A 143,484-nucleotide genomic window follows, 5' to 3' on the forward strand; every position below is an offset into this window, starting at 1 on the left:
CACTGTCGGAGGGTCAGTACTGAGGGAGTGCTGCACTGTCGGAGGGTCAGTACTGAGGGAGCGCCTGCACTGTCGGAGGGTCAGTACTGAGGGAGCGCCGCACTGTCGGAGGGTCAGTACTGAGGGAGCGCCGCACTGTCGGAGGGTCAGTACTGAGGGAGCGCCGCACTGTCGGAGGGTCAGTACTGAGGGAGCGCCGCACTGTCGGAGGGTCAGTACTGAGGGAGCGCCGCACTGTCGGAGGGTCAGTACTGAGGGAGCGCTGCACTGTCGGAGGGTCAGTACTGAGGGAGCGCCGCACTGTCGGAGGGTCAGTACTGAGGGAGCGCCGCACTGTCGGAGGGTCAGTACTGAGGGAGCGCCGCACTGTCGGAGGGTCAGTACTGAGGGAGCGCCGCACTGTCGGAGGGTCAGTACTGAGGGAGCGCCGCACTGTCGGAGGGTCAGTACTGAGGGAGCGCCGCACTGTCGGAGGGTCAGTACTGAGGGAGCGCTGCACTGTCGGAGGGTCAGTACTGAGGGAGCGCCGCACTGTCGGAGGGTCAGTACTGAGGGAATGCCGCACTGTCGGAGGGTCAGTACTGAGGGAGCGCCGCACTGTCGGAGGGTCAGTACTGAGGGAGCGCCGCACTGTCGGAGGGTCAGTACTGAGGGAGCGCCGCACTGTCGGAGGGTCAGTACTGAGGGACTGCTGCACTGTCGGAGGGTCAGTACTGAGGGAATGCTGCACTGTCGGAGGGTCAGTACTGAGGGAGCGCCGCACTGTCGGAGGGTCAGTACTGAGGGAATGCTGCACTGTCGGAGGGTCAGTACTGAGGGAGCGCCGCACTGTCGGAGGGTCAGTACTGAGGGAATGCTGCACTGTCGGAGGGTCAGTACTGAGGGAGCGCTGCACTGTCGGAGGGTCAGTACTGAGGGAATGCTGCACTGTCGGAGGGTCAGTACTGAGGGAATGCTGCACTGTCGGAGGGTCAGTACTGAGGGAATGCTGCACTGTCGGAGGGTCAGTACTGAGGGAGCGCCGCACTGTCGGAGGGTCAGTACTGAGGGAGCGCCGCACTGTCGGAGGGTCAGTACTGAGGGAGCGCCGCACTGTCGGAGGGTCAGTACTGAGGGAGCGCCGCACTGTCGGAGGGTCAGTACTGAGGGAATGCTGCACTGTCGGAGGGTCAGTACTGAGGGAGCGCCGCACTGTCGGAGGGTCAGTACTGAGGGAGCGCCGCACTGTCGGAGGGTCAGTACTGAGGGAGCGCTGCACTGTCGGAGGGTCAGTACTGAGGGAGCGCCGCACTGTCGGAGGGTCAGTACTGAGGGAGCGCCGCACTGTCGGAGGGTCAGTACTGAGGGAGCGCCGCACTGTCGGAGGGTCAGTACTGAGGGAGCGCCGCACTGTCGGAGGGTCAGTACTGAGGGAGCGCCGCACTGTCGGAGGGTCAGTACTGAGGGAGCGCCGCACTGTCGGAGGGTCAGTACTGAGGGAATGCTGCACTGTCGGAGGGTCAGTACTGAGGGAGCGCCGCACTGTCGGAGGGTCAGTACTGAGGGAATGCTGCACTGTCGGAGGGTCAGTACTGAGGGAATGCTGCACTGTCGGAGGGTCAGTACTGAGGGAGCGCCGCACTGTCGGAGGGTCAGTACTGAGGGAGCGCCGCACTGTCGGAGGGTCAGTACTGAGGGAGCGCCGCACTGTCGGAGGGTCAGTACTGAGGGAGCGCCGCACTGTCGGAGGGTCAGTACTGAGGGAGCGCTGCACTGTCGGAGGGTCAGTACTGAGGGAGCGCCGCACTGTCGGAGGGTCAGTACTGAGGGAGCGCCGCACTGTCGGAGGGTCAGTACTGAGGGAGCGCCGCACTGTCGGAGGGTCAGTACTGAGGGAGCGCCGCACTGTCGGAGGGTCAGTACTGAGGGAGCGCCGCACTGTCGGAGGGTCAGTACTGAGGGAGCGCCGCACTGTCGGAGGGTCAGTACTGAGGGAGCGCCGCACTGTCGGAGGGTCAGTACTGAGGGAGCGCCGCACTGTCGGAGGGTCAGTACTGAGGGAGCGCCGCACTGTCGGAGGGTCAGTACTGAGGGAGCGCCGCACTGTCGGAGGGTCAGTACTGAGGGACTGCTGCACTGTCGGAGGGTCAGTACTGAGGGAATGCCGCACTGTCGGAGGGTCAGTACTGAGGGAGCGCCGCACTGTCGGAGGGTCAGTACTGAGGGAATGCTGCACTGTCGGAGGGTCAGTACTGAGGGAGCGCCGCACTGTCGGAGGGTCAGTACTGAGGGAGCGCCGCACTGTCGGAGGGTCAGTACTGAGGGAATGCTGCACTGTCGGAGGGTCAGTACTGAGGGAGCGCTGCACTGTCGGAGGGTCAGTACTGAGGGAATGCTGCACTGTCGGAGGGTCAGTACTGAGGGAATGCTGCACTGTCGGAGGGTCAGTACTGAGGGAATGCTGCACTGTCGGAGGGTCAGTACTGAGGGAGCGCTGCACTGTCGGAGGGTCAGTACTGAGGGAATGCTGCACTGTCGGAGGGTCAGTACTGAGGGAATGCTGCACTGTCGGAGGGTCAGTACTGAGGGAATGCTGCACTGTCGGAGGGTCAGTACTGAGGGAGCGCCGCACTGTCGGAGGGTCAGTACTGAGGGAGTGATGCACTGTCGGAGGGTCAGTACTGAGGGAGCGCTGCACTGTCGGAGGGTCAGTACTGAGGGAGCGCCGCACTGTCGGAGGGTCAGTACTGAGGGAGCGCCGCACTGTCGGAGGGTCAGTACTGAGGGAGCGCCGCACTGTCGGAGGGTCAGTACTGAGGGAGCGCCGCACTGTCGGAGGGTCAGTACTGAGGGAGCGCCGCACTGTCGGAGGGTCAGTACTGAGGGAGCGCTGCACTGTCGGAGGGTCAGTACTGAGGGAGCGCCGCACTGTCGGAGGGTCAGTACTGAGGGAGCGCCGCACTGTCGGAGGGTCAGTACTGAGGGAGCGCCGCACTGTCGGAGGGTCAGTACTGAGGGAGCGCCGCACTGTCGGAGGGTCAGTACTGAGGGAGCGCCGCACTGTCGGAGGGTCAGTACTGAGGGAGCGCCGCACTGTCGGAGGGTCAGTACTGAGGGAGCGCTGCACTGTCGGAGGGTCAGTACTGAGGGAGCGCCGCACTGTCGGAGGGTCAGTACTGAGGGATGCAGCACTGTCGGAGGGTCAGTACTGAGGGAGCGCCGCACTGTCGGAGGGTCAGTACTGAGGGAGCGCCGCACTGTCGGAGGGTCAGTACTGAGGGAGCGCCGCACTGTCGGAGGGTCAGTACTGAGGGAGCGCTGCACTGTCGGAGGGTCAGTACTGAGGGAATGCTGCACTGTCGGAGGGTCAGTACTGAGGGAGCGCCGCACTGTCGGAGGGTCAGTACTGAGGGAATGCTGCACTGTCGGAGGGTCAGTACTGAGGGAGCGCCGCACTGTCGGAGGGTCAGTACTGAGGGAATGCTGCACTGTCGGAGGGTCAGTACTGAGGGAGCGCTGCACTGTCGGAGGGTCAGTACTGAGGGAATGCTGCACTGTCGGAGGGTCAGTACTGAGGGAATGCTGCACTGTCGGAGGGTCAGTACTGAGGGAGCGCCGCACTGTCGGAGGGTCAGTACTGAGGGAGCGCCGCACTGTCGGAGGGTCAGTACTGAGGGAGCGCCGCACTGTCGGAGGGTCAGTACTGAGGGAGCGCCGCACTGTCGGAGGGTCAGTACTGAGGGAGCGCCGCACTGTCGGAGGGTCAGTACTGAGGGAATGCTGCACTGTCGGAGGGTCAGTACTGAGGGAGCGCCGCACTGTCGGAGGGTCAGTACTGAGGGAGCGCCGCACTGTCGGAGGGTCAGTACTGAGGGAGCGCTGCACTGTCGGAGGGTCAGTACTGAGGGAGCGCCGCACTGTCGGAGGGTCAGTACTGAGGGAGCGCTGCACTGTCGGAGGGTCAGTACTGAGGGAGCGCCGCACTGTCGGAGGGTCAGTACTGAGGGAGCGCCGCACTGTCGGAGGGTCAGTACTGAGGGAATGCTGCACTGTCGGAGGGTCAGTACTGAGGGAGCGCCGCACTGTCGGAGGGTCAGTACTGAGGGAGCGCCGCACTGTCGGAGGGTCAGTACTGAGGGAGCGCTGCACTGTCGGAGGGTCAGTACTGAGGGAGCGCCGCACTGTCGGAGGGTCAGTACTGAGGGAATGCTGCACTGTCGGAGGGTCAGTACTGAGGGAATGCTGCACTGTCGGAGGGTCAGTACTGAGGGAGCGCCGCACTGTCGGAGGGTCAGTACTGAGGGAGCGCCGCACTGTCGGAGGGTCAGTACTGAGGGAGCGCCGCACTGTCGGAGGGTCAGTACTGAGGGAGCGCCGCACTGTCGGAGGGTCAGTACTGAGGGAGCGCCGCACTGTCGGAGGGTCAGTACTGAGGGAGCGCCGCACTGTCGGAGGGTCAGTACTGAGGGACTGCTGCACTGTCGGAGGGTCAGTACTGAGGGAATGCTGCACTGTCGGAGGGTCAGTACTGAGGGAGCGCCGCACTGTCGGAGGGTCAGTACTGAGGGAATGCTGCACTGTCGGAGGGTCAGTACTGAGGGAGCGCCGCACTGTCGGAGGGTCAGTACTGAGGGAGCGCCGCACTGTCGGAGGGTCAGTACTGAGGGAATGCTGCACTGTCGGAGGGTCAGTACTGAGGGAGCGCTGCACTGTCGGAGGGTCAGTACTGAGGGAATGCTGCACTGTCGGAGGGTCAGTACTGAGGGAATGCTGCACTGTCGGAGGGTCAGTACTGAGGGAATGCTGCACTGTCGGAGGGTCAGTACTGAGGGAGCGCCGCACTGTCGGAGGGTCAGTACTGAGGGAGTGATGCACTGTCGGAGGGTCAGTACTGAGGGAGCGCTGCACTGTCGGAGGGTCAGTACTGAGGGAGCGCCGCACTGTTGGAGGGTCAGTACTGAGGGAGCGCCGCACTGTCGGAGGGTCAGTACTGAGGGAGCGCCGCACTGTCGGAGGGTCAGTACTGAGGGAGCGCCGCACTGTCGGAGGGTCAGTACTGAGGGAGCGCCGCACTGTCGGAGGGTCAGTACTGAGGGAGCGCTGCACTGTCGGAGGGTCAGTACTGAGGGAGCGCCGCACTGTCGGAGGGTCAGTACTGAGGGAGCGCCGCACTGTCGGAGGGTCAGTACTGAGGGAGCGCCGCACTGTCGGAGGGTCAGTACTGAGGGAGCGCCGCACTGTCGGAGGGTCAGTACTGAGGGAGCGCCGCACTGTCGGAGGGTCAGTACTGAGGGAGCGCCGCACTGTCGGAGGGTCAGTACTGAGGGAGCGCCGCACTGTCGGAGGGTCAGTACTGAGGGAGCGCCGCACTGTCGGAGGGTCAGTACTGAGGGAGCGCCGCACTGTCGGAGGGTCAGTACTGAGGGAGCGCCGCACTGTCGGAGGGTCAGTACTGAGGGAGCGCCGCACTGTCGGAGGGTCAGTACTGAGGGAGCGCCGCACTGTCGGAGGGTCAGTACTGAGGGAGCGCCGCACTGTCGGAGGGTCAGTACTGAGGGAGCGCCGCACTGTCGGAGGGTCAGTACTGAGGGAGCGCCGCACTGTCGGAGGGTCAGTACTGAGGGAGCGCCGCACTGTCGGAGGGTCAGTACTGAGGGAGCGCCGCACTGTCGGAGGGTCAGTACTGAGGGAGCGCCGCACTGTCGGAGGGTCAGTACTGAGGGAGCGCCGCACTGTCGGAGGGTCAGTACTGAGCGAATGCTGCACTGTCGGAGGGTCAGTACTGAGGGAGCGCCGCACTGTCGGAGGGTCAGTACTGAGGGAGCGCCGCACTGTCGGAGGGTCAGTACTGAGGGAGCGCTGCACTGTCGGAGGGTCAGTACTGAGGGAGCGCCGCACTGTCGGAGGGTCAGTACTGAGGGAGCGCTGCACTGTCGGAGGGTCAGTACTGAGGGAGCGCCGCACTGTCGGAGGGTCAGTACTGAGGGAGCGCCGCACTGTCGGAGGGTCAGTACTGAGGGAATGCTGCACTGTCGGAGGGTCAGTACTGAGGGAGCGCCGCACTGTCGGAGGGTCAGTACTGAGGGAGCGCCGCACTGTCGGAGGGTCAGTACTGAGGGAATGCTGCACTGTCGGAGGGTCAGTACTGAGGGAGCGCCGCACTGTCGGAGGGTCAGTACTGAGGGAATGCTGCACTGTCGGAGGGTCAGTACTGAGGGAATGCTGCACTGTCGGAGGGTCAGTACTGAGGGAGCGCCGCACTGTCGGAGGGTCAGTACTGAGGGAGCGCCGCACTGTCGGAGGGTCAGTACTGAGGGAGCGCCGCACTGTCGGAGGGTCAGTACTGAGGGAGCGCCGCACTGTCGGAGGGTCAGTACTGAGGGAGCGCCGCACTGTCGGAGGGTCAGTACTGAGGGAGCGCCGCACTGTCGGAGGGTCAGTACTGAGGGACTGCTGCACTGTCGGAGGGTCAGTACTGAGGAATGCTGCACTGTCGGAGGGTCAGTACTGAGGGAGCGCCGCACTGTCGGAGGGTCAGTACTGAGGGAAGGCTGCACTGTCGGAGGGTCAGTACTGAGGGAGCGCCGCACTGTCGGAGGGTCAGTACTGAGGGAGCGCCGCACTGTCGGAGGGTCAGTACTGAGGGAATGCTGCACTGTCGGAGGTCAGTACTGAGGGAGCGCTGCACTGTCGGAGGGTCAGTACTGAGGGAATGCTGCACTGTCGGAGGGTCAGTACTGAGGGAATGCTGCACTGTCGGAGGGTCAGTACTGAGGGAATGCAGCACTGTCGGAGGGTCAGTACTGAGGGAGCGCCGCACTGTCGGAGGGTCAGTACTGAGGGAGTGATGCACTGTCGGAGGGGTCAGTACTGAGGGAGCGCTGCACTGTCGGAGGGTCAGTACTGAGGGAGCGCCGCACTGTCGGAGGGTCAGTACTGAGGGAGCGCCGCACTGTCGGAGGGTCAGTACTGAGGGAGCGCCGCACTGTCGGAGGGTCAGTACTGAGGGAGCGCCGCACTGTCGGAGGGTCAGTACTGAGGGAGCGCCGCACTGTCGGAGGGTCAGTACTGAGGGAGCGCTGCACTGTCGGAGGGTCAGTACTGAGGGAGCGCCGCACTGTCGGAGGGTCAGTACTGAGGGAGCGCCGCACTGTCGGAGGGTCAGTACTGAGGGAGCGCCGCACTGTCGGAGGGTCAGTACTGAGGGAGCGCCGCACTGTCGGAGGGTCAGTACTGAGGGAGCGCCGCACTGTCGGAGGGTCAGTACTGAGGGAGCGCCGCACTGTCGGAGGGTCAGTACTGAGGGAGCGCTGCACTGTCGGAGGGTCAGTACTGAGGGAGCGCCGCACTGTCGGAGGGTCAGTACTGAGGGAATGCAGCACTGTCGGAGGGTCAGTACTGAGGGAGCGCCGCACTGTCGGAGGGTCAGTACTGAGGGAGCGCCGCACTGTCGGAGGGTCAGTACTGAGGGAGCGCCGCACTGTCGGAGGGTCAGTACTGAGGGACTGCTGCACTGTCGGAGGGTCAGTACTGAGGGAATGCTGCACTGTCGGAGGGTCAGTACTGAGGGAGCGCCGCACTGTCGGAGGGTCAGTACTGAGGGAATGCTGCACTGTCGGAGGGTCAGTACTGAGGGAGCGCCGCACTGTCGGAGGGTCAGTACTGAGGGAATGCTGCACTGTCGGAGGGTCAGTACTGAGGGAGCGCTGCACTGTCGGAGGGTCAGTACTGAGGGAATGCTGCACTGTCGGAGGGTCAGTACTGAGGGAATGCTGCACTGTCGGAGGGTCAGTACTGAGGGAATGCTGCACTGTCGGAGGGTCAGTACTGAGGGAGCGCCGCACTGTCGGAGGGTCAGTACTGAGGGAGCGCCGCACTGTCGGAGGGTCAGTACTGAGGGAGCGCCGCACTGTCGGAGGGTCAGTACTGAGGGAGCGCCGCACTGTCGGAGGGTCAGTACTGAGCGAATGCTGCACTGTCGGAGGGTCAGTACTGAGGGAGCGCCGCACTGTCGGAGGGTCAGTACTGAGGGAGCGCCGCACTGTCGGAGGGTCAGTACTGAGGGAGCGCTGCACTGTCGGAGGGTCAGTACTGAGGGAGCGCCGCACTGTCGGAGGGTCAGTACTGAGGGAGCGCCGCACTGTCGGAGGGTCAGTACTGAGGGAGCGCCGCACTGTCGGAGGGTCAGTACTGAGGGAGCGCCGCACTGTCGGAGGGTCAGTACTGAGGGAGCGCCGCACTGTCGGAGGGTCAGTACTGAGGGAGCGCCGCACTGTCGGAGGGTCAGTACTGAGGGAATGCTGCACTGTCGGAGGGTCAGTACTGAGGGAGCGCCGCACTGTCGGAGGGTCAGTACTGAGGGAATGCTGCACTGTCGGAGGGTCAGTACTGAGGGAATGCTGCACTGTCGGAGGGTTAGTACTGAGGGAGCGCCGCACTGTCGGTGGGTCAGTACTGAGGGAGCGCCGCACTGTCGGAGGGTCAGTACTGAGGGAGCGCCGCACTGTCGGAGGGTCAGTACTGAGGGAGCGCCGCACTGTCGGAGGGTCAGTACTGAGGGAGCGCTGCACTGTCGGAGGGTCAGTACTGAGGGAGCGCCGCACTGTCGGAGGGTCAGTACTGAGGGAGCGCCGCACTGTCGGAGGGTCAGTACTGAGGGAGCGCCGCACTGTCGGAGGGTCAGTACTGAGGGAGCGCCGCACTGTCGGAGGGTCAGTACTGAGGGAGCGCCGCACTGTCGGAGGGTCAGTACTGAGGGAGCGCCGCACTGTCGGAGGGTCAGGACTGAGGGAATGCTGCACTGTCGGAGGGTCAGTACTGAGGGAGCGCCGCACTGTCGGAGGGTCAGTACTGAGGGAGCGCCGCACTGTCGGAGGGTCAGTACTGAGGGAATGCTGCACTGTCGGAGGGTCAGTACTGAGGGAGCGCTGCACTGTCGGAGGGTCAGTACTGAGGGAATGCTGCACTGTCGGAGGGTCAGTACTGAGGGAATGCTGCACTGTCGGAGGGTCAGTACTGAGGGAATGCTGCACTGTCGGAGGGTCAGTACTGAGGGAGCGCCGCACTGTCGGAGGGTCAGGACTGAGGGAGCGCCGCACTGTCGGAGGGTCAGTACTGAGGGAGCGCCGCACTGTCGGAGGGTCAGTACTGAGGGAGCGCCGCACTGTCGGAGGGTCAGTACTGAGCGAATGCCGCACTGTCGGAGGGTCAGTACTGAGTGAGCGCCGCACTGTCGGAGGGTCAGTACTGAGGGAGCGCCGCACTGTCGGAGGGTCAGTACTGAGGGAGCGCTGCACTGTCGGAGGGTCAGTACTGAGGGAGCGCCGCACTGTCGGAGGGTCAGTACTGAGGGAGCGCTGCACTGTCGGAGGGTCAGTACTGAGGGAGCGCCGCACTGTCGGAGGGTCAGTACTGAGGGAGCGCCGCACTGTCGGAGGGTCAGTACTGAGGGAATGCTGCACTGTCGGAGGGTCAGTACTGAGGGAGCGCCGCACTGTCGGAGGGTCAGTACTGAGGGAGCGCCGCACTGTCGGAGGGTCAGTACTGAGGGAATGCTGCACTGTCGGAGGGTCAGTACTGAGGGACTGCTGCACTGTCGGAGGGTCAGTACTGAGGGAATGCTGCACTGTCGGAGGGTCAGTACTGAGGGAGCGCCGCACTGTCGGAGGGTCAGTACTGAGGGAATGCTGCACTGTCGGAGGGTCAGTACTGAGGGAGCGCCGCACTGTCGGAGGGTCAGTACTGAGGGAGCGCCGCACTGTCGGAGGGTCAGTACTGAGGGAATGCTGCACTGTCGGAGGGTCAGTACTGAGGGAGCGCTGCACTGTCGGAGGGTCAGTACTGAGGGAATGCTGCACTGTCGGAGGGTCAGTACTGAGGGAGCGCCGCACTGTCGGAGGGTCAGTACTGAGGGAGTGATGCACTGTCGGAGGGTCAGTACTGAGGGAGCGCTGCACTGTCGGAGGGTCAGTACTGAGGGAGCGCTGCACTGTCGGAGGGTCAGTACTGAGGGAATGCTGCACTGTCGGAGGGTCAGTACTGAGGGAATGCTGCACTGTCGGAGGGTCAGTACTGAGGGAATGCTGCACTGTCGGAGGGTCAGTACTGAGGGAGCGCCGCACTGTCGGAGGGTCAGTACTGAGGGAGCGCCGCACTGTCGGAGGGTCAGTACTGAGGGAGCGCCGCACTGTCGGAGGGTCAGTACTGAGGGAGCGCCGCACTGTCGGAGGGTCAGTACTGAGCGAATGCTGCACTGTCGGAGGGTCAGTACTGAGGGAGCGCCGCACTGTCGGAGGGTCAGTACTGAGGGAGCGCCGCACTGTCGGAGGGTCAGTACTGAGGGAGCGCTGCACTGTCGGAGGGTCAGTACTGAGGGAGCGCCGCACTGTCGGAGGGTCAGTACTGAGGGAGCGCCGCACTGTCGGAGGGTCAGTACTGAGGGAGCGCCGCACTGTCGGAGGGTCAGTACTGAGGGAGCGCCGCACTGTCGGAGGGTCAGTACTGAGGGAGCGCCGCACTGTCGGAGGGTCAGTACTGAGGGAGCGCCGCACTGTCGGAGGGTCAGTACTGAGGGAGCGCCGCACTGTCGGAGGGTCAGTACTGAGGGAATGCTGCACTGTCGGAGGGTCAGTACTGAGGGAGCGCCGCACTGTCGGAGGGTCAGTACTGAGGGAATGCTGCACTGTCGGAGGGTCAGTACTGAGGGAATGCTGCACTGTCGGAGGGTCAGTACTGAGGGAGCGCCGCACTGTCGGTGGGTCAGTACTGAGGGAGCGCCGCACTGTCGGAGGGTCAGTACTGAGGGAGCGCCGCACTGTCGGAGGGTCAGTACTGAGGGAGCGCCGCACTGTCGGAGGGTCAGTACTGAGGGAGCGCTGCACTGTCGGAGGGTCAGTACTGAGGGAGCGCCGCACTGTCGGAGGGTCAGTACTGAGGGAGCGCCGCACTGTCGGAGGGTCAGTACTGAGGGAGCGCCGCACTGTCGGAGGGTCAGTACTGAGGGAGCGCCGCACTGTCGGAGGGTCAGTACTGAGGGAGCGCCGCACTGTCGGAGGGTCAGTACTGAGGGAGCGCCGCACTGTCGGAGGGTCAGTACTGAGGGAGCGCTGCACTGTCGGAGGGTCAGTACTGAGGGAGCGCCGCACTGTCGGAGGGTCAGGACTGAGGGAATGCTGCACTGTCGGAGGGTCAGTACTGAGGGAGCGCCGCACTGTCGGAGGGTCAGTACTGAGGGAGCGCCGCACTGTCGGAGGGTCAGTACTGAGGGAATGCTGCACTGTCGGAGGGTCAGTACTGAGGGAGCGCTGCACTGTCGGAGGGTCAGTACTGAGGGAATGCTGCACTGTCGGAGGGTCAGTACTGAGGGAATGCTGCACTGTCGGAGGGTCAGTACTGAGGGAATGCTGCACTGTCGGAGGGTCAGTACTGAGGGAGCGCCGCACTGTCGGAGGGTCAGGACTGAGGGAGCGCCGCACTGTCGGAGGGTCAGTACTGAGGGAGCGCCGCACTGTCGGAGGGTCAGTACTGAGGGAGCGCCGCACTGTCGGAGGGTCAGTACTGAGCGAATGCCGCACTGTCGGAGGGTCAGTACTGAGGGAGCGCCGCACTGTCGGAGGGTCAGTACTGAGGGAGCGCCGCACTGTCGGAGGGTCAGTACTGAGGGAGCGCTGCACTGTCGGAGGGTCAGTACTGAGGGAGCGCCGCACTGTCGGAGGGTCAGTACTGAGGGAGCGCTGCACTGTCGGAGGGTCAGTACTGAGGGAGCGCCGCACTGTCGGAGGGTCAGTACTGAGGGAGCGCCGCACTGTCGGAGGGTCAGTACTGAGGGAATGCTGCACTGTCGGAGGGTCAGTACTGAGGGAGCGCCGCACTGTCGGAGGGTCAGTACTGAGGGAGCGCCGCACTGTCGGAGGGTCAGTACTGAGGGAATGCTGCACTGTCGGAGGGTCAGTACTGAGGGAATGCTGCACTGTCGGCGGGTCAGTACTGAGGGAATGCTGCACTGTCGGAGGGTCAGTACTGAGGGAATGCTGCACTGTCGGAGGGTTAGTACTGAGGGAGCGCCGCACTGTCGGAGGGTCGGTACTGAGGGAGCGCCGCACTGTCGGAGGGTCAGTACTGAGGGAGCGCCGCACTGTCGGAGGGTCAGTACTGAGGGAGCGCTGCACTGTCGGAGGGTCAGTACTGAGGGAGCGCTGCACTGTCAGAGGGTCAGTACTGAGGGAGCGCTGCACTGTCGGAGGGTCAGTACTGAGGGAGCGCCGCACTGTCGGAGGGTCAGTACTGAGGGAGCGCCGCACTGTCGGAGGGTCAGTACTGAGGGAGCGCCGCACTGTCGGAGGGTCAGTACTGAGGGAGCGCTGCACTGTCGGAGGGTCAGTACTGAGGGAGCGCCGCACTGTCGGAGGGTCAGTACTGTGGGAGCGCTGCACTGTCGGAGGGTCAGTACTGAGGGAGCGCCGCACTGTCGGAGGGTCAGTACTGAGGGAATGCTGCACTGTCGGAGGGTCAGTACTGAGGGAGCGCCGCACTGTCGGAGGGTCAGTACTGAGGGAGCGCCGCACTGTCGGAGGGTCAGTACTGAGGGAGCGCCGCACTGTCGGAGGGTCAGTACTGAGGGAGCGCCGCACTGTCGGAGGGTCAGTACTGAGGGAGCGCCGCACTGTCGGAGGGTCAGTACTGAGGGAGCGCCGCACTGTCGGAGGGTCAGTACTGAGGGAGCGCCGCACTGTCGGAGGGTCAGTACTGAGGGAGCGCCGCACTGTCGGAGGGTCAGTACTGAGGGAATGCTGCACTGTCGGAGGGTCAGTACTGAGGGAGCGCCGCACTGTCGGAGGGTCAGTACTGAGGGAATGCTGCACTGTCGGAGGGTCAGTACTGAGGGAGCGCCGCACTGTCGGAGGGTCAGTACTGAGGGAGCGCCGCACTGTCGGAGGGTCAGTACTGAGGGAGCGCTGCACTGTCGGAGGGTCATTACTGAGGGAGCGCCGCACTGTCGGAGGGTCAGTACTGAGGGAGCGCTGCACTGTCGGAGGGTCAGTACTGAGGGAGCGCCGCACTGTCGGAGGGTCAGTACTGAGGGAGCGCCGCACTGTCGGAGGGTCAGTACTGAGGGAATGCTGCACTGTCGGAGGGTCAGTACTGAGGGAGCGCCGCACTGTCGGAGGGTCAGTACTGAGGGAGCGCCGCACTGTCGGAGGGTCAGTACTGAGGGAATGCTGCACTGTCGGAGGGTCAGTACTGAGGGAGCGCTGCACTGTCGGAGGGTCAGTACTGAGGGAATGCTGCACTGTCGGAGGGTCAGTACTGAGGGAGCGCCGCACTGTCGGAGGGTCAGTACTGAGGGAATGCTGCACTGTCGGAGGGTCAGTACTGAGGGAGCGCCGCACTGTCGGAGGGTCAGTACTGAGGGAATGCTGCACTGTCGGAGGGTCAGTACTGAGGGAGCGCCGCACTGTCGGAGGGTCAGTACTGAGGGAGCGCCGCACTGTCGGAGGGTCAGTACTGAGGGAATGCTGCACTGTCGGAGGGTCAGTACTGAGGGAGCGCTGCACTGTCGGAGGGTCAGTACTGAGGGAGCGCCGCACTGTCGGAGGGTCAGTACTGAGGGAGCGCCGCACTGTCGGAGGGTCAGTACTGAGGGAATGCTGCACTGTCGGAGGGTCAGTACTGAGGGAGCGCCGCACTGTCGGAGGGTCAGTACTGAGGGAGCGCCGCACTGTCGGAGGGTCAGTACTGAGGGAATGCTGCACTGTCGGAGGGTCAGTACTGAGGGAATGCTGCACTGTCGGAGGGTCAGTACTGAGGGAATGCTGCACTGTCGGAGGGTCAGTACTGAGGGAGCGCTGCACTGTCGGAGGGTTAGTACTGAGGGAGCGCCGCACTGTCGGAGGGTCAGTACTGAGGGAGCGCCGCACTGTCGGAGGGTCAGTACTGAGGGAGCGCCGCACTGTCGGAGGGTCAGTACTGAGGGAGCGCTGCACTGTCGGAGGGTCAGTACTGAGGGAGCGCTGCACTGTCGGAGGGTCAGTACTGAGGGAGCGCCGCACTGTCGGAGGGTCAGTACTGAGGGAGCGCCGCACTGTCGGAGGGTCAGTACTGAGGGAATGCTGCACTGTCGGAGGGTCAGTACTGAGGGAGCGCCGCACTGTCGGAGGGTCAGTACTGAGGGAGCGCCGCACTGTCGGAGGGTCAGTACTGAGGGAATGCTGCACTGTCGGAGGGTCAGTACTGAGGGAGCGCCGCACTGTCGGAGGGTCAGTACTGAGGGAATGCTGCACTGTCGGAGGGTCAGTACTGAGGGAACGCTGCACTGTCGGAGGGTCAGTACTGAGGGAGCGCCGCACTGTCGGAGGGTCAGTACTGAGGGAGCGCCGCACTGTCGGAGGGTCAGTACTGAGGGAGCGCCGCACTGTCGGAGGGTCAGTACTGAGGGAGCGCTGCACTGTCGGAGGGTCAGTACTGAGGGAGCGCTGCACTGTCAGAGGGTCAGTACTGAGGGAGCGCCGCACTGTCGGAGGGTCAGTACTGAGGGAGCGCCGCACTGTCGGAGGGTCAGTACTGAGGGAGCGCCGCACTGTCGGAGGGTCAGTACTGAGGGAGCGCCGCACTGTCGGAGGGTCAGTACTGAGGGAGCGCCGCACTGTCGGAGGGTCAGTACTGAGGGAGCGCTGCACTGTCGGAGGGTCAGTACTGAGGGAGCGCCGCACTGTCGGAGGGTCAGTACTGAGGGAATGCTGCACTGTCGGAGGGTCAGTACTGAGGGAGCGCCGCACTGTCGGAGGGTCAGTACTGAGGGAGCGCCGCACTGTCGGAGGGTCAGTACTGAGGGAATGCTGCACTGTCGGAGGGTCAGTACTGAGGGAGCGCTGCACTGTCGGAGGGTCAGTACTGAGGGAGCGCTGCACTGTCGGAGGGTCAGTACTGAGGGAATGCTGCACTGTCGGAGGGTCAGTACTGAGGGAATGCCGCACTGTCGGAGGGTCAGTACTGAGGGAGCGCCGCACTGTCGGAGGGTCAGGACTGAGGGAGCGCCGCACTGTCGGAGGGTCAGTACTGAGGGAGCGCCGCACTGTCGGAGGGTCAGTACTGAGGGAGCGCCGCACTGTCGGAGGGTCAGTACTGAGCGAATGCTGCACTGTCGGAGGGTCAGTACTGAGGGAGCGCCGCACTGTCGGAGGGTCAGTACTGAGGGAGCGCCGCACTGTCGGAGGGTCAGTACTGAGGGAGCGCTGCACTGTCGGAGGGTCAGTACTGAGGGAGCGCCGCACTGTCGGAGGGTCAGTACTGAGGGAGCGCAGCACTGTCGGAGGGTCAGTACTGAGGGAGCGCCGCACTGTCGGAGGGTCAGTACTGAGGGAGCGCCGCACTGTCGGAGGGTCAGTACTGAGGGAATGCTGCACTGTCGGAGGGTCAGTACTGAGGGAGCGCCGCACTGTCGGAGGGTCAGTACTGAGGGAGCGCCGCACTGTCGGAGGGTCAGTACTGAGGGAATGCTGCACTGTCGGAGGGTCAGTACTGAGGGATGCTGCACTGTCGGAGGGTCAGTACTGAGGGAATGCTGCACTGTCGGAGGGTCAGTACTGAGGGAATGCTGCACTGTCGGAGGGTCAGTACTGAGGGAGCGCCGCACTGTCGGAGGGTCAGTACTGAGGGAGCGCCGCACTGTCGGAGGGTCAGTACTGAGGGAGCGCCGCACTGTCGGAGGGTCAGTACTGAGGGAGCGCTGCACTGTCGGAGGGTCAGTACTGAGGGAGCGCTGCACTGTCGGAGGGTCAGTACTGAGGGAGCGCTGCACTGTCGGAGGGTCAGTACTGAGGGAATGCTGCACTGTCGGAGGGTCAGTACTGAGGGAGCGCCGCACTGTCGGAGGGTCAGTACTGAGGGAGCGCCGCACTGTCGGAGGGTCAGTACTGAGGGAATGCTGCACTGTCGGAGGGTCAGTACTGAGGGAGCGCTGCACTGTCGGAGGGTCAGTACTGAGGGAGCGCTGCACTGTCGGAGGGTCAGTACTGAGGGAATGCTGCACTGTCGGAGGGTCAGTACTGAGGGAGCGCCGCACTGTCGGAGGGTCAGTACTGAGGGAATGCTGCACTGTCGGAGGGTCAGTACTGAGGGAGCGCCGCACTGTCGGAGGGTCAGTACTGAGGGAATGCTGCACTGTCGGAGGGTCAGTACTGAGGGAGCGCCGCACTGTCGGAGGGTCAGTACTGAGGGAGCGCCGCACTGTCGGAGGGTCAGTACTGAGGGAATGCTGCACTGTCGGAGGGTCAGTACTGAGGGAGCGCTGCACTGTCGGAGGGTCAGTACTGAGGGAGCGCCGCACTGTCGGAGGGTCAGTACTGAGGGAGCGCCGCACTGTCGGAGGGTCAGTACTGAGGGAATGCTGCACTGTCGGAGGGTCAGTACTGAGGGAGCGCCGCACTGTCGGAGGGTCAGTACTGAGGGAGCGCCGCACTGTCGGAGGGTCAGTACTGAGGGAATGCTGCACTGTCGGAGGGTCAGTACTGAGGGAATGCTGCACTGTCGGAGGGTCAGTACTGAGGGAGCGCTGCACTGTCGGAGGGTAGTACTGAGGGAGCGCCGCACTGTCGGAGGGTCAGTACTGAGGGAGCGCCGCACTGTCGGAGGGTCAGTACTGAGGGAGCGCCGCACTGTCGGAGGGTCAGTACTGAGGGAGCGCTGCACTGTCGGAGGGTCAGTACTGAGGGAGCGCTGCACTGTCGGAGGGTCAGTACTGAGGGAGCGCTGCACTGTCGGAGGGTCAGTACTGAGGGAGCGCTGCACTGTCGGAGGGTCAGTACTGAGGGAGCGCCGCACTGTCGGAGGGTCAGTACTGAGGGAGCGCCGCACTGTCGGAGGGTCAGTACTGAGGGAGCGCTGCACTGTCGGAGGGTCAGTACTGAGGGAGCGCCGCACTGTCGGAGGGTCAGTACTGTGGGAGCGCTGCACTGTCGGAGGGTCAGTACTGAGGGAGCGCCGCACTGTCGGAGGGTCAGTACTGAGGGAATGCTGCACTGTCGGAGGGTCAGTACTGAGGGAGCGCCGCACTGTCGGAGGGTCAGTACTGAGGGAGCGCTGCACTGTCGGAGGGTCAGTACTGAGGGAGCGCCGCACTGTCGGAGGGTCAGTACTGAGGGAGCGCCGCACTGTCGGAGGGTCAGTACTGAGGGAATGCAGCACTGTCGGAGGGTCAGTACTGAGGGAGCGCCGCACTGTCGGAGGGTCAGTACTGAGGGAGCGCCGCACTGTCGGAGGGTCAGTACTGAGGGAGCGCTGCACTGTCGGAGGGTCAGTACTGAGGGAGCGCCGCACTGTCGGAGGGTCAGTACTGAGGGAGCGCCGCACTGTCGGAGGGTCAGTACTGATGGAGCGCCGCACTGTCGGAGGGTCAGTACTGAGGGACTGCTGCACTGTCGGAGGGTCAGTACTGAGGGAATGCTGCACTGTCGGAGGGTCAGTACTGAGGGAGCGCCGCACTGTCGGAGGGTCAGTACTGAGGGAATGCTGCACTGTCGGAGGGTCAGTACTGAGGGAGCGCCGCACTGTCGGAGGGTCAGTACTGAGGGAGCGCCGCACTGTCGGAGGGTCAGTACTGAGGGAATGCTGCACTGTCGGAGGGTCAGTACTGAGGGAGCGCTGCACTGTCGGAGGGTCAGTACTGAGGGAATGCTGCACTGTCGGAGGGTCAGTACTGAGGGAATGCTGCACTGTCGGAGGGTCAGTACTGAGGGAATGCTGCACTGTCGGAGGGTCAGTACTGAGGGAGCGCCGCACTGTCGGAGGGTCAGTACTGAGGGAGCGCCGCACTGTCGGAGGGTCAGTACTGAGGGAGCGCCGCACTGTCGGAGGGTCAGTACTGAGGGAGCGCCGCACTGTCGGAGGGTCAGTACTGAGGGAATGCTGCACTGTCGGAGGGTCAGTACTGAGGGAGCGCCGCACTGTCGGAGGGTCAGTACTGAGGGAGCGCCGCACTGTCGGAGGGTCAGTACTGTGGGAGCGCTGCACTGTCGGAGGGTCAGTACTGAGGGAGCGCCGCACTGTCGGAGGGTCAGTACTGAGGGAATGCTGCACTGTCGGAGGGTCAGTACTGAGGGAGCGCCGCACTGTCGGAGGGTCAGTACTGAGGGAGCGCTGCACTGTCGGAGGGTCAGTACTGAGGGAGCGCCGCACTGTCGGAGGGTCAGTACTGAGGGAGCGCCGCACTGTCGGAGGGTCAGTACTGAGGGAATGCAGCACTGTCGGAGGGTCAGTACTGAGGGAGCGCCGCACTGTCGGAGGGTCAGTACTGAGGGAGCGCCGCACTGTCGGAGGGTCAGTACTGAGGGAGCGCTGCACTGTCGGAGGGTCAGTACTGAGGGAGCGCCGCACTGTCGGAGGGTCAGTACTGAGGGAGCGCCGCACTGTCGGAGGGTCAGTACTGATGGAGCGCCGCACTGTCGGAGGGTCAGTACTGAGGGACTGCTGCACTGTCGGAGGGTCAGTACTGAGGGAATGCTGCACTGTCGGAGGGTCAGTACTGAGGGAGCGCCGCACTGTCGGAGGGTCAGTACTGAGGGACTGCTGCACTGTCGGAGGGTCAGTACTGAGGGAGCGCCGCACTGTCGGAGGGTCAGTACTGAGGGAGCGCCGCACTGTCGGAGGGTCAGTACTGAGGGAATGCTGCACTGTCGGAGGGTCAGTACTGAGGGAGCGCTGCACTGTCGGAGGGTCAGTACTGAGGGAATGCTGCACTGTCGGAGGGTCAGTACTGAGGGAATGCTGCACTGTCGGAGGTCAGTACTGAGGGAATGCTGCACTGTCGGAGGGTCAGTACTGAGGGAGCGCCGCACTGTCGGAGGGTCAGTACTGAGGGAGCGCCGCACTGTCGGAGGGTCAGTACTGAGGGAGCGCCGCACTGTCGGAGGGTCAGTACTGAGGGAGCGCCGCACTGTCGGAGGGTCAGTACTGAGGGAATGCTGCACTGTCGGAGGGTCAGTACTGAGGGAGCGCCGCACTGTCGGAGGGTCAGTACTGAGGGAGCGCCGCACTGTCGGAGGGTCAGTACTGAGGGAGCGCTGCACTGTCGGAGGGTCAGTACTGAGGGAGCGCCGCACTGTCGGAGGGTCAGTACTGAGGGAGCGCTGCACTGTCGGAGGGTCAGTACTGAGGGAGCGCCGCACTGTCGGAGGGTCAGTACTGAGGGAGCGCCGCACTGTCGGAGGGTCAGTACTGAGGGAATGCTGCACTGTCGGAGGGTCAGTACTGAGGGAGCGCCGCACTGTCGGAGGGTCAGTACTGAGGGAGCGCCGCACTGTCGGAGGGTCAGTACTGAGGGAATGCTGCACTGTCGGAGGGTCAGTACTGAGGGACTGCTGCACTGTCAGAGGGTCAGTACTGAGGGAGCGCTGCACTGTCGGAGGGTCAGTACTGAGGGAGCGCTGCACTGTCGGAGGGTCAGTACTGAGGGAGCGCCGCACTGTCGGAGGGTCAGTACTGAGGGAGCGCCGCACTGTCGGAGGGTCAGTACTGAGGGAGCGCCGCACTGTCGGAGGGTCAGTACTGAGGGAGCGCTGCACTGTCGGAGGGTCAGTACTGAGGGAGCGCCGCACTGTCGGAGGGTCAGTACTGTGGGAGCGCTGCACTGTCGGAGGGTCAGTACTGAGGGAGCGCCGCACTGTCGGAGGGTCAGTACTGAGGGAATGCTGCACTGTCGGAGGGTCAGTACTGAGGGAGCGCCGCACTGTCGGAGGGTCAGTACTGAGGGAGCGCTGCACTGTCGGAGGGTCAGTACTGAGGGAGCGCCGCACTGTCGGAGGGTCAGTACTGAGGGAGCGCTGCACTGTCGGAGGGTCAGTACTGAGGGAGCGCCGCACTGTCGGAGGGTCAGTACTGAGGGAGCGCCGCACTGTCGGAGGGTCAGTACTGAGGGAATGCTGCACTGTCGGAGGGTCAGTACTGAGGGAGCGCCGCACTGTCGGAGGGTCAGTACTGAGGGAGCGCTGCACTGTCGGAGGGTCAGTACTGAGGGAGCGCCGCACTGTCGGAGGGTCAGTACTGAGGGAGCGCTGCACTGTCGGAGGGTCAGTACTGAGGGAGCGCCGCACTGTCGGAGGGTCAGTACTGAGGGAGCGCCGCACTGTCGGAGGGTCAGTACTGAGGGAGCGCCGCACTGTCGGAGGTCAGTACTGAGGGAGCGCCGCACTGTCGGAGGGTCAGTACTGAGGGAGCTGCCGCACTGTCGGAGGGTCAGTACTGAGGGAGATGCTGCACTGTCGGAGGGTCAGTACTGAGGGAGCGCCGCACTGTCGGAGGGTCAGTACTGAGGGAATGCTGCACTGTCGGAGGGTCAGTACTGAGGGAGCGCCGCACTGTCGGAGGGTCAGTACTGAGGGAGCGCCGCACTGTCGGAGGGTCAGTACTGAGGGAGCGCCTGCACTGTCGGAGGGTCAGTACTGAGGGAGCGCCGCACTGTCGGAGGGTCAGTACTGAGGGAGCGCTGCACTGTCGGAGGGTCAGTACTGAGGGAGCGCCGCACTGTCGGAGGGTCAGTACTGAGGGAGCGCCGCACTGTCGGAGGGTCAGTACTGAGGGAATCGCTGCACTGTCGGAGGGTCAGTACTGAGGGAGCGCCGCACTGTCGGAGGGTCAGTACTGAGGGAGCGCCGCACTGTCGGAGGGTCAGTACTGAGGGAAGCGCTGCACTGTCGGAGGGTCAGTACTGAGGGAAGCGCCGCACTGTCGGAGGGTCAGTACTGAGGGAATCGCTGCACTGTCGGAGGGTCAGTACTGAGGGAGCGCCGCACTGTCGGAGGGTCAGTACTGAGGGAATGCTGCACTGTCGGAGGGTCAGTACTGAGGGAGCGCCGCACTGTCGGAGGGTCAGTACTGAGGGAGACGCTGCACTGTCGGAGGGTCAGTACTGAGGGAGCGCCGCACTGTCGGAGGGTCAGTACTGAGGGAGCGCCGCACTGTCGGAGGGTCAGTACTGAGGGAGCTGCCTGCACTGTCGGAGGGTCAGTACTGAGGGAGCGCCGCACTGTCGGAGGGTCAGTACTGAGGGAATGCTGCACTGTCGGAGGGTCAGTACTGAGGGAGCGCCGCACTGTCGGAGGGTCAGTACTGAGGGAGCGCTGCACTGTCGGAGGGTCAGTACTGAGGGAGCGCTGCACTGTCGGAGGGTCAGTACTGAGGGAGCGCTGCACTGTCGGAGGGTCAGTACTGAGGGAGCGCTGCACTGTCGGAGGGTCAGTACTGAGGGAGCGCCGCACTGTCGGAGGGTCAGTACTGAGGGAGCGCCGCACTGTCGGAGGGTCAGTACTGAGGGAGCGCCGCACTGTCGGAGGGTCAGTACTGAGGGACTGCTGCACTGTCGGAGGGTCAGTACTGAGGGAGCGCCGCACTGTCGGAGGGTCAGTACTGAGGGAGCGCCGCACTGTCGGAGGGTCAGTACTGAGGGAATGCTGCACTGTCGGAGGGTCAGTACTGAGGGAGCGCCGCACTGTCGGAGGGTTAGTACTGAGGGAGCGCCGCACTGTCGGAGGGTCAGTACTGAGGGAGCGCCGCACTGTCGGAGGGTCAGTACTGAGGGAGCGCCGCACTGTCGGAGGGTCAGTACTGAGGGAGCGCTGCACTGTCGGAGGGTCAGTACTGAGGGAGCGCTGCACTGTCAGAGGGTCAGTACTGAGGGAGCGCTGCACTGTCGGAGGGTCAGTACTGAGGGAGCGCTGCACTGTCGGAGGGTCAGTACTGAGGGAGCGCCGCACTGTCGGAGGGTCAGTACTGAGGGAGCGCCGCACTGTCGGAGGGTCAGTACTGAGGGAGCGCCGCACTGTCGGAGGGTCAGTACTGAGGGAGCGCCGCACTGTCTGAGGGTCAGTACTGTGGGAGCGCTGCACTGTCGGAGGGTCAGTACTGAGGGAGCGCCGCACTGTCGGAGGGTCAGTACTGAGGGAATGCTGCACTGTCGGAGGGTCAGTACTGAGGGAGCGCCGCACTTTCGGAGGGTCAGTACTGAGGGAGCGCCGCACTGTCGGAGGGTCAGTACTGAGGGAGCGCCGCACTGTCGGAGGGTCAGTACTGAGGGAGCGCTGCACTGTCGGAGGGTCAGTACTGAGGGAGCGCTGCACTGTCGGAGGGTCAGTACTGAGGGAGCGCTGCACTGTCGGAGGGTCAGTACTGAGGGAGCGCTGCACTGTCGGAGGGTCAGTACTGAGGGAATGCTGCACTGTCGGAGGGTCAGTACTGAGGGTGCGCCGCACTGTCGGAGGGTCAGTAGTGAGGGAGCGCCGCACTGTCGGAGGGTCAGTACTGAGGGAGCGCCGCACTGTCGGAGGGTCGGTACTGAGGGAGCGCCGCACTGTCGGAGGGTCGGTACTGAGGGAGCGCTGCACTGTCGGAGGGTCAGTGCTGAGGGAGCGCCGCACTGTCGGAGGGTCAGTATTGAGGGAGCGTCGCACTGTCGGAGGGTCAGTACTGAGGGAGCGCCGCACTGTCGGAGGGTCAGTGCTGAGGGAGCGCTGCACTGTCGGAGGGTCAGTGCTGAGGGAGCGCCGCACTGTCGGAGGGTCAGTGCTGAGGGAGCGCCGCACTGTCGGAGGGTCAGTGCTGAGGGAGCGCCGCACTGTCGGAGTGAGGGAGCGCCGCACTGTCGGAGGGTCAGTGCTGAGGGAGCCCCGCACTGTCGGAGGGTCAGTACTGAGGGAGCGCCGCACTGTCGGAGGGTCAGTGCTGAGGGAGCGCCGCACTGTCGGAGGGTCAGTACTGAGGGAGGGCTGCACTGTCGGAGGGTCAGTACTGAGGGAGCGCCGCGCTGTCGGAGGTGTCGTCTTTCAGATGAGACACTAAACCGAGGTCCCGTCTGCCCACTCAGGTAGGCGTAAAAGAGCTCATCTATTTGAAGAAGAGCAGGGGAGTTCTCCCCGATGTCCTGGGGCCAATATTTATTCCTCAACCAACATCACTAAAACAGATTATCTGGTCATTATCACATTCCTGTTTGTGGGATCTTGCTGTGCGCAAATTGGCTGCTGCATTTCCTGCATTGCAACAGTGACCACACTTCAGAAATACTTCATTGGCTGTAAAGCACTTTGGGAGGTGCTGAAGTGGTGAAAGGTGCTATGGATTTGCAAGTCTTTCTTGCTCGGTGTGAGGTGATGATTGCTGTGGCCTTTGTGTGGACACAGGATGCTCGGTGAATTGCTGGGTGTGATCTCTCTGAGCTCGAGGCTCAACACAGGAATGAAACTGAAACTTCACAATCTGATAGCTCGCTGACATTAACTTTCTGTCACTACACCTCAGAGAGCGGAGCGTCCTGTTACTCGGGGTTACTGGGTATGTAGTATTTTTCTACAATCATTTGTTAATCTTTCCACTTAAGGGAATCAAGGGATATGGGGATCGGGCAGGAAAGTGAATTTGAGGTAGAAGATCAGCCATGATCTGATTGAATGGCGGAGCAGGATCAAGGGGCCGAATGGCCTACTGCTGCTCCTATTTCCTATGTTCACTTAACTTACTCCTCTACTAATTGTGCTCACTCTCACTGGGGTACAGTTCCACAGACACTGCCTCTCACTGGGGTACAGTTCCACAGGCACTGCCTCTCACTGGGGTACAGTTCCACAGGCACTGACTCTCACTGGGGGACAGTTCCACAGACACTGACTCTCACTGGGGGACAGTTCCACAGACACTGACTCTCACTGGGGGACAGTTCCACAGACACTGACTCTCACTGGGGGACAGTTCCACAGACACTGACTCTCACTGGGGGACAGTTCCACAGACACTGACTCTCACTGGGGGACAGTTCCACAGACACTGACTCTCACTGGGGGACAGTTCCACAGGCACTGACTCTCACTGGGGGACAGTTCCACAGGCACTGACTCTCACTGGGGGACAGTTCCACAGGCACTGACTCTCACTGGGGGACAGTTCCACAGGCACTGACTCTCACTGGGGGACAGTTCCACAGGCACTGACTCTCACTGGGGGACAGTTCCACAGGCACTGACTCTCACTGGGGGACAGTTCCACAGGCACTGACTCTCACTGGGGGACAGTTCCACAGGCACTGACTCTCACTGGGGGACAGTTCCACAGGCACTGACTCTCACTGGGGGACAGTTCCACAGGCACTGACTCTCACTGGGGGACAGTTCCACAGGCACTGACTCTCACTGGGGTACAGTTCCACAGGCACTGACTCTCACTGGGGGACAGTTCCACAGGCACTGACTCTCACTGGGGGACAGTTCCACAGGCACTGACTCTCACTGGGGGACAGTTCCACAGGCACTGACTCTCACTGGGGGACAGTTCCACAGGCACTGCCTCTCACTGGGGTACAGTTCCACAGGCACTGCCTCTCACTGGGGTACAGTTCCACAGGCACTGACTCTCACTGGGGTACAGTTCCACAGGCACTGACTCTCACTGGGGTACAGTTCCACAGGCACTGACTCTCACTGGGGTACAGTTCCACAGGCACTGACTCTCACTGGGGTACAGTTCCACAGGCACTGACTCTCACTGGGGTACAGTTCCACAGACACTGACTCTCACTGGGGTACAGTTCCACAGACACTGACTCTCACTGGGGGACAGTTCCACAGGCACTGCCTCTCACTGGGGGACAGTTCCACAGGCACTGCCTCTCACTGGGGGACAGTTCCACAGACACTGACTCTCACTGGGGTACAGTTCCACAGGCACTGACTCTCACTGGGGTACAGTTCCACAGGCACTGACTCTCACTGGGGGACAGTTCCACAGACACTGACTCTCACTGGGGGACAGTTCCACAGGCACTGACTCTCACTGGGGGACAGTTAAAGGAAGAACTTGCATTTATACAGTGCCTTTCATCAGCTCGAGATATCCTGAAATGCTTTACAGCCAAAGATGGGCAATAAATGCCGGCCTCGCCAGCGACGCCCACAACCCTTGAACGAATTGAAAGAAAAAATATTTTTTGAAGTGTAGTCACTCTAGTAATGTAGGAAATGCAGCAGCCAATTTGCACACAGCAAAATCCCATAAACAGCAAAGTGATGTATGACCAGAAAGTTTGTTTTAGTGATGTTGGTTGAGGGATAAATATTGGCCAAGGCACTGGGGCAGGTAGAGCACGGGTTAGATGCAGAGTAAAGCTCCCTCTACACTGTCCCATCAAACATTCCCAGGGCAGGTACAGCACGGGTTAGATACAGAGTAAAGCTCCCTCTACACTGTCCCATCAAACATTCCCAGGGCAGGTAGAGCACGGGTTAGATACAGAGTAAAGCTCCCTCTACACTGTCCCATCAAACACTCCCAGGGCAGGTACAGCACGGGTTAGATACAGAGTAAAGCTCCCTTCCCCAGTGGTGATGAATTTCCTGTGCTCCCATACCCTACCCGGCCCAATCCTGTTGCGATTTAGCCCGTCTGTTATCTCTGGGCCTGGACTTAGAATCACCGAGCTAGACAGACTGGATGCAGGGAGGATGTTTCCCCTGGCTGGGGGGTCTAGAACGAGGGGTCACAGTCTCAGGATACGGGGTAGGACAGTTAGGACTGAGATGAGGAGAAATTTCTTCACTCAGAGGGTGGTGAACCTGTGGAATTCTCTACCACAGAAGGCTGTAGAGGCCAAGTCACTGAATATATTTAAGAAGGAGATAGATAGATTTCTAGACACAAAAGGCATCAAGGGGTATGGGGAGAGAGCGGGAATATGGTATTGAGATGGAGGATCAGCCATGATCATATTGAATGGTGGGGCAGGCTCGAAGGGCCGAATGGCCTACTCCTGCTCCTATTTTCTATGTTCCTGTGTCTATGAGCTCTGTTAGTACGAGCAGCTTGAGAATCCTGCACGTGATTGGGGAGGTGAATTGAAACTGTAGAAAGTGTAATGACGCTGGCTCATTGTGGTGACCCTATTTCACCTTTTCGTATCCTGTTAGATTCCCAGCCTTGCTGTGTGTGTGTCGGGGGATTGGTTGCAGTGTCTCTGGGTCATGAGGATGACACCTGGCACCAGATGAGGAATGGCAGCTTAAGATGGCCGAGTTGACTACAGAGTACCAGAGGCTCCAGTCCTCCTACGCTGACTCCCCGCCTGGGGAGGCGGACCTGCTGCTTCATGTGGCTGAAGGCAGCAAATGTGAGTTAAACATTCGCCCCCCTCCCTCATTACCCCGTTCCCTTAACCTACCTCCACTCGCACTTTAAACGAGTTATATATGTGAACCCCGGGGGGTCCTCCCTGTTCATCCACACCCTCCGTGACTTCCCATTCCTTGATTTCCCTCCCAAAATCTATCACTCTCACTTCCCCACATTAAACTGCATCTGCCCTGTCTGTTTCTATCCACTCTGTCCCATCCCATCATCATTTTAAACATCTCTTATAAAATCGCACCTTCATCTGCAGTACTTAGCATCTGTCTTTACCAAGGAAAAAGATGCTGCCAGAGTCTCAGTAAAGCAAGATATAGTTTAGATACTGGATAGGTAAAAATTGATAAAGAAGTAGTACTGGAAAGTCTGGCTGTACTTAAAGTAGATAAGTCACCCGGTCCGGATGGGATGCATCCTAGGTTGCCGAAGGAAGTAAGGGTAGAAATTGCGGAGGTACTGGCCATAATCTTCCAAACATCTGTAGATACGGGGGTGGTGCCAGAGGACTGGAGAATTGCAAATGTTACACCCTTGTTCAAAAAAGGGTGTAAGGATAAACCCAGCAACTACAGGCCAGTCAGTTTAACCTCAGTGGTGGGGAAACTTTTAGAAACGATAATCCAGGACAGAATTAACAGTCACTTGGACAAGTGTGGATTGGTTAGGGAAAGCCAGCACGGATTTGTTAAAGGCAAATCGTGTTATGAATCGAATTAAGAGCAGGAGTGGGCAATTCGGCCCCCCTGCTCTGCCATTTGATAAGATTATGGCTTTTTAAAAATTCATTCATGGGATGTGGGCGTTGCTGGCGAGGCCAGCATTTATTGCCCATCCCTAATTGCCCTTGAGAAGGTGGTGGTGAGCCGCCTTCTTGAACCGCTGCAGTCCGTGAGGTGAAGGTTCTCCCACAGTGCTGTTAGGTAGGGAGTTCCAGGATTTTGACCCAACGACGATGAAGGAACGGCGATATATTTCCAAGTCGGGATGGTGTGTGACTTGGAAGGCACAAGTCAGGAGTGTGATGGAATACTCTCCACTTGCCTGGATGAGTGCAGCTCCAACAGCAATCATGAAGCTCGACACCATCCAGGACAAAGCAGCCCACTTGATTGGCACCCCATCCATCACCCTAAACATTCACTCCCTTCACCACCGGCGCACAGTGGCTGCAGTGTGTACCATCCACAGGATGCACTGCAGCAACTCGCCAAGGCTTCTTCGACAGCACCTCCCAAACCCGCGACCTCTATCACCTAGAAGGACAAGGGCAGCAGGCACATGGGAACAACACCACCTGCACGTTCCCCTCCAAGTCACACACCATCCCGACTTGGAAATATATCGCCGTTCCTTCATCGTCGCTGGGTCAAAATCCTGGAACTCCCTTCCTAACAGCACTGTGGGAGAACCTTCACCACACGGACTGCAGCGGTTCAAGAAGGCGGATCACCACCACCTTCTCAAGGACATTTAGGGATGGGCAATAAATGCCGGCCTCGCCAGCGAAGCCCACATCCCATGAACGAATAAAAAAAATTGTAAAAAATCTATTAGGTGTACAAAATTATGAGGGGCCCAGATAGAGTAGACAGGAAGTACCTGTTTCCCCTAGCAGCGAGTTCAAGAACTGGAGGACACAGATTTAAGCTGATTCGCGGAAGGATTAGAGGGGACATGAGGAAAAACTTTTTTACCCAGAGGGTGGTGGGTGTATGGAATTTGCTGCCCGAATTGGTGGTAGAGGCAGGGACCCTCAACTCATTTAAAAAGTACCTGGACCTGCACCTAAAGTGCTGTAAGCTGCAGGGCTACGGACCGGTGCTGGAAGGTGGGATTAGAATGGGCTCCTGGTTGTTCTTCGAGCCAGTGCAGACACGATGGGCCGAATGGCCCCCTTCTGTGCTGTACCTTTTCTACGGTTCTATGGTAAATAGTTGAGGCCCCAGCACTGATCCCTGTGGCACTCCACTCGTTACATCTTGGCAACCTGAAAATGACCCATTTATGCCTACTCTCTGTTTCCTGTTAGCTAACCAATCCTTTATCCATGCGAATATGTTACCCCCTACACCATGAGCTCTTATTTTGTGTACTTTGATGTGGCACCTTGTCAAAAGCCTTCTGGAAATCCAAGTACACCACATCCACAGGATCCCCTTTATCCACGTTGCTTGTTACTTCCTCAAAGAACGGTGCTGGGTCCGCTGTTATTTGTTATTTATATTAATGATTTGGATGAGAATTTAGGAGGCATGGTTAGTAAGTTTGCAGATGACACCAAGATTGGTGGCATTGTGGACAGTGAAGAAGGTTATCTAGGATTGCAACGGGATCTTGATAAATTGGGCCAGTGGGCCGATGAATGGCAGATGGAGTTTAATTTAGATAAATGTGAGGTGATGCATTTTGGTAGATCGAATCGGGCCAGGACCTACTCCGTTAATGGTAGGGCGTTGGGGAGAGTTATAGAACAAAGAGATCTAGGAGTACAGGTTCATAGCTCCTTGAAAGTGGAGTCACAGGTGGATAGGGTGGTGAAGAAGGCATTCAGCATGCTTGGTTTCATTGGTCAGAACATTGAATACAGGAGTTGGGATGTCTTGTTGAAGTTGTACAAGACATTCGTAAGGCCACACTTGGAATACTGTGTACAGTTCTGGTCACCCTATTATAGAAAGGATATTATTAAACTAGAAAGAGTGCAGAAAAGATTTACTAGGATGCTACCGGGACTTGATGGTTTGACTTATAGGGACTGCAGCGGTTCAAGAAGGCGGCTCACCACCACCTTCTCGAGGGCAATTAGGGATGGGCAATAAATGCCGGCCTTGCCAGCGACGCCCACATCCCGTGAACGAGTAAAAAAAAAACTAGAAAGAGTGCAGAAAAGATTTATTAGGATGCTACCGGGACTTGATGGTTTGACTTATAGGGAGAGGTTGGATAGACTGAGACTTTTTTCCCTGGAGAGTAGGAGGTTTAGGGGTGATCTTAAAGAAGTCTATAAAATAATGAGGGGCATAGATAAGGTAGATAGTCAAAATCTTTTCCCAAAGGTAGGGGAGTCTATAACGAGGGGGCATAGATTTAAGGTGAGAGGGGAGAGATACAAAAGGGTCCAGAGGGGCAATTTTTTCACTCAAAGGGTGGTGAGTGTCTGGAACGAGCTGCCAGAGGCAGTAGTAGAGGCGGGTACAATTTTGTCTTTTAAAAAGCATTTGGACAGTTACATGGGTAAGATGGGTATAGAGGGATATGGGCCAAGTGCAGGCAATTGGGACTAGCTTAGTGGTATAAACTGGGCGACATGGACATGTTGGGCCGAAGGGCCTGTTTCCATGTTGTAAACTTCTATGATTCTATGATTCTAATAAATTAGTCAAACACGATTTCCCTTTCACAAAGCCGTGTTGACTCTGCCTGATTGCACTGAGATTTTCTAAGTGCCCTGCTATAACCTCCTTAATAATAGATTCTAGCATTTTCCCTATGACGGATGTTAAGCTAACTGGCCTGTAGTTTCCTGCTTTCTGTCTCCCTCCTTTCTTGAATAGAGGAGTTACATTCACTATTTTCCAATCTGATGGGACCCTTCCAGAATCTAGGGAATTTTGGAAAATTAATACCAATGGATCTACTATCTCTGCAGCCACTTCTTTTAAGACCCGAGGATGAAGTCTGTCAGGACCTGGGGACTTGTCAGCTTTTAGTTCTAATATTTTTTTCAGAACCCTTTCCCTGGTGATTGTAAATGTTTTAAGTTCCTCCCTCCCTTTCACCTCTTGATTCACAATTATTTCTGGCATGTTATTTGTATCCTCTACAGTGAAGACGGAAGCAAAATATCTGTTCAGTTCATCCGCCATTTCCTTATTCTCCATTATTAATTCCCCAGACTCACTCTCTAGAGGACCAACACTCACTTTACTTACTCTTTTCCTTTTTAAATACCTGTAGAAACTCTTACTATCTGTTTTTATATTTCTAGCTAGCTTTCTCTCGTACTCTAATTTCTCTCTCCTTATTATTCTTTTAGTCATTCTTTGCTGTTTTTTATATTCTGTCCAATCTTCTGACCTGCCACTAATCTTTGAGGAATTGAATACTTTTTCTTTCAATTTGATTCTATCTTTAACTTCCTTCGTTAGCCACGGATGGTACGTCCTTCCCAGAGAGTCTTTCTTTCTCACTGGAATGTATCTTTGCTGAGTGTTATGAAATATCTCATTAAATGTCTGCCACTGCATCTCTACTGACCTATCCCTTAACCTAATTTCCCAGTTCACTTTAGCCAGCTCTGTCTTCATGCCCTCATAATTACCCTTATTTAAGTTTAAAACACTAGTCTTAGACACTCTTCTCTCCCTCAAACTGAATGTGAAATTCAATCATATTGTGATCACTGCTACCGAGAGGCTCCTTTACAATGAGGGCATTAATTAATCCTGTCTCATTACACATTACCAGATCTGGCATACCCTGCTCTCTGGTTGGCTCTCGAACGTGCTGCTCTAAGAAACTGTCCCGAAAGCACTCTGTGAACTCATCTTCCAGGCTAACTTTGCCAATCAGATTCTTCCAATCTATATGTAGATTAAAATCACCCATGATTATCGCTGTTCCTTTCTCACAAGCCCCCATTATTTCTTCCTGTATACCCTGTCCTACAGTGTGGTTACTGTTCGGGGGCCTATAAACTACTCCCACAAGTGACTTCTTGCCTTTACTATTTCTTATCTCTACCCAAACTGATTCGACATCTTGGTCTTTAGAACTAAGGTCATTTCTCACTATTGTACTCATGTCATCCTTAATTAACAGACCAACCCCTCCACCTTTTCCCAGCTTCCTGTCCGTCCGAAATGTCAAGTACCCTTGAATATTCAAGGATGTATGTTAAACTAACCTGGTAGAGTTTTTTGATGAGGTAACAGAGGGTCGATGAGGGCAATGCAGTTGGTATGGTGTATATGGACTTTCAAAAGGTGTTTGATAAAGTGCTGCATGGTTGGCTTATCACCAAGATTGCGGCCCATGGAATAAAGGGGGCAGTGGCAGCATGGATACAGAATTGGTTAAGTAACAGGAAACGTAGAGTAGTGGTGAATGGTTTTATGGACTGGAGGGAGGTGTACAGTGGTGTTCCCCAGGGGTCAGTGCTGGGACCACTGCTTTTCTTGATATATATTAATGACTTGGAATTGGGTGTACAGGGCACAATTTCAAAATTTGCAGATGACACAAAACTTGGAAGTGTAGTGAACAGTGAGGAGGATAGTGATAGACTTCAAGAGGACAGAGACAGGCTGGTGGAATGGGCGGACACGTGGCAGATGAAATTTAACGCAGAAAAATGCGAGGTGATGCATTTCGGTAGGAAAAATGAGGAGAGACAATATAAACGAGAGGGCACAACTCTAAAAGGGCTACAGGAACAGAGAGATCTGGCGGTATATGTGCACAAATCGTTGAAGGTGGCAGGGCAGGTTGAGAAAGCGGTTAAAAAAGCATACGGGATCCTGGGCTTTATAAATAGAGGCATAGAGTACAAAAGTATGGAAGTTATGTTGAACCTTTATAAAACACTGGTTCGGACACAACTGGAATATTGTGTCCAGTTCTGGGCACCGCACTTTAGGAAAGATGTGAAGGCCTTAGAGAGGGTGCAGAAAAGATTTACTAGAATGATTCCAGGGATGAGGGACTTTAGTTACGTGGATAGACTGGAGAAGCTGGGGTTGTTCTCCTTGGAACAGAGACGGTTGCGAGGAGATTTGATCGAGGTATTCAAAATCATGAAGGGTCTAGACAGAGTAGATAGAGAGAAACTGTTCCCATTGGCAGAAGGGTCAAGAACCAGAGGACACGGATTTAAGGTGACTGGCAAAAGAACCAAAGATGACATGAGGAAAAACTTTTTTTTTTACACAGCGAGTGGTTAGGATCTGGAATGCACTGCCCGAGGGGGTGGTGGAGGCAGATTCAATCATGGCCTTCAAAAGGGAACTGGATAAATACTTGAAAGGGAAAAATTTGCAGGGCTACGGGGATAGGGCGGGGGAGAGGGACTAGCTGGATTGCTGTTGTATAGAGGTGGCATGGACTTGATGGGCCGAATGGCCTCCTGTGCTGTAACGTTCTATGATTCGTCCCCTCTGTTCTTATGAAAACAGCCCCAATTTGTCGAGTCTTTGTATCTATATTTCCTCACACCAGACAGCTTCCGAGTGAATCTCCCCTGTACCCCCTCGACATTGTGGAGCCCAAAACTGCCCACAGTCCTCCAACTGTGCTCTTAATGTTTTATGTAGATTCACCATGACAACCACACTTTTAGGGGGTGATTTTCGGAGTCAAATGCGGGTGCGTTGGGGGCGGGGGTGCTCCGAAAATTGCGCAAATCCCGTTTGGGTTTGGAAGCCGGCTCCAACCCTCGGACTTCCGAGTTTCCTTCTGTGTGCGCTCGGGCGACCCGAAAACGGAAGTCCCGCTGGCAATTAAAGCCGGCGGGATGACAGTTAAAGAGCCAAATGTACCTCACTGAGGTACTTAAGGCACTGTACCTGTGACAGAGGAAGTGATTGGAAAGATTTTTAACGCTGCATTAGGTTTGCCCATCGCTTCTGATTCACACCTGGTGAAACCAGGGGCCGGATCAGGGAACAAGAAACTAAATAAATTAAATAAAAAACCATGCAATGAAGTTAAAACACGAAGTGCACCTACCTTTGAAACCTGCTCCGACGTTCAATGTCTCCCGCTCCGATGCCCCCCTCTTCACCCTCCCAATGTCCTCCTGACCTTCCCCTCTCCCCCACCCCCCCAGGTCTTGCCCCCTCTCCTCCTCCCCCGGTCTTCCGCCCCCCCCCCCCCCCCCCCCCCGGTCTTTCGCCCTCTCCCTCCCCCCCCCCCCCCCGGTCTTCCGCCCTCTCTTCCCCCCCCCCCCCCCCTCCCCCGGTCTTCCGCCCTCTCTCCCCCCCTCCCCCCCTCCCCCGGTCTTCCGCCCTCTCTTCCCCCCCCTCCCCCGGTCTTCCGCCCTCTCTTCCCCCCCTCCCCCGGTCTTCCGCCCTCTCTCCCCTCCCCCGGTCTTCCGCCCTCTCTCCCCTCCCCCTCTCTCTTCCCCCCCCCCCCCCCCCCCACCCCGGTCTTCCGCCCTCTCTTCCCCCCCCCCCCCTCCCCCGGTCTTCCGCCCTCTCCCCCCCCCCCCCTCCCCCGGTCTTCCGCCCTCTCTCCCCCCCCCCCCCTCCCCCGGTCTTCCGCCCTCTCTCCCCCCCCCCCCTCCCCCGGTCTTCCGCCCTCTCTTCCCCCCCCCCCCCCCCTCCCCCGGTCTTCCGCCCTCTCTCCCCTCCCCCGGTCTTCCGCCCTCTCTCCCCTCCCCCGGTCTTCCGCCCTCTCTCCCCTCCCCCGGTCTTCCGCCCTCTCTCCCCTCCCCCGGTCTTCCGCCCTCTCTCCCCTCCCCCGGTCTTCCGCCCTCTCTCCCCTCCCCCGGTCTTCCGCCCTCTCTCCCCTCCCCCGGTCTTCCGCCCTCTCTCCCCTCCCCCGGTCTTCCGCCCTCTCTCCCCTCCCCCGGTCTTCCGCCCTCTCTCCCCTCCCCCGGTCTTCCGCCCTCTCTCCCCTCCCCCGGTCTTCCGCCCTCTCTCCCCTCCCCCGGTCTTCCGCCCTCTCTCCCCTCCCCCGGTCTTCCGCCCTCTCTCCCCTCCCCCGGTCTTCCGCCCTCTCTCCCCTCCCCCGGTCTTCCGCCCTCTCTCCCCTCCCCCGGTCTTCCGCCCTCTCTCCCCTCCCCCGGTCTTCCGCCCTCTCTCCCCTCCCCCGGTCTTCCGCCCTCTCTCCCCTCCCCCGGTCTTCCGCCCTCTCTCCCCTCCCCCGGTCTTCCGCCCTCTCTCCCCTCCCCCGGTCTTCCGCCCTCTCTCCCCTCCCCCGGTCTTCCGCCCTCTCTCCCCTCCCCCGGTCTTCCGCCCTCTCTCCCCTCCCCCGGTCTTCCGCCCTCTCTCCCCTCCCCCGGTCTTCCGCCCTCTCTCCCCTCCCCCGGTCTTCCGCCCTCTCTCCCCTCCCCCGGTCTTCCGCCCTCTCTCCCTCCCCCGGTCTTCCGCCCTCTCTCCCCTCCCCCGGTCTTCCGCCCTCTCTCCCCTCCCCCGGTCTTCCGCCCTCTCTCCCCTCCCCCGGTCTTCCGCCCTCTCTCCCCTCCCCCGGTCTTCCGCCCTCTCTCCCCTCCCCCGGTCTTCCGCCCTCTCTCCCCCTCCCCCGGTCTTCCGCCCTCTCTCCCCTCCCCCGGTCTTCCGCCCTCTCTCCCCTCCCCCGGTCTTCCGCCCTCTCTCCCCTCCCCCGGTCTTCCGCCCTCTCTCCCCTCCCCCGGTCTTCCGCCCTCTCTCCCCTCCCCCGGTCTTCCGCCCTCTCTCCCCTCCCCCGGTCTTCCGCCCTCTCTCCCCTCCCCCGGTCTTCCGCCCTCTCTCCCCTCCCCCGGTCTTCCGCCCTCTCTCCCCTCCCCCGGTCTTCCGCCCTCTCTCCCCTCCCCCGGTCTTCCGCCCTCTCTCCCCTCCCCCGGTCTTCCGCCCTCTCTCCCCTCCCCCGGTCTTCCGCCCTCTCTCCCCTCCCCCGGTCTTCCGCCCTCTCTCCCCTCCCCCGGTCTTCCGCCCTCTCTCCCCTCCCCCGGTCTTCCGCCCTCTCTCCCCTCCCCCGGTCTTCCGCCCTCTCTCCCCTCCCCCGGTCTTCCGCCCTCTCTCCCCTCCCCCGGTCTTCCGCCCTCTCTCCCCTCCCCCGGTCTTCCGCCCTCTCTCCCCTCCCCCGGTCTTCCGCCCTCTCTCCCCTCCCCCGGTCTTCCGCCCTCTCTCCCCTCCCCCGGTCTTCCGCCCTCTCTCCCCTCCCCCGGTCTTCCGCCCTCTCTCCCCTCCCCCGGTCTTCCGCCCTCTCTCCCCTCCCCCGGTCTTCGCCCTCTCTCCCCTCCCCCGGTCTTCCGCCCTCTCTCCCCTCCCCCGGTCTTCCGCCCTCTCTCCCCTCCCCCGGTCTTCCGCCCTCTCTCCCCTCCCCCGGTCTTCCGCCCTCTCTCCCCTCCCCCGGTCTTCCGCCCTCTCTCCCCTCCCCCGGTCTTCCGCCCTCTCTCCCCTCCCCCGGTCTTCCGCCCTCTCTCCCCTCCCCCGGTCTTCCGCCCTCTCTCCCCTCCCCCGGTCTTCCGCCCTCTCTCCCCTCCCCCGGTCTTCCGCCCTCTCTCCCCTCCCCCGGTCTTCCGCCCTCTCTCCCCTCCCCCGGTCTTCCGCCCTCTCTCCCCTCCCCCGGTCTTCCGCCCTCTCTCCCCTCCCCCGGTCTTCCGCCCTCTCTCCCCTCCCCCGGTCTTCCGCCCTCTCTCCCCTCCCCCGGTCTTCCGCCCTCTCTCCCCTCCCCCGGTCTTCCGCCCTCTCTCCCCTCCCCCGGTCTTCCGCCCTCTCTCCCCCTCCCCCGGTCTTCCGCCCTCTCTCCCCTCCCCCGTCTTCCGCCCTCTCTCCCCCTCCCCCGGTCTTCCGCCCTCTCTCCCCTCCCCCGGTCTTCCGCCCTCTCTCCCCTCCCCCGGTCTTCCGCCCTCTCTCCCCTCCCCCGGTCTTCCGCCCTCTCTCCCCTCCCCCGGTCTTCCGCCCTCTCTCCCCTCCCCCGGTCTTCCGCCCTCTCTCCCCTCCCCCGGTCTTCCGCCCTCTCTCCCCTCCCCCGGTCTTCCGCCCTCTCTCCCCTCCCCCGGTCTTCCGCCCTCTCTCCCCTCCCCCGGTCTTCCGCCCTCTCTCCCCTCCCCCGGTCTTCCGCCCTCTCTCCCCTCCCCCGGTCTTCCGCCCTCTCTCCCCTCCCCCGGTCTTCCGCCCTCTCTCCCCTCCCCCGGTCTTCCGCCCTCTCTCCCCCCCCCCCCCCCCCTCCCCCGGTCTTCCGCCCTCTCTCCCCTCCCCCGGTCTTCCGCCCTCTCTCCCCTCCCCCCCCCCCCCCCCTCCCCCGGTCTTCCGCCCTCTCTCCCCCCCCCCCCCCTCCCCGGTCTTCCGCCCTCTCTCCCCCCCCCCCCCCCCCCTCCCCCGGTCTTCCGCCCTCTCTCCCCCCCCCCCCCCCCCCCTCCCCCGGTCTTCCGCCCTCTCTCCCCCCCCCCCCCCCCCTCCCCGGTCTTCCGCCCTCTCTCCACCCCCCCCCCCACCCCGGGTCTTCCGCCCTCTCTCCCCTCCCCCTCCCCCGGTCTTCCGCCCTCTCTCCCCTCCCCCTCCCCCGGTCTTCCGCCCTCTCTCCCCTCCCCCTCCCCCGGTCTTCCGCCCTCTCTCCCCTCCCCCTCCCCCGGTCTTCCGCCCTCTCTTCCCCCCCTCCCCCGGTCTTCCGCCCTCTCTCCCCCCCCCCCCCCCCTCCCCCGGTCTTCCGCCCTCTCTCCCCCCCCCCCCCCCCCTCCCCCGGTCTTCCGCCCTCTCTCCCCCCCCCCCCCCCCCTCCCCCGGTCTTCCGCCCTCTCTCCACCCCCCCCCCACCCCGGGTCTTCCGCCCTCTCTTTCCCCCCCCTCCCCCGTCTTCCGCCCTCTCTTCCCCCCCCCCCTCCCCCGTCTTCCGCCCTCTCTTCCCCCCACCCCCCCGGTCTTCCGCCCTCTGTTCCCCCCCCCCTCCCCCGGTCTTCCGCCCTCTGTTCCCCCCCCCCTCCCCCGGTCTTCCGCCCTCTGTTCCCCCCCCCCCTCCCCCGGTCTTCCGCCCTCTGTTCCCCCCCCCCCTCCCCCGGTCTTCCGCCCTCTGTTCCCCCCCCCCCCTCCCCCGGTCTTCCGCCCTCTGTTCCCCCCCCCTCCCCGGTCTTCCGCCCTCTCTTTCCCCCCCCCCCCGGTCTTCCGCCCTCTCTTTTCCCCCCCCCCCCCCGGTCTTCCGCCCCTCTTCCCCCCCCCTGTCTTCCGCCCTATCTCCCCCCCCCCCCCCCCCCCCCCCCCCCCCGGTCTTCCGCCCTATCTCCCCCCCCCCCCCCGGTCTTCCGCCCTATCTCCCCCCCCCCCCGGTCTTCCGCCCTCTCTTCCTCCCTCCCCCGGTCTTCCGCCCTCTCTTCCCCCCCCCCCCTCCCCCGGTCTTCCGCCCTCTCTTTTCCCCCCCCCCCTCCCCCGGTCTTCCGCCCTCTCTTTCCCCCCCCCCCCCTCCCCCGGTCTTCGGCCCTCTCTTTTCCCCTCCCCCGGTCTTCCGCCTACTCTTCCCCCCCCCCCCCCCCCCGGTCTTCCGCCCTCTCTTTTCCCTCCCCCCCCCCCCCCCGGTCTTCCGCCCTCTCTTCCCCCCCCCACACCCTCGGTCTTCCGCCCTCTCTTCCCCCCCACCCCCCCTCCCCAGGTCTTCCGCCCTCTCTTCCCCCCACCCCCCCCCCCCGGGTCTGGTCTTCCGCCCTCTCTTCTCCCCCCCCACTCCCCAGGTCTTCCGCCCTATGCCTCCTATTTTGTATCATATGCAAATTTGGACCCCACTCTCTCTCTCCCTATATCCAAATCATTGATATACAATGAACAGAAGCGGTCCCAGAACAGAACTAATTCTGTTTTTCATTCATTGCAGCTCCATGGCATCACATAGAAAATCTGGACCTCTTCTTCTCCAGAATATCCTTTTGGATTGATCCTAATGTGGTTTGTTTCATCGGCCCTGAGGTGAAAGGGAAGTCGGGTTTATACCCATTATCTGTCTAACGCCAAAAGGTGCCTTCAGTAGCAGTGGGCGTCTGGGGAGGAGGCTCATAGCAACCAAAGTGTGTTTGCTGTTGGTGTGATTGAAAGGGAATTTCTATACTACCGGGGGTCTCTCAGTCCCTCTCTCCCAGGGGGATATCTGACAACTGACGGGGGTCTCTCAGTCCCTCTCTCCCAGCAAAATATCTGATAACTGATGGGGGTCTTTCAGCCCCTCTCTCCCAGGGAGATATCTGTACACTGACTGGTGTCTTTCAGTCCCTCTCTCCCAGGGAGATATCTGTACACTGACTGGTGTCTCTCAGTCCCTCTCTCCCAGGGAGATATCTGTACACTGACTGGTGTCTCTCAGTCCCCTCTCTCTCAGGGAGATATCTGTACACTGACTGGTGTCTCTCAGTCCCTCTCTCTCTCGGGGAGATATCTGTACACTGACTGGTGTCTCTCAGTCCCCTCTCTCTCAGGGAGATATCTGTACACTGACTGGTGTCTCTCAGTCCCCTCTCTCTCAGGGAGATATCTGTACACTGACTGGTGTCTCTCAGTCCCCTCTCTCTCAAGGAGATTATAGAAACCTAGAAAGTTATGGCACAGAAGGAGGCCATTCAGCCCATCGTGTCTGTGCCGGCCGAAAAAGAGCATCCAGCCTAATCCCACATTCCAGTAGTTGGTCCGTAGCCCTGTAGGTTACGGCACTTCAAGTGCACATCCAAGTACTTTTCAAATGAGTTGAGGGTTTCTGTCTCTACCACCCTTTCAGGCAGTGAGTTCCAGACCCCCACTCCTTTTTACACAGCGAGTGGTTATGATCTGGAATGCACTGTCTGAGAGGGTGGTGGAGTTAGATTCAATCATGGCCTTCAAAAGGGAACTGGATAAGTACTCGAAAGTAAAAATATTTGCAGGACTACAGGGATAGGGCGGGGGAGTGGGACGAGCTGGATTGCCCTTCCATTGAGCCGGCATGGACTCGATGGGCCGAATGGCCTCCTTCCATGCTGTAACCTTTCAATGATTCCACTCAGCTCCCCTCTAATCCTTCTACCAATTACTTTAAATCTATGCCCCCTGGTCACTGACCCCTCTGCTAAGGGAAATAGGTCCTCCCTATCCACTCTATCTGGGCCCCTCATAATTTTGTACACCTCAATTAAATCTCCCCTCAGCCTCCTCTGTTCCATAGAAACCAACACCAGCCTATTCAATCTTTCCTCATAGCTAAAATTCTCCAGTCCTGGCAACATCCTCGTAAATCTCCTCTGCACCCTCTCTAGTGCACTCACATCTTTCCTGTAATGTGGTGACCAGAACTGTACACAGTGCTCAAGCTGTGGCCTAACTAGTGTTTTATACAGTTCCCGCATAACCTCCCTGCTCTTATATTCTATGCCTCAGCTAATAAAGGAAAGTATCCCGTATGCCTTTTTAACCACCTTATCTACCTGCCCTGCTACCTTCAGGGATCTGTGGACATGCACTCCAAGGTCCCTCACTTCCTCTACACCTCTCAGTATCCTCCCATTTATTGTCATAGAGTTATACAGCACGGATCGAGGCCCTTCGGCCCATCGTGTCCGCGCCGTAATTGTGTATTCCCTTGACTTGTTTGCCCTCCCCAAATGCATTACCTCACACTTCTCGGGATTGAATTCCATTTGCCACTTTTCTGCCCATCTGACCAGTCCATTGATATCTTCCTGCAGTCTACAGCTTTCCTCCTCACTATCAACCACACGGCCAATTTTTGTATCATCTGCAAACTTCTTAATCATGCCCCTTATATTTAGGTCCAAATCATTAATATATATCACAAAAAGCAAGGGACCGAGTACTGAGCCCTGCAGGACCCCACTGGAAACAGCCTTCCAGTCACAAAAACACCCATCGACCATTACCCTTTGCTTCCTGCCACTGAGTCAATTTTGGATCCAATTTGCCACTTTCCCTTGGATCCCATGGGTTTTTACTTTTTTGACCAGTCTGCCATGTGGGATCTTGTCAAAAGCCTTGCTAAAATCCATGTAGACTACATCAATTGCACTACCCTCATCGACCCTCCTTGTTACCTGCTCAAAAAATTCAATCAAGTTAGTCAGACACGACCTTCCCTTAACAAATCCACACTGACTGTCCTTGATTAATCCGTACCTTTCTAAATAACAATTTATGCTGTCCCTTAGAATTGTTTCCAATAATTTGCCCACCACCGAGGTTAGACTGACTGGCCTGTAATTACTCAGTCTATCCTTTTCTCCCTTTTTAAACAACGGTACAATGTTAGCAGTCCTCCAATCCTCCGGCAACATGCCTGTATCCAGGGAGGATTGGAAAATGATGGTCAGAGCCTCTGCTATTTTCTCTCTTGCTTCTCTTAACAGCCTGGGATACATTTCATCTGGACCTGGCGATTTATCTATTTTCAAAAGATGCTAATCCCCTTAATACTTCCTCCCTCACTATGTTTATCCCATCCAATATTTCACACTCCTCCTCCTTAACTACAATCTCTGCATCGTCCCCCTCTTTTGTGAATTCAGATGCAAAGTATTCATTAAGAACCATACCCACATCTTCCGCCTCCACACACAGGTTACCTTTTTGGTCTCTAATAGGCCCTACTCTTTCCTTAGTTATCCTCTTGCTTTCAATGCATTTATAAAATATCTTTGGGTTTTCCTTGATTTTACTTGCCAGTATTTTTTCATGCCCTCTCTTTGCTTTCCTAATTTCCTTTTTAATTTCACCCCTATACTCCTCTAGGCTTTCTGCAGTATTGAGCTCTGTGTCTGACATAAGCTTCCCTTTTTTGTCTTATCTTACCCTGTATGCTCCTTGACATCCAGGGGGCTCTAGATTTGGAAGTCCCTCCCTTTTTCTTTGTGGGAACATGTTTACTCTGAACCCCTTGAATCTCTCCCTTGAATGCCTCCCACTGTTCCGACACTGATTTACCTTCAAATAGCTGTTTCCAGTCCACTTTTGCTAAATCACTTCTCTACGTCCTGGCTAAAAAAGTTCTCCTGAATGCATTTTAAGAATTCTGCGCCCTCTATATCTTTTGCACTTTTTGTATCCCGGTTAATATTCGGGTAGTTGAAATCCCCTACTATTACTGCCTTATTGTTTTTGCACTTCTCAGAAATTTGCCTCCGTATTTGCTCCTCTATCTCCCTCTGACTGTTTGGGGGTCTCTCGTACACTCCCAGCATTGTGATTGCCCCTTTTTTGTTCTTTAGCTCAACCCATACAGCCTCATTAGTTGATCCTTCTATCGTATCATCCCTCGTTACAGCTGTAATTGTTTCTTTAACCAATATTGCCACCCGCCCCCCCCCCCCCTCTTTTTTTATCCCCCTCTCTACCACGTCTGAAAACTCTGTAACCAGGGACGTTGAGCTGCTATTCCTGCCCCTCTTTAAGCCATGTTTCAGTAATCGCTAAGATATCGTACTGCCACGTGTCTATCTGTGCCCTCGGCTCATCCGCCTTATTCACTAGACTCCCTGTATTGAGGTAAATACCATTAAGCATTGCCAAACTCCTTAGTTGTCTATTTTCTAACCTTCGTTTCCTCTGCCTTCCAATCTCGCTTACTAATTTTCTGCCTTCCATTTCCAGCTCTGCATCTTTCTCTTCTGAATCTATGATCAGGTTCCCATCCCCCTGCCAAGTTACTTCAAATCCCTCCCCAACAGCACCAGCAAACCTCCCCACGAGGATATTGGTCCCGGCCCTGTTGAGGTGCAACCCGTCCGGCTTGTACAGGTCCCACCTCCCCCAGAACTGGTCCCAATGCCCCAGGAATCTAAAGCCCTCCCTCCTGGACCATCTCTCCAGCCACACATTCATCTGCTCTATCCTCCTATTTCTATACTCACTAGCGCGTGACACCGGGAGTAATCCGGAGATTACTACCTTTAAGGTCCTTCTAATTAATCTCTTTCCTAACTCCTTAAAATCTGCCTGTAGGACCTCACCCCTCTTCCTACCAATGTCATTGGTCCCGATATGGACCATGACCTCTGGCTGTTCACCCTCCCTCTCCAGAATGTTCTGCAGCCGCTCAATGACATCCTTGACCCTGGCACCAGGGAGGCAACATACCATCCTGGAATCACGTCTGCGTCCGCAGAAACGCCTGTCTGCTCCCCTAACTAGAATCCCCAATCGCTGTCGCTCTCCTGACCTTTCTCCTCCCCGCCACCCCCCCCTGCCCCCCGCCCCCCCCCCCACCTTCCCCCGTACAGCTGAGCCACCCATGGTGCTAGGTCTTAGCTCTGGCTGCACTCCACAGAGGAAACCTCTCCCTCACCAGTGGTTAGAGAGTGAGATGCACTCAGGGGACTCCTGCACTGCCTGGCCCACCTTGTCTGTCTGGCAGTCACCCAGTTCCTCTCTTCCTGCACTATCTTAAGCTACAGGGTGACCACCTCTATGATTTCCATATAGCTCTCAACCTGTACACTGCTGGAGTCCCTCAGTCCTCTCTCTCAGGGAGGTATCTGTACACTGACTGGAGTCCCTCAGTCCTCTCTCTCAGGGAGGTATCTGTTTATTGACTGGGGTCTCTCAGTCCACTCTCTCTCAGGTAGATATCTGTACACTGACTGGTGTCTCTCCGTCCTCTCTCTCAGGGAGATATCTGTATACTGACTGGTGTCTCTCGGTCCCTCTCTCGGGGAGATATCTGTTTATTGCCTGGTGTCTCTCAGTCCACTCTCTCTCAGGGTGATATCTGTACACTGACTGGTGTCTCTCAGTCCCTCTCTCTCTGGGAGATATCTGTACACTGACTGGTGTCTCTCAGTCCCCTCTCTCTCGGAGATATCTGTTTATTGACTGGTGTCTCTCAGTCCACTCTCTCTCAGGGAGATATCTGTTTATTGACTGGTGTCTCTCAGTCCTCTCTCTCTCAGGGAGATATCTGTTTATTGACTGGTGTCTCTCAGTCCACTCTCTCTCAGGGAGATATCTGTTTATTGACTGGTGTCTCTCAGTCCCCTCTCTCTCAGGGAGATATCTGTACTCTGACTGGTGTCTCTCAGTCCCCTCTCTCTCTGGGAGATATCTGTACACTGACTGGGGTCTCTCAGTCCCCTCTCTCTCTGGGAGATACTCTATGTATAACAGTGGACTGTAGTTGGTCTTGTCAGAGTGTTTCAGTGGCCAATGTTAACTGTGATTGGTGTTGTTTAGATTCTGCGTATTTCGGGCTGTCTGAGCTTAACAATTGATTTGTGACTTGACAGAGGTTACCTGCTCCTGGTATCGTTCTCTCACAGACAGTTTCTTTAGAAGTTCCCCAACTCTCCTTAACTGTCCCGCACATCTATCACTTACATCAGAAGAATGGCTTCCTGTGTATGCTACTGACTGAAATGTTTGAATTAGTGTAAGTTGTATTTTTTGTCTTAATGAAACTCTCCTGAGAATGGAATCAGTGCCCAGCACAGGTACAGCAACAGCCCGGGGTGGCGTTTGTACATCTGGGGAATCTCTCCCCAGCTCTGGTGGGTACAACTCCAGCCCAGACACATCGCACAGTCCACTGTCTTGACTAAGGATCCTGCATGAAATAATTTGGGCAGTCTCAAAACTGCCTAGAAAATGGATAATCTGAGTCACAGTGAACGGTGTGGAGACGTATAATACTGGACCTGTGAGGGGGGTGCGGAGGGGTGGACACTTCCTAACGTGGGGCTGATGCGTATTGTTGGACCAGTGTAGAGGGAGCTTTACTCTGTATCTAACCCGTGCTGTACCTGACGCTGGGAGTGTTTGATGGGACAGTGTAGAGGGAGCTTTACTCTGTATCTAACCCTGTACCTGCCCTGGGAGTGTTTGATGGGACAGTGTAGAGGGAGCTTTACTCTGTATCTAACCCTGTACCTGCCCTGGGAGTGTTTGATGGGACAGTGTAGAGGGAGCTTTACTCTGTATCTAACCCGTGCTGTACCTGACGCTGGGAGTGTTTGATGGGACAGTGTAGAGGGAGCTTTACTCTGTATCTAATCCTGTACCTGCCCTGGGAGTGTTTGATGGGACAGTGTAGAGGGAGCTTTACTCTGTATCATACCTGGTCTGGTCCTGCCCTGGGATGATGATAACCCTGACTCTCTCTTTGTCTCTCTCGGTTTCTGCAGACAGTTTGTCTTCGTCGTCACTTTCACCACCTTCCTCATCAACTGTGTCGATTATGATATCCTCTTTGCTAACAAGCTGGTGAATCACACGCAGCGAGGGAATCAGCAGATCAAAGTCACGCTGCCGGACGCCTTCCTGCCCCCACACGTCTGCACCGCCAAGTAAGGACTACGGAATCGCTGTTCCAACGTAAGGGAAATGGGGCTGAGTCGCTGTTCCAACGTAAGGGAAACGGGGCTGAGTCGCTGTTCCAACGTAAGGGAAACGGGGCTGAGTCGCTGTTCCAACGTGAGGGAAACGGGGCTGAGTCGCTGTTCCAACGTAAGGGAAACGGGGCTGAGTCGCTGTTCCAACGTGAGGGAAACGGGGCTGAGTCGCTGTTCCAACGTAAGGGAAACGGGGCTGAGTCGCTGTTCCAACGTGAGGGAAACGGGGCTGAGTCGCTGTTCCAACGTAAGGGAAACGGGGCTGAGTCGCTGTTCCAACGTGAGGGAAACGGGGCTGAGTCGCTGTTCCAACGTGAGGGAAACGGGGCTGAGTCGCTGTTCCAACGTGAGGGAAACGGGGCTGAGTCGCTGTTCCAACGTGAGGGAAACGGGGCTGAGTCGCTGTTCCAACGTGAGGGAAACGGGGCTGAGTCGCTGTTCCAACGTGAGGGAAACGGGGCTGAGTCGCTGTTCCAACGTGAGGGAAACGGGGCTGAGTCGCTGTTCCAACGTGAGGGAAACGGGGCTGAGTCGCTGTTCCAACGTGAGGGAAACGGGGCTGAGTCGCTGTTCCAACGTGAGGGAAACGGGGCTGAGTCGCTGTTCCAACGTAAGGGAAACGGGGCTGAGTCGCTGTTCCAACGTAAGGGAAACGGGGCTGAGTCGCTGTTCCAACGTAAGGGAAACGGGGCTGAGTCGCTGTTCCAACATAAGGGAAACGGGGCTGAGTCGCTGCATCAACGTAAGGGAAACGGGGCTGAGTCGCTGTTCCAACGTAAGGGAAACGGGGCTGAGTCGCTGTTCCAACGTAAGGGAAACGGGGCTGAGTCGCTGTTCCAACGTAAGGGAAACGGGGCTGAGTCGCTGTTCCAACGTAAGGGAAACGGGGCTGAGTCGCTGTTCCAACGTAAGGGAAACGGGGCTGAGTCGCTGCATCAACGTAAGGGAAACGGGGCTGAGTCGCTGTTCCAACGTAAGGGAAGCGGGGCTGAGTCGCTGGTCCAACGTAAGGGAAGCGGGGCTGAGTCGCTGGTCCAACGTAAGGGAAGCGGGGCTTAGTCGCTGTTCCAACGTAAGGGAAACGGGGCTGAGTCGCTGCATCAACGTAAGGGAAACGGGGCTGAGTCGCTGTTCCAACGTAAGGGAAACGGGGCTGAGTCGCTGCATCAACGTAAGGGAAGCGGGGCTGAGTCGCTGTTCCAACGTAAGGGAAGCGGGGCTGAGTCGCTGGTCCAACGTAAGGGAAGCGGGGCTGAGTCGCTGTTCCAACGTAAGGGAAGCGGGGCTTAGTCGCTGTTCCAACGTAAGGGAAACGGGGCTGAGTCGCTGCATCAACGTAAGGGAAACGGGGCTGAGTCGCTGTTCCAACGTAAGGGAAACGGGGCTGAGTCGCTGTTCCGACGTAAGGGAAACGGGGCTGAGTCGCTGTTCCGACGTAAGGGAAACGGGGCTGAGTCGCTGCACCAACGTAAGGGAAACGGGGCTGAGTCGCTGTTCCAACGTAAGGGAAACGGGGCTGAGTCGCTGTTCCGACGTAAGGGAAGCGGGGCTGAGTCGCTGTTCCAACGTAAGGGAAACGGGTAGACTGAGGCACGGGGCCCTGCATGATGAGGACAGACCGAGGCCTCTCGTGGTGGTTCCGATGCTTGTTCTCTGGATGCGGGCGACACTGGCAAGGCTGCATTTAATACCCATCCCTTGGTGTCCTGAGGGCATTTAACAGGCGATCACTCATGTGGGGACTCGAGTCACATGTCGGTCCAGACCAGGTTAGGGCGGGAAGGGGTCCTTCTCTGAAGGACGTTAGTGAATCGGTTGGGTTTTTACGACAATCCAACAGCCTCTTTTAACTTGCATTTATTTATATAGAATTATATGGAATTACATCGAATGACATCAAATTTTACAGCACAGAAACAGGCCATTCGGCCCAACTGGTCTATGCTGGTGTTCATGCTCCACACGAGCCTCCTCACTCCCTACTTCATCTCACCTTATCCCCCTCTCCTTCTATTCCTTTCTCCCTCATGTGTTTATCCAGCTTCCCCTTAAATCCATCTACACTATTCACCTCAACCACTCCTTGTGGGAGTGAGTTCCACATTCTCACCACTCTCTGCGTAAAGAGGTTTCTCCTGAATTCCCTATTGGATTTATTAGTGACGATCTTATATTCTATAATATCCTATAAAATTCTAACAGGACTAGACAGACTAGATGCAGGGAGGATGTTCCCGATGGCTGGAGAGTCCAGAACCAGGGGTCACAGTCTCAGGATACGGGGAATGCCATTTAGAACCGAGATGAGGAGAAATTTCTTCACTCAGAGGGTGGTGAACCTGTGGAATTCTCTACCACAGAAGGCAGTGGAGGCCAAGTCATTAGATGTATTCAAGAAGGAGAGAGATATATTTCTTAATGCTAAAGGAATCAAGGGATATGGGGAAAAAGCGGGAACAGGGTACTGAGTTAGACGATCAGCCATGATCATTTTGAATGGCGGAGCAGGCCCGAAGGGCCGAATGGCCTACTCTTGCTCCTATTTTCTATGTTTCTATGTTTATTTATGGCCCCTAGTTCTGGTCTCCACCGCAAATGGAAACATTTTCTCCACATCGACCCTATTAAACCCTTTTATTATCTTAAAGACCTCAATCAGGTCACCCCTCAATCTTCTCTTTTCAGCCGGTTTAGTCTTTCCTGATAAGTATATGCTCTCAGTTCTAGTGTCATCCTTGTGAATCTTTTTTTCACCTTCTCCAGTGCCTCGATATCCTTTTTATAATATGGAGACCAGAACTGTGCACAATACTCCATACACCAAGGTTCTATACAAGTTTAACATAACTTCTTTGCTTTTCAATTCCGTCCCTCTAGAAATGAACCCCAGTGCTTGATTTGTCTTTTTTTGGCATTATTAACCTGTGTCACTACCTTTGGTGATTTGTGTATCTGTATCCTGAGATCCATAGAACCGTCGAAAAGGTACAGCACAGAGGGGGCCATTCGGCCCATCGTGTCCGCGCCGGCTCGAAGAACAACCAGGTGCCCATTCTAATCCCACCTTCCAGCACCCGGTCCGTAGCCCTGCAACTTACAGCACTTTAGGTGCAGGTCCAGGTACTTTTTAAAAGAGTTGAGGGTCCCTGCCTCTACCACCAATTCGGGCAGCGAATTCCATACACCCACCACCCTCTGGGTAAAAAAGTTTTTCCTCATGTCCCCTCTAATCCTTCTGCCAATCACCTTAAATCTATGTTCTCTAGTTCTTGAACTCTCCGCTCGGGGAAACAGGTACTTCCTGTCCACTCGATCTGGGCCCCTCATAATTTTGTACACCTCAATCAAGTCTCCCCTCAGCCTCCTGTGCTCCAAGAAAAACAACCCCAGCCTATCCAATCTCTCCTCATAGCTGCAATTTTCAAGCCCTGGCAACATTCTTGTAAATCTTCTCTGCACTCTCTCCAGAGCAATTACGTCCTTCCTGTAACTGGTGACCAGAACTGCGCACAATACTCCAGCTGTGGCCTTACCAGTGTTTTATAAGTTCCATCATTACATCCCTGCTTTTGTATTCTATACCTCGGCTAATAATGGAGAGCATTCCATATGCCTTCTTCACAACCTTATCTACCTGCACTGCCACCTTCAGGGACCTGTGCACATGCACTCCAAGGTCTCTCACTTCCTCTACCCCTCTCAATATATTCCCGTTTACTGCGTATTCCCTTTTATTGTTGCCCTCCCTAAGTGCATTACCTCACACTTCTATAAGAACATAAGAAATAGGAGCAGGAGTAGGCCAATCGGACCCTCGAGCCTGCTCCGCCATTCAATAAGATCATGGCTGATCTGATCCTAACCTCAAATCTAAATTCATGTCCAATTTCCTGCCCGCTCCCCGTAACCCCTAATTCCCTTTACTTCTAGAAAACTGTATATTTCTATTTTAAATTTATTTAATGATGTAGCTTCCACAGCTTCCTGGGGCAGCAAATTCCACAGACCTACCACCCTCTGAGTGAAGAAGTTTCTCCTCATCTCAGTTTTGAAAGAGCAGCCCCTTATTCTAAGATTATGCCCCCCAGTTCTAGTTTCACCCATCCTTGGGAACATCCTTACCGCATCCACCCGATCAAGCCCCTTCACAATCTTATATGTTTCAATAAGATCGCCTCTCATTCTTCTGAACTCCAATAAGTAGAGTCCCAATCTACTCAACCTCTCCTCATATGTCCGCCCCCTCATCCCCGAGATTAACCGAGTGAACCTTCTTTGTACTGCCTCGAGAGCAAGTATGTCTTTTCTTAAGTATGGAGACCAAAACTGTATGCAGTATTCCAGGTGCGGTCTCACCAATACCTTATATAACTGCAGCAATACCTCCATGTTTTTATATTCTATCCCCCTAGCAATAAAAGCCAACATTCCGTTGGCCTTCTTGATCACCTGCTGCACCTGCATACTAACTTTTTGATTTTCTTGCACTAGGACCCCCAGATCCCTTTGTACTGCAGTACTTTCCAGTTTCTTGCCATTAAGATAATAACTTGCTCTCTGATTTTTCCTGCCAAAGTGCATAACCTCACATTTTCCAATATTGTATTGCATCTGCCAAATCTCCGCCCACTCACCCAGCCTGTCTATGTCCCCTTGTAGGTTTTTTATGTCCTCCTCACTCTCTACTTTCCCTCCCATCTTTGTATCATCTGCAAACTTTGATATGTTATACTCGGTCCCCTCCTCCAAATCGTTAATATAGATTGTAAAGAGTTGAGGACCCAGCACCGACCCCTGCGGAACACCACTGGCTACTGGTTGCCAGTCCGAGAATGAACCATTTATCCCAACTCTCTGCTTCCTGTTAGATAACCAATCCTCCACCCATGCCAGAATATTACCCCCAATCCAGTGATTCTTTATCTTGAGCAATAATCTTTTATGTGGCACTTTGTCGAATGCCTTCTGGAAGTCTAAATACACTACGTCCACTGGTTCCCCTTTATCCACCCTGTACGTTATGTCCTCAAAGAACTCAAGCAAATTTGTCAGACATGACTTCCCCTTCATAAAGCCATGCTGACTTTGTCCTATTAAATTATGTTTATCCAAATGTACCGCTACTGTCTCCTTAATAATAGATTCCAAAATTTTACCCACCACAGATGTTAGGCTAACTGGTCTATAATTTCCAGCCTTCTGCCTACTACCCTTTTTAAATAAGGGTGTTCCATTAGCAGTTTTCCAATCTGCCAGGACCGTTGCCGAGTCCAGAGAATTTTGGAAAATTATTACCAAAGCATCCACAATCCCTACTGCCACTTCCCTCAAGACCCTAGGATAGAAGCCATCAGGTCCAGGGGATTTATCTGCCTTGAGTCCCATTAATTTACTGAGTACCAATTCCTTAGTGATTTTAATCGTATTTAGCTCCTCCCCCCCAAGAGCCCCCTTTTTGTCCAGTGTTGGGATATTCTTAGTGTCCTCTACCGTAAAGACTGAAACAAAATATTTGTTCAGCATCTTTGCCATCTCCATATTTCCCACCATTAATTTCCCGGTCTCATCCTCTAAGGGACCTACGTTTGCCTCAGCCACCCTTTTTCTTTTTATATAACTATAGAAACTCTTGCTATCTGTTTTTATATTTTTTGCTAATTTATTTTCATAATCTATCTTCCCTTTCTTAATCAATCCTTTTGTTACTTTTTGCTGTCTTTTGAAGACTTCCCAATCTTCTATCCTCCCACTAAGTTTGGCTACCTTATATGTCCTTGTTTTTAGTCGGATACTATCCTTTATTTCTTTACTTAGCCACGGATGGCTGTCATTTCTTTTACACCCTTTTATCCTCAGTGGAATATATATTTTTTGAAAGTTGTAAAATAACTCCTTAAATGAATACCACTGCTTATGTACCGTCTTACCCTTTAATCTATTTTCCCAATCACCCTTTAATCAATTCCGCTCTCATACCATCATAGTCTCCTTTATTCAAGCTCAGTACGCTTGTTTGAGAGCCAACCTTCTCACCCTCTAATTGGATATGGAGTGTAACCATGTTATGGTCACTCATTCCAAGGGGATCCTTAACTAGGACATTATTAATTAATCCTGGCTCATTACACAGGACCAGGTCCAAGGTTGCTTGCCCCCTTGTAGGATCAGTTACACACTGCTCAAGAAATCCATCCCTAATACACTCAATAAACTCTTCCTCAAGGCTGCCCTGCCCAATTTAATTTGTCCAGTTAATATGATAGTTAAAATCCCCCGTAATTATAGCTGTTCCCTTGTTACATGCCCCGACTATTTCCTGATTAATACTTCTTCCAGCAGAGTTGCAACTATTAGGAGGCCTATATACTATGCCCACTAGTGTTTTTTTCCCCTTATTATTCCTTATCTCTACCCAAACTGTTTCATTATCCTGATCCTTTGTTCCAATATCATTTCTCTGTATTACAGTGATTCCTTCCTTTATTAACATAGCCACCCCACCTCCCCTTCCTTCCTGCCTGTCCTTCCTGATTGTTAAATACCCTGGCATATTTAATTCCCAGTCGTTGTCACCCTGCAGCTATGTTTCTGTAATGGCCACAAGATCATACCCATACGTAGTTATTTGTGCCGTTAACTCGTCCATTTTGTTTATAAATGCTACGTGCATTCAGATAAAGAACTTTCAAATATGTTTTGTGACACTTAGTTCCTGCTTTTTCCTTTTTTAACACTTTACCTTTTACTCCATACCTTCTGTCCCTTCCTGACACGCTTTCCTCTGTCTCCCTGCTTAGGTTCCCAACCCCCTGCCACAGCTTTGATGCTGGGTTAATCGCCTTACGCCTTCTAGTTTTTATTTTATCTGTCGTGCCTAAAGTACACTTTCTTTCCGCTGCTCTACGCTTTTCCCTTTCACTTGTTCTTGAACAACTGTTTGTACTATTTGTATTGTAGATTTCCCCTGGGTCTTCCCCTCTCTTGCTGCTCTCAACTTTATTCCCTTCTGACTCCCCGCTCAGGTTCCCATCCCCCTGCCACTCTAGTTTAAACCTTCACCAACAGCACGAGCAAACACCCCCGCGAGGACATCGGTCCCGGTCCTGCTCGGGTGTAACCCGTCTCGCTTGTACAGGTCCCACCTTCCCCAGAACCGGTCCCAATGTCCCAGGAATCTAAATCCCTCCCTCCTACACCATCCCTGCAGCCACGCATTCATCCTGTCTATTCTCCTGTTCCTATACTCACTAGCACGTGGCACTGGTAGTAATCCTGAGATCACTACCTTTGAAGTCCTGCTTTTTAATTTATCTCCTAATTCCTTAAATTCACCTTGCAGGACCTCATCCCTTTTTTTACCTATGTCGTTGGTACCAATATGGACCACAACGACTGGCTGTTCACCCTCCCCCTCCAGAATGCCCTGCAGCCGCTCCGTGACATCCTTGACCCTAGCACCAGGGAGGCAACATACCATCCTGGAGTCATGTTTGCGGCCACAGAAATGCCTATCTGTTCCCCTTACCATTGAATCCCCTATCACTATAGCCATGCCACTCTTATTCCTCCCCTCCTGTGCAGCAGAGCCACCCGTGGTGCCCCGAACCTGGCTCTTGCTGCTTTCCCCTGATAAGCCATCTCCCCCAACAGTATCTAAAGCAGAATATCTGTTTGAGAGGGAGATGGCCCCAGGGGACTCCTGCTCTACTTGCCTAGACCTTTTACTCTGCCTGGCGGTCACCCATTTCCTTTCTGCCTGCGTAATCTTTACCTGCGGTGTGACCACCTCACTGAACATGCTATCCACGATAGTCTCAGCATCGTAGATGCTCCACAGTGAATCCACCCGCAGCTCCAGCTCCGAAATATGGTTAGCCAGTAGCTGCAGCTGGACACACTTCCTGCACACATGGTCGCCAGGGACACTGGTAGTGTCCATGACTTCCCACATAGTGCAGGAGGAGCATATCACGGGTGTGAGCTGTGCTGCCATGACTTGCCTTAGACTCTCAGACTCTCCTCCCGCTCTCGGTCTCTCCTTTTATACTGTGCTCACCTCTCGGACTTTCCTGCCTCACCTGTGACGTCGCACAGTCGTTGTCTCTTGTTGCAGGTCTGCTGCTGCTTTTATTCCCCAATCTCAGTCTTCTACTCTCAGGTCCACTGCCACTCTGGGGAAAAAGTTAGGAAAAGCGAGGCAAAGCAGCACGTCCTTCCCCCACTTCACCCAACTCCCACACTCACCAATCTCTCTGTTCACACCGTGCTGTCGCACTGACAGGCCCCTGTATTTCTACAGTTTGTGACTCAGATGAGTCAGGCCTGCCCCACCTTCAGGTACCAGTTTAATCTAGCTAACCAATTAACTTGCTACAGCAGCTCTCTCTGCTGAAGCCTGACAGAAACTTAAAAATTTAAACTTTAAAATTGAACTTAAACAATTGAAAGCAATATACACCGGGTTGAACTCCATTTGCCACTTTTCCGCCCACTCCACTAACCCATTGCTATCTTCTTGGAGTCTACAGCTTTCCTCTTCACTATCAACTACACGGCCAATTTTTGTGTCGTCTGCAAATTTGCCAATCATGCCCCCTACATTCAAGTCCAAATCATTAATATATACCACAAACAGCAAGGGACCCAACACTGAGCCCTGTGGCACACCACTGGAAACGGATTTCCATTCACAAAGACATCCATCGACTTTTACCCCTTGTTTCCTGTTACTGAGCCAATTTTGGATCCAGTTCGCCACATTTCCCTGTATCCCATGGGCTTTTACCTTTCTGACCAGTCTGCCATGTGGGACCTTGTCAAATGCCTTACTAAAATCCATGTAGACAACATCCACTGCACTCCCCTCATCAATCCTCCTTGTCATTTCCTCACAGAATTCAATCAGATTTGTAAGGCATGACCTTCCCTGAACAAATCCATGCTGACTATCACTGATTAAACCATGCCTTTCCAAGTGACAGTTTATCCTATATTAGAATCATTATTGATTCTAATAGTTTGCCCACCACCGAGGTAAGACTGACCGGCCTATAATTGTTCGGCCTTTCCCTCGTACCCTTTTTAAACAATGGTACTATGTTTGCAGTCTTCCAGTCCTCCGGTACCTCTCCTGTATCTAGTGAGGATTGGAAAATGATCCTCAGAGCATCCGCTATTTCCTCCCTGGCTTCCTTCAATAGCCCAGGAAACAATCCATCCGGCCCTGGTGACTTATCAACTTTCAAGGATTCCAGTCCCTCTAGTACTCCCTCTCTCGTCATGTTTACCTTATCCAATATTTCCCACCTCTCCTCTTTAACTACTACGTCCGGATCATCCCTTTCCTTTGTGAATACGGAGACAAAATATTCATTTAAAACCCTACCCACATCCTCTGCTTCTACACACAAGTTACCCTAATCATCCCTGATAGGTCCCACCTTTTCCCTAGCTATCCTCTTGTTCTTAATGTACTGATAAAACATCTTTGGGTTTTCTTTAATCTTACTTGCTAATATTTTTTCATGCCCTCTCTTTGCTTTCCTTATTTCCTTTATTATGTCATCCCCGTACTTTCTATACTCCTCTAGGCTTTCTGCAGTATTTAGTTTTCTGTGACAGTCATAAGCTTTCTTTTTCTGCTTTATCTTGCCCTCTATACTTCGAGACAACCAGGGGGCTCTAAATTTGGCAGTGCCACCTCTTTTTCTTTGAGGGGATGTGTCTGCATTGTACCCGTAGAATTTCACTTCTTAGTGCCTCCCACTGGCTTGCCACTGATTTCTCCTCAATCCCTTTTGCTCCTCTACCCCATTCAGACTCTTATTATCCAAGCAGTATGTGGCCTCCTTATTCTTTCTACCAAAATGCACCTCCTCACACTTATCTATATTGAAATTCATTTGCCAATTACATGCCCATTCTGCAAGCTTATTCATTTCTTGTATTTTGACGCATTCTTCCTTTGTATTAACTACACCCCCCAATTTGGTGTTCACCGCAATTGTGTTTCCGAATCCCGAGTCCAAATCATTTATGTAAATGGTGAACAGTGGTCCCAGCACCGATCCCTGTGGAACACTACGTCCCAACTTTTGCCAGTCTGAGTAGCTACCCTTAATCCCTATCTCTGTTTTCTGTTTTGTAACCAGTTTGCTATCCATTCTGCTACCTGTCCCCTGACTCCACATGCTCTGAACTTAATCATGAGTCTATAATGCAGTACCTTATCAAAAGCCTTTTGAAAATTCAAATATATTACATCTACTGCATTACCCTTGTCTACTTTTTCTGTTAACCTTCTGAGATCGATAGATTTTCGGACTCGAGGGGAATCAAGGGATATGGGGATCGAGTGGGAAAGTTAAGTTGAGGTCGACGATCAGCCATGATCTTATTGAATGTCGGAGCAGGATCGAGGGGCCGTATGGCCTACTCCGGCCCCTATTTCTTATGTTCTCATTTTCACTTTCCCGCCCGATCCCCATATCCCTTGATTCCCCAGAGTCCAAAAATCTGTCAATCTCAGTCTTGAATATACTCAATGACTCAGCATCCACAGCCCTCTGGGGTAGAGAATTCCAAAGATTCACAACCCTCTGAGTGAAGAAATTGCTCCTCATCTCAGTCTTAAATGGCCGACCCCTTATCCTGAGACTATGCCCCCTAGTTCTAGACTCTCCAGCCAGGGGAAACAGCCTCTCAGCATCTACCCTGTCAAGCCCCCTCAGAATCTTTTATGTTTCAATGAGATCACCTCTCATTCTTCTAAACTCCAGAGAGTATAGGCCCATTCTACTCAATCTCTCCTCATAGGACAACCCTCTCATCCCAGGAATCAATCTAGTGAACCTTTGTTGCACCGCCTCTAAGGCAAGAATATCCTTCCTTAGATAAGGCGACCAAAACTGTACACAGTGCTCCAGGTGAGGTCTCACCAGAGCCCTGTACAATTGCAGCAAGACTTCCTTACTCTTGTACTCCAACCCCCTTGCAATAAAGAACAACATACCATTTGCCTTCCTAATTGGCTTGCTGTACCTGCATGCTAACTTTCTGTGTTTCTTGTACCAGGACACTCAAATCCCTCTGAACACCAACATTTAATAGTTTCTCACCATTTAAAAAATAATCTGTTTTTCTATTCTTCCTACCAAAATGAATAATCTCACATTTCCCCACATTATACTCCATCTGCCACCTTCTTGCCCACTCACTTAACCTGTCTATATCCCTTTGCAGACTCTTTGTGTCCTCCTCACAGCTTACTTTCCCACCTAGCTTTGTATCATCAGCAAACTTGGATACATTACACTCGGTCCCTTCATCTAAGTCATTAATATAGATTGTAAATAGCTGAGGCCCAAGCACTGATCCTTGAGGCACCCCACTAGTTACAGCCTGACAACCTGAGAATGACCCGTTTATTCCTACTCTCTGTTTTCTGTCCGTTAACCAATCCTCTATCCATGCTAATATATTACCACCAACCCCATGAGCCCTTATCTTGCGTTACAACCTCTTGTGTGGCACCTTATCGAATGCCTTTTGAAAATCCAAAGACTACATCCACTGGTTGCCATTTATCTACCCTGCTAGTTACATCCTCAAAAAACACTAATTCCATTTTATAAAACCACGTTGACTCAGAAAATCATAATATGATTAGGCAAAGTGCCCCGTTACTATGTCCTTAATAATGGATTCCAGCATTTTCCCAACTACTGATGTCAGACTAACTGGTCTGTAGTTCCCTGTTTTCTCTCCCTCCTTTCTTGAATAGCGGGGTTACATTTGCTACCTTCCAATCCACGGGGACCGTTCTAGAATCTAGGGAATTTTGGAAGATCACAACCAATGCATCCACTATCTCTGCAGGCACCTCTTTTAGAACCCTTGGATGTAGGCCATCAGATCCAGGGGATTTATCGACTTTTAGTCCCATTGATTTCTTCAGTACTTTTTCTTTACTAATATTAAGTACTTTAAATTCTTCCCTCTCATTAGCCCTTTGGTTCCACACTATCTCTGGTACGTTTTTTTGTGTCTTCTACAGTGAAAACAGATACAAAATATTTGTTTAGAGTCTCTGCCGTTTCCTTATTCCCCATTATAATTTCTCCTGTCTCAGCCTCTAAGGGCCCACATTTACTTTCGCTAATCTCTTCCTTTTTACACACTTGTAGAAGCTTTTACAATCTGTTTTTATATTTCTTGCTAGTTTACTCTCATATTCTATTTTCTCCCTCTTTATCAATATTTTGGCCATCCTTTGCTGGTTCCTAAAACTCTCCCAATCCTCAGGCTTCCTACTCTTCTTGGTAACATTATAGGCCTCTTTTAATCTAATACTATCCTTAACTTCTTTAGTTAGCCACAGGTGGATCACTTTTCCTGTGAAATTTTTATTCCTCAATGGAATGTTCATTCGTTGAGAATTATGAAATATTCCTTGAAATGTTCACCATTGCCTGTCTACCGTCATATCTTTTAACCTAATTTCTCAATCTACTTTAGCCATTTTGCCCCTCATACCTAAGTAATTGACTTTGTTTAAGTTTAAGACTCTAGTTTCGGACTTAACTACATCACTCTCAAACTCAATTCTATCATATTATGATCACTCTTCCCCAGAGGATCCTTAACTATAAGATTACTAATTAACCCTGTCTCATTACGCAATACTAGATCTAAAATAGTCTGTTCCCTGGTTGGTTCCATGACGTATTGTTCTAGGAAACTGACTCGAATACATTCCATGAACTCATCCTCCAAACTACCTTTGCTGATTTGGTTTGCCCAGTCTGTATGAAGATTAAAGTCCCCCACGATTATTCCATTACCTTTGTTACAAGCTCCTCCAATTTCCTTATTAATTATAATCTGTCCAATGGTATAGCTACTGTTCGGGGACCTATAAACTACTCCCACCAGTGTTTTCTGCCCCTTGTTATTTCTTATCTCCACACACACTGATTCTACATCCTGATCTTCTGAGCCAAGATCCTTTCTCACTACTGTCCTTATCTCATCCTTTATTATCAGGGCTATTCCCCCCACTCCCCCCTCCTCCTTTTCCATTCTTTCTGTCTTTTCGAAAAGTCAAGTATCCTGGAATATTTAGTTCCCAACCTTGGTCACCCTGCAACCACGTCTTAGTGATGGCCACTAGATCAAACCCATTTATCTCTATTTATGCCATTAATTCGTCTTATCTTGTTACGAATGCTTCATGCATTCAGATAAAGCTCCTTTAATTTTAACTTTTTACTATTTTTCCCTGATGTGACCTTAGTCACTAATGCCCTATTACCTTTGTTAAACTCTCTGTCCCTTCCTGACACACTCTGCTTATTTTTACCCAAATCATTACAATGCTCTACAGCCTTGACTTTTCTCTTTAGATTTATAAATTTATCTTTACCTGAACTCTCCACTCCCCTTTTTAGATTAAAGCCCTATCTACCGCCCTAGTTATTCGATTCGCCAGGACTCTGGTCCCAGCCCGGTTTAAGTGGAGCCCATCCCAGCAGAACAGCTCCCTCTTTCCCCAGTACTGGTGCCAGTGCCCCTATGCTTACTTCTCTTATCTGCTCTGGTTCATTTCCCATTACTGGATCCAGCAGTGATTCCTCTCTTGTTGGGCTTCTCATATACTGGGTAAGAAAGGAGTCCTATACACACTGTAACAACTCCATTCCCTTTTTCCCTTTCCTTACCTCTTCTTGGCAGGGTGTGGTCTGTACTTACTGTAAGCGTTTACATAGGGTGTGGTCTGTACTTACTGTAAGCGTTTACATAGGGTGTGGTCTGTACTTACCGTAAGTGTTTACATAGAGTGTGGCCTGTACTTAGAATTGTAGAAAGTTACGTCACAGAAGGAGGCCATTCGGCCCATCGTGTCCGTGCCGGCCGAAAAAGAGCTATCCAGCTTGATCCCACTTTCCAGCACTTGGTCCGTAGCCCTGCAGGTTACAGCACTTCAGGTGCACATCCAAGTACTTTTTAAATGAGTTGAGGGTTTCTGCCTTTACCACCCTTTCAGGCAGTGAGTTCCAAACTCCCACCACCCTCTGGGTGAAAAAATTCTCCTCAGCTCCCCTCTAATCCTTCTACCAATTACTTTAAATCTATGCCCCCTGGTCACTGACCCCTCTGCTAAGGGAAATAGGTCCTCCCTATTCACTCTATCTCGGCCCCTCATAATTTTATACACCTCAACTAAATCTCCCCTCAGCCTCCTCTGTTCCAAAGAAAACAACCCCAGCCGATCCAATCTTTTCTCTTAGCTAAAATTCTCCTGTCCTGGCAGCATCCTCATAAATCTCCTCTGTACCCTCTCTAGTGCAATCACATCTTTCCTGTAACGTGGTGACCAGAACTGTACGCAGTACTCTAAACTAGGTTTTATCTAGAATGGCAGGGGGATGGGAACCTGAGCAGGGAGACAGAGGAGGGGGAAACAAGGATAGAAACAAAAGACAGAAAGAGAAGAAGCAATAGTGGAAGGCAGAGAAAACAAGGGCGAAAAACAAATAGGGCCATAGTGCAAAATAAAACTAAGATGACTAGCAATCTTAAAAAGACAAGTCTAAAGGCATTGTGTCTTAATGCGCGGAGAATTCGCAATAAGGTAGATGAATTAACAGCGCAGATAGATATTAACGGTTATGATATATTTGCGATTACGGAGACATGGCTGCAGGGTGACCAAGGATGGGAACTGAACATCCAGGGGTATTCAATATTTAGGAAGGACAGGCAAAAATGAAAGGAGGTGGGGTAGCGTTGTTCGTAAAGGAGGAAATCATTGCAATAGTGAGGAAGGATATTGGCTCAGAAAATCACGATGTGGAATCTGTATGGGTGGAGCTAAGAAACACCAAGGGGCAGAAAACGTTGGTGGGGGTTGTCTATAGGCCCCCAAACAGTAGTGGAGATGTAGGGAAGGGCATTAAACAGGAAATTAGAGACGCATGCAAGAAGGGTACAACTATAATCATGGGTGACTTTAATCTACATATAGATTGGTCAAACCAAATTAGCAATACTACTGTGGGGGAGGAATTCCTGGAGTGTGTACATGATGGTTTTCTAGACCAATACGTTGAGGAACCAACGAGAGAACAGGCGATCCTAGACTGGGTATTGTGCAATGAGAAAGGATTAATTAACAATCTTGTTGTGTGGGGTCCCTTAGGGAAGAGCGACCATAACATGATAGAATTCCTCATTAAGATGGAGAGTGAAGTAGTTGAATCCAAAACTAGGGTCCTGAATCTAAATAAAGGAAATTACGAAAGTATGAGGTGCAAGTTGGTTATGATAGATTGGGAACTTTACTAAAAGGGATGACGGTGGATAGGCAATGGCTAATATTTAAAGAACGTGTGCAGAATTTACAACAATTATTCATTCCTGTCTGGCGCAAAAATAAAACAGGAAAGGTGGCTCAACCGTGGCTTACAAAAGAAATTAGGGATAGTATTAGATCCAAAGAGGAGATATATAAAATTGCCAGAAAAAGCGGCAAGCCTGAGGATTGGGAGCAGTTCAGAATTCAGCAAAGGAGGACAAAGAGATTGATTAAGAGGAGAAAAATAGAGTATGAGAGTAAACAAGCAGGGGACATAAAAACTGACTGTTAAAGCTTCTATAAATATGTCAAGAGAAAAAGATTAGTGAAGACAAATGTAGGTCCCTTACAGTCAGAAATGGGGGAAATTATAATGGGGAACAAAGAAATGGCAGAACAATTAAACACATACTTTGGTTCTGTCTTCACAAAGGAGGACACAAATAACTTGCCAGAAATGTTAGGGAACGAAGGATCAAGTGAGAGGGAGGAACTGAAGGAAACCAGTATTAGTAAAAAAATAGTGCGAGGGAAATTAATGGGGCTAAAGGCTGACAAATCCCCAGGGCCTGATAATCTACATCTCAGAGTACTAAAGTAAGTGGTCCTGGAAATAGTGGATGCATTGGTGATCATCTTCCAAAATTCTATCGACTCTGGAACAGTTCCTACAGATTGGAGGGTGGCAAATGTAACCCCACTATTTAAAAAAGGAGGGAGAGAAAAAACAGGGAATTACAGACCAGTTAGCCTAACATCAGTAGTGGGGAAAATGCTAGAGTCTCTTATAAAAGATGTGATAACAGAACACTTGGAGGGCATTAACAGGATTGGACAAAGTCAGCATGGGTTTCTGAAAGGGAAATCATGCTTAACAAATCTACTGGAGTTTTTTGAGGATGTAACTAGTAGAATAGATAGGGGAGAACCAGTGGATGTGGTTTATTTGGATTTTCAGAAGGCATTTGATAAGGTCCCACACAAGAGGTTAGTGTGCAAAATTAAAGCATATGGGATTGGGGGAATATACTGGCATGAATTGAGAATTCATGAGGAAACAGAGAGTAGGAATAAACGGGTCTTTTTCCGGGTGGCAGGCAGTTACTAGTGGGGTACCGCAGGGATCAGTGCTTGGGCCCCAGCTATTCACAAAATATATCAATGATTTGGATGAGGGAGCTAAGTGTAACATTTCTTATGATGTGGAGATGCCGGTGATGGACTGGGGTTGACAAATGTAAACAATCTTACAACACCAAGTTATAGTCCAACAATTTTATTTGAAAATCACAAGCTTTCGGAGGCTTCCTCCTTCGTCAGGTGAATGTCAAGAAATCCTTGAACGTTTCGCATTTATATTCAGAGAACAATACCTGGTGATTACAGATAATCATTCCAACTGCCCGTTGTCAAGGCAATCAAAGTGTTCAGACAGAGAGGTGTTACCTACAGGACCACCGAATATACAAACGGCCAGAACACAAAACAGAGAGAGAGAGAGAGAGAGAGAGAGAGAGGGAGAAACATCTGAAATTGAGAGAAAGACTGAAAATGACCTGTTGAATTAAAAACAGATAACTTTTATTCGCTGGTGGGGTTACGTGTAGCGCGACATGAACCCAAGATCCCGGTTGAGGCTGTCCTCATGGGTGCAGAACTTGGCTATCAATTTCTGCTCGACGATTTTGCGTTGTCGTGTGTCTCGAAGGCCGCCTTGGAGTATGCTTACCGAAGATCGGTGGCTGAATGTCCTTGACTGCTGAAGTGTTCCCCGACTGGGAGGGAACCCTCCTGTCTGGCGATTGTTGCGCGGTGTCCGTTCATCCATTGTCGCAGTGTCTGCATGGTTTCGCCGATGTACCATACTCCGGGGCATCCTTTCCTGCAACGTATGAGGTAGACAACGTTGGCCGAGTCACAGGAGTATGAACCATGTACCTGGTGGGTGGTGTCCTCTCGTGTGATGGTGGTATCTGTGTCGATGATCTGGCATGTCTTGCAGAGGTTGCCGTGGCAGGGTTGTGTGGTGTCGTGGATGCTGTTCTCCTGAAAGCTGGGTAATTTGCTGCGAACGATGGTCTGTTTGAGGTTGGGTGGCTGTTTAAAGGCGAGTAGTGGAGGTGTGGGGATGGCCTTAGCGAGGTGTTCGTCGTCATCGATGACATGTTGAAGGCTGCGGAGAACATGGCGTAGTTTCTCCGCTCCGGGGAAGTACTGGACGACGAAGGGTACTCTGTTGGTTGCGTCCCGTGTTAGTCTTCTGAGGAGGTCTATGCGATTTTTCGCTGTGGCCCGTCGGAACTGTCGATCGACGAGTCGAGCGTCATATCCCGTTCTTACGAGGGCGTCTTTCAGCGTCTGTAGGTGTCCATCGCGTTCCTCCTCGTCAGAGCAGACCCTGTGTATTCGCAGGGCCTGTCCATAGGGGATGGCCTCTTTGACGTGGTTGGGGTGGAAGCTGGATAAGTGGAGCATTGTGAGATTGTCCGTGGGCTTGCGGTAGAGTGAGGTGCTGAGGTGCCCGTCTTTGATGGAGATTCGTGTGTCCAAGGTGAAGAGATGGGGGATACTAGTGAAGAGTGCCGAGACGTCTGAGACCCTGTGTGAGAACCTCTCTGGATACGTCGAGGGCATCCTGAAACCCATCGTACAGGGAACCCCCAGCTTCTGTCGCAACACTACAGACTTCCTACAAAAACTCAGCTCCCACGGACCAGTTGAATCAGGAACACTTCTCACCACGATGGATGTCTCGGCACTATACACCAGTATCCCCCACGATGACGGCATCGCTGCGACAGCATTAATACTCAACACCAACAACAGCCAATCTCCAGACACCATCCTACAACTCATCCGCTTCATCCAGGATCACAATATCTTCACCTTCGATAACCAGTTCTTTACCCAAACACACGGAACAGCCATGGGGACCAAATTCGCACCCCAATGCGCCAACATTTTCATGCACAAGTTCGAGCAGGACTTCTTCACTGCACAGGACCTCCAACCAACGCTATACACCAGATACATCGACGACATTTTCTTTCTATGGACCCACAGCGAAGAATCACTAAAGAGACTACACGATAACATCAACAAGTTCCATCCCACCATCAAGCTCACCATGGACTACTCCTCAGAATCGGTTTCTTTCTTGGACACACGAATCTCCATCAAAGACGGGCACCTCAGCACCTCACTCTACCGCAAGCCCACGGACAACCTCACGATGCTCCACTTTTCCAGCTTCCACCCTAACCACGTCAAAGAGGCCATCCCCCATGGACAGGCCCTGCGAATACACGGGATCTGCTCTGACGAGGAGGAACGCGATGGACACCTACAGACGCTGAAAGACGCCCTCATAAGAACGGGATATGACGCTCGACTCGTCGATCGACAGTTCCGACGGGCCACAGCGAAAAATCGCATAGACCTCCTCAGAAGACTAACACGGGACGCAACCAACAGAGTACCCTTCGTCGTCCAGTACTTCCCCGGAGCGGAGAAACTACGCCATGTTCTCCGCAGCCTTCAACATGTCATCGATGACGACGAACACCTCGCTAAGGCCATCCCCACACCTCCACTACTCGCCTTCAAACAGCCACCCAACCTCAAACAGACCATCGTTCACAGCAAATTACCTAGCTTTCAGGAGAACAGCATCCACGACACCACACAACCCTGCCACGGCAACCTCTGCAAGACATGCCAGATCATCGACACAGATACCACCATCACACGAGAGGACACCACCCACCAGGTACATGGTTCATACTCCTGTGACTCGGCCAACGTTGTCTACCTCATACGTTGCAGGAAAGGATGCCCCGGAGTATGGTACATCGGCGAGACCATGCAGACACTGCGACAACGGATGAACGGACACGAGGAGGAACGCGATGGACACCTACAGACGCTGAAAGACGCCCTCGTAAGAACGGGATATGACGCTCGACTCGTCGATCGCCAGACAGGAGGGTTCCCTCCCAGTCGGGGAACACTTCAGCAGTCAAGGACATTCAGCCACCGATCTTCGGGTAAGCGTACTCCAAGGCGGCCTTCGAGACACACGACAACGCAAAATCGTCGAGCAGAAATTGATAGCCAAGTTCCGCACCCATGAGGACGGCCTCAACCGGGATCTTGGGTTCATGTCGTGCTACACGTAACCCCACCAGCGAATAAAAGTTATCTGTTTTTAATTCAACAGGTCATTTTCAGTCTTTCTCTTCCTTTCAGATGTTTCTCCCTCTCTCTCTCTGTTTTGTGTTCTGGCCTTTTGTATATTCGGTGGTCCTGCAGGTAACACCTCTCTGTCTGAACACTTTGATTGCCTTGACAACGGGCAGTTGGAATGATTATCTGTAATCACCAGGTATTGTTCTCTGAATATAAATGCGAAACGTTCAAGGATTTCCTGACATTCACCTGACGAAGGAGGAAGCCTCCGAAAGCTTGTGATTTTCAAATAAAATTGTTGGACTATAACTTGGTGTTGTAAGATTGTTTACATTTAACATTTCTTAGTTTGCAGACGACACAAAGCTGGGGTGGAATGTGAGCTGTGAGGAGGATGCCAAGAGGCTCCAATGTGATTTAGACAGGTTGGGTGATTGGGCAATAACAGGACAGATGCAGTATAACGTGGATTGATGTGATGTTATCCACTTTGGTTGTAAAAACAGAGAGGCAGATTATTACCTGAATGGTGATAGATTGGGAAAAGGGGAGATGCAACGAGACCTGGGTGTTCTTGTACACCAGTTGCTGAAAGCGAGCATTCAGGTGCAGCAAGCAGTTGGGAAGGCAAATGGTATGTTGGCCTTCATTGCAAGAGGATTTGAATCATAGAACCATAGAATAATAGAAGTTACAACATGGAAACAGGCCCTTCGGTCCAACATGTCCATGTCGCCCAGTTTATTCCACGAAGCTAGTCCCAATTTCCTGCACTTGGCCCATATCCCTCTATACCCATCTTACCCATGTAACTGTCCAAATGCTTTTTAAAAGACAAAATTGTACCCGCCTCTATTACTGCCTCTGGAAGCTCGTTCCAGACACTCACCACCCTTTGAGTGAAAAAATTGCCCCTCTGGACCCTTTTGTATCTCTCCCCTCTCACCTTAAATCTATGCCCCCTCGTTATAGACTCCCCTACCTTTGGGAAAAGATTTTGACTATCGACCTTATCTATGCCCCTCATTATTTTATAGACTTCTATAAGATCACCCCTTAACCTCCTACTCTCCAGGGAAAAAAGTCCCAGTCTGTCTAACCTCTCCCTGTAAGTCAAACCATCAAGTCCCGGTAGCATCCTAGTAAATCTTTTCTCCACTCTTTCTAGTTTAATAATATCCTTTCTGTAATAGGGTGACCAGAACTGTACACAGTACTCCAAGTGTAGCCTCACCAATGCCCTGTACAACTTCAACAAGACATCCCAACTCCTGCATTCAATGTTCTGACCAATGAAACCAAGCATGCCGAATGCCTTCTTCACCACCCTATCCACCTGTGACTCCACTTTCAAGGAGCTATGAACCTGTACTCCTAGATCTCTTTGTTCTATAACTCTCCCCAACGCCCTACCATTAACGGAGTAGGTCCTGGCCCGATTCGATCGACCAAAATGCATCACCTCACATTTATCTAAATTAAACTCCATCTGCCATTCATCGGCCCACTGGCCCAATTTATCAAGATCCCGTTGCAATCCTAGATAACCTTCTTCACTGTCCACAATGCCACCAATCTTGGTGTCATCTGCAAACTTACTAACCATGCCTCCTAAATTCTCATCCAAATCATTAATATAAATAACAAATAACAGCGGACCCAGCACCGATCCCTGAGGCACACCGCTGGACACAGGCATCCAGTTTGAAAAACAACCCTCTACAACCACCCTCTGTCTTTTGCCCTTTATGTATTTGTAGAAGCTCTTTGGATTCTCCTTTGCCTTATCTGCCAAAGCAATCTCATGTCCCCTTTTTGCCCTCCTGATTTCTCTCTTAACTCTACTCCGGCAATCTCTATACTCATCAAGGGATCCACTTGATCCCAGCTGCCTATGCATGTCATATGCCTCCTTCTTCTTTTTGACTAGGGCCACAATCTCCCGAGTCATCCAAGGTTCCCTACTTCTACCAGCCTTGCCCTTCACTTTATAAGGAATGTGCTTACCCTGAACCCTGGTTAACACACTTTTGAAAGCCTCCCACTTACCAGACGTCCCTTTGCCTGCCAACAGACTCTCCCAATCAACTTCTGAAAGTTCCTGTCTAACACCATCAAAATTAGCCTTTCCCCAATTTAGAATTTTAACTTTTGGGCCAGACCTATCCTTCTCCATAGCTATCTTAAAACTAATGGAATTATGATCACTGGTCCCAAAGTGATCCCTCACTAACACTTCTGTCACCTGCCCTTCCTTATTTCCCAAGAGGAAGTCATGTTTTGCCCCCTCTCTAGTCGGGCCATCCACATACTGAATGAGAAATTCCTCCTGAATACACAACAAATTTCTCTCCATCCAAGCCCCTAATGCTATGGCTGTCCCAGTCAATGTTGGGAAAGTTAAAGTCCCCTACTATTACCACCCTATTTTTCTTGCAGCTGTCTGTAATCTCCTTACATATTTGCTCCTCAATTTCCCGTTGACTATTTGGGGGTCTGTAGTACAATCCTATCAAAGTGATCTCTCCCTTCTTATTTTTCAGTTCTACCCATATCGACTCAGTGGGCGAACCCTCGGATATATCCCCTCTCACTACTGCCGTGATGCTCTCCCTAATCAAGAACGCAACTCCCCCTCCTCTCTTACCTCCTGCTCTATCTTTCCTGTAGCATCTGTACCCTGGAACATTGAGCTGTCAGTCCTGCCCCTCCCTTAGCCATGTTTCAGTAATAGCTATAACATCCCAGTCCCATGTACCCATCCATGCCCTGAGTTCATCTGCCTTGCCCATCAGACTTCTTGCATTGAAATAAATGCAGTTTAATCTAGACTTCCCTTGGTCTTTGCCCTGCTTTCTCAGACCATCTGTCCGGTCATGTTCTGTACACTCTCCCTTACTGCCTTTTGTTTCTGTCACCACTTTATTTCCCACTGACTTCCTGCATCGGTTCCCATCCCCCTGCCACATTAGTTTAAACCCTCCCCAACAGCACTAGCAAACACTCCCCCTAGGACATTGGTTCCAGTCCTGCCCAGATGCAGACCGTCCAATTTGTACTGGTCCCACCTCCCCCAGAACTGGTTCCAATGGCCCAGGAATTTGAATCCCTCCCTCTTGCACCATCTCTCAAGCCACGTATTCATCCTAGCTATCCTGTCATTCCTACTCTGACTAGCCCGTGGCACTGGTAGCAATCCTGAGATTACTCCCTTTGAGGTCCTACTCTTTAGTTTAACTCCTAACTCCCTAAATTCAGCTTGTAGGACCTCATCCTGTTTTTTACCTATATCGTTGGTGCCTACATGCACCACGACAACTGGCTGTTCACCCTCCCCCTCCAGAATGTCCTGCAGCCGCTCCGAGACATCCTTGACCCTTGCACCAGGGAGGCAACATACCAACCTGGAGTCTCGGTTGCGTCCGCAGAAACGCCTGTCTATTCCCCTTACAATCGAGTCCCCTATCACTACAGCTCTGCCACTCTTTTTCCTGCCCTCCTGTGCAGCAGAGCCAGCCACAGTGCCATGAACCTGGCCACTGCCACCTTCCCCTGGTGAGCCATCTCCCCCAACAGTATCCAAAACGGTATACCTGTTTTGGAGGGAGATGACCGCAGGGGACCCCTGCACTGCCTTCCTACTCTTCCTCTGTCTGTTGGTCACCCATTCACTATCTCCCTCAGTAATTTTTATCTGCGGTGTGACCAACTCACTGAACGTGCTATCCACGACTTTCTCAGCATCGCGGATGCTCCAAAGTGAGTCCATCCGCAGCTCCAGAGCCGTCAAGCGGTCAAACAATAGCTGCAGCTGGACACACTTCCCGCAGGTGAAGGAATCAGGGATACAGGAAGGAGCCCTGAATTCCCACATCCCACAAGAGGAACATGACACGACTGTGGGATCTCCTGCCATGACTTAACCCTTAAGTTATCTTAACAACAACTACAATGTCAAGAGAAAAAAAAGGAAAGAAAAACTGCTTACCACTCCCTTTAAGGAGTTTACTCCTTTAAATTGTTCTTAATTTAGAGAATGTTAACTGCACTTGGGACCTTGATTTACTAAAAAAAAACGCTACTTCCGATAAGACCTGCAGACCTTCCCTTTCTTTTTACTTTAGTTACTGTAGATAAGTAGAAATACTCACCTGAACCTACTCACCAATCAGGTGCCTCCCCTGTGCCTCCCCTGTGTCGCGTCCCGATCTGATTCCTGACGTCACTTCGAACTCGGTCGCAGCTCCACTCGGCTCGGCTCCTCTCAGCTGTTCTCAGCGCTCTGAAATCCCGCCTTTTATCGGACGCTCCCTCCGCTCGGCTCGGCACCTCTCAGCTGAGTACAGGAGCAGGGATGTCTTACTGCAGTTATACAGGGCCTTGGTGAGACCACATCTGGAGTATTGTGTGCAGTTTTGGTCTCCTTATCTGAGGAAGGATGTCCTTGCCATGGAGGTTAGACTAACTGGCCTATAATTACTCAGTCTATCCCTCGCTCCCTTTTTAAACAACGGTACAACATTAGCAGTCCTCCAATCCTCCGGCACCATGCCTGTAGCCAGAGAGGATTGGAAAATGATGGTCAGAGCCTCTGCTATTTCCTCCCTGGCTTCTCTTAACAGCCTGGGATACATTTCATCTGGACCTGGCGATTTGTCTAATTTCAAAAGATGCTAATCCCCTTAATACTTCCTCTCTCACTATGTTTATCCCATCCAATATTTCACACTCCTCCTCCTTAACTACAATCTCTGCATCATCCCCCTCTTTTACGAAGACAGACGCAAAGTATTCATTAAGAACCATGCCCACATCTTCCGCCTCCACACACAGGTTACCTTTTTGGTCTCTGATTCCTGGGATGGCAGGACTGATGTATGAGGAGAGATTGGGTCGACTCGGCCTATATTCACTCGGGTTTAGAAGAATGAGAGGTGATCTCATCGAAACATTTAAAATTCTAACAGGACTAGACAAACTCGATGCAGGGAGGATGTTCCCGATGGCTGGGGGAGTCCAGAACCAGGGGTCACAGTCTCAGGATACGGGGTATGCCATTTAGAACCAAGATGAGGAGAAATTTCTTCACTCAGAGGGTGGTGAACCTATGGCATTCTCTACCACAGAAGGCAGTGGAGGCCAAGTCATAAAATATATTCAAGAAGGAGATAGATATATTTCTTAATACGAAAGGGGTCAAGGGATATGGGGAAAAAGCGGGAACAGGGTACTGATTTAGACGATCAGCCATGATCATTTTGAATGGCGGAGCAGGCCCGAGGACCGAATGGCCTACTCTTGCTCCTGTTTTCTATGTTTCTATATATATTTTACTCAAGCTGTGGCCTAACCAATGTTTTATACAGTTCTAGCATAAACGCCCTGCTTTTCTATTCTATGCCTTGGCTCGTAAAGGAAAGTATCCTGTATACCTTTTTAACCACCTTATCCACCTGTGTGCTACCTTCAGGGATCTGTGGACATGCACTCCAAGGTCCCTCACTTCCTCTACACCTCTCAGTATCCTCCCATCTATTGTGTATTCCCTTGACTTGTTTGCCCTCCCCAAATGCATTACCTCACACTTCTCTGGATTGAATTCCATTTGCCACTCTTCTGCCCACCCGACCAGTCCATTGATATCTTCCTGCAGTCTACAGCTTTCCTCCTCACTATCAACCACATGGCCAATTTTTGTATCATCTACAAACTTCTTGATCATGCCTCCCACATTCAAGTCCAAATCATTAATATATACCACAAAAAGCATGGGACCTAGTACTGAGTCTTGTGGAACCCCACTGGAAACAGTCTTCCAGTTGCAAAAAACCCATCGACCATTACCCTTTGCTTCCTGCCACTGAGCCAATTTTGGATCCAATTTGTCACATTCCCTTGGATCCCATGGGCTTTTACTTTTTTGACCAGTCTGCCATGTGGGTCCTTGTCAAAAGCCTTGCTAAAATCCATGTACACTACATCAAATACACTACACTCATCGACCCTCCCTTTTACCTCCTTAAAAAATTCAATCAAATTAGTCAGACACGACCTTCCCTTAACAAATCCATGCTGACTGTCCTTGATTAACCCGTGCCTTTCTAAATAATGATTTATGCTGTCCTTCAGAATCGATTCCAATAATTTGCCCACCACCGAGGTTAGACTAACTGGCCTATAATTACTCAGTCTATCCCTCGCTCCCTTTTTAAACAACGGTACAACATTAGCAGTCCTCCAATCCTCCGGCACCATGCCTGTAGCCAGAGAGGATTGGAAAATGATGGTCAGAGCCTCTGCTATTTCCTCCCTGGCTTCTCTTAACAGCCTGGGATACATTTCATCTGGACCTGGCGATTTGTCTAATTTCAAAAGATGCTAATCCCCTTAATACTTCCTCTCTCACTATGTTTATCCCATCCAATATTTCACACTCCTCCTCCTTAACTACAATCTCTGCATCATCCCCCTCTTTTACGAAGACAGACGCAAAGTATTCATTAAGAACCATGCCCACATCTTCCGCCTCCACACACAGGTTACCTTTTTGGTCTCTAATAGGCCCTACTCTTTCCTTAGTTCTTTGTGTATTTATAAAATATCTTTGAGTTTTCTTTAATTTTACTTGCCAGTATTTTTTCATGCTCTCTTGTTGCTTTTCTAATTTCCTTTTTAATTTCACCCCTGCACTTTCTCTACTCCTCTCGGCTTTCTGCTTTATTAAGCTGTTGGTTTCTGACATAAGCTTCCCTTTTTTGCCTTATCTTACCCTGTATGCTCCTTGTCATCCAGGGGGCTCTAGATTTGACAGTCCCTCCCTTTCTCTTTGTGGGAACATGTTTACTCTGCACCCCTTGAATCTCCCCCTTGAATGCCTCCCACTGTTCCGACACTGATTTACCTTCAAGTAGCTGTTTCCAGTCCACTTTTGCTAAATCACTTCTCAGCTTCGTAAAATTGGCCTTTCCCCAATTGAGAACTTTTACTCCTGTTCTAACTTTGTCCTTTTCCATAACTATGCTAAATCGAACTGAATTATCATAGAATCATAGAAAGGTTACAGCAAGGAAGGAGGCCATTGGGCCCATCGAGTCCACACTGGCTTTATGCAAGAGCAATCCAGCTAGTCCCATTCCCCTGCCCTATCCCCGTAGCCCTGCAAATTTTTTCCTTTCCAGTTCCCTTTTGAAGGCCATGATTGAATCTGCCTCCACCACCCCCTCGGGCAGTGCATTCCAGATCATAACCACTCGCTGTGTAAAAAAGTTTTTCCTCATGTCACCTTTGGTTCTTTTGCCAATCACCTTAAATCTATGTCCTCTGGTCCTTGGTCCTTCCACCAATGGGAACAGTTTCTCTCTATCTACTCTGTCTCGACCCTTCAAGATTTTGAATACCTCTATCAAATCTCCTCACAACCTTCTCTGTTCCAAGGAGAACAACCCCAGCTTCTCCAGTCTATCCACGTAACTAAAGTCCCTCATCCCTGGAATCATTCTAGTAAATCTCTTCTGCACCCTCTCTAAGGCCTTCACATCTTTCCTAAAGTGCGGTGCCCAGAACTGGACACAATATTCCAGTTGTGGCTGAACCAGTGTTTTATAAAGGTTCATCATGACTTCCATGCTTTTGTACTCTATGCCTCTATTTATAAAGCCCAGGATCCCGTATGCTTTTTTAACCACTTTCTCAACCTTCAACGATTCGTGCGTATATACCCCCCAGATCTCTCTGTTCCTGCACCCCTTTTAGAATTGTGCCCTCTAGTTTATATTGCCTCTCCTTGTTCTTCCTACCGAAATGTATCACTTCGCACTTCTCTGCGTTAAATTTCATCTGCCACGTGTCCGCCCATGCCACCAGCCTGACTATGTCCTCTTGAAGTCTATCACTATCCTCCTCACTGTTCACTACACTTCCAAGTTTTGTGTCATCTGTAAAGTTTGAAATTGAACCCTGTTTATGATCAGTACCAGCAAAATGCTGTCCCACAGATACTCCTTCCACCTGCCCAACTTCATTGCCTGAAACTAAATCCACAACTGCCCCCCCCTCTTTTGTTGGGCTTGCTCCGTACTGGATAAAAAAGGTTCTGCTGAATGCAATTTAAGAATTCTGTGCCCTGTATACCTTTTGCACTGATTGTATCCCTGTTAATTTTAGGGTAGTTGAAATCTCCCACTATTACTGCCCTATTGTTTTTGCACTTCTCAGAAATTTGCCTACATATTTGCTCTTTTATCTCCCTCTGGCTGTTTGGAGGTCAACTTATCGTAAGTGTTTATATAGGGTGGGGTCTGTACTCACCGTAAGGGTTTATATAGGGTGGGGTCTGTACTCACCGTAAGGGTTTATATAGGGTGGGGTCTGTTATTACTGTGAGGGTTTACATACGGTGGAGCTTGTACTGACCGTAAGGGTTTACATACGGTGCGACCCGTGCTTACCGTAAGGGTTTACATACGGTGCGACCCGTGCTTACTGTAAGGGTTTACATACGGTGCAACCCGTGCTTACCGTAAGGGTTTACATACAGTGCGACCCGTACTTACTGTAAGGATTCCTGTTTTTCTTAGGATCCGGCAGAATGTGCTGATAATCTTCATCCTGTTAATTGCCGGCGTATTCTGGGTCCATCGCTTGGTGAAATTCATCTACAACATCTGCTGTTACTGGGAGATTCGGGCATTTTACAGGAACGCCCTGAAGATACCCATGGTATGTCACTCCCCCTTTAGATCTTGTTCCTCCCCCTTCAGCGCTGTTTCCCCCCCACCTTTAGCGCTGGTTTCCCCCCCCCCCCCCGCTGCTCACGAACCCCTTGGGGTTAATTAGAGAGCAGGGGTGCCCTGTCTGTGGAGTGGGCCTTTACCCACCACCTTGTGTCTCTGAGGAGAGAGTGTGAGCCGTGAACCACACTGACACGGTTGGGCACTGGGCTGTATGGATTTGTTCATGGGATGTGGGCGTCGCTGGCGAGGCCGGCATTTATTGCCCATTCCTAATTGCCCTTGAGAAGGTGGTGGTGAGCCGCCTTCTTGAACCGCTGCAGTCCGTGTGGTGAAGGTTCTCCCACAGTGCTGTTAGGAAGGGAGTTCCAGGATTTCGACCCAGCGACGATGAAGGAACGGCGATATATTTCCAAGTCGGGATGGTGTGTGACTTGGAGGGGAACGTGCAGGTGGTGTTGTTCCCATGTGCCTGCTGCCCTTGTCCTTCTAGGTGGTAGAGGTCGTGGGTTTGGGAGGTGCTGTCGAAGAAGCCTTGGCGAGTTGCTGCAGTGCATCCTGTGGATGGTACACACTGCAGCCACAGTGCGCCGGTGGGGGAGGGAGCGGGTGATTAAGGCGGGTGGAGGGGGTGGGTGAGGGAGCGGGTGATTAAGGCGGGGGAGGGAGCGGGTATTTATGGTGGGGGATGGGGTGCCTGGATGGTGTCGAGCTCCCAGATTGTTGGTAGTGCTCACTGAGTCTGGTCCCCGGCCTGTTCTGCTCTGTGTTTCAGGCCCATCTCCCTTACTTCAGCTGGCAGGAGGTCCAAGCCCGAATTATTGAGATTCAGAAGGAGCACCAGATCTGTATCCACAAGAGGGAGCTGAGTGAGCTGGACATTTACCATCGCATCCTGCGGTTCAAGAACTACACGGTGGCCATGATCAACAAGTCCCTGCTCCCCATCCGTTTTCACACCCCCTTCCTGGGAGAGGTGGTCTTTTACACCAGGGGCTTAAAGTACAACTTTGAGCTGATCTTCCTTTGGGGGCCGGGGTCCCTGTTCCAGAACGAGTGGAGCCTGAAGCCGGAATACAAGCGGGCAGGGAACCGGCTGGAGCTGGCCGAGAAGCTCAGTGCCCGCATCCTGTGGATTGGTATCACCAACCTGCTTCTGTGCCCGGTTATCCTAATCTGGCAGATTCTCTACGCCTTCTTCAGCTACACGGAGATCATCAAGCGTGAGCCAGGCAGTCTTGGGGCACGATGCTGGTCCCTGTACGGGCGTTGTTACCTGCGTCACTTCAACGAGCTGGATCACGAGCTCCAGTCACGGCTCAGCAACGGATACAAGGCGGCCTCCAAATACATGAACTGCTTCCTGTCCCCGCTGCTCACTGTCCTGGCCAAAAACCTGGCCTTCTTTGCAGGCTCCATCTTGGCAGTGCTCATCGCCCTCACCGTGTATGATGAGGATGTTCTCGCGGTTGAACACGTGCTGACCACCATAACTCTCCTTGGAGTCTGTATCACTGTGTGTAGGTAAGGGCCAGGAACGGGGAAATGGGACAGAGATTCATTGGGGGGAAATGGGACAGAGATTCATCGGGGGGGGGAAAATGGGACAGAGATTCATGGGGGGGGGGGAAATGGGACAGAGATTCATGGGGGGGGGGGAAATGGGACAGAGATTCATGGGGGGGGGAAATGGGACAGAGATTCATGGGGGGGGGGAAATGGGACAGAGATTCATGGGGGGGGGGAAATGGGACAGAGATTCATGGGGGGGGGAAATGGGACAGAGATTCATGGGGGGGGGGAAATGGGACAGAGATTCATGGGGGGGGGGAAATGGGACAGAGATTCATGGGGGGGGGGAAATGGGACAGAGATTCATGGGGCGGGGGGGAATATAAGAACATAAGAAATAGGAGCAGGAGTAGGCCATTCGGCCCCTCAAGCCTGCTCCGCCATTCAATCAGATCATGGCTGACCTCAACTCCAATTTCCCACCTGATCCACATATCCCTTAATTCCAAAAATCTATCGATCTCAGTCTTGAATATATTCAATGACTCAGCATCCACAGCCCTCTGGGGTAGAGAATTCCAAAGATTCACAACCCCGAGTGAAGAAATTCCTCCTCATCTCAGTCTTAAATGGCCGACCCCTTATCCTGAGACTGTACCCCCTAGTTCTAGACTCTTCAGCCAGGGGAAACAGCCTCTCAGCATCTACCCTGTCAAGCCCTCTAAGAATTTTATACATTTCAATGAGATCACCTCTCATACTTCTAAACTCCAGAGAGTATAGGCCCATTCTACACAATATGGGACTTGGGGGGGGTGAAATGGGGCATCAATTGATTGGGGATGAAATGGGGCATTGATTGATTGGGGATGAAATGGGGCATTGATTGATTGGGGATGAAATGGGGCATTGATTGATTGGGGGTGAAATGGGGCATTGATTGATTGGGGGTGAAATGGGGCATTGATTGATTGGGGGTGAAATGGGGCATTGATTGATTGGGGGTGAAATGGGGCATTGATTGATTGGGGGTGAAATGGGGCATTGATTGATTGGGGGTGAAATGGGGCATTGATTGATTGGGGGTGAAATGGGGCATTGATTGATTGGGGGTGAAATGGGGCATTGATTGATTGGGGGTGAAATGGGGCTCACTGAGTGAAGTCTCAGGACATCGACCAGGAATGTTCTACCCATCTCTGCACTTCCTTTCTCTCATGATCGGATTCATGCCAGTGCCAGACATGAAAAACACGCCAAGGTAACGGGTCATGTATCGAAACAGGAAATACTGGAGCCAGATTGTCTGCAGCCTCTTGACCTCTGCATGACCTCATTCCTATGTTTACTTATCAGTAGATTTAAAGGGGCAGGCACCTACACTTCAGCAGCACTATATAATGTTGCTTCTTGCACAGTGTGATTATCCTGTCCTTCTCATCCAGCATGCCCTCTGACTCTATGCACTGCCATGGGGAGTTTGCCAGTATATTAGAAATATTTCACACTCTGCACCAGATTTCACGTTTTGTTACAGGTGCAACAAAACTTAAGGGAAAAGAGCCAGTCACTTAATGCTGAATGTTTTGACCTGGAGCCAAATGTGACTTGCACTTTTTACAAAGTTCATGAACCAATCAGATAGTCAACTCTGAGTGACCTCAGATTTGCAGCAATTAGACTTTGCAGCCTTAAGGGGACAGGCCTCCGAAAACAGAGATCCATAGAACAGCAGTACAATACACTCTGCATTCCACAGGGTCATACTCCAGTCCTTAAAAGCATTTGTAAACAATTTTACAACACCAAGTTATAGTCCAACGATTTTATTTTTAATCCCACAAGCTTTCGGGGGCTTTCCCCTTCCTCAGGCGTTGTGGAAGTGACAATTTCGAATCCTTCGCATTTTAAGATCACATAACAAAGCCTGGTGATTACTGCCCGTTGCCAAGGCAATCACAGTGAGCAGACAGAAAGGTGTCATCTAAAAGGCCACTGAATATACAAACCCCCCCAAAAAAAAGAGAGAGAGACAGAACGAAGACAGTCAATGACCCGTTATATTAAAAACAGATAACATTTGTTCGCTGGTGGGGTTACGTGTAGTGTGACATGAACCCAAGATCCCGGTTGAGGCCGTCCTCATGGGTGCAGAACTTGGCTATTAATTTCTGCTCGACGATTTTGCGTTGTCGTGTGTCTCGAAGGCCGCCTTGGAGTATGTTTACCCGAAGGTCGGTGGCTGAATGTCCATGACTGCTGAAGTGTTCCCCGACAGGGAGAGAACCCTCCTGTTTGGCGATTGTTGCGCGGTGTCCGTTCATCCGTTGTCGCAGTGTCTGCATGGTCTCGCCAATGTACCATGCTCTGGGGCATCCTTTCCTGCAACGTATGAGGTAGACAACGTTGGCCGAGTCACAGGAGTATGAACCGTGCACCTGGTGGGTGGTGTCCTCTCGTGTGATGGTGGCTTGCCATGGATCATGTGTCAGCCCTGGCTCATTGGGTATCACTCTCATCTCTGAGTCAGAACATAGGAACAGGAGTAGGCCATTCAGCCCCTCGTGCCTGCTCCGCCATTTGATAAGATCATGGCTGATCTGTGATCCAACTCCATATACCTGCCTTTGGCCCATATCCCTTAATACCTTTGGTTGCCAAAAAGCTATCTATCTCCGATTTAAATTTAGCAATTGAGCTAGTATCAATTGCCGTTTGCGGAAGAGAGTTCCAAACTTCTACAACCCTTTGTGTGTAGAAATGTTTTCTAATCTCACTCCTGAAAGGTCTGGCTCTAATTTTTAGACTGTGCCCCCTACTCCTAGAATCCCCAACCAGCGGAAATAGTTTCTCTCTATCCACCCTATCCGTTCCCCTTAATATCTTATAAACTTCGATCAGATCACCCCTTAACCTTCGAAACTCAAAAGAATACAACCCCAATTTGTGTAATCTCTCCTCGTAACTTAACCCTTGCAGTCCGGGTATCATTCTAGTAAACCTATGCTGCACTCCCTCCAAGGCCAATATGTCCTTCCGAAGGTGCGGTGCCCAGAACTGCTCACAGTACTCCAGGTGCGGTCTAACCAGGGTTTTGTATAGCTGCAGCATAACTCTGCCCCCTTGTACTCCAGTCCTCCAGATATAAAGGCCACCATTCCATTAGCCTTATTGATTATTTTCTGCACCTGTTCGAGCCCCACTCCAGAGACTTGAGCACAAAATCTAGGCTGACACTCCCACTGCCAGTACTTGAGGGAGCACTGCACTGTCGGAGGGTTAGTACTAGAATCATAAAAAGGTTAGCACGGAAGGAGGCCATTTGGCCCATCAAGTCTGCGCTGCCTCTATGCAAGAGCAATCCAGCTAGTCCCACTCCCCCCTATCCCCGTAGCCCTGCACATTTTTTCCTTTCAAGTACTTATCCAGTTCCCTTTTGAAGACCATGATTGAATCTGCCTCCACCACCCCCTCGGGCAGTGCATTCCAGATCCTAACCACTCGCTGTGTAAAAAAGTTTTTCCTCATGTCACCTTTGGTTCTTTTGCCAATCACCTTAAATCTAACCCTCTGGTTCTCGACCCTTCCGCCAATGGGAACAGTTTCTCTCTGTCTCCTCTGTTTAGACCCTTCATGATTTTGAATACCTCCATCAAATCTCCTTGCAACTGTCTCTGTTCCAAGGAGAACAACCCCAGCTTCTCCAGTCTATCCACATAACTAAAGTCCCTCATCCTTGGAACCATTCTAGTAAATCTCTTCTGCACCCTCTCTAAAGCCTCACATCTTTCCTAAAGTGCGGCGCCCAGAACTGGACACAATACTCCAGTTGTGGCCGAACCAGTGTTTTATAAAGGTTCATCATGACTTCCATACTTTTGTACTCTATGCCTCTATTTATAAAGCCCAGGATCCTGTATGCTTTTATAACCACTTTCTCAACTTGCCCTGCCATCTTCAACGATTTGTGCACATATACCCCCAGATCTCTCTGTTCCTGTACCCCCTTTAGAATTGTGCCCTCTAGTTTATATTGCCTCTCCTCGTTCTTCATACTGAAATGTATCACTTTGCATTTTTCTGCGTTAAATTTCATCTGCCACGTGTCCGCCCATTCCACCAGCCTGTCTATATTCTCTTGAAGTCTATCACTATCCTCCTCACTGTTCACTACACTTCCAAGATTTGTGTCATCTGCAAATTTTGAAATTGTGCCCTGTACACCCAAGTCTAAGTCATTAATATATATCATGAAAAGCAGTGGTCCCAGCACCGACCCCTGGGGAACACCACTGTACACCTTCCTCCAGTCCGAAAAAGAACCGTTCACCACTACTCTCTGTTTCCTGTCACTTAGCCAATTCTGTATCCATGTTGCTATTTTATTCCATGGGCCGTAATCTTGATGACAAGCCTATTATGCGGCACTTTATCAAACGCCTTTTGAAAGTCCATATACACCTCATCAACTGCATTGCCCTCATGTACCCACTCTGTTACCTCATCAAAAAACTCTGTCAGGTTAGTTAAACACAATTTGCCTAATGGGAGAACAGGAGATGTGTTGCTGCTGCAATATGTGGGAGCTTGTGGACATTTTTGTCCAAGGTGACTATCTCTGCAGTAAGTGTCTGCAGCTCGAGGAACTTCGGCTCCGAGTTGAGGAGCTGGAGTCCAAGCTGCGGACATTGCAGGACGTCAGGGACGGAGAAAGCTACCTGGACCTTTTGCTCCAGGAGGCAGCCACTCCCCTTAGATTAAATACTTCAGAATTGACACATGGTCAGGGACAGGAGGGTGTGACTGTGAGTGAGGCAGGTACGGGGATCCAGGAGGTAATATTGCAGGAGCCTCAGTCCCTGCGCTTGTCCAGTAGTTTTGAGGTTCTTGAAACCCTTGTGGACAAATGTGGGGACTGCGGGGAGGGCGAGCAAACTGACCACGGCACCGTAGTACAGGAAGCTGTTCAAGTGGGGAAAAGAGTAAAAAGGAAGGTGGTTGTAGTAGGCGACAGTATAGTTCGGGGGATAGACACTGCTCTCTGCAGCCAGGAGAATGAGCCCCGAAGGCTGTGTTGCCTACAGGATGCCAGGGTTAAGGACATCTCCTCCGGGCTGGAGGAGAACTTGGAGTGGGAGGGGGAGGATCCGGTTGTCGTGGTCCATGTAGGTACCAACGACATAGGTAGGACTAAGAATAAGGTTCTGCTGAGAGAGTTTGAGCAGCTAGGGACTAAATTAAAAAGCAGAACCACAAAGGTAATAATCTCTGGATTGTTACCTGAGCCACGAGCAAATTGGCACAGGGTCAATAAGATCAGAGAGATGAATGTGTGGCTCAAAGATTGGTGTGGGAGAAGTGGGTTTCGATTCATGGGGCACAGGCACCAGTACTGGGGAACGAGTGCTGTTCCATTGGGACGGGCTGCACCTGAACCGTGCAGGGACCAGAGTTCTAGCGAATCAAATAACTAGGGAGTTGATAGGGCTTTAAACTAAATAATTGGGGGAGGGTCCCAGTGGAGAGAAATCTAGAATGCTAAAGAGAAAAGACAAGGAAGCAGTGCAGGAAAGTGATTGGGGTAAGGATAGCCAGATTGTGTCAGGAAGGGACAGAGCGTACAACCAAGAGTGCACTAACAAAAATAGGGTCCGGGTCAGAAAAAATGGTAATAAGACAAATAGGGCCATAGTACAAAAAAATGCAAAAAAGACAAATCTAAAGGCACTGTGTCTGAATGTACGAAGCATTCGTAGTAAGGTAGACGAATTAACAGCGCAAATAGATGTAAACGGATATGATATAATTGCGATTACAGAGACATGGCTGCAGGGTGACCAAGGCTGGGAGCTGAATATCCAAGGGTATTCGATATTTAGGAAGGACAGGCAAAAAGGAAAAGGAGGTGGGGTTGTGTTGTTAGTAAAGGATGAAATCAGAGCAATACTGAGAAAGGATATTGGCTCAGAAAATCAAGATGTAGAATCAGTCTGGGTGGAGTCTGGGTCGCTGGGTCAAAATCCTGGAACTCCCTTCCGAACAGCACTGTGGGAGAACCGTCACCACACGGACTGCAGCGGTTCAAGAAGGCGGCTCACCACCACCTTCTCGAGGGCAATTAGGGATGGGCAATAAATGCCGGCCTTGCCAGCGACGCCCACATCCCGTGAACGGAAAAAAAAAAGTTAAGAAGCACCAAGGGGCAGAAAACACTGGTGGGAGTTGTCTATAGGCCTCCAAACAGTAGTGGTAATGTAGGGGACGGCAAACAGGAAATTAGAGATGCATGTAACAAGGGTACCACAGTAATCATGGGTGACTTCAATCTACATTTAGACTGACCAAACCAAATTAACAATAATACCGTGGAGATGGTTTTTTAGACCAGTACGTTGAGGAGCCAACCAGGGAACAGGCTATCCTGGATTGGGTATCGTGTAATGAGAAGGGGTTAATTAATAATCTTGTTGTCCGGGGTCTTTTAGGGAAGAGTGACCATAACATGATAGAATTCTTCATTAAGATGGAAAATGAAGTAGTCCAATCCAAAACTAGGGTCCTAAATCTAAACAAAGGAAACTACGAAGGTATGAGCAGTGAGTTGGCTATGATCGATTGGGGAGCTTCATTAAAAGGCATGACGGTGGATAGGCAATGGCTAACATTTAAGGAACTTATGCATGAATTGCAACAATTATACATTCCTTTCTGGCGCAAAATCACAAAAGGAAAAGCGGCGCAACCATGGCTAACAAAAGAAATTAAAGATAGTATTAGATCCAAAGAGGAGTCATATAAAGTTGCCAGAAAAAGTAGCAAGCCTGAGGATTGGGAGCAGTTTAGAATTCGTGCCAGACAAGTGCCAGGCAATGACCATCTCCAACAAGAGAGAGTCTAACCACCTCCCCTTGACATTCAACAGCATTACCATCGCCGAATCCCCCACCATCAACATCCTGGGGGTCATCATTGACCAGAAACTTAACTGGACCAGCCATATAAATACTGTGGCTACGAGAGCAGGTCAGAGGCTGGGTATTCTGCGGCGAGTGACTCACCTCCTGACTCCCCAAAGCCTTTCCACCATCTACAAGGCACAAGTCAGGAGTGTGATGGAATACTCTCCACTTGCCTGGATGAGTGCAGCTCCAACAACACTCAAGAAGCTCGACACCATCCAAGATAAAGCAGCCCGCTTGATTGGCACCCCATCCACCACCCGAAACATTCACTCCCTTCACCACCGGCGCACTGTGGCTGCAGTGTGTACCATCCACAGGATGCACTGCAGCAACTCGCCAAGGCTTCTTCGACAGCACCTCCCAAACCCGCGACCTCTACCACCTAGAAGGACAAGGGCAGCAGGCGCATGGGAACAACACCACCTGCACGTTCCCCTCCAAGTCACACACCATCCCGACTTGGAAATATATCGCCGTTCCTTCATTGTCGCTGGGTCAAAATCCTGGAACTCCCTTCCTAACAGCACTGTGGGAGAACCGTCACCACACGGACTGCAGCGGTTCAAGAAGGCGGCTCACCACCACCTTCTCGAGGGCAATTAGGGATGGGCAATAAATGCCGGCCTTGCCAGCGACGCCCACATCCCGTGAACGAATAATAAAAAAAAAAATTCAGCAAAAAAGGACCAAGAGATTGATTGATTAAGAGGGGAAAAATAGAGTATGAGAGTAAACTTGCCAGGAACATAAAAGTGGACTGTAAAAGCCTCTACAAGTATGTAAAAAGAAAAAGATTAGTGAAGACAAATGTAGGTCCCTTACAGTCAGAAACGGGAGAATTTATAATGGGGAACAGGGAAATGGCAGAGCAATTAAACAAATACTTTGGTTCTGTCTTCACGGAAGAGGACACAAATAACTTCCCAGAAATGCTAGGGAACCAAAGGACTAGTGAGAAGGAGGAATTAAAGGAAATTAGTATTAGTAAAAAATAGTGCTGGAGAAATTAATGGGACTGAAAGCCGATAAATCCCCAGGGCCTGATAATCTGCATCCCAGAGTACTAAAAGAGGTAGCCTTGGAAATAGTGGATGCATTAGTTGTCATCTTCCAAAATTCTATAGATTATGGAACAGTTCCTGCAGATTGGAGGGTGGTAAATGTAATCCCACTATTTAAAAAAGGAGGGAGAGAGAAAACAGGGAACGACAGACCAGTTAGCCTAACATCAGTAGTAGGGAAAATGCTAGAGTCTATTATAAAGGATGTGATAACAGGACACTTAGAAAATATCAGCGGGATTAGACAAAGTCAACATGGATTTATGAAAGGGAAATCATGTTTGACAAACCTACTGGAGTTTTTTGAGGATGTAACTGGTAGAATGGATAAGGGAGAACCAGTGGATGTGGTTTATTTGGATTTTCAGAAGGCCTTTGATAAAGTCCCCCAGAAGAGGTTAGTGTGCAAAATTAAAGCACATGGGATTGGGGGGAATATACTGGCATGGATTGAAAATTGGTTAACAGACAGGAAACAGAGAGTAGGAATAAATGGGTCTTTTTCAGGGTAGCAGGCAGTGACTAGTGGGGTACCGCAGGGATCAGTGCTTGGGCCCCAGCTATTCACAATATATATCAATGATTTGGATGAGGGAACCAAATGTAATATTTCCAAGTTTGCTGACGACACAAAACTAGGTGGGATCGTGAGTTGTGAGGAGGATGCAAAGAGGTTTCAAGGCGATTTAGACAAGTTGAGTGAGTGGGAATATACATGGCAGATGCAGAATAATGTGGATAAATGTGAAGTTATCCACTTTCGAAGGAAAAATCGAAAGGCAGAGTATTATTTAAATGGTGATAGATTGGGAAATGTTGATGTACAAAGGGACCTGGGTGTCCTTGTACACCAGTCACTGAAAGCAAATATGCAGGTGCAGCAAACAGTTAGGAAGGCAAATGGTATGTTGGCCTTCATTGCAAGAGGATTTGAGTACAGGAGCAGGGATGTCTTACTGCAGTTATACAGGGCCTTGGTGAGACCACACCTGGAGTATTGTGTGCAGTTTTGGTCTCCTTACCTAAGAAAGGATATACTTGCCATAGAGGGAATGCAGCGAAGGTTCACCAGACTGATCCCTGGGATGGCAGGACTGTCGTATGAGGAGAGATTGGGTCGACTCGGCCTGTATTCACTCGAGTTTAGAAGAATGAGAGGGGATCTCATTGAAATGTATAAAATTCTGACGGGGCTCGACAGACTGGATGCAGGGAGGATGTTTCCCCTGGCTGGGGGTCCAGAACGAGGGGTCACAGTCTCAGGATACGGGGTCGGACATTTAGGACTGAGATGAGGAGAAATTTCTTCACTGAGGGTGGTGAACCTGTGGAATTCTCTACCACAGAAGGCTGTGGAGGGCAAGTCACTGAATATATTTAGAAGGAGCTAGATAGATTTCTAGACACAAAAGGCATCAAGGGATATGAGGCGAGAGCGGGAATATGGTATTGAGATAGAGGATCAGCCATGATCATATTGAATGGCGGAGCAGGCTCGAAGGGCCGAATGGCCTACTCCTGCTCCTATTTTCTATGTTTCTATGTTTAACAAATCCGTGCTGGCTTTCCCTATTCAATCCACACTTGTCCAAGTGACTGTTAATTCTGTCCCTGATTATCGTTTCTAAAAGTTTCCCCACCACTGAGGTTAAACTGACTGGCCTGTAGTTGCTGGGTTTATCCTTACACCCTTTTTTGAACAAGGGTGTAACATTTGCAATTCTCCAGTAGTCGAAATCGTAGAATCATAGAAAATTTACGGCACAGAAGGAGGCCATTCGGCCCATCGTGTCCGCGCCAGTCCTCTAAGGATGTTTGGAAGATTATGGCCAGTACCTCTGCAAATTCCACCCTTATTTTCCTCATTAACCTAGGGTGCATCCCATCCAGACCGGGTGACTTATCTACTTTAAGTACAGCGAGCCTTTCTAATCCCTCCTCTTCATCAATTTTTACCCCATCCAGGATCTCAATTATATCTTCCTTTACTGACACTCTGGCAGCATCTTCTTCCTGAGGGAGTGCTGCACTGTCGGAGGGTCAGTACTGAGGGAGTGCTGCACTGTCGGAGGGTCAGTACTGAGGGAGCGCTGCACTGTCGGAGGGTCAGTACTGAGGGAGCGCTGCGCTGTCGGAGGGTCAGTACTGAGGGAGCGCTGCACTGTCGGAGGGTCAGTACTGAGGGAGAGCTGCACTGTCGGAGGGTCAGTACTGAGGGAGGGCTGCACTGTTGGAGGGTCAGTACTGAGGGAGCGCTGCAGTGTCAGAGGGTCAGTACTGAGAGAGCGCTGCACTGTCGGAGGGTCAGTACTGAGGGAGGGCTGCACTGTTGGAGGGTCAGTACTGAGGGAGCGCTGCAGTGTCAGAGGGTCAGTACTGAGGGAGCGCTGCACTGTCGGAGGTTCAGTACTGAGGGAGCACTGCATTGTCGGAGGGGCAGTACTGAGGGAGCGCTGCGCTGTCGGAGGGGCAGTACTGAGGGAGTGCTGCACTGTCGGAGGGGCAGTACTGAGGGAGTGCTGTACTGTCGGAGGGTCAGTACTGAGGGATTGCTGTACTGTCGGAGGGTCAGTACTGAGGGAGCGCTGCGCTGACGGAGGGGCAGTACTGAGGGAGCGCTGTACTGTCGGAGGGTCAGTACTGAGGGAGTGCTGTACTGTCAGAGGGTCAGTACTGAGGGAGCGCTGCGCTGCGCTGACGGAGGGACAGTACTGAGGGAGTGCTGTACTGTCGGAGGGTCAGTACTGAGGGAGCGCTGCGCTGACGGAGGGTCAGTACTGAGGGAGTGCTGCACTGTCGGAGGGTCAGTACTGAGGGAGCGCTGCGCTGTCGGAGGGTCAGTACTGAGGGAGCGCTGCACTGTCGGAGGGTCAGTACTGAGGGAGCGCTGCGCTGACGGAGGGGCAGTACTGAGGGAGCGCTGTACTGTCGGAGGGTCAGTACTGAGGGAGTGCTGTACTGTCGGAGGGTCAGTACTGAGGGAGCGCTGCGCTGCGCTGACGGAGGGACAGTACTGAGGGAGTGCTGTACTGTCGGAGGGTCAGTACTGAGGGAGTGCTGTACTGTCGGAGGGTCAGTACTGAGGGAGCGCTGCGCTGACGGAGGGTCAGTACTGAGGGAGCGCTGCACTGTCGGAGGGTCAGTACTGAGGGAGCGCTGCACTGTCGGAGGGTCAGTACTGAGGGAGCGCTGCGCTGACGGAGGGGCAGTACTGAGGGAGCGCTGTATTGTCGGAGGGTCAGTACTGAGGGAGTGCTGTACTGTCGGAGGGTCAGTACTGAGGGAGCGCAGCGCTGCGCTGACGGAGGGACAGTACTGAGGGAGTGCTGTACTGTCGGAGGGTCAGTACTGAGGGAGTGCTGTACTGTCGGAGGGTCAGTACTGAGGGAGCGCTGCGCTGACGGAGGGTCAGTACTGAGGGAGCGCTGCGCTGACGGAGGGTCAGTACTGAGGGAGCGCTGCGCTGTCGGAGGGTCAGTACTGAGGGAGCGCTGCGCTGTCGGAGGGTCAGTACTGAGGGAGCGCTGCACTGTCGGAGGGTCAGTACTGAGGGAGCGCTGCACTGTCGGAGGGTCAGTACTGAGGGAGCGCTGCGCTGACGGAGGGGCAGTACTGAGGGAGTGCTTTACTGTCGGAGGGTCAGTACTGAGGGAGCGCAGCGCTGCGCTGACGGAGGGACAGTACTGAGGGAGTGCTGTACTGTCGGAGGGTCAGTACTGAGGGAGTGCTGTACTGTCGGAGGGTCAGTACTGAGGGAGCGCTGCGCTGACGGAGGGTCAGTACTGAGGGAGCGCTGCGCTGTCGGAGGGTCAGTACTGAGGGAGCGCTGCGCTGTCGGAGGGTCAGTTCTGAGGGAGCGCTGCGCTGTCGGAGGGTCAGTACTGAGGGAGCGCTGCACTGTCGGAGGGTCAGTACTGAGGGAGCGCCGCACTGTCGGGAGGGCCACCTTTCAGATGAGACGTTAAACCGAGGCCCTGTCTGCGCTCTCAGGTAGACGTTAAAGATCCCGCGGGCACTATTTTGAAGAAGAGCAGGGAGTTCTCCCCGGTGTCCTGCTCAATATTTACCCCTCAACCAACATCACTTTAGCACATTGCTGTTTGTGGGATCTTGCTGTACACAAATTTGCTCCTGTGTTTCCTACATTACAACAGTGACTACACTTCAAAAAGTACTTCATTGGCTGTAAAGTGTTTTGAGACATCCTGAGGCTGTGAAAGGTGCTGTATATAAATACAAATCTTTCTCTGTCTGTTTGAGATCTCTGTATCTGGTCAGTGCTGATTTCCCACCTGTTTACCTGAATGGACTTTCTCTCTTTCAGATGTTTTATCCCAGACAAGCACATGGTGTTCTGCCCAGAGCAGCTGCTGAGGGTGATCCTGTCTCATATCCATTACATGCCCGACCACTGGCAAGGCAGTGCTCATCGCTACGAGACCAGAGACGAGTTTGCTCAGCTCTTCCAGTACAAAGCTGTGAGGACCTCTGTGTGTTGTTTGGCTCTAAATACGAGGGACTCTCAAGCTGAGCTACAGCTGCCGTATTAAACAGTCCTACGGAAGGGAGGGGGCAGTGAGCTGGGATAGAACTCTGCGGCCAGTGGTCCAGTCAGTCCACTGAATGGGGCCAGCCCCAGGGCTTCTGAGAGCACGTGGCCAGTGCGCACTGGCACTGACCCATACTGTATTATAGTGACTGCTACATGCAACCCTCGTGCATATCTCACCTGAGTGGAAGAGTGAGAGTCTGGGCAATGTGTGTTGCTGTGCTATTTAACTCTGGAGGGCATCACAGCCAAGCTTGAACTAGTCCTCTCCTGACATCCATTTTTGAGCAGTGGTTAGTGTAACAGGGGATTCTCCCAGTGACGGGGCCCTTCCCGTATCGGGATTATCCCAGTGACGGGGCCCATCCCGTATCGGGATTATCCCAGTGACGGGGCCCTTCCCGTATCGGGATTATCCCAGTGACGGGGCCCATCCCGTATCGGGATTATCCCAGTGACGGGGCCCATCCCGTAATGGGATTATCCCAGTGACGGGGCCCTTCCCGTAACGGGATTATCCCAGTGACTGGGCCCTTCCCGTAACGGGATTATCCCAGTGACGGGGCCCATCCCGTAACGGGATTATCCCAGTGACGAGCTGCCTTCCCCTCCCGGCCACAGTTGCTGATGTCCCTGCTGCTGCCCTGAGCGAGATCAGCTGTCACCAGGGAGAGAGCGGGGCTCTGTTGAGTGTCCGACTCAGTGCCAGAGCGGGCAGTGCCCTTTACCCGCAGAGCCAGGGGGCACTGTGGGGCCTGTGGGGGAGGGGAGCTCGGCAAAGCTACCTGGGTCTGGTCACCTGAAGTTAATCAGCTTCTCACTTCTCTCCACAGGCATTCATCCTGGAGGAGCTGCTCAGCCCCATTATCACTCCCTTCATCCTCATCTTCTGCCTGAGGAGGAAGTCCCTGGAGATCATCGATTTCTTCCGCAACTTCACCGTGGAGGTGGTGGGTGTTGGAGACACCTGCTCCTTCGCACAAATGGACGTCAGGCAGCACGGGCACCCTGCGGTAAGATGACACGACACATCTGTGTGCCCCCCTCTCTTGCTCGGGCTGTCTGGCCCCCCTCTCTTGCTCGGGCTGTCTGGCCCCCCTCTCTTGCTCGGGCTGTCTGGCCCCCCTCTCCCGCTCGGGCTGTCTGGCCCCCCTCTCCCGCTCGGGCTGTCTGGCCCCCCTCTCTTGCTCGGGCTGTCTGCCCCCCCTCTCCCGCTCGGGCTGTCTGGCCCCCCTCTCCCGCTCGGGCTGTCTGGCCCCCCTCTCCCGCTCGGGCTGTCTGGCCCCCCTCTCCCGCTCGGGCTGTCTGGCCCCCCTCTCCCGCTCGGGCTGTCTGGCCCCCCTCTCCCGCTCGGGCTGTCTGGCCCCCCTCTCCCGCTCGGGCTGTCTGGCCCCCCTCTCCCGCTCGGGCTGTCTGGCCCCCCTCTCCCGCTCGGGCTGTCTGGCCCCCCTCTCCCGCTCGGGCTGTCTGGCCCCCCTCTCCCGCTCGGGCTGTCTGCCCCCCCTCTCCCGCTCGGGCTGTCTGCCCCCCCTCTCCCGCTCGGGCTGTCTGCCCCCCCTCTCCCGCTCGGGCTGTCTGCCCCCCCTCTCCCGCTCGGGCTGTCTGCCCCCCCTCTCCCGCTCGGGCTGTCTGGCCCCCCTCTCCCGCTCGGGCTGTCTGGCCCCCCTCTCCCGCTCGGGCTGTCTGGCCCCCCTCTCCCGCTCGGGCTGTCTGGCCCCCCTCTCCCGCTCGGGCTGTCTGGCCCCCCTCTCCCGCTCGGGCTGTCTGGCCCCCCTCTCCCGCTCGGGCTGTCTGGCCCCCCTCTCCCGCTCGGGCTGTCTGGCCCCCCTCTCCCGCTCGGGCTGTCTGGCCCCCCTCTCCCGCTCGGGCTGTCTGGCCCCCCTCTCCCGCTCGGGCTGTCTGGCCCCCCTCTCCCGCTCGGGCTGTCTGGCCCCCCTCTCCCGCTCGGGCTGTCTGGCCCCCCTCTCCCGCTCGGGCTGTCTGGCCCCCCTCTCCCGCTCGGGCTGTCTGGCCCCCCTCTCCCGCTCGGGCTGTCTGGCCCCCCTCTCCCGCTCGGGCTGTCTGGCCCCCCTCTCCCGCTCGGGCTGTCTGGCCCCCCTCTCCCGCTCGGGCTGTCTGGCCCCCCTCTCCCGCTCGGGCTGTCTGGCCCCCCTCTCCCGCTCGGGCTGTCTGGCCCCCCTCTCCCGCTCGGGCTGTCTGGCCCCCCTCTCCCGCTCGGGCTGTCTGGCCCCCCTCTCCCGCTCGGGCTGTCTGGCCCCCCTCTCCCGCTCGGGCTGTCTGGCCCCCCTCTCCCGCTCGGGCTGTCTGGCCCCCCTCTCCCGCTCGGGCTGTCTGGCCCCCCTCTCCCGCTCGGGCTGTCTGGCCCCCCTCTCCCGCTCGGGCTGTCTGGCCCCCCTCTCCCGCTCGGGCTGTCTGGCCCCCCTCTCCCGCTCGGGCTGTCTGGCCCCCCTCTCCCGCTCGGGCTGTCTGGCCCCCCTCTCCCGCTCGGGCTGTCTGGCCCCCCTCTCCCGCTCGGGCTGTCTGGCCCCCCTCTCCCGCTCGGGCTGTCTGGCCCCCCTCTCCCGCTCGGGCTGTCTGGCCCCCCTCTCCCGCTCGGGCTGTCTGGCCCCCCTCTCCCGCTCGGGCTGTCTGGCCCCCCTCTCCCGCTCGGGCTGTCTGGCCCCCCTCTCCCGCTCGGGCTGTCTGGCCCCCCTCTCCCGCTCGGGCTGTCTGGCCCCCCTCTCCCGCTCGGGCTGTCTGGCCCCCCTCTCCCGCTCGGGCTGTCTGGCCCCCCTCTCCCGCTCGGGCTGTCTGGCCCCCCTCTCCCGCTCGGGCTGTCTGGCCCCCCTCTCCCGCTCGGGCTGTCTGGCCCCCCTCTCCCGCTCGGGCTGTCTGGCCCCCCTCTCCCGCTCGGGCTGTCTGGCCCCCCTCTCCCGCTCGGGCTGTCTGGCCCCCCTCTCCCGCTCGGGCTGTCTGGCCCCCCTCTCCCGCTCGGGCTGTCTGGCCCCCCTCTCCCGCTCGGGCTGTCTGGCCCCCCTCTCCCGCTCGGGCTGTCTGGCCCCCCTCTCCCGCTCGGGCTGTCTGGCCCCCCTCTCCCGCTCGGGCTGTCTGGCCCCCCTCTCCCGCTCGGGCTGTCTGGCCCCCCTCTCCCGCTCGGGCTGTCTGGCCCCCCTCTCCCGCTCGGGCTGTCTGGCCCCCCTCTCCCGCTCGGGCTGTCTGGCCCCCCTCTCCCGCTCGGGCTGTCTGGCCCCCCTCTCCCGCTCGGGCTGTCTGGCCCCCCTCTCCCGCTCGGGCTGTCTGGCCCCCCTCTCCAACCCCCAGACTGGGAATCTTTCACCCCCTGAGATGGGCCTGGATTTGAGCCCTGTCCATGGGAGGCCAGTGCCTAACCCTGTCCAGCACCCAGACCCCTGGCTCTGCGGAAAGGAGAGCGATGCAGAGCCAACTCCCTGGGATGTAATTACAGCCATTCGGGAGAGAGGGGTTTAGCCGGTGACTTTCAGTGACGGTGAAAACTGCTGGGTGCTCCCGGTCTATTCAGATGCCGAGCGGGCGGCTGGTTTCGAGTGGTCACAATCTGACTCTTACCATTTCCTCCCAGTGGCTCTCTGGGGCTAAGACCGAGGCCTCCATCTATCAACAGGCAGAGGACGGGAAAACCGAACTCTCTCTCATGCACTTTGCCATCACTAACCCACGCTGGCAGCCCCCCCAGGACAGCACTGCCTTCATCAGCCAGCTGAAGGAGAAGGTAAATCGGGAAAAGGCCGCAGTGATCGGGAGCCAGAGCTTCGTCCCAGAGAACGGTGTCTTCACGTCACTGCAGTCCGTCCTGTCGGAATCAGAGGTAAGGAACGGCCCCAGGTACGCGGAAACGTCATCAGTGTCAGGGAGGGCCCGCTCCCTCGGGGCACCAGGGGGGAGGGCCCGCTCCCTCGGGGCACCAGGGGGGAGGGCCCGCTCCCTCGGGGCACCAGGGGGGAGGGCCCGCTCCCTCGGGGCACCAGGGGGGAGGGCCCGCTCCCTCGGGGCACCAGGGGGAAGGGCCCGCTCCCTCGTGGCACCAGGGGGGAGGGCCCGGTCCCTCGGGGCAGCGGGGGACGTGGGCCCGGTCCCTCGGGGCAGCGGGGGACGTGGGCCCGGTCCCTCGGGCAGCGGGGGACGTGGGCCCGGTCCCTCGGGGCAGCGGGGGACGTGGGCCCGGTCCCTCGGGGCAGCGGGGGACGTGGGCCCGGTCCCTCGGGGCAGCGGGGGACGTGGGCCCGGTCCCTCGGGGCAGCGGGGGACGTGGGCCCGGTCCCTCGGGGCAGCGGGGGACGTGGGCCCGGTCCCTCGGGGCAGCGGGGGACGTGGGCCCGGTCCCTCGGGGCAGCGGGGGACGTGGGCCCGGTCCCTCGGGGCAGCGGGGGACGTGGGCCCGGTCCCTCGGGGCAGCGGGGGACGTGGGCCCGGTCCCTCGGGGCAGCGGGGGACGTGGGCCCGGTCCCTCGGGGCAGCGGGGGACGTGGGCCCGGTCCCTCGGGGCAGCGGGGGACGTGGGCCCGGGTGTGTTTCTCTAACCGTGAAACGTTATTTTGTTCCAGCCGCACAGTCTGATTGCCAACCTGATCGCAGGCCCCCCCTCGCTGATGTTGCGGAGAGGGCGAGACAGCTCCTCCGATCCAGCTTCCTCACTGCGTTCCTTCACTCCGGGACAGAGCGGTCCGAACCCTCCCAACAGTCTCCACAACTCGCTCCTCCGCACAGAGGCTGGGCGTTCCATGGTCGGATCAGGGTACGGATCGTATCGGGGCAGGGGGGGCGTGAGTGGGGTGGTACGGGGGGAGGGATACGATGGGGGAGATGGGATGGGGGATGGGGGGGGGAGATGAGAGATGGAATGGGGAGGGGGAGGGGGATGGGAGGGATAGATGGGATGGAGAGGGAGAAAAGGGATGGGGGAGGGGAGAGATAGGGGATGGAGATGAGGGGAGGGGAGAGATGGGGGATGGAGATGAGAGGGAGGGGAGAGATGGGGGATGGAGATGAGAGGGAGGGGAGAGATGGGGGATGGAGATGAGGGGAGGGGAGAGATGGGGGATGGAGATGAGAGGGAGGGGAGAGATGGGGGGTGGAGATGAGGGGAGGGGAGAGATGGGGGATGGAGATGAGAGGGAGGGGAGAGATGGGGGATGGAGATGAGGGGAGGGGAGAGATGGGGGATGGAGATGAGGGGAGGGGAGAGATAGGGGATGGAGATGAGGGGAGGGGAGAGATGGGGGATGGAGATGAGAGGGAGGGGAGAGATGGGGTATGGAGATGAGAGGGAGGGGAGAGATGGGGGGTGGAGATGAGAGGGAGGGGAGAGATGGGGGATGGAGATGAGGGGAGGGGAGAGATGGGGGGTGGAGATGAGAGGGAGGGGAGAGATGGGGGATGGAGATGAGGGGAGGGGAGAGATGGGGGGTGGAGATGAGAGGGAGGGGAGAGATGGGGGATGGAGATGAGGGGAGGGGAGAGATGGGGGATGGAGATGAGAGGGAGGGGAGAGATGGGGGATGGAGATGAGAGGGAGGGGAGAGATGGGGGGTGGAGATGAGGGGAGGGGAGAGATGGGGGGTGGAGATGAGAGGGAGGGGAGAGATGGGGGATGGAGATGAGGGGAGGGGAGAGATGGGGGATGGAGATGAGAGGGAGGGGAGAGATGGGGGATGGAGATGAGAGGGAGGGGAGAGATGGGGGGTGGAGATGAGAGGGAGGGGAGAGATGGGGGGTGGAGATGAGAGGGAGGGGAGAGATGGGGGATGGAGATGAGGGGAGGGGAGAGATGGGGGGTGGAGATGAGAGGGAGCGGAGAGATGGGGGATGGCGATGAGAGGGAGGGGAGAGATGGGGGGTGGAGATGAGAGGGAGGGGAGAGATGGGGGGTGGAGATGAGAGGGAGGGGAGAGATGGGGGATGGAGATGAGAGGGAGGGGAGAGATGGGGGATGGAGATGAGAGGGAGGGGAGAGATGGGGGATGGAGATGAGAGGGAGGGGAGAGATGGGGGATGGAGATGAGAGGGAGGGGAGAGATGGGGGATGGAGATGAGAGGGAGGGGAGAGATGGGGGATGGAGATGAGAGGGAGGGGAGAGATGGGGGATGGAGATGAGAGGGAGGGGAGAGATGGGGATGGAGATGAGAGGGAGGGGAGAGATGGGGGATGGAGATGAGAGGGAGGGGAGAGATGGGGGATGGAGATGAGAGGGAGGGGAGAGATGGGGGATGGAGATGAGAGGGAGGGGAGAGATGGGGGATGGAGATGAGAGGGAGGGGAGAGATGGGGGATGGAGATGAGAGGGAGGGGAGAGATGGGGGATGGAGATGAGAGGGAGGGGAGAGATGGGGGATGGAGATGAGAGGGAGGGGAGAGATGGGGGATGGAGATGAGAGGGAGGGGAGAGATGGGGGATGGAGATGAGAGGGAGGGGAGAGATGGGGGATGGAGATGAGAGGGAGGGGAGAGATGGGGATGGAGATGAGAGGGAGGGGAGAGATGGGGGATAGAGATGAGAGGGAGGGGAGAGATGGGGGATGGAGATGAGAGGGAGGGGAGAGATGGGGGATGGAGATGAGAGGGAGGGGAGAGATGGGGGATGGAGATGAGAGGGAGGGGAGAGATGGGGGATGGAGATGAGAGGGAGGGGAGAGATGGGGGATGGAGATGAGAGGGAGAGATGATGGGGGATGGAGATGAGAGGGAGGGGAGAGATGGGGGATGGAGATGAGAGGGAGGGGAGAGATGGGGGATGGAGATGAGAGGGAGGGGAGAGATGGGGGATGGAGATGAGAGGGAGAGATGATGGGGTATTTGAGGAGTGTCGGCGAGCTGGTCTACAGCAAACAAAGATCTCTGATTTGTTCCTAATCTTTGCTGTGAGAGTTGGGGCAGTAGATTTGCCCTCAGACCCCAGGATTAGGTTGGGGTAAATCGGGTAGGATTTCCACCCCCTGCTCACTGTCCCGCAATCCTGCAGGAAGTGCGTGCGGAGCTGCACCATCTCCCACAGGGACACGGACACTCTGAAACCCGGTCTTCAGCCCCCGCCTGGTTATGGGGAGCTCTCTGTTCACTGGTGTGGATGGCCTCTTGCTCAGTTGGAGTTTGCCGGGGTGGGGGGACTCCTGTCGCTCTGACCCTGTGTTTGTTTCTCTGTTGCGGTTACAGTAGGGATGCGAGGACCATGAGTTCAGGAGGCAGTGTGTGGGAGGCCCAGCTGCAGAGTCTGATTCTATCCGAATACACCTCCACCGAGATGAGTCTGCATGCACTCTACATGCATGAGGTGAGATCGGCTGTTCTATCTCCAACCCCCCCCCCCCGCCCCGCCACAAACGAATCCGTCCACAAGGAAAAAACCTCAACCCTTCCCCGCCCCCCTCCCCATAGAACCATAGAAAAGATACAGCACAGAAGGGGGCCATTCGGCCCATCGTGTCCGCGCCGGCTCGAAGAACGACCAGGTGCCCATTCTAATCCCACCTTCCAGCGCCCGGTCCGTAGCCCTGCAGTTTACAGCACTTTAGGTGCAGGTCCAGGTACTTTTTGAAGGAGTTGAGGGTCCCTGCCTCTACCACCAATTCAGGCAGTGAATTCCATACACCCACCACCCTCTGGGTAAAAAAGATTTTCCTCATGTCCCCTCTAATCCTTCCACCAATCAGCTTAAATCTATGTCCTCTAGTTCTTGAACTCTCCGCTAGGGGAAACAGGTACTTCCTGTCTCCTCGATCTGGGCCCCTCATAATTTTGTACACCTCAATCAAGTCTCCCCTCAGCCTCCTCTGCTCCAAGGAAAACAATCCCAGCCTATCCAATCTCTCCTCGGAGCTGCAATTTTCAAGCCCTGGCAACATTCTTGTAAATCTTCTCTGCACTCTCTCCAGAGCAATTACGTCCTTCCTGTAATGTGGTGACCAGAACTGCGCACAATACTCCAGCTGTGGCCTTACCAGCGTTTTATACAGTTCCATCATTACATCCCTGCTTTTGTATTCTATACCTCGGCTAATAACGGAGAGCATTCCGTATGCCTTCTTCACAACCTTATCTACCTGTACTGCCACCTTCAGGGACCTGTGCACATGCACTCCAAAGTCTCTCACTTCCTCTACCCCTCTCAATATATTCCTGTTTATTGCATATTCCCTTTTACTGTTTGTCCTCCCTAAGTGCATTACCTCACACTTCTCCGGGTTGAACTCCATTTGCCACTTTTCCGCCCACTCCACCAACCCATTGATATCTTCTTGGAGTCTACAGCTATCCTCTTCACTATCAACTGCACGGACAATTTTTGTATCATCTGCAAATTTGCCAATCGTGCCCCCTACATTCAAGTCCAAATCATTAATATATACCACAGACAGCAAGGGACCCAACACTGAGCCCTGTGGCACACCACTGGAAACGGATTTCCATTCACAAAGACATCCATCGACTTTTACCCTTTGTTTCCTGTTACTGAGCCAATTTTGGATCCAATTCGCCACATTTCCCTGTATCCCATGGGCTTTTACCTTTCTGACCAGTCTGCCATGTGGGACCTTGTCAAATGCCTTACTAAAATCCATGTAGACAACATCCACTGCACTACCCTCATCAATCCTCCTTGTCACTTCCTCAAAGAATTCAATCAGATTTGTAAGGCATGACCTTCCCTGAACAAATCCATGCTGACTATCCCTGATTAAACCATGCTTTTCCAAGTGACAGTTTATCCTATCTCTCAGTATTGATTCTAATAGTTTGCCCACCACCGAGGTAAGACTGACCGGCCTATAATTGTTCGGCCTTTCCCTCGTACCCTTTTTAAACAATGGTACTATGTTTGCCGTCTTCCAGTCCTCCGGTACCTCCCCTGTATCGAGTGAGGATTGGAAAATGATCCTCAGAGCATCTGCTATTTCCTCCCTGGCTTCCTTCAATAGCCCAGGAAACAATCCATCCGGCCCTGGTGACTTATCAACTTTCAAGGATTCCAGTCCCTCTAGTACTCCCTCTCGTAATGTTTACCTTATCCAATATTTCCCACCTCTCCTCTTTAATTACTACATCCGGATCATCCCTTTCCTTTGTGAATATGGAGACAAAATATTCATTTAAAACCCTACCCACATCCTCTGCTTCTGCACACAAGTTACCCTTATCATCCCTGATAGGTCCCACCTTTTCCTTAGCTATTCTCTTGTTCTTAATGTACTGATAAAACATCTTTGGGTTTTCTTTAATCTTACTAGCTAATATTTTTTCATGCCCTCTCTTTGCTTTCCTTATTTCCCTTTTCATGTCATCCCTGTATTTTCTATACTCCTCTTGGCTTTCTGCAGTATTTAGTTTTCTGTGACAGTCATAAGCTTTCTTTTTCTGCTTTATCTTGCCCTCTATACTTCTAGACAACCAGGGGGCTCTAAATTTGGCAGTGCCACCCCTTTTTCTTTGAGGGGACGTGTCTGCATTGTACCCGTAGAATTTCACTTTTTAGTGCCTCCCACTGGCTTGCCACTGATTTCTCCTCAAGTAGTTGTGTCCAGTCCACTTAGGAACATAGGAATATTGGAACAGGAGTAGGCCATTCAGCCCCTCGTGCCTGCTCCACCATTTGATAAGATCATGGCTGATCTGTGATCTAACTCCATATACCCGCCTTTGGCCCATATCCCTTAATACCTTTGGTTGCCAAAAAGCTATCTATCTCAGATTTAAATTTAGCAATTGAGCTAGTATCAATTGCCGTTTGCGGAAGAGAGTTCCAAACTTCTACCACCCTTTGTGTGTAGAAATGTTTTCTAATCTCACTCCTGAAAGGTCTGGCTCTAATTTTTAGACTGTGCCCCCTACTCCTAGAATCCCCAACCAGCGGAAATAGTTTCTCTCTATCCACCCTATCCGTTCCCCTTAATATCTTATAAACTTCGATCAGATCACCCCTTAACCTTCGAAACTCCAGAGAATACAACCCCAATTTGTGTAATCTCTCCTCGTAACGTAACCCTTGAAGTCTGGGTATCATTCTAGTAAACCTACGCTGCACTCCCTCCAAGGCCAATATGTCCTTCCGAAGGTGCGGTGCCCAGAACTGCTCACAGTGCTCCAGGTGCGGTCTAACCAGGGTTTTGTATAGCTGCAGCATAACTTCTGCCCCCTTGTACTCTAGTCCTCTAGATATAAAGGCCAGCATTCCATTAGCCTTATTGATTATTTTCTGCACCTGTTCATGACACTTCAATGATCTATGTACCTGAACCCCTAAGTCCCTTTGGACATCCACTGTTTTTACCATTTAGAAAGTACCCTGTTCTATCCTTTTGGATCCAAAGTGGATGACCTCACATTTGTCTACATTGAATTCCATTTGCCACAGTTTTGCCCATTCACCTAATCTATCAATATCCCTTTGTAATTTTATGTTTTCATCTACACTGCTTACAATGCCACCAATCTTTGTGTCATTGGCATAGATATGAGACTTTCTATGCCTTCATCTAAGTCGTTAATAAATATTGTGAATAATTGAGGCCCCAAGACAGATCCCTGCGAGACTCCACTAGTCACATCCTGCCAATGTGAGTACCTACCCATTATCCCTACTCTCTGTCGCCTTTCGCTCAGCCAACTTCCCTCGATTCCATGGGCTTCTATCTTAGCTAACAGTCTCTTGTGTGGGGCCTTATCAAATGCCTTCTGGAAGTCCATATAAATAACATCCATTGACATTCCCCTGACCACTACTTTAGTCACCTCTTCAAAAAATTCAATCAGGTTTGTCAGGCACGACCTACCTTTCACAAATCCATGCTGGCTCTCTCTGATTAACTGAAAATTCTCGAGGTATTCAGTCACCCTATCCTTAATTATAGACTCCAGCATTTTCCCCGCAACAGATGTTACGCTAACTGGTCTATAATTCCCTGGTTTCTCTCTCTCTCCTTTCTTAAAAAGTGGAGTGACATGTGCAATTTTCCAATCCAGAGGGACAGTTCCTGAATCCAGAGAACTTTGAAAGATTATAGTTAGGGCATCCGCAATGTGCTCACCTACTTCCTTTAAAACCCTGGGATGGAAACCATCTGGTCCTGGGGATTTGTCACTCTTTAGTGCTATTATTTTCTTCATTACTGTTGCTTTACTTATGTTAATTTTATCGAGTCCCTGTTGCCGATTCAATATTAGTTTTCTTGGGATTTCCGGCATGCTATCCTCATTTTCTACTGTAAATACTGACGCAAAGTAATTATTCAACATGTCCGCCATTTCCCCATTGTCAATGACAATATCCCCACTTTCAGTTTTTAAGGGGCCAACACTGCTCCTGACCACCCTCTTTTTCCTAATGTAACTATCAAAGTTCTTCATATTGGTTTTGATATCCCTTGCAAGTTTCTTTTCGTACTCTCTTTTTGTAACTCTTACTATCTGTTTTGTGACCCTTTGTTGATCTTTGTATCTTTCCCATTCGCCAGGATCTGTGCCATTTTTTGCCTTTTTGTATGCCCTTTCCTTATGTCTTATACTCTCCCTTACCTCTTTAGTTGTCCCTGGCTGTTTTTTTTGGCAAGTAGAGTTCTTGCCCCTTAGGGGTATAAACCGATTCTGTATCTCGTTCAATGTTTCTTTAAACATTTCTCACTGATCATCAGTCGTTTTACCCATTAACAGATTTGCCCAGTTTACTGTGGACAGTCTCTGTCTCATCCCATTGAAGTCGGCCTTACCCAAGTCTAGAATCTTAGCAGCTGACTCACTTTTTTCCCTTTCAAACACTACATTGAACTCGATCATGTTATGATCACTATTGGATAGATGTTCGCGTACAGTTAAGCCGTTAACTAAATCTGGTTCATTACTCATTACTAAACCTAGAATGGCTTGCCCCCTTGTTGCCTCTCGGACATACTGCTGTAGAAAACTATCCCGGACACACTCAAGAAATTCACTACCTTTCTGACAGTTGCTAGTCTGCATTTCCCAATCTATGTGAAGGTTAATGTCCCCCATTAAGACCACGATGCCTTTGTTACATGCTTGTATAATCTCTGCATTTATACAATCTAGCACTTCAGAGCTGCTGCCAGGGGTCCTACACACAACTCCCACTATAGTCTTAGATCCTTTCCTATTTCTCAATTCAACCCATAAGGTCTCTGTTGGCTGCTTACCTCTCGTTATATCCTCCTTTATCATTGAAGTGATTTCATCGCTAATCATTAAGGCTACTCCTCCCCCTCTTCCATTTTCCCTGTCTCTCCTGTCGACCTTATAACCCGGTATATTTAGTTCCCAATCCTGACAATCCTGCAGCCATGTCTCAGTAATAGCCATCATGTCATACCCTCCAATTTGAATTTGAACCTGTAGTTCATTTACTTTATTCCTTATACTCCATGCATTTGTATATAGAACTCTTAGTTGGGCCACACACTCGAGCCTGACCTTCAGCTACCAAATCACCTCTTAGTTCTGTAAAATTTGCCTTCCCCCCAATTTAAAATGTTCACTCCTGATTTAACTCTATCCTTTTCCATAATAATGCTAAAACTAACTGAATTGTGGTCACTATCCCCAATATGGTCACCCACTGTCACTTCACCCACTTGCCCATCTTTATTTCCCAGGACTAAATCTAGAATTGCATCCCCTCTTGTTGGGCTTGTCACGTACTGGCTAAAAAAGTTCTCCTGGACACCGATCAAGAATTTTGCGCCCTCTGTGCCCCTCACACTGTTTGAATCCCAGTTGATGTTTGAACCTGGACTTCAAGGGTTAAGTTACGAGGAGAGATTACACAAATTGGGGTTGTATTCTCTGGAGTTTCGAAGGTTAAGGGGTGATCTGATCGAAGTTTATAAGATATTAAGGGGAACGGACAGGGTGGATAGAGAGAAACTATTTCCGCTGGTTGGGGATTCTAGGAGTAGGGGGCACAGTCTAAAAATTAGAGCCAGACCTTTCAGGAGTGAGATTAGAAAACATTTCTACACACAAAGGGTGGTAGAAGTTTGGAACTCTCTTCCGCAAATGGCAATTGATACTAGCTCAATTGCTAAATTTAAATCTGAGATAGATAGCTTTTTGGCAACCAAAGGTATTAAGGGATATGGGCCAAAGGCAGGTATATGGAGTTAGATCACAGATCAGCCATGATCTTATCAAATGGCAGAGCAGGCACGAGGGGCTGAATGGCCTACTCCTGTTCCTATGATGTTCGGGTTGTTTAAGTCCCGACTATTATTGGCCTCATATTTTTGCACTCAGAAATTTGCCCACAAATTTGTCCTGCTATCTCCCTTTCACTATTCGGGGGTTGATACACCCCTCCCCCCGACACAACCCCTGCCCACAGGGAGCGTCTCCACCCCCCCCCCCCCCCGCACACAACCCCCGCCCACAGGGAGCATCTCCCCTCCCCCCCCCCCCCCCCCCCCCACACAGGGAGCACCTCCCCCCCGCCCCCCCCCTTTCCCCCCCCTTATCAAAGTCACTAATGCCATCCTCTGTGATGGTGACTGTGGGAAACTCTCCCTCCTCGTCCTTCTCCACCTGTCTGCAGCCTTCGACACGTTGACCGCACCGTCCTCCTCCATCGCCTCTCCTCCATCGCCTCTCCTCCATCGCCTCTCCTCCATCGCCTCTCCTCCATCGCCTCTCCTCCATCGCCTCTCCTCCATCGCCTCTCCTCCATCGCCTCTCCTCCATCGCCTCTCCTCCATCGCCTCTCCTCCATCGCCCCTCCTCCATCGCCCCTCCTCCATCGCCCCTCCTCCGGCGCCTCTCCTCCATCGCCTCTCCTCCATCGCCCCTCCTCCATCGCCTCTCCTCCATCGCCCCTCCTCCATCGCCCCTCCTCCATCGCCCCTCCTCCGGCGCCTCTCCTCCATCGCCTCTCCTCCATCGCCTCTCCTCCATCGCCTCTCCTCCATCGCCTCTCCTCCATCGCCCCTCCTCCATCGCCCCTCCTCCATCGCCCCTCCTCCATCGCCTCTCCTCCATCGCCCCTCCTCCATCGCCCCTCCTCCGGCGCCTCTCCTCCATCGCCTCTCCTCCATCGCCCCTCCTCCATCGCCTCTCCTCCATCGCCTCTCCTCCGGCGCCTCTCCTCCATCGCCTCTCCTCCATCGCCTCTCCTCCATCGCCTCTCCTCCATCGCCTCTCCTCCATCGCCTCTCCTCCATCGCCTCTCCTCCGGCGCCTCTCCTCCATCGCCTCTCCTCCATCGCCTCTCCTCCAGCGCCTCTCCTCCAGCGCCTCTCCTCCAGCGCCTCTCCTCCAGCGCCTCTCCTCCATCGACCTCTCCTCCATCGCCTCTCCTCCAGCGCCTCTCCTCCAGCGCCTCTCCTCCAGCGCCTCTCCTCCATCGCCTCTCCTCCATCGCCTCTCCTCCATCGCCTCTCCTCCATCGCCTCTCCTCCATCGCCTCTCCTCCATCGCCTCTCCTCCATCGCCTCTCCTCCATCGCCTCTCCTCCAGCGCCTCTCCTCCATCGCCTCTCCTCCATCGCCTCTCCTCCATCGCCTCTCCTCCATCGCCTCTCCTCCATCGCCTCTCCTCCGGCGCCTCTCCTCCATCGCCTCTCCTCCATCGCCTCTCCTCCATCGCCTCTCCTCCATCGCCTCTCGTCCATCGCCTCTCGTCCATCGCCTCTCCTCCATCGCCTCTCCTCCATCGCCTCTCCTCCATCGCCTCTCCTCCATCGCCCCTCCTCCATCGCCCCTCCTCCATCGCCCCTCCTCCATCGCCCCTCGTCCATCGCCTCTCCTCCATCGCCTCTCCTCCTCCATCGCCTCTCCTCCTCCATCGCCTCTCCTCCATCGCCTCTCCTCCATCGCCTCTCCTCCATCGCCCCTCCTCCATCGCCCCTCCTCCATCGCCCCTCCTCCATCGCCCCTCGTCCATCGCCTCTCCTCCATCGCCTCTCCTCCTCCATCGCCTCTCCTCCTCCATCGCCTCTCCTCCGGCGCCTCTCCTCCGGCGCCTCTCCTCCATCGCCCCTCCTCCATCGCCCCTCCTCCATCGCCTCTCCTCCATCGCCTCTCCTCCATCGCCTCTCCTCCATCGCCTCTCCTCCTCCATCGCCTCTCCTCCTCCATCGCCTCTCCTCCGGCGCCTCTCCTCCGGCGCCTCTCCTCCGGCGCCTCTCCTCCATCGCCCCTCCTCCATCGCCTCTCCTCCATCGCCTCTCCTCCATCGCCTCTCGTCCATCGCCTCTCCTCCATCGCCTCTCCTCCATCGCCTCTCCTCCATCGCCTCTCCTCCATCGCCTCTCCTCCATCGCCTCTCGTCCATCGCCTCTCGTCCATCGCCTCTCGTCCATCGCCTCTCGTCCATCGCCTCTCGTCCATCGCCTCTCGTCCATCGCCTCTCGTCCATCGCCTCTCGTCCATCGCCTCTCCTCCATCGCCTCTCCTCCATCGCCTCTCCTCCATCGCCTCTCCTCCATCGCCTCTCCTCCATCGCCTCTCCTCCATCGCCTCTCCTCCATCGCCTCTCCTCCATCGCCTCTCCTCCATCGACCTCTCCTCCATCGCCTCTCCTCCATCGCCTCTCCTCCATCGCCTCTCCTCCATCGCCTCTCCTCCATCGCCTCTCCTCCATCGCCTCTCGTCCATCGCCTCTCGTCCATCGACCTCTCCTCCATCGCCTCTCCTCCATCGCCTCTCCTCCATCGCCTCTCGTCCATCGCCCCTCGTCCATCGCCTCTCCTCCATCGCCTCTCGTCCATCGACCTCTCCTCCGGCGCCTCTCCTCCGGCGCCTCTCCTCCATCGCCACTCGTCCATCGCCCCTCGTCCATCGCCCCTCGTCCATCGCCCCTCGTCCATCGCCCCTCGTCCATCGCCCCTCGTCCATCGCCCCTCCTCCATCGCCCCTCCTCCATCGCCCCTCCTCCATCGCCCCTCCTCCATCGCCCCTCCTCCATCGCCCCTCCTCCATCGCCCCTCCTCCATCGCCCCTCCTCCATCGCCCCTCCTCCATCGCCCCTCCTCCATCGCCCCTCCTCCATCGCCCCTCCTCCATCGCCCCTCCTCCATCGCCCCTCCTCCATCGCCCCTCCTCCATCGCCCCTCCTCCATCGCCTCTCCTCCTCCATCGCCTCTCCTCCTCCATCGCCTCTCCTCCGGCGCCTCTCCTCCGGCGCCTCTCCTCCATCGCCTCTCCTCCATCGCCTCTCCTCCATCGCCTCTCCTCCATCGCCTCTCCTCCATCGCCTCTCCTCCATCGCCTCTCCTCCGGCGCCTCTCCTCCATCGCCTCTCCTCCATCGCCTCTCCTCCATCGCCCCTCCTCCATCGCCCCTCCTCCATCGCCCCTCGTCCATCGCCCCTCGTCCATCGCCCCTCGTCCATCGCCCCTCGTCCATCGCCCCTCCTCCATCGCCCCTCCTCCATCGCCCCTCCTCCATCGCCCCTCCTCCATCGCCCCTCCTCCATCGCCCCTCCTCCATCGCCCCTCCTCCATCGCCCCTCCTCCATCGCCCCTCCTCCATCGCCCCTCCTCCATCGCCCCTCCTCCATCGCCCCTCCTCCATCGCCTCTCCTCCTCCATCGCCTCTCCTCCTCCATCGCCTCTCCTCCGGCGCCTCTCCTCCGGCGCCTCTCCTCCGGCGCCTCTCCTCCATCGCCTCTCCTCCATCGCCTCTCCTCCATCGCCTCTCCTCCATCGCCTCTCCTCAGTCGCCTCTCCTCCATCGCCTCTCCTCCATCGCCTCTCCTCCGGCGCCTCTCCTCCATCGCCTCTCCTCCATCGCCTCTCCTCCATCGCCCCTCCTCCATCGCCCCTCCTCCATCGCCCCTCCTCCATCGCCCCTCCTCCATCGCCCCTCCTCCATCGCCCCTCCTCCATCGCCCCTCCTCCATCGCCCCTCCTCCATCGCCCCTCCTCCATCGCCCCTCCTCCATCGCCCCTCCTCCATCGCCCCTCCTCCATCGCCCCTCCTCCATCGCCCCTCCTCCATCGCCCCTCCTCCATCGCCCCTCCTCCATCGCCCCTCCTCCATCGCCCCTCCTCCATCGCCCCTCCTCCATCGCCCCTCCTCCATCGCCCCTCGTCCATCGCCTCTCCTCCATCGCCTCTCCTCCATCGCCTCTCCTCCATCGCCTCTCCTCCATCGCCCCTCCTCCATCGCCCCTCCTCCATCGCCCCTCCTCCATCGCCCCTCCTCCATCGCCCCTCCTCCATCGCCTCTCCTCCATCGCCCCTCCTCCATCGCCCCTCCTCCATCGCCCCTCCTCCATCGCCCCTCCTCCATCGCCCCTCCTCCATCGCCCCTCCTCCTTCGCCCCTCCTCCATCGCCCCTCCTCCATCGCCCCTCCTCCATCGCCCCTCCTCCATCGCCCCTCCTCCATCGCCTCTCCTCCATCGCCTCTCCTCCATCGCCCCTCCTCCATCGCCCCTCGTCCATCGCCTCTCGTCCATCGCCTCTCCTCCATCGCCTCTCCTCCATCGCCCCTCCTCCATCGCCCCTCGTCCATCGCCTCTCGTCCATCGCCTCTCCTCCATCGCCTCTCGTCCATCGCCTCTCCTCCATCGCCTCTCCTCCATCGCCTCTCCTCCATCGCCTCTCCTCCATCGCCCCTCCTCCATCGCCTCTCCTCCATCGCCTCTCCTCCATCGCCTCTCCTCCGGCGCCTCTCCTCCATCGCCTCTCCTCCATCGCCTCTCCTCCATCGCCTCTCCTCCATCGCCTCTCCTCCATCGCCCCTCCTCCATCGCCCCTCCTCCATCGCCCCTCCTCCATCGCCTCTCCTCCATCGCCTCTCCTCCATCGCCTCTCCTCCATCGCCTCTCGTCCATCGCCTCTCGTCCATCGCCTCTCCTCCATCGCCCCTCCTCCATCGCCCCTCCTCCATCGCCCCTCGTCCATCGCCTCTCGTCCATCGCCTCTCCTCCATCGCCTCTCCTCCATCGCCTCTCCTCCATCGCCTCTCCTCCATCGCCCCTCCTCCATCGCCTCTCCTCCATCGCCTCTCCTCCATCGCCTCTCCTCCATCGCCTCTCCTCCGGCGCCTCTCCTCCATCGCCTCTCCTCCATCGCCTCTCCTCCATCGCCTCTCCTCCGGCGCCTCTCCTCCATCGCCTCTCCTCCATCGCCCCTCCTCCATCGCCCCTCCTCCATCGCCCCTCCTCCATCGCCCCTCCTCCATCGCCTCTCCTCCGGCGCCTCTCCTCCATCGCCTCTCCTCCATCGCCTCTCCTCCATCGCCTCTCCTCCATCGCCTCTCCTCCATCGCCTCTCCTCCATCGCCTCTCCTCCATCGCCTCTCCTCCATCGCCTCTCCTCCATCGCCTCTCCTCCATCGCCTCTCCTCCATCGCCTCTCCTCCATCGCCTCTCCTCCATCGCCTCTCCTCCATCGCCTCTCCTCCGGCGCCTCTCCTCCATCGCCTCTCCTCCATCGCCCCTCCTCCATCGCCCCTCCTCCATCGCCCCTCCTCCATCGCCCCTCCTCCATCGCCCCTCCTCCGGCGCCTCTCCTCCATCGCCTCTCCTCCATCGCCTCTCCTCCATCGCCTCTCCTCCATCGCCTCTCCTCCATCGCCTCTCCTCCATCGCCTCTCCTCCATCGCCTCTCCTCCATCGCCTCTCCTCCATCGCCTCTCCTCCATCGCCTCTCCTCCATCGCCTCTCCTCCATCGCCTCTCCTCCATCGCCTCTCCTCCATCGCCTCTCCTCCAGCGCCTCTCCTCCATCGCCTCTCCTCCATCGCCTCTCCTCCATCGCCTCTCCTCCATCGCCTCTCCTCCATCGCCCCTCCTCCATCGCCCCTCCTCCAGCGCCTCTCCTCCATCGCCTCTCCTCCATCGCCCCTCCTCCATCGCCCCTCCTCCATCGCCCCTCCTCCATCGCCCCTCCTCCATCGCCCCTCCTCCATCGCCCCTCCTCCATCGCCCCTCCTCCATCGCCCCTCCTCCATCGCCTCTCCTCCATCGCCTCTCCTCCATCGTCCTGCTGTCTGGGACTGCCCTCGTCTAGTTCCATTCCTTATCTATCCAGTCGTAGCCAGAGAATTCCTGCAACGGCTTCTCTTCCCGCTCCCACACCGTTACCCCTGGAGTCCCCCAAGGATCTATCCGTGGCCCCTCCTATTTCTCACCTACAGGCTGCCCCTCAGCGACATCATCCGAAAACACAATGTCAGGTTCCATGGGAACAGGAGGAGGCCATTCAGCCCCTCGAGCCTATTCCGTCATTTAATTAGATCATGGCTCATCTGTATCTTAACTCCATTTACCCACTTGGCTCCATAAACTTAATCCCCTCACCCAACACAAATCTCAGTCTTGAAATTCTCAATTGACCCCCAGCCTCGACAGCTTTTTGGGGGAGAGAGTTCCAGATTCCCACTCCTCTTTGTGTGAGGAAATGCTTCCTGACATCACCCCTGAACGGCCTGGCTCTAATTTTAAGGTTCTGCCCCCTTGTCCTGGACTCCCCCCACCAGAGGAAATAGTTTCTCTCTATCGACCCTATCAAATCCTTTAATCATCTTAAACACCTCGATTAGATCACCCCTTAATCTTCTAAACTCGAGGGAATACAAGCCTAGTCTATAGACTCATAGAATGGTTACATCACAGAAGGAGGCCATTCAGCCCATTGAGCCCGTGTCGGCTCTTTGTAAGAGTAATCCAGCTCGTCCCACTCCTCCGCCCTGTCCCCGTAGCCCTGCAAGTTTTTTCCCTTCAAATATTTATCCAGTTCCCTTTTGAAGGCCATGATTGAATCTGCCTCCACCACCCCCTCGGGCAGTGCATTCCAGATCCTAACCACTCGCTGTGTAAAAAAGTTTTTCCTCATGTCACCTTTGGTTCTTTTGCCGATCACCTTAAATCCATGTCCTCTGGTTCTTGACCCTTCCACCAATGGGGACAGTTTCTCTCTATCCACTCTGTCTGGACCCTTCATGATTTTGAACACCTCGATCAAATCTCCTCACAACCTTCTCTGTTCTAAGGAGAACAATCCCAGCTTCTCCAGTCTATCCACGTAACTAAAGACCCTCATCCCTGGAACCATTCTAGTAAATCTCTGCTGCACCCTCTCTAAGGCCTTCACATCTTTCCTAAAGTGCGGTGCCCAGAACTGGACACAATACTCCAGTTGTGGGTCGAACCAGTGTTTTATAAAGGTTCATCATCACTTCCTTGCTTTTGTACTCCATGCCTCTATTTATAAAGCCCAGGATCCCGAAGGTTTTTTAACTGCTTTCCCAACCTATCCTCATAATTTGACCCTTTTATCCCCGGTATCATTCTGGTGAATCTGCGCTGCCCCCCCTCCAAGGCCAATATATCCTTCCTGAGGTGCGGTGCCCAGAACTGATCCACTCGTACGCTGACGACACCCAGCCCCACCTCACCAACTTTGCGTCTCCCTCTAGCTCCACAAACAGCAAACCCATGGGGAGCAGTCCCGTCACGTGTGGCACAGGCACGACAGTGACGACAGCGGAGAGAGCGGGCACGAGGAGACGGACACCAGGAGACCAGCGCCTGTGACCATCCCTCGATCCTCCACATACCCTGTCACAGCCAGCAGAGCCGCAGACACTCGGGAGGAATCGGCCGAGCTCCAACCAGCCATCCCAAGGAGATACGGAGGGGTCAGCGGTAAGACTGTGGGGGGGTGGGGGGAGAGGTGATAGCCCGACCAACTCATGGGGTACCTGTACCCCTGAATACCCTGACTGTGGGGGTACAGTCCTGCGTTACCCTGTACCCCTGAATACCCTGACTCTGGGGTACAGTCCTGCATTACCCTGTACCCCTGAATACCCTGACTGGGGGTACAGTCCTGTGTTACCCTGTACCCCTAATTACCCTGACTGGCGGTACAGTCCTGTGTTACCCTGTACCCCTGAATACCCTGACTGGGGGTACAGTCCTGCGTTACACTGTACCCCTGAATACCCTGACTGGGGGTACAGTCCTGCGTTACCCTGTACCCCTGAATACCCTGACTGGGGGTACAGTCCTGCGTTACCCTGTACCCCTGAATACCCTGACTGGGGGTACAGTCCTGTGTTACCCTGTACCCCTGAATACCCTGACTGTGGGGGTACAGTCCTGCGTTACCCTGTACCCCTGTATATCCTGACTGGGGGTACAGTCCTGCGTTACCCTGTACCCCTGTATATCCTGACTGGGGGTACAGTCCTGCGTTACACTGTACCCCTGAATGCTCTGACTCTGGGGGTACTGGCTGCAGTCTGGTGGATTGTCCACATGGCCTCTCACTGCGACTGTCAGCGGCCATTCGACTGTGGAAGCATCGTATCCGAACCTGATTCTGCCCCAACATGTGACCATGTGAGCTGTTACATGGACCTTGATCGACTCCCTGGCCCTTTCATTCCAAACACTCAGCTCCATTTGTATGAATGAACTCCGCCTCATCTCTGCACATCACCCCTCCCTTTCTCACCAACTTTATTCTGCTTTTCCCACTATCACTAGATTCTTCTGGGTCCCAAAGACCTGCCTCCCGGCTTCCCCGACAGCCAATGGGAGGGTGGACAGAGGAGGGTCAGTCCAATCGACATCCTGAGACTGTTCCAGAGGAGGGATCGGAGGATGAACAAGCCCGACAAAGGCACCAGGTAAACGCACCCTGAGCAGGTCAGGGATGGGGCAGGCTTCGTTACCGGGGCTGTGGGCTCAATTATTTGGCACTGAGGCCCACAGTGGGGAGAGTCCATGGTTGAGTATTCAGACTGTGGATAGAGGGGGGAGAGTCTGTGATCCAGTATCAGACACGGACTGTGGGACAGGTGGAACAGGTTTGCTCACTAAATGAATTCCACTTTTTTAAGGTGATGTAGACCGGGAATGTGCGACACGGAGAGGGAGTCGGAGTCGGAGACGGAGTTGAAGGCTCGCTGGTGCTGGACTCGAATGCATGGCTCACTGATGTGTGTTTGATTAAGTTTGGCTCAATCAGATTGCTGTCTGTGTGACTGGTTGTTGAGGCATGTCGTATTGTTTTACAGAATGTTCCGAGGGTCTTTGTCGTTTTTAATAGATCATCGTGAAGGTGTTTCAATATTGATCAGCAATCCACTCGGGTTTCTGGGCCCCTCAGAGTCAGAATCCTCGGAGTCCTCAGTCCCTCACTCCCAGGGCACGAGTCTGGATTCATGGTGTGTCGGGTTGGTCACTAACTGTTCTCCCCAACCCAGTCTTCATCATGATTTGGTTTTGAGCGTTGTTCCGTTAAAGGGGATTTCTGTGGACATTTGAGGCAGAGAAACCCAGGGGAGTCTCCCAAAGAAAACACTGGGAATCTGTTTGCCCAGTTATGGAGATGCATTCTGCCCCACGCACACATCCCCCCCAGGGTCACCCCCTGACCCACGGGGTCACCCCCCCCCCCCCCCGACCCACAGGGTCACCCCCCCCCCGACCCACAGGGTCACCCCCCCCCGACCGTGTCCCACAGGGTCACCCCCCCCCCCGACCGTGTCCCACAGGGTCAACCCCCGACCCACAGGGTCACCCCCCGCCGACCGTGTCCCGCAGGGTCACCCCCCCCCCCGACCCACAGGGTCACCCCCCCCCCCCGACCGTGTCCCACAGGGTCACCCCCCCCCGACCCACAGGGTCACCCCCCCCCCGACCGTGTCCCACAGGGTCACCCCCCCCCGACCGTGTCCCACAGGGTCAACCCCCGACCCACAGGGTCACCCCCCCCCCCCCGACCGTGTCCCACAGGGTCACCCCCCGACCCACAGGGTCACCCCCCCCCGACCGTGTCCCACAGGGTCACCCCCCCCCCCGACCGTGTCCCACAGGGTCAACCCCCGACCCACAGGGTCACCCCCCCCCCCCGACCGTGTCCCACAGGGTCAACCCCCGACCCACAGGGTCACCCCCCCCCCCGACCGTGTCCCGCAGGGTCACCCCCCCCCCCCGACCCACAGGGTCACCCCCCCCCGACCGTGTCCCACAGGGTCACCCCCCCCCCCCCCCGACCGTGTCCCACAGGGTCACCCCCCCCCCCCCCGACCGTGTCCCGCAGGGTCACCCCCCCCCCCCCCCCCCGACCCACAGGGTCACCCCCCCGACCGTGTCCCACAGGGTCACCCCCCCCGACCGTATCCCACAGGGTCACCCCCCCCGACCCAAAGGTTCACCCCCCCGATCGTGTCCCACAGGGTCTCCCCCCCCCCCCCCCCCGACCGTGTCCCACAGGGTCACCCCCCGGACTGTGTCCCACAGGGTCAACCCCCGACCCACAGGGTCACCCCCCCCCACCGAGAGTGTCTCTGTTACAGGAACAGGAGGAGGCCATTCAGCCCCTCGAGCCTGTTCCACCATTCAATCAGATCACGGCTGATCTGGATCCTGACCCCATTTTCCCGCCTTTGCTCCATATCCCTCGATACCCTCACCCAACAAAAATCCATCGATCTCAGTTTTGAAATTTCCAATTGACCCCCCAATTTTTTTGGGGGAGAGAGTTCCAGATTCCCACTCCCCTTTGTGTGAGGAAATGCTTCCTGACATCACCCCTGAACGGCCTGGCTCTAATTTTAAGGTTCTGCCCCCTTGTTCTGGACTCCCCCCACCAGAGGAAATAGTTTCTCTCTATCGACCCTATCAAATCCTTTAATCATCTTAAACCCCTCGATTAGATCACCCCTTAATCTTCTAAACTCGAGGGAATACAAGCCCAGTCTGTGCAACCTGTCCTCGTAATTTAACCCTTTTAGCCCCGGTATCATTCTGGTGAATCTGCGCTGCCCCCCCTCCAAGGCCAATCTCTCCTTCCTGAGGTGCGGTGCCCAGAACTGAACCCAGTCTCCACGAGGGATGGGCAGGGGCTTGTGGGTGGGTACATGGGTGGGGGGCGAGGCAGTGTTGTGGAGGGGGTGGGGTGAGTGAAGGGTGATTCCCATGATGTTGGGGCAACAGGACAGAGTGAGCTGGGGATGAGGCTCCGAGGCCGGACAGGGATTCCCCCCCCCCCCGCAGTGGGAGGGCGACCCCCCTCTCCCCCCCCCCCCCCCCCCTCCACCCCCCCCCCCCAGTTGGGAGTGTGACCCCCCTCCACCCCCCCCCCAGTTGGGAGTGTGACCCCCCTCCACCCCCCCCCCAGTTGGGAGTGTGACCCCCCTCCACCCCCCCCCCCAGTTGGGAGTGTGACCCCCCTCCACCCCCCCCCCCAGTTGGGAGTGTGACCCCCCTCCACCCCCCCCCCCCAGTTGGGAGTGTGACCCCTCTCCAACCCCCCCCCCCCCCCGGTTGGGAGTGTGACCCCTCTCCAACCCCCCCCCCAGTTGGGAGTGTGACCCCCCTCCCCCCCCCCCCCCCGAGTTGTGAGTGTGACCCCCCTCCACCTTTCCCCCCCCCCCCCCAGTTGGGAGTGTGACCCCCCTCCACCCCCCCCCAGTTGGGAGTGTGACGCCCCTCGACCCCCCCCCCCGAGTTGGGAGTGTGACCCCCTCCACCCCCCCCCCCCCCAGTTGGGAGTGTGACCCCCCTCCACCCCCCCCCCCCCCGAGTTGGGAGCGTGACCCCCCCCCACCCACGCTGGGCGCTGCATTTAGTTATTTTTGTTGTCATACTGTGCCACTGCCTTTGTGAATCCTGATCGGCCGTTTCTAATCAGCCTTTATAGTGTGTGCTCTGTTCCATTGGTCACTCTGAGCTCGAGGCACCGGCTCTTGGATTATTCCCATTCCGTCGATATATTCCCCCTTCCCTGACCCGACCAGACCGTGTTCGTGTTTTACATCCACCTGAGAGGGCCAGTCTGCCCCTCGGTGGATGTAAAAGAAGAGCAGGGAGTTCTCCCGGTATCCTGGCCAATATTTATCCCTCCAACATCACCACTGATCATCCTATTACTGCTTGTGGATCTTGCTGTGCAAAAAATGGCTGCTGTATTTGCTTACATAGATTTGGTGACTATTTCAGAGTAACTCGTCGTCTGTGAGATGCGCTGAGGCCTTGTATCACACAACTCGTTCTCAGTCATTGTTAATAACTGATCCAACCATTGATGTTTCTCCCCAAAACTCCACCGAAACCCTCCCAAACTTCCTGAACACCCCCTGAACCCCTTCCCAAACCCCCCCGAACCTGTCCCGAACCCCCCCTGAACACCCCTGAACTTCCTGAACACCCCCTGAACTTCCTGAACACCCCCTGAACTTCCTGAACACCCCCTGAACTTCCTGAACACCCCCTGAACTTCCTGAACACCCCCTGAACTTCCTGAACACCCCCTGAACTTCCTGAACACCCCCTGAACTTCCTGAACACCCCCTGAACTTCCTGAACACCCCCTGAACTTCCTGAACACCCCCTGAACTTCCTGAACACCCCCTGAACTTCCTGAACACCCCCTGAACTTCCTGAACACCCCCTGAACTTCCTGAACACCCCCTGAACTTCCTGAACACCCCCTGAACTTCCTGAACACCCCCTGAACTTCCTGAACACCCCCTGAACTTCCTGAACACCCCCTGAACTTCCTGAACACCCCCTGAACTTCCTGAACACCCCCTGAACTTCCTGAACACCCCCTGAACTTCCTGAACACCCCCTGAACTTCCTGAACACCCCCTGAACTTCCTGAACACCCCCTGAACTTCCTGAACACCCCCTGAACTTCCTGAACACCCCCTGAACTTCCTGAACACCCCCCCGAACCCCTTCCCCAACCCCCCTCCCCCGGACCCCTTCCCCAACCACCCCCCCCCCCCGAACCCCTTCCCAAACACCCCCCCCCCGAACCCCTTCCCCAACAACCTTCCCGAACACCCCCCCGAACCCCTTCCCAAACACCCACCCCCCGAACCCCTTCCCGAAGAACATTCCCAAACACCCCCCCGAACCCCTTCCCAAACACCCCCCCCCCCCCGAAACCCTTCCCGAAGAACCTTCCCAAACACCCCCCCCCCGAAACCCTTCCCGAAGAACCTTCCCAAACACCCCCCCCGAACCCCTTCCCAAACACCCCCCCCCCCGAACCCCTTCCCAAACACCCCCCCCGAACAACCTTCCCAAACACCCCCCCCCGAACCCCTTCCCAAACACCCCCCCCGAACCCCTTCCCGAAGAACATTCCCAAACACCCCCCCCGAACCCCTTCCCAAACACCCCCCCCCCCGAAACCCTTCCCGAACAACCTTCCCAAACACCCCCCCCCCGAAACCCTTCCCGAACAACCTTCCCAAACACCCCCCCCGAACCCCTTCCCAAACACCCCCCCCCCCGAACCCCTTCCCAAACACCCCCCCCGAACCCCTTCCCAAACACCCCCCCCGAACCCCTTCCCCAACACCCCTCCCCCGGACCCCTTCCCCAACCACCCCCCCCCCCCGAACCCCTTCCCAAACACCCCCCCCCCGAACCCCTTCCCCAACAACCTTCCCGAACACCCCCCCGAACCCCTTCCCAAACACCCACCCCCCGAACCCCTTCCCGAAGAACATTCCCAAACACCCCCCCGAACCCCTTCCCAAACACCCCCCCCCCCCGAAACCCTTCCCGAAGAACCTTCCCAAACACCCCCCCCCCGAAACCCTTCCCGAAGAACCTTCCCAAACACCCCCCCCGAACCCCTTCCCAAACACCCCCCCCCCCGAACCCCTTCCCAAACACCCCCCCCGAACAACCTTCCCAAACACCCCCCCCCGAACCCCTTCCCAAACACCCCCCCCGAACCCCTTCCCGAAGAACATTCCCAAACACCCCCCCCGAACCCCTTCCCAAACACCCCCCCCCCCGAAACCCTTCCCGAACAACCTTCCCAAACACCCCCCCCCCGAAACCCTTCCCGAACAACCTTCCCAAACACCCCCCCCGAACCCCTTCCCAAACACCCCCCCCCCCGAACCCCTTCCCAAACACCCCCCCCGAACCCCTTCCCAAACACCCCCCCCGAACCCCTTCCCAAACACCCCCCCCGAACCCCTTCCCGAACACCCCCCCGAACCCCTTCCCGAACAACCTTCCCAAACACCCCCCCCCGAACCCCTTCCCAAACACCCCCCCCGAACCCCTTCCCAAACACCCCCCCCGAACCCCTTCCCAAACACCCCCCCCGAACCCCTTCCCAAACACCCCCCCGAACCCCTTCCCAAACACCCCCCCGAACCCCTTCCCAAACACCCCCCCCCGAACCCCTTCCCAAACACCCCCCCCGAACCCCTTCCCAAACACCCCCCCCGAACCCCTTCCCAAACACCCCCCCGAACCCCTTCCCAAACACCCCCCCGAACCCCTTCCCAAACACCCCCCCGAACCCCTTCCCAAACACCCCCCGAACCCCTTCCCAAACACCCCCCCGAACCCCTTCCCAAACACCCCCCCGAACCCCTTCCCAAACACCCCCCCCGAACCCCTTCCCCAACCCCCCCTGAACTTCCCAAACCACCCAGAACAACCCCTGAACTTCCTGAAAACCCCCCGAACCCCTTCCCGAACACCCCCTGACCCCCTTCCCGACCCCCCCTGAAATTCCTGAAAACCCCCCGAACCCCTTCCCAAACCCCCCCGAACCCCTTCCCAAACACCCCCCCCCCCCGAACCCCTTCCCAAACCCCCCCCAAACCCCTTCCCAAACACCCCCCCCGAACCCCTTCCCAAACACCCCCCCGAACCTCTTCCCAAACACCCCCCCCCCCCGAACCTCTTCCCAAACCCCCCCCCCGAACCTCTTCCCAAACACCCCCCCGAACCCCTTCCTGAACAACCTTCCCAAACACCCCCCCCCCGAACCCCTTCCCAAACCCCCCCCGAACCCCTTCCCAAACCCCCCCCGAACCCCTTCCCAAACCCCCCCCGAACCCCTTCCCAAACCCCCCCCGAACCCCTTCCCAAACCCCCCCCCGAACCCCTTCCCAAACACCCCCCCGAACCCCTTCCCAAACCCCCCCCTAACGCCTTCCCAAACACCCCCCCCTGAACCCCTTCCCAAACACCCCCCCCCGAACAACCTTCCCAAACACCCCCCCCCGAACCCCTTCCCAAACACCCCCCCCCCGAACCCCTTCCCAAACACCCCCCCCCGAACCCCTTCCCAAACACCCCCCCCCGAACCCCTTCCCAAACCCCCCCCCGAACCCCTTCCCAAACCCCCCCCCGAACCCCTTCCCAAACCCCCCCCCGAACCCCTTCCCAAACCCCCCCCCGAACCCCTTCCCAAACCCCCCCCCGAACCCCTTCCCAAACCCCCCCCCGAACCCCTTCCCAAACCCCCCCCCGAACCCCTTCCCAAACCCCCCCCCGAACAACCTTCCCAAACACCCCCCCCGAACCCCTTCCCAAACACCCCCCCCGAACCCCTTCCCAAACACCCCCCCGAACCCCTTCCCAAACACCCCCCCGAACCCCTTCCCAAACACCCCCCCGAACCCCTTCCCAAACACCCCCCCGAACCCCTTCCCAAACACCCCCCCGAACCCCTTCCCAAACACCCCCCCGAACCCCTTCCCAAACACCCCCCCGAACCCCTTCCCAAACACCCCCCCCCGAACCCCTTCCCAAACACCCCCCCGAACCCCTTCCCAAACACCCCCCCGAACCCCTTCCCAAACACCCCCCCGAACCCCTTCCCAAACACCCCCCCGAACCCCTTCCCAAACACCCCCCCGAACCCCTTCCCAAACACCCCCCCGAACCCCTTCCCAAACACCCCCCCGAACCCCTTCCCAAACACCCCCCCGAAACCCTTCCCAAACACCCCCCCGAAACCCTTCCCAAACACCCCCCCGAACCCCTTCCCAAACACCCCCCCGAACCCCTTCCCAAACACCCCCCCGAACCCCTTCCCAAACACCCCCCCCGAACCCCTTCCCAAACACCCCCCCGAACCCCTTCCCAAACACCCCCCCGAACCCCTTCCCAAACACCCCCCCGAACCCCTTCCCAAACACCCCCCCGAACCCCTTCCCAAACACCCCCCCGAACCCCTTCCCAAACACCCCCCCGAACCCCTTCCCAAACACCCCCCCGAACCCCTTCCCAAACACCCCCCCGAACCCCTTCCCAAACACCCCCCCGAACCCCTTCCCAAACACCCCCCCGAACCCCTTCCCAAACACCCCCCCGAACCCCTTCCCAAACACCCCCCCGAACCCCTTCCCAAACACCCCCCCGAACCCCTTCCCAAACACCCCCCCGAACCCCTTCCCAAACACCCCCCCGAACCCCTTCCCAAACACCCCCCCGAACCCCTTCCCAAACACCCCCCCGAACCCCTTCCCAAACCCCTTCCCAAACACCCCCCCCCCGAACCCCTTCCCAAACACCCCCCGAACCCCTTCCAAAACACCCCCCCCGAACCCCTTCCCAAACACCCCCCCCGAACCCCTTCCCAAACACCCCCCCCGAACCCCTTCCCAAACACCCCCCCCGAACCCCTTCCAAAACACCCCCCCCGAACCCCTTCCAAAACACCCCCCCCCGAACCCCTTCCCAAACACCCCCCCGAACCCCTTCCCGAACAACCTTCCCAAACACCCCCCCCCGAACCCCTTCCCAAACACCCCCCCCAAACCCCTCCCAAGCCCCCCCGAAACTTCCTGAACACCCACCCCAAACCCATCCTAAACCCCAGCCCGAAGCCCCCCACTGAACCCCCCTGAACTTCCTGAACCCCCCCGAATCCCTGATCCTCCCCCCCCCCCCCCACCCAGTCCCCCCCGCCCCCGTCTCTTCTCCCACCACTACTTCCCTGCCCCCCACCCCGTCTCTTCCCTGCCCCCCACAAACCTCACTCTGTGCTTTATCCCATGGGCCCTATGTTAATTTGCACTTTTTAATCATCTGTGTACAGCCCTGTTTTGTATAGAATCTGTATATAGCACATTTTTTACAGGTGTACAGCCATTGATAATAAAATAATGTACAACATCAACATGAGCCTTTGTTTTCCTTCCCCCCCCCCCCCATTCGCTCTCTTCCCCCGAGGGACCACTCCATAGAACCATAGAAAAGATACAGCACAGAAGGGGGCCATTCGGCCTGTCGTGTCCGTGCTGGCTCGAAGAACAACCAGGTGCCCATTCTAATCCCACCTTCCAGCACCCGGTCCGTAGCCCTGCAGCTTACAGCACTTTAGGTGCAGGTCCAGGTACTTTTTAAAAGAGTTGAGGGTCCCTGCCTCTACCACCAATTCGGGCAGCGAATTCCATACACCCACCACCCTCTGGGTAAAAAGGTTTTTCCTCATGTCCCCTCTAATCCTTCTGCCAATCAGCTTAAATCAATGTCCTCTGGTTCCTGAACTCTCCGCGAGGGGAAACAGGTACTTCCTCTCTACTCTATCGAGGCCCCTCATAATTTTGTACACCTCAATCCAGTCTCCCCTCAGCCTCCTCTGCTCCAAGGAAAACAACCCCAGCCTATCCAATCTCTCCTCGTAGCTGCAATTTTCAAGCTCTGGCAACATTCTGGTCATAGTGCAGGTCCCACCCTCTCCACCGCACCCAGCGAGCCCACCCTCTCCGCCGCACCCAGCGAGCCCACCCTCTCCGCCGCACCCAGCGAGCCCACCCTCTCCGCCGCACCCAGCGAGCCCACCCTCTCCGCCGCACCCAGCGAGCCCACCCTCTCCGCCGCACCCAGCGAGCCCACCCTCTCCGCCGCACCCAGCGAGCCCACCCTCTCCACCGCACCCAGCGAGCCCACCCTCTCCGCCGCACCCAGCGAGCCCACCCTCTCCGCCGCACCCAGCGAGCCCACCCTCTCCGCCGCACCCAGCGAGCCCACCCTCTCCGCCGCACCCAGCGAGCCCACCCTCTCCGCCGCACCCAGCGAGCCCACCCTCTCCGCCGCACCCAGCGAGCCCACCCTCTCCGCCGCACCCAGCGAGCCCACCCTCTCCGCCGCACCCAGCGAGCCCACCCTCTCCGCCGCACCCAGCGAGCCCACCCTCTCCGCCGCACCCAGCGAGCCCACCCTCTCCGCCGCACCCAGCGAGCCCACCCTCTCCGCCGCACCCAGCGAGCCCACCCTCTCCGCCGCACCCAGCGAGCCCACCCTCTCCGCCGCACCCAGCGAGCCCACCCTCTCCGCCGCACCCAGCGAGCCCACCCTCTCCGCCGCACCCAGCGAGCCCACCCTCTCCGCCGCACCCAGCGAGCCCACCCAGCGAGCCGAAAGTAAAACTTGTTGACAGATACTACGTGTGTGTGTGTGTGTGTGTGTGTGTATATATATATATCGGCACACATGTACGCGTACACACACGGCACACGTACGCGTACACACACGGCACGCGTACACACACGGCACACGTACGCGTACACACGGCACACATATACGCGTACACGTATACATATACACGCACACTTCCGTAAAATATTGAAATCTTGCATCCACTTGTAAGTATCACACGCACTTCCTGTTTGCTCACCGTGTGTCAGAAGTTATGCAATGACACTATATTCATACGCACCCCCACCCACCCCCACCCACCCCCCCACGCACCCCCACACACACTCATACCCTAGTAAAATGTCCTGGTGAGATAATAGAGGTTTGCTATTTGCTTTAAAATTCTTCTTTATTAAAAAATGAAGGAACATTAGGATGAGGAATGATGCTGCATATCTCTCTATTTTCTCTGTATCTGTATCTCTTTCTTTTACACGGATTATTCACACACACACACACACACACACACACACAGCCTCTGTTTAGAAAGAAATCTCATATAACCTTTGCCTGAATTAAGTTTTTGAAACTTGTCCCCTGAGCTTTCCTTCTGATGATTTAGGGGTGGGGGTAAAGCAGCTGAGCAGAAACCGCAAGATTCTTGGGAAAAATATTCCACCAGTACAGTTGACCAAGTGAATTATGCTGGTGCGTCCTGGGAACTCCGGGACACGGCACATGTTGGGATTGAGAGATCTGCATCCAACTCACGGTCTGAGATCTGAGCAAAAATATCAGGTACAAGCCCACCTGGGCTTCTGAGGGTTTCAAGTAAGTGTGTTAATGAAGGCTTTAAAACCATAAAATACATTAAATGGGTAAGTTTAATCGTTATTGTGAGGCGGGTATCCATAGAACCATAGAAAAGATACAGCACAGAAGGGGGCCATTCGGCCCATCATGTCCGCGCCGGCTCGAAGAACAACCAGGTGCCCATTCTAATCCCACCTTCCAGCACCCGGTCCGTAGCCCTGCAGCTTACAGCACTTTAGGTGCAGGTCCAGGTACTTTTTAAAAGAGTTGAGGGTCCCTGCCTCTACCACCAATTCAGGCAGCGAATTCCAGACACCCACCACCCTCTGGGTAAAAAAGTTTTTCCTCATGTCCCCTCTAATCCTTCTGCCAATTTTTGTGTCGTCTGCAAATTTGCCAATCATGCCCCCTATATTCAAGTCCAAATCATTAATATATACCACAAACAGCAAGGGACCCAACACTGAGCCCTGTGGCACACCACTGGAAACAGATTTCCATTCACAAAGACATCCATCGACTTTTACCCTTTGTTTCCTGTTACTGAGCCAATTTTGGATCCAATTCGCCACATTTCCCTGTATCCCATGGGCTTTTACCTTTCTGACCAGTCTGCCATGTGGGACCTTGTCAAATGCCCGACTGAAATCCATGCAGACAACATCCACTGCACTACCCTCATCAATCCTCCTTGTCACTTCCTCAAAGAATTCAATCAGATTTGTAAGGCATGACCTTCCCTGAACAAATCCATGCTGACTATCCCTGATTAAACCAGGCCTTTCCAAGTGACAGTTTATCCTATCTCTCAGTATTGATTCTAATAGTTTGCCCACCACCGAGGTAAGACTGACCGGCCTATAATTGTTCAGCCTTTCCCTCGTACCCTTTTGAAACAATGGTACTACGTTTGCAGTCTTCCAGTTTTTTTTTCATTTTGGTTAGACCCATATTTAGGATATTAGCAATTTCAGTGACTGAGACAGTGGGGATGGGCTCGAAACGTATTTTCGGAGATTTGTGTCGCACTGTGAGGCTGTGACAGGTCAGTGATCAGATCAACACTGAGAATCATGTTACAGCAACGTCTACATTGAAATGTCACAGGTAGGTGTCACATGAGGGTGGATAATTTAAGGGGACAATGTCCATACAAATGTTTACATAACATTTTCTAATGGAGCATGTAACCCTGGTACTGATTTTAATTTGGGGGCGTGTGTATGTACAGTGAGCTGTGACCGAATGCCTTCAGGAGAAGCTGGCTTAGAAGATGGTGGATAATTGGACATGATCCCATCTCCAATTTAAAGTCACACATTCTGTCTTTAAAATGTCAGCCATGACTCAGTTGGTAGCACTCTTGCCCCTAAAGGTTGTAGGTTCAAGTCCAACTCCAGATGACTCGAAACTTGGAAATGTGGAAAACGATGTGGAGGATAGTAACTGACTTCAGGAGGACAGAGACAGACTGGTGAAATGGGCAGACACATGGAATCGAGGGAAAAGTACGGACTTGGTTAGGAAGTTGGCTGAGCGAAAGGCGACAGAGAGTAGGGATAATGGGAAGGTACTCACATTGGCAGGATGTGACTAGTGGAGTCCCGCAGGGATCTGTCTTGAGGCCTCAATTATTCACAATATTTATTAACGACTTAGATGAAGGCATAGAAAGTCTCATATCTAAGTTTGCTGATGACACAAAGATTGGTGGCATTGTAAGCAGTGTAGATGAAAACATAAAATTACAAAGGGATATTTATCGATTAGGTGAATGGGCAAAACTGTGACAAATGGAATTCAATGTAGACAAATGTGAGGTCATCCACTTTGGATCAAAAAAGGATAGAACAGGGTACTTTCTAAATGGTAAAAAGTTAAAAACAGTGGATGTCCAAAGGGACCTAGGGGTTCAGGTGCATAGATCATTGAAGTGTCATGAACAGGTGCAGAAAATAATCAAGAAGGCTAATGGAATGCTGGCCTTCATATCGAGAGGACTGGAGTACAAGGGGGCAGAAGTTATGCTGCAGCTATACAAAACCCTGGTTAGACCGCACCTGGAGTACTGTGAGCAGTTCTGGGCACCGCACCTTCGGAAGGACATATTGGCCTTGGAGGGAGTGCAGCGTAGGTTTACTAGAATGATACCCAGACTTCAAGGGTTAAGTTACGAGGAGAGATTACACAAATTGGGGTTGTATTCTCTGGAGTTTCGAAGGTTAAGGGGTGATCTGATTGAAGTTTATAAGATATTAAGGGGAATGGATAGGGTGGATAGAGAGAAACTATTTCCGCTGGTTGGGGATTCTAGGAGTAGGGGGCACAGTCTAAAAATTAGAGCCAGACCTTTCAGGAGTGAGATTAGAAAACATTTCTACACACAAAGGGTTGTAGAAGTTTGGAACTCTCTTCCACAAACGGCAGTTGATGCTAGCTCAATTACTAAATTTAAATCTGAGATAGATAGCTTTTTGGCAACCAAAGGTATTAAGGGATATGGGCCAAAGGCAGGTATATGGAGTTAGATCACAGATCAGCCATGATCTTATCAAATGGCGGAGCAGGCACGAGGGGCTGAATGGCCTACTCCTGTTCCTATGTTCCCAGATGGAATTTAACGCACAGAAGTGTGAAATGATACGTTTTGGTAGGGAGAAAGAGGAGAGGCAATAAAAACTAAATGGTACAATTTTAAAGGGGGTGCAGGAACAGAGAGACCTGGGGGTGTATGCGCTTAAATCTTTGAAGGTGGCAGGACAGGTTGAGAAGGCTGTTAAAAAAGCATATGGGATCCTGGGCTTTACAAATAGAGGCAAAGAGTACAAAAGTAAGGAAGTTATGTTTAACCTTTATAAAACACTGGTTCGGCCTCAGCTGGAGTATTGTGTGCAATTCTGGGCACCGCACTTTAGGAAAGATATGAAGGCCTGAGAGAGGGTGCAGACTCTATCCTCCATCTCCCCCATTCCACTAGACTCTAACCTCCATCACCCCCATTCCCCCAGACTCGATTCTCCATCTCCCCCATTCCCCCAGACTCTAACCTCCATTTCCCCTCTTCCCCCAGACTATCTCCCCCATTCCCCCAGACTCTATCCTCCATCTTCCCCATTCCCCCAGACTCTAACCTCCATCTACCCTCTTCTCCCAGACGCTATCCTCCATCTCCCATCTTCACCCAGATTCTAACGTCCATCTCCCCCATTCCACCAGATTCTATCCTCCATCTCCCCTCTTCACCCAGACTCTAACCTCCATCTCCCCCATTCCACCGGATTCTATCCTCCATCTCCCCCATTCCCCACACTCAAACATACATCACCACATTCCCCCAGACTCTATCCTCCATCTCCCCCATTCCCACATGCTTGATCCTCCATTTCCCCCAGACTCTATCCTCCATCTCCCCTCTTCCCCCACACTCCATCCTCCATCTCCACCATTCCCCCAGACTCAAAACTCTATCTCCCCTCTTCCCCAGACTCCAATCTCCATCTCCCCCATTCCCCCAGAGTCTATCCTCCAACTCCCCTCTTCCCCAGACTCTAACCTCCATGTCCACCAGACTCTAAGGTCCATCTCCCCATTCCCCCAGACTCTAACCTCCATCTCCCCCATTCCCCCATTCCCGAAACTCCATCTTCCCCATTCCACCAGACTCTAACCTCCATCTCCACCATTCCCCCAGCCTAAAATCTCCATCTCCCCCATTCCCCCAGACTCGAACCTCCATCTCCCCCATTCTCCCAGACTCTAACCACAATCTCACCCATTCCCCCATTCCCGAAACTCCATCTCCCCCATTCCCCCAGCCGAAAACCTCCATCTCCCCCATTCCCCCGGACTCAAACCTCCATCTCCCCTCTTCACCCAAACTCGAACTTCCATCTCCCCCATTCCCCCAGTCTCCAAACTCCATCTCCCCCATTCCCCCAGCCTCTAACCTCCATCTCCCCCCTTCCCCAAGACGCTATCCTCCATCTCCCCTCTTCCACCACACTCCAACCTCCATCTCCCCCATTCCCCGAGACTCTATCCTCCATCTACCCCATTCCCCCAGACTCTATCCTCCATTTCCCCCAGACTCTATCCTCCATCTCCCCTCTTCCCCCACACTCTATCCTCCATCTCCACCATCCCCCCAGACTCGAACCTCCATCTCAACCATTCCCCAGACTCTACCCTCCATCTCCCCTCTCCCCCAGACTCAAACCTCCATCTCCACATTCCCCCAGAGTCTCACCTCCATCTCCCCTCTTACCCAGACTCCAATCTCCATCTCCCCCTTTCCCCCAGAGTCTATCCTGCAACTCCCCTCTTGACTAGATTCGAACCTCCATTTCCCCCAAATTCAAACCTCCAACTCCCCCATTCCCCCAGACTCTAACCTCCATCTCCCCCATTCCCCCAGACTCCAACCTCCATCTCCCCCATTCCCGAAACTCAATCTTACCCATTCCCCCAGATTCAAACCTCCATCTCCACCATTCCCCCAGCCATGAACCTCCATCTCCCCCATTCCACCATTCCCGAAACTCAATCTTACCCATTCCTCCAGATTCCAACCTCCACCTCCACCATTCCCCCAGACTCTAACCTCCATCTCCCCTCTTCCCCAGACTCGAATCTCCATCTCACCCATTCCACCAGAGTCTATCCTCCAACTCCCCTCTTCCCCAGACTCAAACCTCCATTTCCCACAGACTCTAACCTCCATCTCCCCCATTCTCCCAGACTCAAACCTCCATCTCCACCATTTCCCCAGCCTCTAGCCTCCATCTCCTCTCTTCCCCCAAACTCTAACCTCCATCTCCCACATTCTCCCAGACTCGAACCTCCATCTCCCCCATTCCCCCAGACTCTAACCTCCATTTCCCCCATTCCCTCAGACTCTATCCTCCATCTCGCCTCTTCTCCCACACTCTATCCTCCATCTCCACTATTCCCCCAGACTCTAACCTCCACCTCCACCATTCCCCCAGACTCTAACCTCCATCTCCCCTCTCCCCCAGACTCAAACCTCCATTTGCCCCATTGCCCCAGACTCAAACCGCGATCTCCCCTCTTCCCCAGAATCGAATCTCTATCTCCCCCATTCCAGAGTCTATCCTCCAACTCCCCTCTTCCCCAGACTCCATTCTCCATCTCCCCCATTCCCCCAGAGTCTATCCTCCAACTCCCCTCCTCCCCAGACTCTAACCTCCATTTCACCCAGACTCAAACCTCCATTTCCCCATTCCCCCAGACTCGAACCTCCATCTCCCCCATTCCACCAGATTCTATCCTCCATCTCCCCCATTCCCCACACTCAAACATACATCACCACATTCCCCCAGACTCTATCCTCCATCTCCCCCATTCCCCCATGCTTGATCCTCCATTTCCCCCAGACTCTATCCTCCATCTCCCCTCTTCCCCCACACTCCAACCTCCATTTCCCCATTCCCCCAGACTCGAACCTCCATCTCCCCCATTCCACCAGATTCTATCCTCCATCTCCCCCATTCCCCCAGACTCTAACCTCCATCTCCCCCATTCCACCAGACTCTATCCTCCATCTCCCCCATTCCCCCAGACTCTATCCTCCATCTCCCCCATTCCCCAAGACTCTATCCTCCATCTCCCCCATTCCCCCAGACTCTATCCTCCATCTCCCCCATTCCCCCAGACTCTATCCTCCATCTCCCCCATTACACCTGACTCGAACCTCCATCGCCCCGATTCCCCCAGACTCTATCCTCCATCTCCCGCATTCTCCCAGACTCTATCCTCCATCTCCCCTCTTCCCCCACACTCAATCCTCCATCTCCACCATTCACCCAGCCTCTAACCTCCATTTCCCCCTTCCCCCAGACTCTATCCTCCATCTACCCTCTTCCCCCACACTCGAACCTCCATCACCCCCATTCCCCCAGACACTATCCTCCATCTCCCCCAATCCCCAAGACTCTATCCTCCATCTCCCCCATTCCCCCAGACTCTATCCTCCATCTCCCCCATTCCCCCAGACTCTATCCTCCATCTCCCCCATTACACCCGACTCTAACCTCCATCGCCCCGATTCCCCCAGAATCTGTCCTCCATCTCCCGCATTCTCCCAGACTCTATCCTCCATCTCCCCTCTTCCCCCACACTCAATCCTCCATCTCCACCATTCACCCAGCCTCTAACCTCCATTTCCCCCTTCCCCCAGACTCGATACTCCATCTCCCCTCTTCCCCCACACTCTATCCTTCATCTCCACCATTCCCCCAAACTCTATCCTCCATCTCCCCTCTTCCCCCACAGACCATCCTCCATCTCCCCCATTCCCCCAGAGTCTATCCTCCAACTCCCCTCTTCCCCAGACTCTAACCTCCATTTCCCCCAGACTCTAAACTCCATCTCCCCCATTCCCCCAGACTCTAACCTCCATCTCCCCCATTCTCCCAGACTCTAAGCACAATCTCACCCATTCCCCTGTTCCCTAAACTCCATCTCCCCCATTCCCCCGGACTCAAACCTCCATCTCCCCTCTTCGCCCAAACTCTAACTTCCATCTCCCCCATTCCCCCAATCACCAACCTCCATCTCCCCCATTCCCCCAGCCTCTAACCTCCATCTCCCCCCTTCCCCAAGACTCGATCCTCCATCTCCCCTCTTCCCCCACACTCTAACCTCCATCTCCCCCATTCCCCAGAGTCTATCCTCCAACTCCCCTCTTCCCCAGACTCCAATCTCCATATCCCCCATTCCCCCAGAGTCTATCCTCCAACTCCCCTCTTCCCCAGACTCTAACCTCCATTTCCCCCAGACTCAAACCTCCATTTCCCAATTCCGCCAGACTCTAACCTCCATCTCCTCCATTACACCAGACTCTATCCTTCATTTCCCCCAGACTCTATCCTCCATCTCCCCTCTTCCCCCACACTCTATCCTCCATCTCTACCATTCCCCCAGACTCTAACGTCCATCTCCACCATTCCCCGTGACTCTAACCTCCATCTCCCCTCTCCCCCAGATTCAAACCTCCATCTGCCCCATTCCCCCAAACTCGAACCTCCATCTCCCCTCTTCCCCAGACTCTAATCTCCATCTCCCCCATTCCCCAGACTCTAACCTCCATTTCCGCAAGACTCAAACCTGCATTTCCCCATTCCGCCAGACTCTAACCTCCATCTCCCCTCTCCCCCAGACGAAAACCTCCATCTGCCCCATTCCCCCAGACTCTAACCTCCATCTCCCCCATTACACCCGACTCTAACCTCCATCTCCCCTATTCCGCCAGACACTATCCTCCATTTCCTCCTTCCCCCAGACTCTAACCTCCATCTCCCCCATTCCACCAGATTCTATCCTCCATCACCCCCATTCCCCCAGACTCGAACCTCCATCTCCACCATCCCACCAGATTCTATCCTCCATCTCCCCCATTCTCCGAGACTCTATCCTCCATCTCCCCTCTTGCCCCACACGATATCCTCCATCTCCACCATTCCCCCAGACTCTATCCTCCATCTCCCCTCTTCCCCCACACTCTAACCTCCATCTCCCCCATTCCCCCAGACTCCATCCTCCATCTCCCCCATTCCCCCAGAGTCTTTCCTCCAACTCCCCTCTTCCCCAGACTCAAACCTCCATTTCCCCCAGACTCTAACCTCCATCTCCCCCCTTCCCCAAGACTCTATCCTCCATCTCCCCTCTTCCCCCACAATCTAACCTCCATCTCCACCATTCCCCCAGACTCTACCCTCCATCTCCCCTCATCCCCAGACTCCAATCTCCATCTCCCCCTTTCCCCCAGACTCAAACCTCCATCTCCCCCATTCCCCCAGACTCGATCCTCCATTTCCCGCAGACTCTATCCTCCATCTCCCCTCTTCCCCCACACTCTATCCTCAATCTCCACCATTCCCCAAGACTCGAACCTCCATTTCCATCATTCCCCCAGACTCTAACCTCCATTTCCCCCTTCCCCCAGACTCTATACTCCATCTCCCCTCTTCCCCCACACTCTATCCTTCATCTCCACCATTCCCCCAAACTCTATCCTCCATCTCCCCTCTTCCCCCACACACCATCCTCCATCTCCCCCATTCCCCCAGAGTCTATCCTCCAACTCCCCTCTTCCCCAGACTCTAACCTCCATTTCCCCCAGACTCTAAACTCCATCTCCCCCATTCCCCCAGACTCTAACCTCCATCTCCTCCATTCTCCCAGACTCTAAGCACAATCTCACCCATTCCCCTGTTCCCTAAACTCCATCTCCCCCATTCCCCCGGACTCAAACCTCCATCTCCCCTCTTCGCCCAAACTCTAACTTCCATCTCCCCCATTCCCCCAGACTCTAACCTCCATCTCCCCCATTCTCCCAGACTCTAAGCACAATCTCACCCATTCCCCTGTTCCCTAAACTCCATCTCCCCCATTCCCCCGGACTCAAACCTCCATCTCCCCTCTTCGCCCAAACTCTAACTTCCATCTCCCCCATTCCCCCAATCACCAACCTCCATCTCCCCCATTCCCCCAGCCTCTAACCTCCATCTCCCCCCTTCCCCAAGACTCGATCCTCCATCTCCCCTCTTCCCCCACACTCTAACCTCCATCTGCCCCATTCCCCCAGACTCTAACCTCCATCTCCCCTCTTCCCCAGACTCTAATCTCCATCTCCCCCATTCCCCAGAGTCTATCCTCCAACTCCCCTCTTCCCCAGACTCCAATCTCCATATCCCCCATTCCCCCAGAGTCTATCCTCCAACTCCCCTCTTCCCCAGACTCTAACCTCCATTTCCCCCAGACTCAAACCTCCATTTCCCAATTCCGCCAGACTCTAACCTCCATCTCCTCCATTACACCAGACTCTATCCTCCATTTCCCCCAGACTCTATCCTCCATCTCCCCTCTTCCCCCACACTCTATCCTCCATCTCCACCATTCCCCCAGACTCTAACGTCCATCTCCACCATTCCCCGTGACTCTAACCTCCATCTCCCCTCTCCCCCAGATTCAAACCTCCATCTGCCCCATTCCCCCAGACTCGAACCTCCATCTCCCCTCTTCCCCAGACTCTAATCTCCATCTCCCCCATTCCCCAGACTCTAACCTCCATTTCCGCAAGACTCAAACCTCCATTTCCCCATTCCGCCAGACTCTAACCTCCATCTCCCCTCTCCCCCAGACGAAAACCACCATCTGCCCCATTCCCCCAGACTCTAACCTCCATCTCCCCCATTACACCCGACTCTAACCTCCATCTCCCCTATTCCGCCAGACACTATCCTCCATCTCCCACATTCCCCCAGACTCTATCCTCCATCTCCCCCATTCCCCCAGACTCTATCCTCCATCTCCCGCATTCCACCAGACTCAATCCTCCATCTCACCCATTCCCCCAGACTCTATCCTCCATCTCCCCCATTACACCGACTCTAACCTCCATCTCCCCTCTTCCCCCAGACTCTATCCTCCATCACCACCATTCCCCCAGCCGCAAACCTCCATTTCCTCCTTCCCCCAGACTCTAACCTCCATCTCCCCCATTCCACCAGATTCTATCCTCCATCACCCCCATTCCCCCAGACTCTAACCTCCATCTCCACCATCCCACCAGATTCTATCCTCCATCTCCCCCATTCTCCGAGACTCTATCCTCCATCTCCCCTCTTGCCCCACACGATATCCTCCATCTCCACCATTCCCCCAGACTCTATCCTCCAACTCCCCTCTTCCCCAGACTCCAATCTCCATCTCCCCCATTCCCCCAGAGTCTATCCTCCAACTCCCCTCTTCCCCAGACTCTAACCTCCATTTCCACCAGACTCTAAACTCCATCTCCCCCATTCCCCCAGACTCTAACCTCCATCTCCCCCATTCTCCCAGACTCGAAGCACAATCTCACCCATTCCCCTGTTCCCTAAACTCCATCTCCCCCATTCCCCCGGACTCAAACCTCCATCTCCCCTCTTCGCCCAAACTCTAACTTCCATTTCCCCCATTCCCCCAATCACCAACCTCCATCTCCCCCATTCCCCCAGCCTCTAACCTCCATCTCCCCCCTTCCCCAAGACTCGATCCTCCATCTCCCCTCTTCCCCCACACTCTAACCTGCATCTCCCCCGTTCCCCCAGACTCTATCCTCCATCTCCCACATTCCCCCAGACTCTAACCTCCATCTGCCCCATTCCCCCAGACTCTAACCTCCATCTCCCCTCTTCCCCAGACTCTAATCTCCATCTCCCCCATTCCCCAGAGTCTATCCTCCAACTCCCCTCTTCCCCAGACTCCAATCTCCATATCCCCCATTCCCCCAGAGTCTATCCTCCAACTCCCCTCTTCCCCAGACTCTAACCTCCATTTCCCCCAGACTCAAACCTCCATTTCCCAATTCCGCCAGACTCTAACCTCCATCTCCTCCATTACACCAGACTCTATCCTCCATTTCCCCCAGACTCTATCCTCCATCTCCCCTCTTCCCCCACACTCTATCCTCCATCTCCACCATTCCCCCAGACTCTAACGTCCATCTCCACCATTCCCCGTGACTCTAACCTCCATCTCCCCTCTCCCCCAGATTCAAACCTCCATCTGCCCCATTCCCCCAGACTCGAACCTCCATCTCCCCTCTTCCCCAGACTCTAATCTCCATCTCCCCCATTCCCCAGACTCTAACCTCCATTTCCGCAAGACTCAAACCTGCATTTCCCCATTCCGCCAGACTCCAACCTCCATCTCCCCTCTCCCCCAGACGAAAACCTCCATCTGCCCCATTCCCCCAGACTCCAACCTCCATCTCCCCCATTACACCCGACTCTTACCTCCATCTCCCCTATTCCGCCAGACACTATCCTCCATCTCCCACATTCCCCCAGACTATATCCTCCATCTCCCCCATTCCCCCAGACTCTATCCTCCATCTCTCGCATTCCACCAGACTCAATCCTCCATCTCACCCATTCCCCCAGACTCTATCCTCCATCTCCCCCATTACACCGACTCTAACCTCCATCTCCCCTATTCCCCCAGACTCCATCCTCCATCTCCCCTCTTCCCCCACACTCTATCCTCCATCACCACCATTCCCCCAGCCGCAAACCTCCATTTCCTCCTTCCCCCAGACTCTAACCTCCATCTCCCCCATTCCACCAGATTCTATCCTCCATCACCCCCATTCCCCCAGACTCTAACCTCCATCTCCACCATCCCACCAGATTCTATCCTCCATCTCCCCCATTCTCCGAGACTCTATCCTCCATCTCCCCTCTTGCCCCACACGATATCCTCCATCTCCACCATTCCCCCAGACTCTATCCTCCATCTCCCCTCTTGCCCCACACGATATCCTCCATCTCCCCCATTCCCCCAGAGTCTTTCCTCCAACTCCCCTCTTCCCCAGACTCAAACCTCCATTTCCCCCAGACTCTAACCTCCATCTCCCCCCTTCCCCAAGACTCTATCCTCCATCTCCCCTCTTCCCCCACAATCTAACCTCCATCTCCACCATTCCCCCAGACTCTACCCTCCATCTCCCCTCATCCCCAGACTCCAATCTCCATCTCCCCCTTTCCCCCAGACTCAAACCTACATCTCCCCCATTCCCCCAGACTCGATCCTCCATTTCCCCCAGACTCTATCCTCCATCTCCCCTCTTCCCCCACACTCTATCCTCAATCTCCACCATTCCCCAAGACTCGAACCTCCATCTCCCCCATTCCCCCAGAGTCTTTCCTCCAACTCCCCTCTTCCCCAGACTCAAACCTCCATTTCCCCCAGACTCTAACCTCCATCTCCCCCCTTCCCCAAGACTCTATCCTCCATCTCCCCTCTTCCCCCACAATCTAACCTCCATCTCCACCATTCCCCCAGACTCTACCCTCCATCTCCCCTCATCCACAGACTCCAATCTCCATCTCCCCCATTCCCCCAGACTCAAACCTCCATCTCCCCCATTCCCCCAGACTCGATCCTCCATTTCCCCCAGACTCTATCCTCCATCTCCCCTCTTCCCCCACACTCTATCCTCAATCTCCACCATTCCCCAAGACTCGAACCTCCATCTCCATCATTCCCCCAGACTCTAACCTCCATTTCCCCCTTCCCCCAGACTCTATACTCCATCTCCCCTCTTCCCCCACACTCTATCCTTCATCTCCACCATTCCCCCAAACTCTATCCTCCATCTCCCCTCTTCCCCCACACACCATCCTCCATCTCCCCCATTCCCCCAGAGTCTATCCTCCAACTCCCCTCTTCCCCAGACTCTAACCTCCATTTCCCCCAGACTCTAAACTCCATCTCCCCCATTCCCCCAGACTCTAACCTCCATCTCCCCCATTCTCCCAGACTCTAAGCACAATCTCACCCATTCCCCTGTTCCCTAAACTCCATCTCCCCCATTCCCCCGGACTCAAACCTCCATCTCCCCTCTTCGCCCAAACTCTAACTTCCATCTCCCCCATTCCCCCAATCACCAACCTCCATCTCCCCCATTCCCCCAGCCTCTAACCTCCATCTCCCCCCTTCCCCAAGACTCGATCCTCCATCTCCCCTCTTCCCCCACACTCTAACCTCCATCTGCCCCATTCCCCCAGACTCTAACCTCCATCTCCCCTCTTCCCCAGACTCTAATCTCCATCTCCCCCATTCCCCAGAGTCTATCCTCCAACTCCCCTCTTCCCCAGACTCCAATCTCCATATCCCCCATTCCCCCAGAGTCTATCCTCCAACTCCCCTCTTCCCCAGACTCTAACCTCCATTTCCCCCAGACTCAAACCTCCATTTCCCAATTCCGCCAGACTCTAACCTCCATCTCCTCCATTACACCAGACTCTATCCTCCATTTCCCCCAGACTCTATCCTCCATCTCCCCTCTTCCCCCACACTCTATCCTCCATCTCCACCATTCCCCCAGACTCTAACGTCCATCTCCACCATTCCCCGTGACTCTAACCTCCATCTCCCCTCTCCCCCAGATTCAAACCTCCATCTGCCCCATTCCCCCAGACTCGAACCTCCATCTCCCCTCTTCCCCAGACTCTAATCTCCATCTCCCCCATTCCCCAGACTCTAACCTCCATTTCCGCAAGACTCAAACCTGCATTTCCCCATTCCGCCAGACTCCAACCTCCATCTCCCCTCTCCCCCAGACGAAAACCTCCATCTGCCCCATTCCCCCAGACTCCAACCTCCATCTCCCCCATTACACCCGACTCTTACCTCCATCTCCCCTATTCCGCCAGACACTATCCTCCATCTCCCACATTCCCCCAGACTATATCCTCCATCTCCCCCATTCCCCCAGACTCTATCCTCCATCTCTCGCATTCCACCAGACTCAATCCTCCATCTCACCCATTCCCCCAGACTCTATCCTCCATCTCCCCCATTACACCGACTCTAACCTCCATCTCCCCTATTCCCCCAGACTCCATCCTCCATCTCCCCTCTTCCCCCACACTCTATCCTCCATCACCACCATTCCCCCAGCCGCAAACCTCCATTTCCTCCTTCCCCCAGACTCTAACCTCCATCTCCCCCATTCCACCAGATTCTATCCTCCATCACCCCCATTCCCCCAGACTCTAACCTCCATCTCCACCATCCCACCAGATTCTATCCTCCATCTCCCCCATTCTCCGAGACTCTATCCTCCATCTCCCCTCTTGCCCCACACGATATCCTCCATCTCCACCATTCCCCCAGACTCTATCCTCCATCTCCCCTCTTGCCCCACACGATATCCTCCATCTCCCCCATTCCCCCAGAGTCTTTCCTCCAACTCCCCTCTTCCCCAGACTCAAACCTCCATTTCCCCCAGACTCTAACCTCCATCTCCCCCCTTCCCCAAGACTCTATCCTCCATCTCCCCTCTTCCCCCACAATCTAACCTCCATCTCCACCATTCCCCCAGACTCTACCCTCCATCTCCCCTCATCCCCAGACTCCAATCTCCATCTCCCCCTTTCCCCCAGACTCAAACCTACATCTCCCCCATTCCCCCAGACTCGATCCTCCATTTCCCCCAGACTCTATCCTCCATCTCCCCTCTTCCCCCACACTCTATCCTCAATCTCCACCATTCCCCAAGACTCGAACCTCCATCTCCCCCATTCCCCCAGAGTCTTTCCTCCAACTCCCCTCTTCCCCAGACTCAAACCTCCATTTCCCCCAGACTCTAACCTCCATCTCCCCCCTTCCCCAAGACTCTATCCTCCATCTCCCCTCTTCCCCCACAATCTAACCTCCATCTCCACCATTCCCCCAGACTCTACCCTCCATCTCCCCTCATCCACAGACTCCAATCTCCATCTCCCCCATTCCCCCAGACTCAAACCTCCATCTCCCCCATTCCCCCAGACTCGATCCTCCATTTCCCCCAGACTCTATCCTCCATCTCCCCTCTTCCCCCACACTCTATCCTCAATCTCCACCATTCCCCAAGACTCGAACCTCCATCTCCATCATTCCCCCAGACTCTAACCTCCATTTCCCCCTTCCCCCAGACTCTATACTCCATCTCCCCTCTTCCCCCACACTCTATCCTTCATCTCCACCATTCCCCCAAACTCTATCCTCCATCTCCCCTCTTCCCCCACACGCCATCCTCCATCTCCCCCATTCCCCCAGAGTCTATCCTCCAACTCCCCTCTTCCCCAGACTCTAACCTCCATTTCCCCCAGACTCTAAACTCCATCTCCCCCATTCCCCCAGACTCTAACCTCCATCTCCCCCATTCTCCCAGACTCGAAGCACAATCTCACCCATTCCCCTGTTCCCTAAACTCCATCTCCCCCATTCCCCCGGACTCAAACCTCCATCTCCCCTCTTCGCCCAAACTCTAACTTCCATCTCCCCCATTCCCCCAGACTCTAACCTCCATCTCCCCCATTCTCCCAGACTCTAAGCACAATCTCACCCATTCCCCTGTTCCCTAAACTCCATCTCCCCCATTCCCCCGGACTCAAACCTCCATCTCCCCTCTTTGCCCAAACTCTAACTTCCATCTCCCCCATTCCCCCAATCACCAACCTCCATCTCCCCCATTCCCCCAGCCTCTAACCTCCATCTCCCCCCTTCCCCAAGACTCGATCCTCCATCTCCCCTCTTCCCCCACACTCTAACCTCCATCTGCCCCATTCCCCCAGACTCTAACCTCCATCTCCCCTCTTCCCCAGACTCTAATCTCCATCTCCCCCATTCCCCAGAGTCTATCCTCCAACTCCCCTCTTCCCCAGACTCCAATCTCCATATCCCCCATTCCCCCAGAGTCTATCCTCCAACTCCCCTCTTCCCCAGACTCTAACCTCCATTTCCCCCAGACTCAAACCTCCATTTCCCAATTCCGCCAGACTCTAACCTCCATCTCCTCCATTACACCAGACTCTATCCTCCATTTCCCCCAGACTCTATCCTCCATCTCCCCTCTTCCCCCACACTCTATCCTCCATCTCCACCATTCCCCCAGACTCTAACGTCCATCTCCACCATTCCCCGTGACTCTAACCTCCATCTCCCCTCTCCCCCAGATTCAAACCTCCATCTGCCCCATTCCCCCAGACTCGAACCTCCATCTCCCCTCTTCCCCAGACTCTAATCTCCATCTCCCCCATTCCCCAGACTCTAACCTCCATTTCCGCAAGACTCAAACCTCCATTTCCCCATTCCGCCAGACTCTAACCTCCATCTCCCCTCTCCCCCAGACGAAAACCTCCATCTGCCCCATTCCCCCAGACTCTAACCTCCATCTCCCCCATTACACCCGACTCTAACCTCCATCTCCCCTATTCCGCCAGACACTATCCTCCATCTCCCCCATTCCCCCAGACTCTATCCTCCATCTCCCGCATTCCACCAGACTCAATCCTCCATCTCACCCATTCCCCCAGACTCTATCCTCCATCTCCCCCATTACACCGACTCTAACCTCCATCTCCCCTATTCCCCCAGACTCCATCCTCCATCTCCACTCTTCCCCCACACTCTATCCTCCATCACCACCATTCCCCCAGCCGCAAACCTCCATTTCCTCCTTCCCCCAGACTCTAACCTCCATCTCCCCCATTCCACCAGATTCTATCCTCCATCACCCCCATTCTCCGAGACTCTATCCTCCATCTCCCCTCTTCCCCCAGACTCCATCCTCCATCTCCCCCATTCCCCCAGAGTCTTTCCTCCAACTCCCCTCTTCCCCAGACTCAAACCTCCATTTCCCCCAGACTCTAACCTCCATCTCCCCCCTTCCCCAAGACTCTGTCCTCCATCTCCCCTCTTCCCCCACAATCTAACCTCCATCTCCACCATTCCCCCAGACTCTACCCTCCATCTCCCCTCATCCCCAGACTCCAATCTCCATCTCCCCCTTTCCCCCAGACTCAAACCTCCATCTCCCCCATTCCCCCAGACTCGATCCTCCATTTCCCCCAGACTCTATCCTCCATCTCCCCTCTTCCCCCACACTCTATCCTCAATCTCCACCATTCCCCAAGACTCGAACCTCCATCTCCATCATTCCCCCAGACTCTAACCTCCATCTCCCCTCTCCCCCAGACTCAAACCTCCATCTGCCCCATTCCCCCGAGTCTATCCTCCAACTCCCCTCTTCCCCAGACTCCAATCTCTTCTCCCCCATTCCCCCAGAGTCTATCCTCCAACTCCCCTCTTCCCCAGACTCTAACCTCCATTTCCACCAGACTCAAACCTCCATTTCCCAATTCCGCCAGACTCTAACCTCCATCTCCCCTCTCCCCCAGACTCAAACCTCCATCTCCCCCATTCCGCCAGACTCTATCCTCCATCTCCCGCATTCCACCAGACTCAATCCTCCATCTCCCCCAATCCCCCAGACTCTAACCTCCATCTCCCCCAATCCCCCAGACTCTAACCTCCATCTCCCCCATTACACCGACTCGAACCTCCATCTCCCCTATTCCCCCAGACTCTATCCTCCATCTCCCCCATTCTCCCAGACTCTATCCTCCATCTCCCCCATTCTCCCAGACTCTATCCTCCATCTCCCCTCTTCCCCCACACTCTATCCTCCATCTCCACCATTCCCCCAGCCGCAAACCTCCATTTCCTCCTTCCCCCAGACTCCACCCTCCATCTCCCCCATTCCTCCAGATTCTATCCTCCATCACCCCCATTCCCCCAGACTCTAACCTCCATCTCCAACATCCCACCAGATTCTATCCTCCATCTCCCCCATTCTCCGAGACTCTATCCTCCAACTCCCCTCTTCCCCAGATTCTAACCTCCATTTCCCCCAAATTCAAACCTCCAACTCGCCCATTCCCCCAGACTCAAACCTCCATCTCCCCGATTCCCCCAGACTCGATCCTCCATTTCCCCCAGACTCTATCCTCCATCTCCCCTCTTCCCCCACACTCTATCCTCAATCTCCACCATTCCCCAAGACTCGAACCTCCATCTCCATCATTCCCCCAGACTCTAACCTCCATCACCCCTCTCCCCCAGACTCAAACCTCCATCTGCCCCATTCCCCCGAGACTATCCTCCAACTCCCCTCTTCCCAGACTCCAATCTCCATCTCCCCCAATCCCCCAGAGTCTATCCTCCAACTCCCCTCTTCCCCAGACTCTAACCTCCATTTCCCCCAGACTCAAACCTCCATTTCCCAATTCCGCCAGACTCTAACCTCCATCTCCCCTCTCCCCCAGACTCAAACCTCCATCTGCCCCATTCCCCCAGACTCTAACCTCCATCTCCACCATTCCACCAGATTCTAACCTCCATCTCCCCCATTCCCCCAGACTCTATCCTCCATCTCCCCCATTCCCCCAGACTCTATCCTCCATCTCCCCCATTCCCCCAGACTCTATCCTCCATCTCCTCCATTCCCCCAGACTCTATCCTCCATCTCTCCCATTACACCCGACTCTAACCTCCATCTCCCCTATTCCCCCAGACTCTATCCTCCATCTCCCCCATTCTCCCAGACTCTATCCTCCGTCTCCCCTCTTCCCCCACACTCTACTCTCCATCTCCACCATTCCCCCAGACTCTATCCTCCATCTCCCCTCTTCCCCCACACTCGAACCTCCATCTCCCCCATTCCCCCAGAGTCTAAGCTACATCTTCCCTCTTCCCCAGACTCCAATCTCCATCTACCCCATTACACCGAATCTAACCTCCATCTCCCCCATTCCACCAGACTCTATCCTCCATCTCCCCCATTCTCCCAGACTCTATCCTCCATCTCCCCTCTTCCCCCACACTCTACTCTCCATCTCCACCATTCCCCCAGACTCTATCCTCCATCTCCCCTCTTCCCCCAGACTCTAACCTCCATCTCTCCCATTCCCCCTGACTCTAACCTATATCTTCCCTCTTCCCCAGACTCCAATCTCCATCTCCCCCATTCCCCCAGAGTCTATCCTCCAACTCCCCTCTTCCCCAGATTCTAACCACCATTTCCCCCAGACTCTAACCTCCATCTCCCCCATTCGCCCATTCCCGAAACTCCATCTTCCCCATTCCACCTGACTCTAACCTCCATCTCCACCATTCCCCCAGAATCCAACCTCCATCTCCCGCATTCCCACAGACTCGAACCACAATCTCACCTATTCCCCCATTCCTTGAACCCATCTCCCCCATTTCCCCAGACTCGAAGCTCAATCTCCCCCATTCCCAAAGCCTCTATCCTCCATCTCCCCTCTTCACCCACACTCTAACGTCCATCTCCCCCATTCCCCGAGACTCTATCCTCCATTTCCCCCTGACTCTATCCTCCATCTCCCCTCTTCCCCCACACTCAATCCTCCATCGACACCATTCCCCCAGAGTCTATCCTCCATCTCCCCTCTTCCCCAGACTCTAACCTCCACTTCCCCCAGACTCTAAACTCCATCTCCCCCATTCCACCAGACTCTAACCTCCATCTCCCCCATTCCCCCAGACTCTAACCTCCATCTCCCCTCTTCCCCAGATTCTAATCTCCATCTCCCCCATTCCACAGAGTCTATCCTCCAACTCCCCTCTTCCCCAGACTCCAATCTCCATCTCCCCCATTCCCCAGAGACTATTCTACATCTCCCCTCTTCCCCAGACTCCAATCTCCATCTCCCCCATTCCCCCAGAGTCTATCCTCCAACTCCCCTCTTCCCCAGACTCGAACCTCCATTTTCCCCAGACTCTAACCTCCATCTCCCCCATTTCCCCAGACTCGAACCTCCATCTCCCCTCTCCCCCAGACTCAAACCTCCATCTGCCCCATTCCACCAGACTCTAACCTCCATCTCCCCCATTCCACCAGATTCTATCCTACATTTCCCCCATTCCCCCAGACTCTAACCTCCATCTCCCCCATTCCACCAGATTCTATCCTCCAGCTCCCCCATTCCCCCAGATTCTATCCTCCATCTCCCCCATTCCCCCAGCCTCGAAACTCCATCTCCCCCCTTCCCCCAGACTCTATCCTCCATCTCCCCTATTCCCCCAGACTCTATCCTCCATCTCCCCCATTCTCCCAGACTCTATCCTCCATCTCCCCTCTTACCCCACACTCTAACCTCCATCTCCACCATTCCCCCAGACTCTATCCTCCATCTTCCCTCTTCCTCCACACTCTAAACTCCATCACCCCCATTCCCCCAGACTCTATCCTCCATCTCCTCTCTTCCCCCACACTCTATCCTCCATCTCCACCATTCCCCGAGCCTCTAACCTCCATTTTCTCTTCTCCCAGACACTATCCTCCATCTCCCCTCTTCCCCACACTCTAACCTCCATCTCCCCCATTTCCCCAGACTCTATCCTCCATCTCCTCTGTTCCCCCACACTCTATCCTGCATCTCCACCATTCCCCCAGACTCTAACCTCCATCTCCCCCATTACACCAGACTCTATCCTCCATTTCCCCCAGACTCTAACCTCCATCTCCCGTGTTCCCCCACACTCTATCCTCCATCTCCACCATTGCCCCAGACTCTAACCTCCATCTCCCCCATTCCCGCAGACTCTACCCTCCAACTCCACTCTTCCCATTTTCTAACCTCCATTTCCCCCAAATTCTAACCTCCATCTCCCCCATTCCACCATTCCCGAAACTCAATCTTCCCCATTCCCCTGACTCTAACCTCCACCTCCACCATTCCCCCAGACTCTAACTTCCATCTCCCCCATTCCCACAGAGTCAAACCTCCATCTCCCCTCTTCCCCAGACTATAATCTCCATCTCCCCCATTACCCCAGAGTCTATCCTCCAACTCCCCTCTTCCCCAGACTCAAACCTCCATTTCCCACAGACTCTAACCTCCATCTCCCCCATTCCCCCAGACTCAAACCTCCATCTCCCCATTCCCTAAACTCGATCTCCCCCATTCCGCCAGACTCCAACCTCCATCTCCCCCATTCTCCCAGACTCAAACCTGCATCTCCCCCAATCCCTCAGACTCTAACCTCCATCTCCCCTCTTCCCCAGATTCTAATCTCCATCTCCCCCATTCCACAGAGTCTATCCTCCAATTCCCCCATTCCCCCAGCCTCGAAACTACATCTCACCCCTTCCCCCAGACTCTCTCCTCCATCTCCACCATTCCCCCAGACTCTAACCTCCATCTCCACCATTCCCCCAGACTCTAACCTCCATCACCCCTCTCCCCCAGAAACTAATCTCCATCTCCCCCATTCCCCAGAGTCTATCCTCCAACTCCCCTCTCCACCAGACACAAACCTCCATCTGCCCCATTCCCCCAGACTCTAATCTCCATCTCCCCTCTCCCCCAGACTCAAACCTCCATCTGCCCCATTCCCCCAGACTCTAACCTCCATCTCCCCCATTCCACCAGATTCTATCCTCCATCTCCCCCATTCCCCCAGACTCTAACCTCCATCTCCCCCATTACCCCAGACTCTATCCTCCATCTCCCCCATTCCCCCAGACTCTATCCTCCATCTCCCCCATTTTTGCAGACTCTATCCTCCATCTCCCCTCTTCCCCCACACTCTATCCTCCACCTCCACCATTCCCCCAGCCTCTAACCTCCATTTCCCCTTCCCCCAGATTCTATCCTCCATCACCCCCATTCCCCCAGGCTCTATCCTCCATCACCCCCATTCCCCCAGGCTTGATCCTCCATTTCCCCCAGACTCTATCCTCCATCTCACCTCTTCCACCACATTCTATCCTCCATCTCCCCCATTCCCCCAGACTCCAACCTTCATCTCCACCATTCCCCCACACTCTATCCTCCATCTCCAGCATTCCCCCAGACTCTAACCTCCATCTCCCCCATTCCCCCAGACTCCAACCTTCATCTCCCCCATTCCCCCAGACTCTAACCACAATCTCCCCTCTTCCCCCACACTCTAACCTCCATCTCCTCCATTTCCCCCAGATTCGATCCTCCATCTCCCCTCTTCCCCCACACTCCATCCGCCATCTCCACCATTCCCCCAGACTCGAACCACAATCTCACCCATTCCCCCTTTCCCTAAACTTCATTTCCCCCATTCCCCCAGACTCAAACCTCCATCTCCCCTCTTCCCCAGACTCTATCCTCCATCTCCCCTCTACCCCACACTCTATCCTCCATCTCCACCATTCCCCAAGACTCTATCCTCAATCTCCCCTCTTCCCCCACACTCTAACCTCCATCTCCCCCATTCCCCCAGACTCTATCCTCCATCTCCCCCATTCCCCCAGGCTTGATCCTCCATTTCCCCCAGACTCTATCCTCCACCTCCCCTCTTCCCCCACATTCTATCCTCCATCTCCACCAGACTCTAACCTCCATCTCCCCCATTCCCCCAGACTCTAACCTTCATCTCCCCCATTCCCCCAGACTCTAACCACAATCTCACCCATTCCCCCATTCCCTAAACTTCATTTCCCCCATTCCCCCAGACTCAAACCTCCATCTCCCCTCTTCCCCAGACTCTATCCTCCATCTCCCCTCTTCCCCCACACTCTATCCTCCATCTCCACCATTCCCCCAGACTCTATCCTCCATCTCCCCTCTTCCCCCACACTCTAACCTCCATCTCCCCCATTCCCCCAGACTCTAACCTCCATCTCCCCTCTTCGCCCAAACTCAAAACTCCACCTCCCCCATTCCCCCAATCTCCAACCTCCATCTCCCCCATTCCCCCAGCCTCTAACCTCCATCTCCCCCCTTCCCCAAGACTCTATCCTCCATCTCCCCTCTTCCCCCACACTCTAACCTCCATCACCCCCATTCCCCCAGACTCTATCCTCCATCTCCCTCATTCCCCCAGACTCTATCCTCCATTTCCCCGAGACTCTGTCCTCCATCTCCCCTCTTCCCCCACACTCTGTCCTCCATCTCCACCATCCCCCCAGACTCTAACCTCCATCTCCACCATTCCCCCAGACTCTACCCTCCATCTTCCCTCTCCCCCAGACTCAAACCTCCATCTCCACATTCCCCCAGAGTCTCACCTCCATCTCCCCTCTTCCCCAGACTCCAATCTCCATCTCCCCCTTTCCCCCAGAGTCTATCCTCCATCTCCCCTCTTCCCCAGATTCTAACCTTCATTTCGCCCAAATTCAAACCTCCAACTCCCCCATTCCCCCAGACTCGAACCTCCATCTCCCCCATTCCCCCAGACTCGATCGTCCATTTCCCCCAGACTCTATCCTCCATCTCCCCTCTTCCCCCACACTCTATCCTCCATCTCCACCATTCCCCCAGACTCTATCCTCCATCTCCCCTCTTCACCCACACTCTAACCTCCATCTCCTCCATTTCCCCCAGATTCGATCCTCCATCTCCCCTCTTCCCCCACACTCCATCCGCCATCTCCACCATGCACCCAGCCTCTAACCTCCATTTCTCCTTCCCCCAGACTCTATCCTCCATCTCCCCCATTCCCCCAGGCTTGATCCTCCATTTCCCCCAGACTCTATCCTCCATCTCCCCTCTTCCCCCACATTCTATCCTCCATCTCCACCATTCCCCCAGACTCTAACCTCCATCTCCCCCATTCCCCCAGACTCTAACCTTCATCTCCCCCATTCCCCCAGACTCGAACCACAATCTCACCCATTCCCCCTTTCCCTAAACTTCATTTCCCCCATTCCCCCAGACTCAAACCTCCATCTCCCCTCTTCCCCAGACTCTATCCTCCATCTCCCCTCTACCCCACACTCTATCCTCCATCTCCACCATTCCTCCAGACTCTATCCTCCATCTCCCCTCTTCCCCCACACTCTAACCTCCATCTCCTCCATTTCCCCAAGATTCTATCCTCCATCTCCCCCATTCCCCCAGAGTCTATCTTCCAACTCCCCTCTTCCCCAGACTCCAACCTCCATTTCCACCGGACTCTAACCTCCATCTCCCCCATTCTCCCAGACTCTAACCACAATCTCACCCATTCCCCCGTTCCCTAAATTCCATCTCCCCCATTCCCCCGGACTCAAACCTCCATCTCCCCTCTTCGACCAAACTCTAACCTCCACCTCCCCCATTCCCCCAATCTGCAACCTCCATCTCCCCCATTCCCACAGCCTCTAACCTCCATCTCCCCCCTTCCCCAAGACTCTATCCTCAATCTCCCCTCTTCCCCCACACTCTAACCTCCATCTCCCCCATTCCCCCAGATTCTATCCTCCATCTCCCCCATTCCCCCAGGCTTGATCCTCCATTTCCCCCAGACTCTAACCTCCATCTCCCCTCTTCGCCCAAACTCTAAACTCCACCTCCCCCATTCCCCCAATCTCCAACCTCCATCTCCCCCATTCCCCCAGCCTCTAACCTCCATCTCCCCCCTTCCCCAAGACTCTATCCTCCATCTCCACTCTTCCCCCACACTCTAACCTCCATCACCCCCATTCCCCCAGACTCTATCCTCCATCTCCCTCATTCCCCCAGACTCTATCCTCCATTTCCCCCAGACTCTATCCTCCATCTCCCCTCTTCCCCCACACTCTGTCCTCCATCTCCACCATCCCCCCAGACTCTAACCTCCATCTCCACCATTCCCCCAGACTCTACCCTCCATCTTCCCTCTCCCCCAGACTCAAACCTCCATCTCCACATTCCCCCAGAGTCTCACCTCCATCTCCCCTCTTCCCCAGACTCCAATCTCCATCTCCCCCTTAACCCCAGAGTCTATCCTCCATCTCCCCTCTTCCCCAGATTCTAACCTTCATTTCCCCCAAATTCAAACCTCCAACTCCCCCATTCCCCCAGACTCGAACCTCCATCTCCCCCATTCCCCCAGACTCGATCGTCCATTTCCCCCAGACTCTATCCTCCATCTCCCCTCTTCCCCCACACTCTATCCTCAATCTCCATCATTCCCCCAGACTCTAACCTCCATCTGCCCCATTCCCCCCGACTCTAACCTCCATCTCCCCTCTTCCCCAGACTCTAATCTTCATCTCCCCCATTCCACTGAGTCTATCCTCCAACTCCCCTCTTCCCCAGACTCCAATCTCCATCTCCCCCATTCCCCCAGAGTCTATCCTCCAACTCCCCTCTTCCCCAGGCTCTAACCTCCATTTCCCCCTGACTCAAATCTCAAATTCCCAATTCCGCCAGACTCCAACCTCCATCTCCCCTCTCCCCCAGACTCAAACCTCCATCTCCCCCATTCCCCCAGACTCTATCCTCCATCGCCCCCATTCTCCCAGACTCTATCCTCCATTTCCCCCTTCCCCCAGACTCTATCCTCCATCTCCCCTCTTCCCCCACACTCCATCCTCCATCTCCACCATTCCCCCAGACTCTAACCTCCATCTCCCCTCTCCCCCAGCCTCTAACCTCCATTTCCCCCTTCCCCCAGACTCTATCCTCCATCTCCCCTCTTCCCCCACACTCCATCCTCCATCTCCACCATTCCCACAGACTCTAACCTCCATCTTCCCTCTTCCCCAGACTCCAATCTCCATCTCCCCCATTCCCCCAGAGTCTATCCTCCAACTCCCCTCTTCCCCAGATTCTAACCTCCATTTCCCCCAGACTCTAACCTCCATCTCCCCCATTCCCCCATTCCCGAAACTCCATCTTCCCCATTCCACCTGACTCTAACCTTCATCTCCACCATTCCCCCAGCCTCGAACCTCCATCTCCCCCATTTCCCCAGACTCAAACCTCCATCGCCCCTCTTCCCCAGACTCTATCCTTCAT

At 54.9% G+C, this 143,484-nt stretch overlaps 1 protein-coding gene across 2 annotated transcripts; it reads left to right on the plus strand.

Annotated features, from left to right (window-relative positions):
• Positions 1–22,975: 22,975 nt before the first annotated feature.
• On the plus strand, positions 22,976–109,093 carry atg9a (ATG9 autophagy related 9 homolog A (S. cerevisiae)). 2 transcript variants are annotated; one of them, XM_067986934.1, is made up of 15 exons: positions 22,976–23,295; positions 25,917–26,116; positions 37,635–37,678; positions 43,093–43,157; positions 43,909–44,070; positions 72,235–72,376; positions 73,163–73,911; positions 86,247–86,400; positions 87,305–87,484; positions 90,052–90,297; positions 91,034–91,224; positions 93,643–93,757; positions 106,849–107,077; positions 107,924–108,066; positions 108,280–109,093. In XM_067986934.1, the coding sequence occupies exons 2-15, from the start codon at positions 26,014–26,016 to the stop codon at positions 108,286–108,288; spliced, it is 2,532 nt and encodes an 843-aa protein (XP_067843035.1). In that variant the 5' UTR covers positions 22,976–23,295; positions 25,917–26,013; the 3' UTR covers positions 108,289–109,093. The 2 variants fall into 2 exon arrangements, with proteins under 2 accessions (XP_067843035.1, XP_067843034.1); XM_067986933.1 differs by having other exon boundaries at positions 22,977–23,295; positions 93,640–93,757.
• The last annotated feature ends 34,391 nt before the right edge of the window (positions 109,094–143,484 follow it).

The sequence above is a fragment of the Heptranchias perlo genome, chromosome 7, assembly GCF_035084215.1.
Source record: "Heptranchias perlo isolate sHepPer1 chromosome 7, sHepPer1.hap1, whole genome shotgun sequence".
Lineage (NCBI taxonomy): Eukaryota > Metazoa > Chordata > Chondrichthyes > Hexanchiformes > Hexanchidae > Heptranchias > Heptranchias perlo.

Excerpts from the sequence above, each read along its gene's own strand:
- atg9a (XM_067986933.1), top strand. The coding sequence starts at position 26,014 with ATGGCCGAGTTGACTACAGAGTACCAGAGGCTCCAGTCCTCCTACGCT. Across the intron at positions 26,117-37,634 it reads TGTGGCTGAAGGCAGCAAAT|CTCCATGGCATCACATAGAA; the intron begins GTGAGTTAAACA and ends CATTCATTGCAG. Across the intron at positions 72,377-73,162 it reads ACGCCCTGAAGATACCCATG|GCCCATCTCCCTTACTTCAG; the intron begins GTATGTCACTCC and ends TCTGTGTTTCAG.